This window comes from Erythranthe guttata, chromosome 8 (assembly GCF_056151865.1).
Source record: "Erythranthe guttata isolate IM_541 chromosome 8, IM_541, whole genome shotgun sequence".
NCBI classification, from domain to species: domain Eukaryota; kingdom Viridiplantae; phylum Streptophyta; class Magnoliopsida; order Lamiales; family Phrymaceae; genus Erythranthe; species Erythranthe guttata.
This window is the reverse complement of record NC_142540.1, coordinates 8,630,186-8,774,364: the sequence shown is the minus strand read 5'-3', so window position 1 is coordinate 8,774,364 and position 144,179 is coordinate 8,630,186. Positions and strand designations below refer to the sequence as shown.

At 35.1% G+C, this 144,179-nt stretch overlaps 7 protein-coding genes, 4 long non-coding RNA genes and 1 pseudogene across 12 annotated transcripts; 4 read left to right on the top strand and 8 right to left on the bottom strand.

Moving 5' to 3' along the window:
- Positions 1 to 6,426: 6,426 nt before the first annotated feature.
- On the bottom strand, positions 6,427 to 8,582 carry LOC148768463 (uncharacterized). Its single transcript, XM_088821124.1, has one exon. The coding sequence runs from the start codon at positions 7,842 to 7,844 to the stop codon at positions 6,888 to 6,890; it is 957 nt and encodes a 318-aa protein (XP_088677250.1). The 5' UTR covers positions 7,845 to 8,582; the 3' UTR covers positions 6,427 to 6,887.
- Positions 8,583 to 9,249: 667 nt separating this feature from the next.
- Positions 9,250 to 19,507, top strand: UBP26 (ubiquitin-specific protease 26). Its single transcript, XM_012974508.2, has 14 exons — positions 9,250 to 9,688; positions 10,227 to 10,823; positions 11,698 to 11,953; positions 12,231 to 12,985; positions 13,401 to 13,509; positions 13,969 to 14,150; positions 14,811 to 15,095; positions 15,166 to 15,370; positions 16,344 to 16,415; positions 16,597 to 16,824; positions 17,381 to 17,644; positions 17,875 to 18,016; positions 18,857 to 19,046; positions 19,134 to 19,507. The coding sequence occupies exons 1-13, from the start codon at positions 9,597 to 9,599 to the stop codon at positions 18,967 to 18,969; spliced, it is 3,300 nt and encodes a 1,099-aa protein (XP_012829962.2). The 5' UTR covers positions 9,250 to 9,596; the 3' UTR covers positions 18,970 to 19,046; positions 19,134 to 19,507.
- A 15,415-nt stretch (positions 19,508 to 34,922) lies between these two features.
- LOC148768462 (uncharacterized) lies at positions 34,923 to 37,341 on the bottom strand. Its single transcript, XR_016033109.1, has 3 exons — positions 36,883 to 37,341; positions 36,234 to 36,319; positions 34,923 to 35,157 (listed from the first exon to the last, which is right to left on the bottom strand). It is a non-coding gene; the product is annotated as an uncharacterized LOC148768462 (long non-coding RNA).
- Positions 37,342 to 41,351: 4,010 nt separating this feature from the next.
- On the bottom strand, positions 41,352 to 44,568 carry LOC105950724 (uncharacterized). The gene is made up of 4 exons (XR_016033108.1): positions 44,504 to 44,568; positions 43,490 to 44,033; positions 42,841 to 42,926; positions 41,352 to 41,764 (listed from the first exon to the last, which is right to left on the bottom strand). It is a non-coding gene; the product is annotated as an uncharacterized LOC105950724 (long non-coding RNA).
- A 26,325-nt stretch (positions 44,569 to 70,893) lies between these two features.
- On the bottom strand, positions 70,894 to 74,434 carry LOC148768461 (uncharacterized). Its single transcript, XR_016033107.1, has 2 exons — positions 73,624 to 74,434; positions 70,894 to 71,102 (listed from the first exon to the last, which is right to left on the bottom strand). It is a non-coding gene; the product is annotated as an uncharacterized LOC148768461 (long non-coding RNA).
- A 1,459-nt stretch (positions 74,435 to 75,893) lies between these two features.
- LOC105951135 (uncharacterized) lies at positions 75,894 to 81,727 on the top strand (annotated as a pseudogene).
- Positions 81,728 to 85,676: 3,949 nt separating this feature from the next.
- LOC148768460 (uncharacterized) lies at positions 85,677 to 86,108 on the top strand. Its single transcript, XM_088821221.1, has 2 exons — positions 85,677 to 85,826; positions 85,941 to 86,108. The coding sequence occupies exons 1-2, from the start codon at positions 85,677 to 85,679 to the stop codon at positions 86,106 to 86,108; spliced, it is 318 nt and encodes a 105-aa protein (XP_088677347.1).
- Positions 86,109 to 87,290: 1,182 nt separating this feature from the next.
- On the bottom strand, positions 87,291 to 100,568 carry LOC105951117 (uncharacterized). Of its 2 annotated transcripts, none has more exons than XM_012974509.2 (16): positions 100,234 to 100,568; positions 99,778 to 100,128; positions 98,919 to 99,149; positions 97,704 to 98,018; positions 96,895 to 97,002; positions 95,612 to 95,801; positions 94,537 to 94,799; positions 93,790 to 93,919; positions 92,489 to 92,568; positions 91,689 to 91,934; positions 91,523 to 91,599; positions 90,801 to 90,892; positions 89,742 to 89,824; positions 89,175 to 89,243; positions 87,701 to 87,826; positions 87,291 to 87,605 (listed from the first exon to the last, which is right to left on the bottom strand). In XM_012974509.2, the coding sequence occupies exons 2-16, from the start codon at positions 99,916 to 99,918 to the stop codon at positions 87,564 to 87,566; spliced, it is 2,193 nt and encodes a 730-aa protein (XP_012829963.1). In that variant the 5' UTR covers positions 99,919 to 100,128; positions 100,234 to 100,568; the 3' UTR covers positions 87,291 to 87,563. The 2 variants fall into 2 exon arrangements, with proteins under 2 accessions (XP_012829963.1, XP_088678016.1); XM_088821890.1 differs by having other exon boundaries at positions 100,289 to 100,420.
- A 9,067-nt stretch (positions 100,569 to 109,635) lies between these two features.
- Positions 109,636 to 112,436, top strand: LOC105951118 (actin-7). Its single transcript, XM_012974510.2, has 6 exons — positions 109,636 to 109,901; positions 110,599 to 110,668; positions 110,770 to 111,163; positions 111,256 to 111,869; positions 111,971 to 112,037; positions 112,154 to 112,436. The coding sequence occupies exons 2-5, from the start codon at positions 110,609 to 110,611 to the stop codon at positions 112,034 to 112,036; spliced, it is 1,134 nt and encodes a 377-aa protein (XP_012829964.1). The 5' UTR covers positions 109,636 to 109,901; positions 110,599 to 110,608; the 3' UTR covers position 112,037; positions 112,154 to 112,436.
- Positions 112,437 to 113,385: 949 nt separating this feature from the next.
- On the bottom strand, positions 113,386 to 118,770 carry CARA (carbamoyl phosphate synthetase A). The gene is made up of 10 exons (XM_012974511.2): positions 118,348 to 118,770; positions 118,126 to 118,252; positions 116,173 to 116,261; positions 116,032 to 116,092; positions 115,835 to 115,902; positions 115,605 to 115,733; positions 115,380 to 115,489; positions 114,940 to 115,287; positions 114,204 to 114,369; positions 113,386 to 113,846 (listed from the first exon to the last, which is right to left on the bottom strand). Exons 1-10 carry the CDS (start codon positions 118,472 to 118,474, stop codon positions 113,797 to 113,799), a joined length of 1,275 nt encoding a protein of 424 aa, XP_012829965.2. The 5' UTR covers positions 118,475 to 118,770; the 3' UTR covers positions 113,386 to 113,796.
- A 19,849-nt stretch (positions 118,771 to 138,619) lies between these two features.
- LOC148768459 (uncharacterized) lies at positions 138,620 to 140,034 on the bottom strand. The gene is made up of 2 exons (XR_016032842.1): positions 139,656 to 140,034; positions 138,620 to 138,883 (listed from the first exon to the last, which is right to left on the bottom strand). It is a non-coding gene; the product is annotated as an uncharacterized LOC148768459 (long non-coding RNA).
- Positions 140,035 to 140,834: 800 nt separating this feature from the next.
- On the bottom strand, positions 140,835 to 143,510 carry LOC105951121 (Ribosomal protein L18e/L15 superfamily protein). The gene is made up of 4 exons (XM_012974512.2): positions 142,897 to 143,510; positions 141,565 to 141,648; positions 141,367 to 141,456; positions 140,835 to 141,281 (listed from the first exon to the last, which is right to left on the bottom strand). Exons 1-4 carry the CDS (start codon positions 143,305 to 143,307, stop codon positions 140,991 to 140,993), a joined length of 876 nt encoding a protein of 291 aa, XP_012829966.2. The 5' UTR covers positions 143,308 to 143,510; the 3' UTR covers positions 140,835 to 140,990.
- Positions 143,511 to 144,179: the final 669 nt, after the last annotated feature.

The window sequence follows — 144,179 nt, the reverse complement described above, 5'->3', positions numbered from 1 at the left end:
ATTTATCTGTTTAATACTATTCTACTGCCAAAGGGTAACAAAACGTTAGAAAGGTGGGTTTATCCGCATGTAGAAGATTTGGAGGTTTTAGGGTCTTTTGCATGGGGAAAGTTGGTATATGATACTCTTGTTGAGAATATGGAGATGTATCTGAAGGGGGGGTTAAAGTATTTTGATGGATGCACTATCGGCTTATTGGTAAGTGATATCTAATAGTGAATATATATTATATTATATTGAATATACCAATTAATAATGATTCCAAAATACGCAGGCATGGGTGCATGAAAGGATCACGTCACTAGGGGTTTCCACCAGCGTTTACAAATTTCCCCGGTTCTTCCGGTGGCGAGACAGCAAAATCCCAATCGATGAAGAAGCAGCTAGGTTGCTTTTTGATCAGATAAAACAAGTACAGGTAACACTTTGAGTTACAAAATATATAATGTATTAGGTATTTGCTAACAAATTTTTTACGTTTATTAGGCTATACCATTTTCTGTGTACCCAAAAGAGAAAGCGTTGCTTTCTCCGGTTTTGGAAGTAATTTCTGGTCCAGTTGTTGGAATTAGTGTTGATAGGTTTGTTGAAATAAGTTCTGAAGGTAGTGAAGATGAGATAGAAGACGTGGAAGCAACACCTGTAAGTCATTAATACAATAAACCCTAAACTTCATACTTCCGTTCACATTGGAACATACTATATGTCAACTAATATAATACTATTGTATAACATGTTTCGTACTATTGTTTTTTTTAGTTACAGCATAAGAAGAATAACATAAAAAGGAAGAGGGGGAATGTAACAGAAGAAGAAAATAAAGAAAAAAAAATGCAGAGTAAGAGAAAAAAAGAAAAAAAGATAGAGAAAGAAAAGGAGATAGAGATAGAGAAATAGCAGGAGAAAGAGAAAGAGAAAGAGACAGAGAGAGTGAATGAGAGAGAGAATGAGAGAGAGACAGAAAAAGAGAGAGAGACAGAGGCAGATGAAGAGATAGAGATAGAGGCAGAGATAGAGATAGAGGAAAGGGAAAAAGAAGGAGAAAAAATGAAGTAGAGGGGATGGAAGGTGAAGGAGAACGAAATGAAGAAAGAGAGAGAAATCAAGGAGACGAAAGTCAAAGTCAAAGTCAAAGGCCAAAGTCAAAGGCCAAAGTTCCAAGCGTGCGAGGACGAGGACGAGGACGTGGTCGTAAACAAGTTCCTGTGTCCAAGGTTTCGGTTTCAGTCCCTGGGATCAAGGTATTTATGATTATATTAGTATTACATTATTATTATTTTTTGTCATAATTGGTGTGATTTATTCGTTATATAGACTGCCGATTATTACCGGGGAAGAAAGGACTACGTACGTCGTGACCAAATATCCGAAGAAGAGAGGATAGTGTTGGATCTGTTCTTGGAAAGTGTTGATTTAGGGTAAGAGCACAACCACCTTGATAGTACATGTTAATGTCTTTAATGGTATATGTCAAGTGAATACATAGTACATGTTGACTGCATGTTATAGTATGTAGTAACTTTGTACATAGTATAAGTTTACTTATCCAATGGTACATGTTGACTGCATGTTATAGTATGTAGTAACTTTGTACATAGTATAAGTCTACTTATCCAATAGTATATGTTGACCACATGTTATAGTATGTAGTAACTTTGTACATAGTACAAGTTTACTTATCCAATAGTACATGGTTATGTCTTACTGTAGTGAAATTATTGTGGAGAGAGGCCCACATCAATTGACGGGAAGGCATATGTGCGAACTTTTATTTGATGAAATGCTGAGTGCAGAACACATAGATTTGTACTTGAATCTATTATGTTCCGAATCTATCATGAACCAGCATGGACATGAGATTGATTACCTTGACTCCCCTGCCCAGGTATATAGTGGTTTAACAAATAATTTTGGACACATTACAATGTTTATCTAATATTCTCTATTATGTTTCGTAGCAAGAGTTAATGTCGCGACCTCGGGTGGACGTAGAACGAATGAGCGATGCCAAGTTTGATCGTCTTCTCAATGATTTTACTATTTTTGGAACGATGGCTTTTGACAAGCTAAACACAGCAAATATCTTCAGCAAAACATTTGTCATGATACCTATCAATTCCAGTGAACACTGGTTCCTGCTTGTTCTGAACCCAATAGATAAATGTATTTACCATTGGAACTCCATAGACTATTCTCCGAATTTCCCAGGAATTGGGGATTATGTCGTAAGCCCATATTCTTGTAATTAGTTATTCTTTATTCTTGCGAATTGTTGTAGACTAATATAATATTTTATTTTCGTAGGCCTCGTTTTACAGCAAGGTGGTTGAAAGAAGGTCTGGGTTGGAGATACAATCGGAAGCTAAATGGGTTCATGGATATAGGCAGCAGGATGGGAACCTTGATTGCGGCTTGTTTGTCTGCATGTGGGCATATTGTCATGCTGTAAACAGTGAAGATATTTGGTTTAAGGCAAAAACTTGCGATATCAAAACACTTCGCCCAAAACTAGCAGCTATCTTTCTGAGGCATCGGGGAGTAGAAGTGGAAGCTAAATATGAAATAGATCTGGCGTTATTGTGAAAAAACTGGGAGTGGAAGTGTTTTGGGGTTCTTGTGTTTTTTGTAATTAATTAAATGAACAGGTGAATGTGTTTTTATGTCATAAACAATCTGTCCTTTTGTTGTAGAGCTAATAATACTATTGATTAGCTCTACTCGTACTTTTTCATTGTATACATTGTACTATATGTTTCGATGAAATGTACTTGCCTTTTGAACACATGGTACTTTATTTTGCGATTAATTAGTTTGTATAAAGAATACGAGCGTACCATAAAAATGAGCAACAAATACTTTCTAGTCCATTCGAAGATACCTTGTCAACAATAGACTTGTACTTATTTGATGAACAAAGCGTACTTCACATGTGTATTCACAAAAAACTTACCATAATCGATGTTGATCGACTCCCACATTGTCTCCATTATTGTTTTAGATGATTATTTTAAGGTAGGTGAGCATTATTGTTGCGTTTGGAATACAAGATCCCATAAATATGTTGAATTTCATACATGATACACATATACTATACAATATAGTCATACATTGTCTCCATTCATTCTTAATAGTCTTAAACTGAAGAGTTGTGTCTTAAAATGCGATCATATGGATGCATTGGCCCGACAATAATACATAGAGTGTAAAAATACTATATGAATGGCAAACATATACTTTATCAGTGAACAAATCGTACTATAGTGACGATCACTTGTACTTTAACGGCTTAAACATTATACTTAATTGGTGAACAAAGCGTACTATATTTTTTGATGAATTGAATTGTACCAATTTCATCGACGTTTTAATGATCAATAAGTACGGGAGTTGCATAAATTATGTTTTAAATGATTATTTTAAGGTAGGTGAGCATTATTGTTGCGTTTGGAATACAAGATCCCATAAATATGTTGAATTTCATACATGATACTCATATACTATACAATATATTCAAACAAGTCTACAATGCTCAAGTGTAAAACTAATACTTTCCTTAATTCTTACCATAGTCGATGTTGATCGACTCCCACATTGTCTCCATTCATTCTTAATAGTCTTAAACTGAAGAGTTGTGTCTTAAAATGCGATCATATGGATGCATTGGCCCGACAATAATATATAGAGTGTAAAAATACTATATGAATGGCAAACATATACTTTATCAGTGAACAAATCGTACTATAGTGACGACTCACTTGTACTTTAACGGCTTAAACATTATACTTAATTGGTGAACAAAGCGTACTATATTTTTTGATGAATTGAATTGTACCAATTTCATCGACGTTTTAATGATCAATAAGTACGGGAGTTGCATAAATTATGTTTTAAATGATTATTTTAAGGTAGGTGAGCATTATTGTTGCGTTTGGAATACAAGATCCCATAAATATGTTGAATTTCATACATGATACTCATATACTATACAATATATTCATACAAGTCTACAATGCTCAAGTGTAAAACTAATACTTTCCTCAATTCTTACCATAGTCGATGTTGATCGACTCCCACATTGTCTCCATTCATTCTTAATAGTCTTAAACTGAAGAGTTGTGTCTTAAAATGCGATCATATGGATGCATTGGCCCGACAATAATATATAGAATGTAAAAATACTATATGAATGGCAAACATATACTTTATCAGTGAACAAATCGTACTATAGTGACGACTCACTTGTACTTTAACGGCTTAAACATTGTACTTAATTGGTGAACAAAGCGTACTATAGTCACGAATAACCCGAACTTTACCAGCTTATACATTGTACTCTTATGTTCACTAATTAAACAACAGTACATAGGTTTTACATAGCTTGTAGACTGCAAATATTACTAGATTCAACACTATCAAACTATGAACTACTCCACCTTCAGAATTGCAATTCTTCACTTCACTTTCTTGATGGACTTGGTTCATCGACGCACTTGTAGCTTCATTTTCTTCACGATTTGAGTTGGAAAAAGTTTGCCCAACTTCAAATGGTTCACACCAATGGGAGTAGCCATGGTGTGGGAAACAGTAAAATAACCTTCCGGGATTCGAAATAGTTTCTGAAACCATGATTATTGTTTTCTTCCCACAATCAAGACGCTTGCATTTCCCTTTTTTGTATTTTAACCCACTCATTTGAGTGGTGCTACTCGAAGAAGCCATGAATTAGAAACAAATGAGCCTATGTGTCATTTATGGTCATATTATGACTTGACTAGTTCTGACAATAAGCAACGGCTATATTGTAAGCAACGGCTATATTGTAACGGTCATAAATTGAGTAATTCATACCATCCTATCTCATAGATAATACCATGTGTAAATAAAAATAGTACCATTAGACTGAAAATGATAAACCATCAATGAACAGAGTACCTAATACATAGTACAAACTACAAATAGCAAAAACATAGTGCAAATTGAAACATAGTACAAAGTTCAAATCAACATAGTACAAATCACATAATAATAAAGTACAAACAGCCAGTTTTCATTCACTTCAATCACTTGAATAACATAATGGGCAATCATGTAAGCTCTCCTCCATCTTGTCCTCCCTGATGAAAAACATAAAATTTACATTAGAAACAAACCTAGTTAGTTTAAGTAACACAAATGCAGACAAAATTTACATTAAAAAAAAATTGCTAGTCAGATTGGTTGTGTGCAAGTACGACGATTGTGTCCAGGCTTCCCACAACGAGTACACTTCAGTTTACGAGTTTGCACTTCTGAAGGAATTCTTTTTGTCTTTCTACGTCCCGGTCGAGTTCTCGAATCAGGTGCATTAACAAAGACATCGGGCGGAGCATTACACGCATCGTACAAGTCAAAGTCCTCATCAAACGAGGGAATTGGGTTAATCGTGAATTGATATACCTGTTTGTACGTATCAATATGAAAGCATGGATCAACAAACTCATATACTGAGTATCCTTTTGACTCCAAACATGCACATGCATGTTGTTGGTAACCTGCTATGAACGAGAATTTTGCCGAGGCGAGTTGTCTCTGTCCTTAAGACGAAATTTCCCCGCAACGGTGCTAACGGATTAAATGGAAATCGTCTCCCAAGATACAACGGCAAAACTTGGAATAGGAGCACTCCAAATCCCAAGTACGACGAACTGTACTTTGTGTAGAACTTTTCGAGAGAATCTGTAAAGGGAAGGCTGAATATGCAGTAGGCTGTATTTGGATTGAAGTGAGGAATCCATACATACGTACGTACGTACGTACGAACGAACGAGCGAGCCGGCCGGCCGGCCGGACGGCGGCGGCGGCGCGCGCGCGCGGGCACGATTTGAAACATATAACATATAGGCCTTTCTCCCAAACAAAGTTGAATGCCCAAAGGGCGTGACCCTTTGTCCCCATATTTTGATATAAATACAGCTCAGTACTTCTCTACTTTTCCAATGTGGGATAACTTAAAATCCCACTTTCCTTATATTTTTGGACTAGTAATTTTTCATTCACCACAAAATTGGTTCTAATCCGAAATTCATTTATGTACTCAATTAGACCGTACACTAACATTGATAAAAATTGTTCATGACTCAATTTTTAACCAATTTTCCCAACACATGTTTGCATGGAAGTTTTTCTAATTGCCATGCTTTACAAGAACAAGTCTTGTACTGCAAGTCAACCTTATACGACTTGTCCTCATCATATACCTCAAAAGCGGTACTACTTGATCTACAATATTTTAAGGAACGAGAGGCCATATGATTGATTGTTAATCTCTTTAGAATTTTCTTGCACAATATGCCAGTCATTGCCAAACTTTTTCCTTGTCGTTTAACTAGCATCTCCATTATTTTGATCCGTATGTGATCAATCATGGATGGAACAGGCAAAGATCGGGCATCTTTAACCCAACCATTCCAATTTTCTGCCTGATTATTGTTCACGATTCCCCATCTTTCTCCAGAAAAATAGGCATTGGCCCAATGATTTGGATCAGAATTCGAAATAAATGATGCCGCGAGAGGCATAGATTGCACTATACGAGAAATAGTTGCATCGAACTCCTGCCGAGTAGGAGCATATGCAGCATTATGTAAAACACTCGCCCAATATGACTTGTTGTGCAATGGGTACTTCCTCAGGACCTATATTATTTTGAAACATGTTATACAAATGTATGAAACATGCTATACAAATGTATGAAACATGCTATACAAATGTATGAAACATGTTATACAAAAGTATGACACATGTTACACAAATGTATGAAACATGTTATACAAAAGTATGAAACATGTTATACAAAAGTATGACATGAGGTGACAAATGGTACGTTCCAATTTGCATATTAAAGAGAATCAAAATACCTGAGTTCTAAAGTTATCCACCAAGTGTCGCAAACAATATGCATGGTGGCTACTAGGAAATACCAACGGGACGGCTTTAAGAAGCCCCGAATGACGATCAGAGAAAATGGTAAAAGATCTATTGTCATTGTGAAGATCTAGAATTTGTTTCAGTTTAATGCAAAACCACTCCCAGTTTTTATCATTCTCAGCATCAACAACTGCGTATGCCAATGTATATAAGGAATCATTTGGATCCTTGCACACAGCAGAAAGCAAGCATCCTTTGTACTTATTTTTAATGTGAGTCCCATCCAAACATATCATCGGCCTACACCGATGAAAGCCGGAAATAGAACTCCCAAAACTAATAAATATTCGAATAAACTTTTGAGTAGCAGGTTCAATCTCATACTCTGCCATGCTACCAGGGTTATGCATTTTTAATGCACGACAATAGCGTCTCAGTTTATCATAACATGTCGTCTCATCACCATGGATATGACGCATTGCTTTTTCTTTACCCCTCCATGCTGTGTAGTACTGAAGCTCCAGACCATAATCGTCTCGGATATCTTCTAACATACCACATGGTGTGTAAGCTGGCTGCGTTCTCAATTTTCGTTTCATAATTTGAGCAATCCATGTAGCATCGGCTTTAGGATGACCCCTTGTACGAAGAGTAGCATCACCACAAGTGTGCTCAAGATTGCACTTGCGAATGCTAAATAACTTATCTGACTTGTACAATGATGCATAAACCCTCCATTTGCAGTTTTCGTCAATGCATACTGCTATGATCTTTTGTTGATCATTTTTCATGTACTTAAATGATCGATTATTAGCAATAGAATAGTTTTTCAGCATATGCCTAAAATCATCAGGATCTTTAAAAAACTGATTCTCCCCACGGATGCAATGTCTCCATGCATCAATTGAATTTCCAAGCGGATTACCCTCGATTTCCATCGATTGATCGCCGCTTTTGGTTTCAAAAAATTTTTAAAAATGGATTACAATAGAGTGGAATCCAAATAACAATGTACATGAAAATATCATAACAATGCACTGGTTCCATACTATCTTCTCCATTATATAATACTAAGTTTTCCCACAAATAGTACCAAGTTTACCTATCACCCATACTATTCAGATGAAGGTTACGTACTATCTTCCCCATTATATGATACTATGTTTTCCCACCAACAGTACCAAATTTACCTATCACCCATACTATTCAGATGAAGGTTACGTACTATCTTCCTCATTATATGATACTATGTTTTCCCACCAGCAGTACCAAATTTACCTATCACCCATACTACTCAGATCAAGGTTACGTACTGTAAGTACCATACGTCCATACCATATTTATATTAGCATGATACTATTATGTGCCATATTTTATACTATGTATCACACAATAATTAACAACCATAAAGAAATGCATTTCAGCAGTACAGAAAAAGATGGAGACCTACCAGCCATCGGTGCGAACCCTCTTTCCACGCGAATTAGCTTCATCTTTGCGGATCACGACAATGTCGACCACACTCATCTTCATTATCAGATGCAATGCAACCATATTCTCCACATCTTCATCACTGCCCAATGTCACATACAATCTTTCCCGAGGAGCCAAGTATTGGAGGATCAGTGCATTTGGATGGATATGATTCCATTTGTTGATAATAGCACCATATATCTCCATTAAGGTCGAATTACTTTTTATGGAAATAATGTGAAGTTCCATTTTGTATCGACAACTTCCAAGAATCACAGTGGGTAAATCATTTGATACATCATTTGTGGCCATTGTGGGGTGGGTGGGTTTTACAGTGATTTTTTCGCCGGAAAAAGAGCAAACCAGAGGAGAGAAAGGGAGAAGAAATAGAGAAGAAAGAGAGCAGATGAAGAAAGAAAGAGAAGATGAAGAGAGAGAAAAGCAGGAGAGAGAAAAGCAGGAGAGAGAAAAGGGTGAGAGTGAAAAGAGAATATAATAAATATTCAAAATTCACATTAGGGACTGATCTGCATGTCAGACGCGTGAATAGGGACTGAATTGCTTGGGAAAACTACCTAGGAACTGATCTGTGAGTTGAGTTTTGGATTAGAGATTTATCTGTAGTTTCCCCATAATATAATAAATTTGGTGCGTGTAAAATGAAACATTTAAACCAAGAGGATTTGTTCATATAAAAAAGAACAAGTGGGACTAAAAAAATATACTAGGTTAAATTAGCAATTTCCAAAATGTTTCACACGTGTAACAATATTAAGCCCCATGACATGTAGGCACAGACCACCTGATCCGATCTTGTCCTCCGCTTCATTTTTTCCCTCCTCTCAGGCTTTTTAGCACAAGAAAAAGGAGGGAAAATCGAAAGTTACCCCGCGCAACCTAAAAAATATCGTACGCACATATTTATTTATTTACATAAAAAAATAGTAAAACAAAATTAATTTTGACAATGAAAAATCAAAATAAAATATATAAACGAGAGCCCTAAAAATGAAATTATTACGGTACTCCAAAACCTCTGCTTTCTGACTCTTCATCTCTCGATCGCTCCAAATCCATCACCACAGAGGATCGACGAGGCCATCGTCTCCGAATCATAAATATATACTTCGAATTTTGCGGTGTATCTGTGTAATTGTTTTTTTTTTTTTTTTTTTTTTTTTTTTTTGAGTGATTATCATTCTAGGGTGATAAGAAATATGAAGATGGGGAATCATCGGCCGGCGACGAGGAGTAAAAATAAGAGGAGTCGGGCCGAGGATAATGCAGAGGCCATCACTGAAATTTACAGGTATTTCTGTTCGTTTTTTTCAATTTTATTCGTTTAATTTGTATGATGTGATTTTTGTGGTTTCTATGTGTAACTGCTATTTACGGCAATTTGCTTTTTTTTTTTTTTTCTTTTTTCTTTTTCTTGATTTTTATAGAGGTTTATTAGCATATTTTGTAGAAAATAATGATATAAATATCTGCTATGGTTTTACTTGCGAATTTGATATATGATTTGATATATGAGTTGTTTGAGGTTCCGCTTCGATTTATGTTCTTCTAGGTTTTAACTGTAGTTACTAGGTTACTTCCGGAGTTTTTGATTTCCATTTTATCATTTCGGCTGATTTGTTTATATTGCTAAAATTTCATTTACTTCATTTCTGTAGTTAAAGGGTATGATATCTGTAATTTGTTATATACGTCATTGACGGAGAAAGAACAATAAAAGAACATAAGAAGAAGAACTTATATGAAGTAAAACTGCAGTTGAACTGATTGTGATTCTTTAATTGAAGAAATATGTTTTGTTTTTTCAAGAATTTGGTTTTGGGATGTAGGAAGATTCTTTCAAATGGAGAGGTGAGTGAAGATGATGTAAATCAGCTTTTTATGATATGGAAACCTTTCTGTCAAGGATGTCGAGTAAATACCAAGGACAACCCTAATTGCTTCTGTGGGTTGGTCCCACCTCCTAATGGAAGTCGGAAATCTGGCTTGTGGCAGAAGACTTCGGAAATTGTAAATGCCCTTGGTCCTGACCCTTCGGTTGACCTTCGCGCATCCTCCACTACACCCGCAGGACTTACAAATCTTGGTGCAACTTGCTATGCCAATAGTATACTGCAGTGCCTGTACATGAATAAATCATTCAGAGAAGGCGTTTTCTCTGTTGAACCTGAAGTCTTGGGTGAGCAGCCTGTTTTGAATAACCTTGCAAGACTTTTTGCACAGCTGCACTCCAGTAAGATGGCCTTTGTGGATTCAGCACCATTTATCCAGACCTTGGAACTTGACAATGGTGTTCAGCAGGACAGCCACGAATTTCTCACCTTACTCTTTTCCTTGCTTGAGCGATGCTTGAGCCAGTCCAGAGTTGCAAAGGCCAGGACAATTGTACAAGACCTTTTCCGCGGAGGTGTGTCACACGTAACTAGGTATGATGTGTTCTTATCACGATCTTTCCTCTTGACCTCGCAAAATATGATTGTCCCGTGCTTATATGTGGCCCATAGACTCAGAATATCTACTGTAAGACTAAACTGCAAAGAAAAATAATAATCCATTACGTTTGTACTAAAGTTTTTGAATATCTTTAATTTAGATTACATGTATCATGGATCGATTTTAGGACATTTAGGAAGAAAGAGAGCATACTCAAACAACAGAGTGAGATTCGGAATCACAAGGTTTAGTTGATGATTATATTCAAGTCTATGGTGAAACTAAGTCTACAACTTTTATAATGTTTAACCACCCTGACATTTCATGTGGTAATGGTGTCAACCTTGTTGCCTAAATCTTCTTTAAGTTGAAGTGTAACTAATAATCATTTTAAAATCTACGACGAAAGAAATTCCCTGGGTAATTATTGAAATTAGTCTGTTCTTACAGCTTAAGACATCACGCCCTCTAATCATCTCCCCTTTGTCCGAGTAACTTGTACCAAGTTTATTTTTAGTATGAAACCGGGAGATGTTTATACACATACTGTGTGCAGAACTTTTACCAACGGGTGGACATTTTGCTAAAAGGCTCTTCTCTCAAAATTTTCTTGACTATAATGCAGCGGCATGGTGTCTAGTAACATTCCATGTTTGTTATTTTATATTGCGTTCTATTTGCGTTGATGTATCACCTTTTCAAGGAATTGAAATTGTGGGGAATAATTTTCCTATAATCTAATTATTAATTGTAAAGTTACTATGAAGTAATGACTTGTCTCACATTCTTGCCTCTCTTTCTTTCGTTCTTTCTTTCTTTTCTTGCATTTCTGAAATGAATGATCATGATTTTGCTTCTTTGAACTAGGTGCTCAAAATGTGGAAACGAGTCTGAAGCGTCGTCAAAAATTGAGGACTTCTATGAACTGGAGTTAAATGTTAAAGGTTTAAAGAGTCTGGATGAGAGTTTAGATGATTACCTTAGCATAGAGGAGCTTCAAGGAGACAATCAATATTATTGTGATGCGTGTGCTACAAGAGCTGATGCTACTCGTAGTATTAAGTTGCGGTCACTGCCTGCTGTCCTAAATTTTCAACTCAAACGTTGTGTTTTCCTTCCAAATGTAATTGTTTTCTCACACCTTCTGTCTCTACTTTTCTGCTTTACTAATAGTCTAATATAGTGGCCTTGAGCTCTCCAGTCATCCTTTGAAATAAGTTAACTCGACTAGCAGTTACTTTTGCTATCACTATGTTTAGGCCTCACTATTTAGGCGAAACATTGGACAGTAGGACTTATCAACTGATCAATGGTGAAAATGCAGTACCTACTGAAATTACATTCATTTGCATTTTTCTTCTGTCAACTTTATTTACGGATTCGTTTGGGTCCATTTGCAGACAACCACAAAGAAAAAGATCACTTCAGTATTTTGTTTCCCTGGAGAACTAAATATGGCACGAAGATTATCTGAGTGTTCTCAGTTGGATTTGATATATGATTTAGCTGCTGTTTTAATACACAAGGGCTCTGCGGTGGACAGTGGTCATTATACAGCCCATATAAAGGATGAGAACACTGGTGAGTGGTGGGAATTTGATGATGAACAAGTCTCGAATTTGGGTCAACAGCCATTTGGGTCCACTGCATCATTACCTGCAGCCAAAACTGGGAAAAGTGAGCCAGTAAGCTCAGCATATGTAAACGGTGTGGATGCTATTGAGAATGGGAATCATCTGAATTCTACCCAGCTACAATCTTTAGATTCAAATGGGGCTAATCGTGTACAAACATTTTCATCCGGTGACGCATATATGCTAATGTATGTTCGTAGGCAATCAATCATAAATGGTGAAAGAACTAGTGCACAGTCTGGTAAACACAAAATGGAAACTGAAGGGTCTGTATTTTTACAAGAAACCAACAGTCCTCTTCCATCCCATCTTTTGAAGGATGTGGATATGCTGAATTCAACATTTCTTGATTCTTGTGAACGTTACAAGTCAAAAAAAGAATTTGAGCTGAGTTGCATTACGAAGCGCCGACAAGAGGTGCGTTCAATCCTTTCAGAAGCTCCAGTTCTATCTCTCGAGAAGCCGTACTTCTGGATTAGTACTGAGTGGCTTCGTCAGTGGGCAGACAGTGTCACTCCATTGTAAGTAAAACAAAAACATTTCTGCTTAGACTTGTAAAGCGTACATTAACTCATGGGTTTGGAACACTTTTCTATGTTAATGTATCTAAATTTCACTTTTCTGGAGATGTCCCTCCCCATGTTGAAGCTCAATACACAGATGCCGTGTATTCTTAGATCTGCTCTTAACATCCCTGCTTGTCTAATTTTACTCATAAATGTATTAGTGGAGGATAGATAACTTCAATTTAAAATCAGAACCTTAATTTCACAGGAAGAGCAGGGTCATTAATGTTTTAAAAGGTTGAAACTTACTTAATCTCCTATTTATTTACGATTCCATAACCCTGAAGCTGTATTCAGGAAGTGTAATAGCGTTTGAAAATATATTAAGCCTTGTGAGGATAAATGTCGATAAAACAAGTAATTTATGCAGGACTATTGACAACTCATCTATACAGTGCTTGCATGCCAAGGTACCAGTTTCAAAAACTAACCACATGAAGCGTTTGTCAGCTGAAGCCTGGACTACATTATTTTCTAAGGTATCATTTGTTGCTGTTCCTTATGCATGATATGTTATTAATGTAAGATACCCTTTTCACATGTCAATTGATGTTTCCACATTAATTTGCAATTCTATTGGTTAGTGATAAATCTAAAAGAGTTACGGTGTAAATTACTGAAAAAGTATCCTCGTTCAAGATCTGGACAAGATGAAAGTGCAACCAGATGAATATATCTTTTCAGAACATCGAACTACTATTTTTTTATTTTGCAAAACCAATTCCCTGAATTCCACATTTTTGATTTTCTTGATGGGACTAATCCCAGTAGGTGACTTCAAATAAATGTGTAGATAATTATTCATTTTAGTGCTTCTATTGTGATGTAGTCGGAATCATTAGCATTTGCTTCAGACTTTTGAACAGTTTAGCATATGATTATTTCAGTTTTGCCCATAGATTTTTTCTGATAATATTTTCCGTGATTCTTATGACTAGTATGATGGGGGGCCAACATTGGCTAAGAGTGACTATTGCGCTGATTGCATATTCGAGATGGGCCGCAATTTGGTCCGTGCAAACGTGTATCGGGATCAGAAATCACTGATGAAAGAACTAGCAGAGGCAGCTCTTTCCGGGAAGCCTTTAGATGGAGAACTGTATTACATATCAAAATCGTGGTATGAAATGTGTAAAAGAGTTGATTTTCCTTCACCGTTGAGCTAAATTTCTTGTCTTTTGTCTGATTGTCTTCACTCACTGCATGCTACTATTTAAGAAAGACCTACTTAAACTATAATTGTGTGGAGTGCAACACAAAAATTCATGTTTGAAAAATATGCACGCATCCTGTGGATATTACTTGATGAATTGCTTTTACATGAATTTTTAAATAATAAAGGAAAGATTTAAGTTTCAAAGGCATCCGGCCACAAATTCAACCATTTACTGAACTGAGAAGTGGTAAAATAAAGTAATTGAGCCCCATTAAATAGCTGAAGCATGAAGTGAGACTAGGCCATTTTTTATGTGAAACCAAGAGTGACTTGCAGATTGTTGAGTAATAACAGAAAAAAAGAAGAAAAAAATACTGTGAAAATTGATTTGGGATCTCAGTAATTTCATAGGATGACTTTCTTCATTCTTTCACGTGTTTTTCACTTCAGCTGAACACTCTTTTCGGCATCTGGAAGTTGTATCAGTCTGTATGTTTCTTAGTGTTAGTGTGTTACCAAATGTGTATAGCAGCTGAATTTGAGCAAAAGTAGTATTGATTTATTAATGGTAATCTTGATCTCATATTTATAGTTAGAACTGTTTGTTGATCTTACGCTTTGTAGGTTGCAGCAGTGGCTACGCCGGAAAAACATAGACTTGCCATGTGATGCTGATTCTGGACCGACGGCATCAATTAGATGCCCCCATGGTGAACTTATGCCTGAACTAGCTTCTGGGGCTAAACGTATACTGGTGCCTGAGAGCCTTTGGAATTTTATACATCAAACTGCCATGACGGTGAAGCCTGATGACTCTGTGGGCTGTTCAACTTTTCGTTCCAACTCTGAACCGTGTTCTTCTTGCAGTGCTGAACTTACAGAAGCTGCATTCTCAGAAGACAGTTTAAGGTTGTAAAAATAATCACTTAGTTGAAAATTAATATATCTTTTGGGGCTTACTTGGAATTGTATGTTGCAGAGAGTTCAAGTTGAAGCAGAGGCAGCTTCACGAAAAGTTAGCCATGAATAAGAACTTGGCTCTTTTTCCGGACACCAGATACTATTTATTGCCCTCATCTTGGCTCTCAAAGTGGAGAAGCTACATTAATGCTAATGGGAAAAATGCTTCCTCTGCAGAACTTGATACTTTGAACGAGGTTGTTGATATGCTGCTATGTGAAAAGGTTATCCATCATCCTCTTTGGTGGTTTTCCCTTCATTTTTCACCAAGTTTTATTACTGACGGCAATGGGTACGGGTTTGACGGGTTTCAAACCCAGAACTGAGCCATTTTGGGGGAGTATGGGTAAGCTAAATGGTTTTGGGGCAGATAATGGTTTAGATTTTTAGAACTGGGCAGTTTTGGGTCGGGTATCCGATCTTTCAGGACCCGACCCAGAACCTAAGCATATGTATATTATCTACTTTTTTTTATAAACTAAATTAGGATTTTCACTTTCCAAAGTTCCATTCATCTTTTTAAATCTTCCCATTTATGCCTCTTTTCACCGGGTTCACTTTTCAGAAATTTCATTTCTCGTATGCCATCTCCACCAGTTCTCGATCACCGCTGCAGATTTGCCCTTTGAACTTTGTATAGTGGACTAGTTTAATATAATTAATGATATATTTGTATTATCACTTAATAGAATATGCACACATTTTTAGAAATATTGCATTAGAATATTGAGATTGTTTTTATTGTAAATATACGAGAAAAATATAACGATAAGTTAAGAGACATTAAATTTCTTGTTTGGCATTAACTGGGCGGGTTTGGGTTTTAATTTTTCACAGGTTAGATCTTGGGTTTAGAAAAACCTGTCGAACGATCCATTGCCATCTTAAGTTTTATGTATATTTTCGTCAATGCTTATTAAATATATATATATATATATATATATATATATATATATATATATATATATATATATATATATATATATGTTTTATTTTCTATTTGCTTCCTGCTGTCTTTAGACTGATATTTTATAGGCATTGGAGAACTGAGCTCATTCAAGTTCATAAAATATCCATCGTTTTCTCCAATGTTTTTTTTTTATAAGACAGCATCGTTCACACTGATTGTTCTGCAGTTGGTTTTGTTATTATATTGTAGTCTGATTGTTGTGTTAACTTCTCTTATTTGTGCATCAGCATTGTCAATTACTTGAAAGGCCTCCGGAACTCCTCTGGAAGCGTGAACTTATTTTCCAAAAGTCAGCTGCTGTAAGTCTCCCATCCTTTCTGATTTCTTATCATACTAATACGATGAATGGGCATGGCTCACTGATATACTAGAGTCTCCTCTAGGGTTCGTAGATTGTCAAACCTTTTAAATATGTATAACTGCACCCTCCTTTTTGAACACCCTAATATGAGATTCCCTTTGTTCAATTTTCTATTTTAGACAGATGAACTAACACTGATTGCCGAGGATGATTGGAGATCACTCTGTGGAGACTGGGGTGGTTCAGAGTCCAAATGTGTTTCTGCCAGAATCGAGGTTGATAATGTTGTGGAAGATGGCCCGACTGGGTCTTGCAAAGAGATGCCAATTGCTGAGGATGATGTAAATATGTCCGATGAAGTTAATATGACCCTGTTACAAAGGCCTATTGTTAAGACTTCTCCTGAGGTATTTTGTAATCTTGGTCTTCCATTTTATGCTTATAGTGATGAGGTTAATTTTTTTTTATTCGTATGCCCTGCTGAAATTGTTAGCTCAATTGATGTAGGACAGTATGACCTACCAGGGTGATGTGAGAAGTAATGGTAGATACAACGATGTAGTATTTATGGATGCACCCTGGATCCCCCTTAAATAAAATACTTGCCTTCAAAAAGTAATAAACTGTTATACTGGTTTTATTTTCTGCAGCCTCTAGTATGTAGGCGAGACAGGTCATTTGATATCGGGATTAGTTTCGAATATGCCCACCAAAAAAAAATATCTCTTCTTGATGCTCGACTATAAGCTTGTGACAAACTAAATAATTGTGTAAAGTTCAAAATGTTTGCAGTTTATGCTTACTGATAGTTATTCCTGGTTCTTTCAAATATTCAATGCATAATTTTTTTATGTTAGTGTATTGACTGCTCGAGGAATGCCTTTATCCTGCTAGCTGACCCGCGGATACTTTTTCAGCTCGACTATGGCACATGTACAATTGATCAAGTTCCTTTCTCCGTAGGTTTGTGAAGAGTGCATCGGTGAGAGGGAAAGTTCGGAATTGATGAAGAAACTTAATTATACGAATGAGGACATATGTGTTTGTTTAATTAGCGGAAAGGATCCTCCAAAATCAATCTTAGAAGCTTCAGGGAGCAGTTTAGATTCAAATCGTCGAACTTCCAAGCGGTCAAGGAAGGCAACATATGGAAATTCTGTAAATTTGAATGTTTCTGGCTCTACATCCATTTACCAGCTGAAGATGATGATATGGGAATCCTTTGGGGTAAGATATATACTATGTTTTTCTCTTACTCGCATTTGGTGTCAATTGTAAATTTCAGTCCTAACAATGGGTTGACTAGAGCCAAGCAATTGCATGACAACCAAAAAACAAATAGAGAATAAGTTTATCAAATATGTTTTAACTGCGATTTTCGGAACAGAAATATAAGAACACCTAACAAGCTGAACAGCTTCAGGTCATCTAATACATGGTGCTCTAAATTTATGTAGGTGGTTAAGGAGAACCAGATACTTCACAAAGGTTCCAACATAATTGATGGTGAAACAGCTTGTCTTGCTGATGTTAATATTTTTCCTGGAGATATTCTATGGGTGACCGACTCGAAGATCCATGAGAATCGTGATATTGCTGGTAAGTCATAGTGACTTTCAGTCTTAGATATTTATTACTTGAATAACACCTTTCCCAGGTAGCTTCTCTTCATACGTAAGAAATAGGTTGTTTAATTCTAGAGTTTCGTGTCAGGTAATTAAAATTGACAAATTTTCTTTCTTAAGTTTGATGAGATTGCGCGGTTAAATCATAATCAGTTCCTAGATTGATCACTGCTAATGTTTAGCCCTTTCAAGATGTCATCTGCATGGTGACTCGTCCTCTATTCTCTCATCTCATGTTAATCAAATCAAAGATAGTAATTATAATAGTTTTAATATGTTTGCATCGAAAGAGAAATAAGTTATTCTGAACTACCTGCAACATCTGTACTCTGTTAAGGTGAAGAAAGAAAATAGAAATAACTAAAAATGAGTCTAAATTTTTCTGGCTTTAGAATAACTAGTATTACCAAGTCTTGGTGCAATTTGAATCATATCTGCCACATGGAAGTAGGTAGTGAATCATTTCCTGTAATGGTACAGCGCAAGTTGTCCACAGTTAAGTCTTCGAGATTTTCATTGTGTAGTGTATATGCTTAATATGTAGCACCTGATAATTTGTATTTTGTTTTACATATTTAATCAAGTTTCATTCTCTCAGGTTTTGTGGTATACAATTGAATTTCCATTATTCTCTTTGTTTTCTCTTATGTCTTATTTTCTAATCCTTTTTTTCTCGCCTTCCTTCCTAAAACCGGTATTGGTAGTCGATGCTGCAGCTTTAAGCTATAAAATTTTCATCTGTCGGCAGTCGAATAATTTTAGATTTTACCTTTGAATGACACTTCTAGTACTTGTCTAATACACTAATCTGCAGACGAGCTTTCAGACCCAAATTCTGATGCACACAAAACGGAAGAAGGTTTCCGGGGTACGCTTCTGACATCAACAATGTCATCTCGTGGCATCTCTGAAGCATGTTTAAACTAGTGGAGATATGTCTCTGTTCTTCCATTTCGATTTCGATCACCAAAAATCATAAAGAAGCTGTTGCCATCATTTTGAAGGTGAGAGAGACACTGCAGTTTTTACATGAAAACTTTATCGAAATGCTGTTTGCCATCATCTCGCGCTGACGTAGTTTTAATTGCCAGGAGGTGTGCAAGCAAGCAGATGTTGTGGTCAGTGGTCATGTACAACTATAAGTGTAGAGTTTGTTTAATCATGTACAAAGGTATCTATCACAAGATTGGCTTTTTGTCTAGGACACGACCACGTATTATTATATTTTGCATGATTGTAGAGTGTGTATTCTTCGTTTGTTGATTGTCTTCACTAGTAGTATTTTTTTTTTTTTTTTTTTTTTAAATCAGGGTCCTCCCTCCCTCGGTTATTGGGACAATTTTGTATCTATATTATAATGAAGATAACAAATGAGATGACTTATGATTGTAGTATGTTCGAACTGGTGTGTTGTTGTTATTAAACGTCTTTAATATTAAAACTGATTTATGTTGGCCTAAAGAAACAACACATGTTCAATTTAATGGATAAAGTGAACATCAATTTGAGTACAAGTAAATGTTCATTCGATCTAATCTCAAGCCTGATTTATTGATAGAAAATGCCCCAACAATATTTCGATTCCCCCAAACGAACTCTTTTTTTAATTAGCTACTTTGAAGCCGCCAGCAAATTGCTGATTGGTTTGAAAATGGGTTTGTGTCTTGAACCAAGTATATGTCCAAACATATTTTTCTCTAACAGCGCTTAAAAAAATATTATGTGCTACATAAGGGACGAACCTTATTGTGCATTTATATCTGGACTTTTACTTTTTTTTTATGTTGTACGTATTATATAGATATTGTAAAAACAAAATTGAATTTTGGATACATCGGGTGCATCCTACTTGAAGTGATGATTTTTTGCCTTTTTTTAAGGCTCGCGTGCGTTGACCCGAAACTCAATGATGTTCTTCGGGTCAACATGAGGTGCAGTCGACATATTAGGAGATTGAGTTTTGGTCTTCGTTCGTCCGAATTTTCTGGCTTTATTTGTATATATTTATATTTTTTATTATCTTATTTTAGTTTTACGTAAATAGAAGCTATTTTTGCCGATTCGATTACGATTTTGGAAGTGAAGCCGAGAATCAAGGGAAATATATGCAGAAGTGTTTCTGTATTCATGTGAATTGTGGCGGTGTTTGATATGTCCAACACAACTCTCGCATACGACATTGATGGAGCTTATTCAAGTGGGGTTTGAAAGTCAACTGAAATGATTACATCTTTGATGGAAATGCATTTTTCTTAAATTTGGGCTACAAAATGGTGAAACAGTGTTTGAAGTTGAAGCAAAGGCTAAATTCAGACTCTTGATAGCGATATGTTGAGCTTTCCAGTGAGTTTTTGGACCTGGATCCAGATTGCGGTCCTGAAAGCGCGTCACGCTCTAGTATGGTGGTTATTAATTTTCAAGGTTATCAGATCGCAATCCAACCTTCACTTGTCACGATCCGGTTATTAATTTACCTTTTAAAGCTTCCTCAAGAAGCTTAGCATTTCACCATAAGTAGAAGGTTCTATTCATTTGAAATCTCTTCTTCAACTTTCTTCGGTTTTCGCCAGTTCTTCGAGGAACCTTTGATGAGCGTTTCGACTTGTTTTTCATAAGTTTTTTCTTTATGTTTAACTTATTAAATTTCTCATGTACATTATTTATTGCTCTATTTGTGATGAGCTGAGCATTTTCTTTTAGGAAAATAAACCTTGCATATATTGATTTTAATTTCTAGATATGTTAACTATTTGCCTTGTTTTGACATCGTTTCTGTTTTCTTGTTCTTAATACTTTCGATTGTTTGGCCAACGGTTGAATTTGTTATAAATGTGAATGAGCTCGAGAGAAGATTTCTCGTTTGATTTTAGGAAACCACCGGGTTGTGAAAACAGAGAAGTGATACACATCGGGTAGCCCTTAAGGGTTTGACCTGATTGCTCTCTTAATATCAGGTTCTGAACAGAGACGTCAAACTTATGAGTAGACTCTAGCAAGAAAATGGGGGTTAGGGCATTTTAGCATTTGAGTTAACGAAAAGGAACGTGACATTAAATATCAGGTTTGGAGATCATTATCGTAGTACTTTGGTGGATTTTACTCTAGAAGTCATCATATATCGGAATTCCGCGCTTGTCCTAGAGGATTGTTGTTATTATAATTGCATACTTTTAATTTCATCATTTTCGATCGTCTATTTAAATTTTAGGATAGTAAAATTACAGTACTTGGTAAATTTAGGAACTTAATTCCTTGTGAATTGACATCTAGAATTCACTGTTCTACAAAACACGTTGTATACATGCAGTTAGTTTTACGTAGATTTTGCGCATATCAAAGATACAACCTCTTTGCATGATGTGGGCCACCCATTCAAATACTACATATTGATGCTGAACAAATTGGCGGAATACCAGGTAAGTTTATTTGCAATTGATATAATATATACACATTTTTGTTATGACGCATAGTTGTTTATTGTGTAAATATAATCTTGTAGGTCGATTGAATGTCGTATAGGATGGACGTGCATAACCATGTGTCGATGATGTTGTCACATGGCACGATCCAGTACATGACCATAATAAAGTCGTATATGTCGGACTGTGTGTTGCAATAGTTTGAATTTGTAAAAAAGGATTCACGTTGGTCTTATTTGTCCGGGATGTCTTTGTGCACACGAGGTATAGCATAGTGCCACATATCGGTCTAATACCAAATGCTTAAAGTTTGTAATTTTCTATTTCTTTTATTTTAATAATACTAGGAAGATGGACGTGTGTTGCACGTCTTGTGTCACAGTATATTTATGAGATTTTTTTATTTAAAAAAAAATTGTGCTGTTTTTCGATATATATTCGATAAAATGAATTAAATAGATACTGGAAATATCAAAGTTATTTGAAGTATATTGATATTATTTTTCAATAAAATCTAACATTTTCTATTATCTCAATACATTTAGATTCATACGCTATACTTATATTTTCATTCATGATCTTTTTTATTTTATTTTATTCTTGTTAATTTGATTTTTCCCCAAAACTCTTAATGTGCTCATGGTCATCATTGAAAGAAGTTATTTTCTTAGTTTCAATCAATAGCATGTTATATTTTTATTCATAACTGAAAATAAGAAAATAGATTTTCAAAACTATTTTTGTTATAGATTATGGACATGTAAATGATGTTTTCGATGAGAGCCGGGGATTATTAGAAATTGTTTTTGAAGTTAAGGCAACTTTGAATCCTAAAGAGTTGCGTAGCAAAGAGGAGTGAATTAAATATGATGAATGCTACAAATTTTCTAAATGTAAGAAGGAAAAGAGATCTTAAGGGAAAGTAGGGCAACATATAGAGAGATCCATGGTCTAAGGAAATATAGAGAGAGATTCAGTCAATTTATCATAATCTATCGAATGAGTTAAATAGTACAAAAAAAATGAGATTGTGTTTGATACTTAATTAAACATGTCTTCCATCAGTTAGAACCAAATAGTGGAATTGATATATTTCTTCTTCGTAAAGTTACATATCCATTAATACATTCTACACCTTGATATTCATGTGTGTTCGATTGTAATAACTGAAAGGGCATGTACATCACAAAATAAAACTTCTTTTATATAGTTTATTTCAGTATATATCATCTGTGCATTCTTGAGAAGAATCATGTACGTAGTTACAAAGGCTCTTGAAAACAGACTTACTGAGGATATGTACCAATTAATGTTTCCCAACAATTGCTTAATTTGCTAAACAAGAAATCAGGTATCCCATCTACGATTCACTCAAGTCCTCCTTCAGTAGGTATTCCATTAATTGAGGAGAAAGTCCAGAAAAATTGAATAAATAATATAAATAAAAGAGAAGCCTAATGATTCATGAGCTTACATACATACGTCATGCACACGTGTCTGTAGATTGGCGTTTCAATAGTTGCTCATGGTGTTTCTATTTGAATCTGAATTGTGATTTATTGTTTATTATCTGGTGCATCTGATGAGAATGGCATATTATAGTTGTGTATATAATAAAACTGCCTACATATTTTTGGTTACATTCATCAATGTAAATATTTTATGAATAAATTAGTATTAAATTGATGATATGTTGTAACTTGTAACGGCTTTAGAATTAGGGTTAAATACAGTTTACGTCCCTAATGTATAATCTCTGTAACACTTACGCTCTTAAAGTTTCATTTGTAACATTTACCCCCTCAAGCACAATTTAATATGTTTTTTAAATTCCAATACCTTAAAATATTCTCTCTCTCTCTCTCTCTCTCTCTCTCTCTCTCTCTCTCTCTCTCTCTCTCTCTCTCTCTCTCTCTCTCTCTCTCTCTCTCTCTCTCTCTCTATATATATATATATATATATATATATATATATATATTACTTTTTAATTAATTTCCAATAATTTAATTTTAGTTACTTAAGGTTTATATGATCCAATAATTATCAGATTGTTATGTTTATTATAATTTGAATTTTAAAATATAAATACTTGATGTTGAGGCAAGTAAGTGTTACAAATGTCACTTTAAGGGGTAAGAGGTACATAAGCTATACTTGAGGGGTGTAAAGTGTATTCAACCCGTAAAATTAAAACCCATAACAAATTAGAAAGACCGTTGAGTTTCTTGTATTGATTGTCATTTAGACTTTACATTAATACATATTTTTTGTAAATTCATGAATCCGTTTCATCTACTTCTTTCTTGGTAGGGTAAACATTATTCTATTGTCTATTGCTTTTATGTGTTTTTGTCAAGTGAAATCCTAAAACTCTGTTACTTTTATTAGTATACAATAAACTACTAATTAATTGTAATTTTAATTTTTTTAGGAAATTAATTGTAACATAATATTATGTAATTACCCTTTAAATTTTATCTTTGTTTTTCTAAAATATATTCATAGAGATTTTCAGTACCCACATAAAATGGTACTAAAATTAAATTACACTTTTGTGTATTGTTTTTAAAATACAATAAACTACTGATTAGCATACAATATATTACCGACTAATTATAACTTTATTTTTTGAGGAAATTGATCATAAAATAATATTATCCAATTACACTTTAGATTTTATCTAGCTATAGTACATCATTATGTATTTCATTTGCCAATTTTAAATGTCATCTTCAATTAATTACGTGTTTTTTTAATATAAATTCAATTGAACTCAATTATCAAAGGAAGAGTTATTATTAGTTATTACTATTATCAAAGTATATATTTAAATGACCTTGTTGTCCAATAAATCCTATATCTAAAGGTTATTTTATAGGGTAATTTTGTCCATACAAAAAAGGGAAGAAACCTCCAAACTATTCATACTTTTATAAGTAGTATAGACTTATGTTACATAAGGCGATAAATAAGATTGTTATTTTAAAAGAAGTTATGGGTGAGAGAATATCTTGTTTGTTTAAAAGTTTTTGAATATTATGTTGAAAAAACATATGCAAAAGTGAATGCTCGTCTATAAATTTGGCCCCGTTTGGAGTATTAATTGGGTTTGAAGTTATTGTTACCTTAATGAGAAGTTTTGTAAACAATTCATCTTTTTACTTCTATTCGTGTGTAAAGTAAATGTCTATACACAAATTGGTTGTTGACAACATTCATCTATCTAACTATACAAAGGAAGAACAAATCTCATAACAGTCGGAATTTATACAATCATGGAAAATATACAAGGCACAATCAACTCCTAATATAACTAATTAAGAGTAGAACTCATGCCATCACTCACCCTCAAGTAGAACTAATAAAGATGTCTTATGTGCCCATCTTGTTAAGAGAGCTATAGAAGTTTTTGTTGGGGACAACTCTTGTAAGCATATCACCAAGTTGATCCTCTTACCTCACAAAAGGAAACTTAATTACTCATTCGAGATTTTGTTTGATAGAATGTCGTTGTATCTCAATGTGTTTTATTCGTTAATGTTGAAATCGGGTTTTGGGATATTTCAATTACTACCTTATTATCACAATACATATTCGTTATTGAGTTATAAATAAATCCAATCTTTGAGAGTAGTCTTCTCAGTCACAAAGTTAGCAATTCCTCGAAACTCGGCTTCAGCACTTGACAAAGCCATCACATTTTGTTTTTATTCCTCCATACTTAACCATGTTACCACCAACGAAGGTGAAGTATCCTTATGTATATTTTCTATATGACAAGTTTCCTGCCCAATCAATATGTGAATAACCCTCAATTTAGACATAACCATTCTCCTATAACATAATCTCCCTTCTCGGAGCTGATTTTAAATAATGAAGTATTCTAACAACTGCATCTATATGGTCTTTATCAAGGGAATGCATAAATTGACTGACTAAACTAATTACATAAGAAATATATAGACGAGTGTGGGGTAAGTAATTCAGCTTACCCACTAATCGTTGATACCTCCCTTTATTGGTTGATTCTTGATTCGGATACTCTAAAAGTTTATGGTTATGAACAATTGAAGTGTTAGCCGGCTTGCACTCAAGCATTTCTACGTCAATCAACAAGTCAAGTTCATACTTATTTTTTGAAAGAAATATTCCTTTTTTGGACCTAGCCACTTCGATACCCAAAAACTATTTAAGTTCACATAAGTTCTTGATTTCGATTGTTTATGCAACTTATCAATTTCTTCTATAATCTCTTCTAATAATCATGTCGTCTATACAAATTATCAAGGCAGTTAACTTACGCTCTTCTTGTTTCAAGAAAAAGAGTGTGATCTGAGTTGCTTTGATAAAAAACATACTTTCTCCAAGCCATGCTAAAAATGACCAAACCATGCACGTGGTGATTGTTTTAGACCATATAGAGCCCGTTGTAACTTACAGACAATTCCAGGGGTCATTGCCCAGTAGAATATCAATATATACCTCTTCCTTAAAGTCTCCATGAAGAAAGGCGTTTTTCACGTCAAATTGATGCAACGACCACTCTAAATTTACAGCCAAGGATAGCAAGACTGTAACAATGTTTAATTTTGCCACTAGAGAAAATGTTTATTGGTAATCTATTATGTACGTCTGTGTAATACCCTTGGCTACCAATCTCGCTTTGTATCGTCCAACACATCCGTCTGCTTTATGTTTAATAAAAAAGATCTACTTACGTCCAACCGCGATACCATTTTTTTTTTTTTTTATCTAGGGCTTCCATCTCTTATTAAATTGCTCGAGATCACAACAGATCAGCCAAGGCTTCATGAACTCCATTAGGAATTTGAAATAAGGACAACTTGTATGCAGAGGCGTTAAGAGGATCCTACAACCCTTGGGATATTACATGATTGGAGATTGGATACTTCGAGCGTATTGTTTCATCATCTAGTGAATAGCAAGAGGCTTTCCTCGATTGTACCTGAAAGGTAAGTGATAACCCCATAGTAATATTTTGTGTTGGTGCAATAATCTCTTCATCACAAATCCATCATTTTTGCTCTTTATCACAAGTCTTCCCTTGAAGATGAGAGCTTGGTACTTGTGGTGAGTAATAATTCTCGAATTCTAAAAAGGTCACATCCATGGTAATATAAGTGCATTTTTTAATAGATCATAGCATTGATATCCCTTCTTATTTGCACCATATATAAACAAATACAACGAACAACACAAGGTTCAAGTTTTGTCCGTCAATTGATTTTTATGCATATGAACAAATGCAAATGGAGTAAGGAGTATAGATGGTAGAGTAACATGTTGCGACATCATTTGCAACGGAGGATTAACGTTCAAGCATTTAAAAGACATTCTATTCATTAAATAAACAGTCATACCAACAACATCATCCGAGTTGCAACTAAGTACTTTAGCTCCAATAAGCAATGCACGTGGGGTTTCTAGAATATGCCGATTTTTTCGTTCAGCCACCCCATTTTGTTGTGGAGTCCGACTACATGAAAAATTCATGGATAAGACCATTATTTTGAAAGTATTTTTGAAAATCTTGACTCCCAAATTCTCCTCCATTATCGGATTTTAGAATTCGAACTTTAGCTGAAAATTAGTTCTTAATGAGAGCATGAAATGTCCAAAATACACCAAATACCTCATCTTTGCGTTTCAACAAATATAACCATGTCCTTTCTAGTGGAGTCATCAACAAAATTCACAAACCTCTATCATAGTAATGGGAGAAGGTCCCCAAACATCGGAATGAATCAAAGCAAAATAAATATCACTTTTACAATGATTTATTGGAAAGGGTACATGGTGGACCTTCGCTAAATTGCAAGTTCACATCTAAAGTTTGAATTATTCAAATTAAAAAAAAAATTGTGGAAATAAATAATTCATCAAGCCAAATGGTGGATGTCACGACTGACAATGCCGAAGAAAAATTTGTTTTCTCTTTTATGTAGTGTGAATGACTCACATTATTGACTTAGCCACAGCTTAAATCATCCATGTAATATACCCCTCTCTTTTAGTACGACGCCCAATGATCTCATTTCGTGAGATTATCATAAAGAAGGCAAAATTGTGGATACATTAGAGCTATACTGTTTTATTCTTCAGTAGCTTAGCCCCCACATATATTAGTTTATTTGACAGAGATGGTACTAATAAAGTATTAGACTGTTGTAAAATAGCATTTTTAATCTAGCTCTTTGGTTCGTGATTGTGGAAATACATAAGAACATAAATAAAAATAATAGATATATGAGAAGGAGAGAACACAAATGAACAAAAAGAGAGAGAAACGTAGAGAGATAATTGTGGGGGTTAAAGGGGAGGGAGTTTTTCTCATTAATATATGCGTAAACCACCGGAAGTTACAAGGAGAAGTTACAAATGGCAGTTCCATGGAAGTTATTTTCTACACAAATCATGGGACAAAGATGTGGGAAGTTTACACTAGTGGGAGGTTGAGAAAACCCTCTAAGTGGTTAAGTCAGAAAACCCCATATTCCAGATTATTTACAACACTCCCCCTTGGGGATTCCTATCAAACCACTATTGTGCTTTTCTTGTTGCCTCGTTAAAACCTTCTGAGTAATAAAACCCAATCGGAAAAAACAACCTCGGTTAGGGAAAATAGTACAACGCCCAATATTTTCAATCAACATATGTGCATTCACGCACTATCTCGTGAAGCAAAAAATTATGCATGATTCGACTAAGTGACCACTAATTTACACTTTACAGATCTCCAAGACATAACAATAGTATGAATACAAAATAATATATTTTGGAAACAAGCTTTGTGTGGGTATGACTTCTGGTCAATGCCAATATAAATCACAAGTTTTGCATCATCGAGTGATGCATATACCGTATGTGAGGTGAGCTAAGACTCCAGTGATGCATATACCGTATGTGAGGTGAGCTAAGACTGCCTAACACATTTATCAAAAAACGCAATCATATTGAGTACATGGAGTTAAATACAATAATGCACATTTTGCATTCAGATATGGCACTTCTGGCGCTAACACTTTCTCGGCGTCCTCCATGGGACATGATGGATCATTGAACCTATTCTACTGTCGAATATCCATAGATGTTACTCGATAATTTCTCTTTATCCATAACATCTTTTGGATGTAATTCGATTGATGGACAAAAATCTAATTGATATGATAAATTTTAAGTCGGTAGAGACAACAAATTAATCCCTTTTAGATCTTTGATTTTGAACTCAAATTTTCTCAAATGAGTTTTTCTTACTTGACTTCTTCAGGAGTCCAAATCAAGTTCCCGTCCTTTAACGTTTAGGAACAATTAAAACCAATTATTGTTCACATATTCTCTTCCGGAGATATTATTCACTTACGCGATTATGATACATTCTTCCATAATATTTCAAGCCATAATTTAAGTGAACGTCTCAGCTCAACTGAGTTTATGTTCCATGGTTTGGAACTAATTGTCTCAGGAAAACATAGTCCTTCAGGGACTTTCATATAAATATTTGTATCTAGATCCCTGTAACATACTTTGTGACCACGTATTTAATAACATTCATCATAAGAGAGTATAACTCTTTAAAATCAATCTCAGGTTGCTGGGGAAATCCTTGAACTATGAGATGAGTTTTCGAGCTCCCAATCTCATTGGCTCATAAATCGTTGTATTATGAGATGAATCTTCTGACTCCCAATCTTTTTCGAGCTATAAAATGAGGCTTTTGGATCTCAATCTCATTTAAGCTATGAGATGAATCTTATGGTTCCCAATCTGATTTTGTTAATTGAGTAATGAGATGAGTCTCCAGGCTCCCAATCTCATTTGAGCTATGATATGAATCGTCTGGTTTCCAATCTTATTTCATTCCTTGAGCTATGAGATGAGTCTTCTGGCTCCCAATTTCATTTGAGCTATGAGATGAATCTTCTGGTTCCCAATCTCTTCATTCCTCGAGTTATGAGATGAGTCTCCTGGCTCCCAATCTCGTTTGAGCTATGAGATGAATCTTCTTGTTCCCAATCTCATTTCATTCATTGAGTTAGGAGATGAGTCTCCTGGCTCCCACTCTCGTGTGAGCTATGAGATGAATCTTCTGGTTCCCAATCTCATTTCAATCCTTGTGAGTACTCACTTATATCCCATGGGTGAAATTCAAGGAGGTGTAGCAACTACCGGTCTCTACGCCTTTCATTTTATCAAGGAATCAAATTCAACTTGGATTGTTTCTTCTCATTTCGGCCCGTCATCTCTTTGTTTACACTTATGAATTGATCGAGGTTTTATATCATCACTCGATAAAAAGTTTAGTAGCTACTGCATAAGGAAATTTTTTTATCTATGATCATGTCAACCCGATACCACATCTCATTCATGCATGAATAACTAACCGAAATTTTCCCATTCTCGGGAATGGATATTTATGTCGAGGCGTCCCCCGACTCGTCTCCCAGACGAATCCATATTCTAGAATTATTTTATGAGATGTGGCATGTGGGATCCCATTCATCTAGTGCTAACATGATTCGATTGTTGGGCATTCATTCTCTTCCGGAGATGAGAATACTTTGATCCCATTGCTCCCCTTCTCTTCTGGGCAAGGATGCAAGATTGGTTAGCTGGGATTGATGGCCTACCCATATTTTATCCTTCTAGGACATCTATCCTTGCAGGCTTATTTGAGATCTCGTCACTTTTTCAAACCAGAGAATGAGTATGGCATTTTTCAGTAACATTAGTGTTGACATTCTTTGCAGATTTATTAGTCGTCTCACACAACTCCAGCCGTTCTTCAGGAACGTTAATGTGGATGATCTATTAATCTATATATATCAGTTCTTTGACGTAGGGGATCTTGATTAGACAGGGTGGGGTCGTCCCAACATGACCTCATGCCGTTCTTCAAGAACGTTACTGTGGACGTTATTTCCCCCCGTAACGATGGGAAGACAGTCTCATCAAAGTGACAGTCTGCAATTTGAACGGGTAAGAGATTGTCTGTTTAAAGTTATAAATTTAAGTTATAGATGGTGATACATACTTGTTGAGTGTATATTTTTACACTTTATTGTACCTTTTTATTTGAGCTTTTGGTGTGTTTTAACGATAATTGGTGCTTAAAAAGTTGATTTATTGTATTTCAGGTATAAATTGAAGAATTGGAAAGTATGGGGTAAAAACTGCAATTTTGGAGGAAATATGGGCCAAAACTGAAAAAGTCAAAAATATGAAGATTTAAAGCTCGGACGGCCGTCCGAGTTTTAGTTCAGAATGTGGGACGACCGTCAGAAATGACGAGGAGGCGCATTAAATGGATTTTAATTGCACAAGTTTTCCACCCTATATATGACCAAGCAAAGCACACAATTGGGGATCCATCTTTTACGCAATTTCAAGAGCAACAAAGCAACAACGAAGATGAAGAATTCGAAGACTCCAAGCATAGATTTATCGTTTATGATTAATTTTATTTGCGTTTTTACTTTAATCATGAGTTGCTAATTTTCTTGTTTCTAGGATTTTATTTGGAACCCTATGTGGGATTTATGAACCATTTTCTATGATTTTATGCAAGTTTTAATTCAAGATTATTTCTTCTACTTGTTTTATTAAGTGCATGAACTTGATCACCTTATGTGCTTTTGTGTTATTGTTAGTCGCATGAATCGGAAGATCGGGTTAATAATTAGAACTGTGGTAGAAGAGCTTTTGTGGTATTAACATAGGAATATAGTTAATCTCTTAGGTAGCCATTATTGAGATTTGTGCTTAATGTTGTGTTCTAGAATTAATTGCGTGGGAATACAATAATTGAATCTAGAGTATTAGAATCGTAATACACGTGGAAGTGGGTTATGATTAAATTAGCATCTCATGTTAATAATCCGGGTTAATTGCTTGCATATTTGAAGGAATTGGGGGAATAATAATCACATAGGGGGGAGAATAAAATCCTAGACTTGTGTACTGTGATTAAATCTTCGTTTTTACTTGCTTTCGTGCTTTTGTCTTTTTAATTTGTTTGAATTGCTTTAGCTTAGTTTAGTTTATTAATCCTCTTTGGACTGTGTAGGGTGAGCTTGAAAACAATTGGTAGAATTTAGCGTCTAGGATTAGATAATTAAATATTCTATGTGGGATCGATACTTGGACTTAAGAAATCCACTTTATTACTTGTACAATACGTGCACTTGCGTGTAGGTTTTCGGCCAACAATACTCCACATATATGCTGAGATATAATCAAATTACTTGATTTCGAGCAATCGACAATTTATGATTCTGGCATTCAAATTGTGGTTCTACATAACCGTGTCGAAAATCCCCCTCTAATTTTCCCAATGTACGCTTAGAGGTGATGCACATATTTTCAATTTATTTCCTTCTATGGTTTCAACATAATAACCATTGCTCAAATATTTCTAAATTTCAACAACGTTCTACTGGAACATGGAGGAAAAATAGCTACTTTAGTGGCAAAAGTTGTGCCATGTGATAACATTACTATAACCATCTACCAAAATTACATTTGCCTCATTGAGTTATCAATGAGGTCTTTGCTACTACTAGACATTAAATTAATAAAATACGACATATCTCTAAGAATAGTATGTGTAATAGCACTATCTGTAAGACATTTATTCCCACATGTCATGTCTAGAGATTTATTTATTCTAATCACAAATTTTGTACTTCAGGTACTAAATAAAATTCAACAAGTAAAAAACGTTGAATCATAATCTAATTTACCTCGTCGACCTCGTTTCTAACAAACGACCGTTCACAAAATTATAACAAAATTATATTTGTGACGAGCTCAAAGTTCTCATCGATACGAGTGCCTCTTCGAAATTTCCAATTTCCAAAAATGGAAACTTCCACTTAAGTGTACCTGCTAAATCGGGAAACTTCCCAATTTAGAAAGTTCACTAAATTCCGCATGTCTCTCTTTCTCTACGTTTATTCCGACTCGTAATCCACAATCACGAATCTTGGACTCAATCATATTGACCTCCAACTTTGCAAAGATTAACATATTAACCTATGCTCATTGTTATCAAGGATCCGTATTACACGAGAAGTGTGACCCTCAATGGTTACTAGGGTTCTCAACCCTTGTGGGTTTAAGTCATTGGGCTTGACCCACTGATGCATTAAGCCCATTCCCTCGTCGGCCTCGTTTCTAACAAACGATCGTTCACAAAATTATAAAAAATTATATTTGTGACGAGCTCAAAGTTCTCGTCGATACGAGTGCCTCTTTGAAATTTCCAATTTCCAAAAAAGGAAAATTCCACTTAAGTGGACCTGCTAAATCGGGAAACTTCCCAATTTAGAAAGTTCACTAAATTCCGCATGTCTGTCTTTCTCTACGTTTATTCCGACTCGTAATCCACAATCACGAATCTTGGACTCAATCATAATAACTTATGCTCATTGTTGTCAAGGATACGTATTACACGAGAAGTGCGACCCTCAATGGTTCAGGTGTATGCTAGCCGTGGGCTCACAACTCTTTGTGATTCGAACAACACATTGTTCTTATACGAACTCCTCCTAAGAGTCCCGATTAGAGTAAAACTCATTTTACTTAATCGCCGATCAAATCGGTGCCCAACGAATCAAGATTGGCGTCTAGCAACTACGCATCATGATTCCCTAGATACAAGTGAAGTGCCTGCAAGAACCTTATGATATAGTTAGCGTACAGTACGATCCCTTCGCAGCATATGTCCAGATTGAACTAGAGGCATTGGTTCACCGAGACCTCTTATAAAGTTCAATGACCGTGCGAACGTTCTAGGTATTATAAATCCGTTCGTGTGTGACTTAGGGAAACACATTTCCCTAATCACCCCACTATCAACTCTGGCCAGAGATTCCTTGGATTATAAACCGTCAGAACACACAGGACATCCATGACTACTCAAGCGCTCGAATCCCCTACTACAATGCACAGACTTCACACTAGATTTCGGATTGCACGAACGTTGGCCCTTGGAGTGGTCCGATGTGGGACTCAGGGACAGGTCACGATACAATCGGTCCTCTAGTGAAGTCACGGTGATGTCTGGGTCTTAAGGACTAATGGTGTACAACTATATCTTAGAAACATATTACTCGATGAATGAGAACCACTTATAGATTTCTAGGGCGAGGGAGTTCAGCGAACTCATCTAGTATGAGCACCCACTCAAGTATGCCGATGTCACAACACCGAGGATTGATGAGACACAGTACACATACACTAAGTGCTAGTCTCAAAAGGGAAAGGCCGGTATCCTCATTATTGGCGTAACACATCGACTAGGAACAAGGTTTAACAGTTACATAACATTGCTGAGTTATCTCACGATTCTACTAGACCAACTCACAGTAATAGAGTAACTCGTTAGGACTATATCTATGCTGTTTGCATGGGATAAGAGATATAGAATGCCAAATGAAATGTTTTATTATTACGAACGAAAAACGATTGTTTTATTACAAGGAAAAAGAGAAAGACCACAGCCACAAGTTGGCTTGTTGGTCACCTACTCTAACAGAAAGTTACATTGTTTAGTACTAGTTTCGATTCTCGTATGAATATGAAGAAAATCATCGATCGAACAAGGTAGCATAAGAGGTCGAGGTGCATGATAGCCATAGACCTCACGGGCTTTATCAAGAAGTCTTTGAAATAAGGGATTGTACAAGTATAAAATTGGGATCACAAATCTCGTAAATTCGGTACAGTAACAATCTTGATTTTTTTTTCTTTTATTGTTCCGCCTAATCCAACTTGCACCGCCACCCACCCTTTCTTGACCTTTATCTTCTCCTCCTCTTGCCTCACTTGCATCCTCATCATTATCGTGATCACTATATATATGAAAATAATATATATTGATTTGGAAGGAAAATGAAGTGTTTGTGGTATGATGTGATAGAAGTAGATATGAGGTTCTTAGATGATCGATAGTGAACATATAGATAAATGGGTGATTTATATACATAGTACTACAAAAGTAGATATAATACTTTCTTGGAAATGTACGAACAATATACCTAATAGATTTTGGATTCTTGGAACTATGTATTTCAATGTTGCTTGGATGAATTCTAAGAATAAACATTTTTGAGGTTGTATTTTTTGTTTTATATGTTCATGTGACAGCTCACAATATGGCATGTTACAGAGTACTAATTAGATTACAAACTTGAAAAATTGTCCATTAATATATATACATATATATATATACACCATAAGACTAGCTCTTCATTGTATGGAATATTGACATAAAGACAAAGTTTTATAATATTCATTTCAATCATGTAGTTAGTACTTAGTAACAATAAATTTGTGCGCAATGACAAACAATGTTTTCATGTTGTAGCGCCTCGCCCCGAGTAGCAGGCACCTCGTGGCGGAACACCACTCAACATGCAGTACATTCAATGACCCCAAATATGCTCCTCAAAATTTCGATGGTCGAAATGTTAAACCGCAATATCTATACCATCGTGTTTACAAAAGGAGGTTCTATTACAAGTCGACTTCGACACCACTTATTCTATTACAAAATTCTCGATCAAAGGATTCCTATACGGAACATAAATAGAGATACCTCTCGACGAGACTAATCGGAGGCATACACGAGCTTTAACTCTTAGTATGAAAATTTAGGTCTAAGTCTTTCTTTTACCTGCGCATTAATATCAGAAAGGAGAAACGAATAAGTCCGAATGACTTAGTGAAAAACATATGATCCATGAGTATGATGAGAATCAACAGAACAGAACATATAACGAGAGAGACTTTACAAGAATTTCATTAACAGAAGTGTAACATGTACAAGAGTGTAACATGTACGGCTTGAGTTCAATATTTGGTGGGGTCTCCAACCTTGTAACTCCCAACAAATAAAATCATATCACATCCTTATCCCTCCACTCCGTCCCGAGTGGCCACTCGGTCGGAAACAAGCAAGAGGCACGACCGGAACGTGCCGATTCGGCTCAAGAACATTTAACTCCAAACGAACGTGAGTCCGAACCATCAGGAGGTACCATTCGGGAGACCAGTCATCGTCAGCCCAATACTGCCCGATCGTCTTGCCGAAATGGTCCTAGGGCCCAGCTCCCCCAAGAGCGTCCTCAAGGGTGGGGACAGTAGGTTCAAGAATCAATATTATTCCTTTTAGGAATATCAAGTCATTCATTTCAAGAATCAAGTCATTCATTCACAAGATAAGTCATGATCACGATAATCGAACATCAAGTCTCAGGATAATGAACATGTTCGAGAATTCAGTTCAAGCCAAGGAGAGAATATTCGTGAATATGAGAGTCAAGAAGAGCCATAAGTTCAATATCGGATTCCAAGAACGAGTATATCAATATCTCAATGAATTCAATAAACATGAGATTCAAGTTCGAGCCAACGAAATATTTATTCTCGGAAAGCATTCAAGACAAGATTTTGAGAATAAATATAATTCAATATCGATTCAAGGAAAATGTTCAGGCCAAGGAATCAAGTGTAGGAATTAAGCGTGAACATAGCAACCAAGAGAATTGACAAGTTCAAGATTTCAAGAACAAGATCAAGGTTCCAAGTTCGAGCCAAGGAAACGAGTATGCTCGCAAAACATTAAGGATCATATTCCAAGAAAAATATAATCAATGCATCAAAGGATTCAAGATGGAGAATATATTTGGTTCAAACAAAGGAGATATTAAGCGCAGGAAAGAAATCGGATAAGGGGTCATAGTTTCTCACCTGGAGTCCAATGCTAGTGCTATAGAAGTGCTATAGAAGCATCTTTAAGCTTAAACCTTGAGTGAGAGCTTTACTACGCTCAACACCTATGCAAATATTAGAACTAAATAAGATTCCGAACAGTAATATAGTCATACTACCATCCACTATATGACATAGTCAATTTCTTAAACATATACTAAGAATTGATTCTCGTGGCACTCTATTCAAATAATCACTGGGATCGTCGTACTTATCCGAATGACCTAAATGATATATATAGTTAAAGATAACATTTGTATCTACAAGTTTACTGAAGACACTAATCCCAAATTAACAACATAACCCGTCCATAACAACCCCGAAAGATGAACACATAAACCTGCCAGATTTTTCGGATAATTTCGTTTACTGTCGCAGCCCGTTTGAAAAATCATAATAAATTCTACAGTTATCCAAATTGTCCAAATAATACATCAAATGAAACCTGACAACTTAATCTACAAGTTTCATGAAGACGCACAGCCCACATTATGATCCCAACATATCCAAAACAGTCCCGCAAGAAGATACTCAAAACTGCACTGTTTCCGGCAGATTACTGTTATCGGATTCCGACTTCTAAAACACGTATAATAAATATTCTAATTCGATACAATTGAACACTTACTTATATTTTACGATGTCCTCTATGAGTTTCCTGAAGGAACCGATTCCAAATTCGCATTCGAAACCCTTCGATTTCGGCTCCGAAAACAGGTGCGGCAGCAGGTTTTGCTTCCCCAAAATCGCAGCGAGCAGGCTGACTTCTCACCAAACTCCGGCGACCAACGTCGGTGCAAGCCATCGAGCTTCACCACCAACAGAAAGGTAACATCGTAAGGTTTCTAATGATGGAACCTGATCGTCGAGATTCTACCCTTAAGACCTCCGTTCAATTAATTCTTTGAACGACCAACCGCTGAAATTCGGGTTCTGAACTGCTCGTCTTCTTCGCCCGATTCCAGCCACCACCGCGCGTCATCGTCGGTGAAATCCATCACCACAAGGAAGATGCGTCTTGAGATTTCCAACGGCACCTCCCAATCAACGGAATTAAATCTCTAATGGTGTCAGACCTAAACTTGGTGTATTAAGAATCCTCTCATATTACTCGAGTTCTGCTATAAACTTTCTGCAATTCCAGCCCAAGAGTCGATAAAGAGGAAGAGAGGAATAGAGAGTGAGAGAGAGAGAGACGGTGAGGGAGAGAGAAGAGTTGGGGATTTCAGCCAACAATCAATATAGAGAGAGAGAGAAACGTGAAGTGATAAGAGAAGGGTTAAGGCGGTGGAATGTCATCTGCTAGAGAAAATTCCATCTGATCTTATCACTCTTATCTTATAACAATATCATATTTAATTATTAATAAAATAATAGCTGTTATTATTATTAAAATAATCTAATGCAAATTACGGGATGTTACACTCTTCCCTCCTTCAAAGAATCTGGTCCCCAGATTCTCAACTATTTTTCGACCATGGAAATGCAATTTCCTAATATTATCTTCTTTCTCATCCGTCGTTTCTTCAACTTGGTGGTTTCTCCTTAATACCTTCAAATCTTGTGATTGAGGAATTCGTCATTAAGATGAATACACTTACGCGGGTAATCTATCTTCAAGCCGTGTCGCTTCAAGGAAGAATATCCAAGATTGATCGAAATAGTGTGAGCTTAGTCCTTCAAACCTCTACGAAGTGTTTCCATGACAATCTATATTTTCCCAAACTTGGTATTGACTTAAGTAACGAGTCAAACTACTATCGTAATGAATTCAGAAACACTACTTCAAATACAATATGAGGTAGTAATAGGAAGTACTGCTCATGGAACCCTAATATCCGCGGCACCATTAGCAATACCGTACAGTTCATCGGTCTCATACTCGATGTAGCCTTACTGTTGAGCAAGATGCTCAATATTTATAATGTTCTAGAAGTTGAAGGCCGAGATACGGTTCGTCAACCAATTAATGGGACTTGTGATGTACATCAACTATGAGGAAATAATCGAGTTAGGGTTGTAGCTAGGAGTCCTACAAATGGTCTGATGAGAGGAATGAAAGGAATTAATAAGGGTCCGATATCGTTCGAAACATTAAATCTCTGCCTACTTATCCGTGTCACATTCTTCAAGAGAACGTGTTTTCTCTCCTCCGTTTCGGTCGAACCTTTGTGGTAATTGGAATTATATATCTAGCTCCACATATGTGTATAACTCTTTTGACAATCTTGTGCAGATTTTGAGCTTTATTTGATAAGTCGAACTTTACCGTAGCATCTTGTATCAATCTCCAAGCCCTTACTTTTGCCGTCGTTAGTTATTCGTCGCACAACTAATCTTGAATTGCAAGCTCGATTGATAGTTTATTCCACGAACTACTGCGAAGCTGTCTGTATTCCAGCTTGATAGATTCCCAATTATCACGATGATCTACGTTATACGTTCACAAGGTTCCTTCAATGTTTTCAGTCATCCACTCACACGAGAGTTAGTTTTGAGAACGTTTCTCGTACCGAGCTAACATTTTGTCCCATATTGCGGATAACTGCTTCCATAAGAACGAGATGACTCATAATCTATATCGAGATAATGTGAGTTAGCTACAAGAGATAGATTTCGGATCTAAATTATCTTCAGGAGACTGAAGAGGCAACTACTTTCCGGTCCACAAAAAAAATTCTTCTCATTGGTCTACATAAAGTGGAATTGAATGCACCACGATTACAATCAAAGAGGACGACGAAGCCTGATTTACTTATTGTATCAACATTGGACACTAGAAGGGCTTGATTATAGATGGCGTCGCAAGGAAAAGGTTTTCGAACTGTAGATCGACCAAGCAACGGTTAATGGAAGAGAGTTTTACTTCTAAAATCAAGAGTAATCAAAAATGGCAACGGTTGACACAATCTTCCGGTGGTTTCGCAACCGCATGCCTAATAAATACTTACCGTACATAAATCATGACCCGTAATATTTGACAATTGAGTAGCCTTAATATTCATTCAGTTCACTATTGTTTCAACATAGGTCAACTAGTCTAATGTCATTCATCGACATTAAGCATGCTCTAATCACGTCCGAACCATTACACACATTATGTCTATTAATGTCGATGATGCATTACTTCAACCAGACGACATGACGGGCAAAACTTATTAATAGCAAGTTGATCATGAAGGCCGAATTCTTGTAGTTGTTCGTTCACATCTTACAAAGAGAAGTGCAATCCTCTATAGTGTTATTGACAAAGGTGTTGTACTTTAAACTTCTTCTCCACATAGCACTTAGCTCTTGATATTAACCAAACAGAATTGCAAAAACTGATAATCCAATGTCAAGATATAGCTGACTTATGGGACACTAGGGACTCTAGAGGTGGCTCATGCAAGATTAAGAGGTGTCTCCCGTTGTGTAGCACTTTGTCCCGCAGGTTCAAGAGGTGGCTCCCACATCGTAGCACTTTACCCTGCATAGCACTTAGCTCCCTGCACCCTAACGATTAGAATCAAGAATTCAAAATGCTCAAAATACCTTAAGAGTCAACAAACTCTATAGAATTTCTAAGTCGTCATAACTATATAACCTTTTTCCGTCGAGTAAGATAATCGTCGAAATTATTCCAGGTCGAATCCATAAGATGATATAACAATAGATGCATACAACTGTAGTCATATAACATGACATTGCCCAAACAAGGTCCATACTTTTACCCTGAATTAACAATAATCATGGCCTATGAGTGAGAGGGAACAACAAGAAGCGATATGAAGAAGTCGAATCACAAGGTTTCAAAGGAATAAGAAACCTCACAGAATAGGCTATCCAAATCAAGAAGTATTAAATGAGATGAGGAATCTCAAAAAGAACATAACAAGAATATGGAAGCATTCAAACAAGATCAAACGCCTCACTCATGATCAATAATGGGAAGGAAGTAAGATAGTCAAGCAATATTGTATACAAAGAATCAGATACCTGAAAAAAAAGTAGGTAACCGAGATGCCGAAGTATTGAAATGAGATATGGAGTTTTGAAATGAGATACGGGATTTCCATTGTGATCAATAATAACAATGGAACAATGCATATACAAGAATCGAATTTTGAGGCCAAAATAACAAGAACCTCAAAAATAGGTAGAAAGATTGACCCGACATTTGAATAATAACAATGGTATAGCCAAATGAAACGAGAATAGGGACCTCAAAGGTACGTGATCAAAATCACTAGATATTCAAGGAAATTGGAACACTGGAAATGGAGTAGTATAGATTGAGTAAGTAAAGCAATATTCGAGGAAATAAAAAGTCTCGACAAATAGATTACCCGAAACTATAGAGTGTTCAAAGAGATACAAAACCTCACAATCAGGTAGATGATCAAAGCAGATGGTAATAGGATAAAGTAAGAAGCCTCAGAAGAACATGACCAAAGTCATGACGTATTCAAAATAAATGGAACACTAAAGATGAAATGAACTGAATAAGAAGTCTCGGCAAATTGATAAGACGAAACCATAGAATATTTAAAAAAAAAGATAGAAGGTGGAGATGGTAGCACATAAGGTAAGGGGCTTCAGAACAAGAGATAATCCAAACCATGCGGAATTTGAAGGGGTACGAAACCTCATAAAATCGGTAACTAAGACTATGAGGTATTAAAATGAGATAAGAGAATCGATTACGATCAACAAATGGAATTAGACAATAAAGGCCAACGAATCAAAATTGAATTCATTGGAATGATAAGGAGTGAACAAAAGAAATCCCGAATATTTGGTTCACCGTAAATCAATACTCAAAACGAGATAATATGGTTTCGATAAGGAAGTCAAGTTATGAAGTAAAATGGAATGGGACGTCTACAAGAAAAGGTGTTACCAAATTCAAGTGAAACTAGGAAACTCACTCGAGATAAACAACATCGGAGAATTGGAAGCCAACTGAAGTAACCAAAAGAACCAAGAATCTCAAACTGCGTCTCAGGTCGTGTATGATAGATATTTCTACGGGTATTCCTCACTATCTACATCAGTAATAGTCGCTAAAGAATTATCTCAATGCCTTTAATACTCGATTACTACCAATCTTCTCAATTTCCCAAAATTCAATTCATAGCTCTACAATTCTCAAAGAATCCCTTTTCATCATCGCCCGGACATCCAACCCAAAGCTACCAAAGCTCTGATACCACCTGTAGCGCCCCGCCCCGAGTAGCAGGCACCTCGTGGCGGAACACCACTCAACATGCAGTACATTCAATGACCCCAAATATGCTCCTCAAAATTTCGATGGTCGAAATGTTAAACCGCAATATCTATACCATCGTGTTTACAAAAGGAGGTTCTATTACAAGTCGACTTCGACACCACTTATTCTATTACAAAATTCTCGATCAAAGGATTCCTATACGGAACATAAATAGAGATACCTCTCGACGAGACTAATCGGAGGCATACACGAGCTTTAACTCTTAGTATGAAAATTTAGGTCTAAGTCTTTCTTTTACCTGCGCATTAATATCAGAAAGGAGAAACGAATAAGTCCGAATGACTTAGTGAAAAACATATGATCCATGAGTATGATGAGAATCAACAGAACAGAACATATAACGAGAGAGACTTTACAAGAATTTCATTAACAGAAGTGTAACATGTACAAGAGTGTAACATGTACGGCTTGAGTTCAATATTTGGTGGGGTCTCCAACCTTGTAACTCCCAACAAATAAAATCATATCACATCCTTATCCCTCCACTCCGTCCCGAGTGGCCACTCGGTCGGAAACAAGCAAGAGGCACGACCGGAACGTGCCGATTCGGCTCAAGAACATTTAACTCCAAACGAACGTGAGTCCGAACCATCAGGAGGTACCATTCGGGAGACCAGTCATCGTCAGCCCAATACTGCCCGATCGTCTTGCCGAAATGGTCCTAGGGCCCAGCTCCCCCAAGAGCGTCCTCAAGGGTGGGGACAGTAGGTTCAAGAATCAATATTATTCCTTTTAGGAATATCAAGTCATTCATTTCAAGAATCAAGTCATTCATTCACAAGATAAGTCATGATCACGATAATCGAACATCAAGTCTCAGGATAATGAACATGTTCGAGAATTCAGTTCAAGCCAAGGAGAGAATATTCGTGAATATGAGAGTCAAGAAGAGCCATAAGTTCAATATCGGATTCCAAGAACGAGTATATCAATATCTCAATGAATTCAATAAACATGAGATTCAAGTTCGAGCCAACGAAATATTTATTCTCGGAAAGCATTCAAGACAAGATTTTGAGAATAAATATAATTCAATATCGATTCAAGGAAAATGTTCAGGCCAAGGAATCAAGTGTAGGAATTAAGCGTGAACATAGCAACCAAGAGAATTGACAAGTTCAAGATTTCAAGAACAAGATCAAGGTTCCAAGTTCGAGCCAAGGAAACGAGTATGCTCGCAAAACATTAAGGATCATATTCCAAGAAAAATATAATCAATGCATCAAAGGATTCAAGATGGAGAATATATTTGGTTCAAACAAAGGAGATATTAAGCGCAGGAAAGAAATCGGATAAGGGGTCATAGTTTCTCACCTGGAGTCCAATGCTAGTGCTATAGAAGTGCTATAGAAGCATCTTTAAGCTTAAACCTTGAGTGAGAGCTTTACTACGCTCAACACCTATGCAAATATTAGAACTAAATAAGATTCCGAACAGTAATATAGTCATACTACCATCCACTATATGACATAGTCAATTTCTTAAACATATACTAAGAATTGATTCTCGTGGCACTCTATTCAAATAATCACTGGGATCGTCGTACTTATCCGAATGACCTAAATGATATATATAGTTAAACATAACATTTGTATCTACAAGTTTACTGAAGACACTAATCCCAAATTAACAACATAACCCGTCCATAACAACCCCGAAAGATGAACACATAAACCTGCCAGATTTTTCGGATAATTTCGTTTACTGTCGCAGCCCGTTTGAAAAATCATAATAAATTCTACAGTTATCCAAATTGTCCAAATAATACATCAAATGAAACCTGACAACTTAATCTACAAGTTTCATGAAGACGCACAGCCCACATTATGATCCCAACATATCCAAAACAGTCCCGCAAGAAGATACTCAAAACTGCACTGTTTCCGGCAGATTACTGTTATCGGATTCCGACTTCTAAAACACGTATAATAAATATTCTAATTCGATACAATTGAACACTTACTTATATTTTACGATGTCCTCTATGAGTTTCCTGAAGGAACCGATTCCAAATTCGCATTCGAAACCCTTCGATTTCGGCTCCGAAAACAGGTGCGGCAGCAGGTTTTGCTTCCCCAAAATCGCAGCGAGCAGGCTGACTTCTCACCAAACTCCGGCGACCAACGTCGGTGCAAGCCATCGAGCTTCACCACCAACAGAAAGGTAACATCGTAAGGTTTCTAATGATGGAACCTGATCGTCGAGATTCTACCCTTAAGACCTCCGTTCAATTAATTCTTTGAACGACCAACCGCTGAAATTCGGGTTCTGAACTGCTCGTCTTCTTCGCCCGATTCCAGCCACCACCGCGCGTCATCGTCGGTGAAATCCATCACCACAAGGAAGATGCGTCTTGAGATTTCCAACGGCACCTCCCAATCAACGGAATTAAATCTCTAATGGTGTCAGACCTAAACTTGGTGTATTAAGAATCCTCTCATATTACTCGAGTTCTGCTATAAACTTTCTGCAATTCCAGCCCAAGAGTCGATAAAGAGTGATACGGGCTAGTTTGACAAGTAACAAATAAGCACAAGCCCATTAGGGTAAGCCCAGTATGATAGGCCCACAACGAAGAACCCATGACGACTTAGCTCGCTTCTATGAACGAAGTCGCCGTATGGTGCGAACCTCGGGAACCACGTGGGAGTACCTTAACTCGCCAACCCAATACCAAAACGGGGTAGGGCGAGCCCAGGACAATACAGGCCCAAGATACATGACTTGGGGGAAAGTAGAAACCCTAAAAAAGGAAAGCCTTGAAGGCCAAGCTTTCCTCATCTATAAATAAGAGAATCAACACACGCACACACACAAGAACATACACTAATCACTGTTACATTGCATACACGTTTTTTCCTCTATTCCGATCACTGACTTGATCGTCGGAGCTTTCCCGCCGGGAACCCCTCCCGGCGTTGCATGTATCCTCACCGGAGTACGGACCCAGCTGACTTGAAGAAGAAGGAAGCCCCACGGACTAAATCAAAGAGGAAGAGAGGAATAGAGAGTGAGAGAGAGAGAGACGGTGAGGGAGAGAGAAGAGTTGGGGATTTCAGCCAACAATCAATATAGAGAGAGAGAGAGAAACGTGAAGTGATAAGAGAAGGGTTAAGGCGGTGGAATGTCATCTGCTAGAGAAAATTCCATCTGATCTTATCACTCTTATCTTATAACAATATCATATTTAATTATTAATAAAATAATAGCTGTTATTATTATTAAAATAATCTAATGCAAATTACGGGATGTTACACATGTACTATAGTGTACTGCATCCTTTCACTAAATTACCGGTCGGGAAATGAGAGGATCAAACAAATACTTACTATTTGTAAACGTACAAGGAGGATTCATCCTTTTTTTGTACATACAAAATTTTTCACATAAAAAATATCATTTATAACTTAGATGTGTATTAAGATTTTGGATCTCTAAAGTTTGGATTTCTTAAGTTTATGAGCCGAAGATTTAACTTGAAATGATAAATGCACGACAACTTTTAGTTAAAATAGAATATTATATTAATCTTATTTTTTATCCTTTTTTTTCATTTATCATATATCCCTCTAATACTCATTCTAAATAAAAATTCGACAAACTCAACTCTTCCATTTAAACTTACTACATTTAATGTTGTTGAAAGTTGAATTAAAAAAAATAATTCTAATTTTTAGAATTAAATTAAGGAAAATTATGTATACTTTAAATGTGTTCAAATTTGTTTTGAAATCGAAAATATAGAGGCTTTTACTTATCCTACATGAGTTGTTGGCTAGATTTTGTTACAATTAAAATACAAATTTTGGTCGAAAATTTACCTAAAAATATTTACAAAAACAAAATGTGTGTCTGCAATAAGTGAAAGTTCGTTATTGTTGATCTTAGTGACGCACAATTTTGTTGTCTACGCTTCTACGATACACAATTTAGTTATGAATTATAAGCCTTTCTTTTTAAAGGATCAATCATGTATAGGCCCATCAGTACTAAAATTCTTGCAAATGAGTGAAAATAAAAATCTCTTCATCCTATAACTCATCCATGACAAAAATACCACTAACCTTTCGACACAAAAAATTCGTAATTAAAAACTCTAATTTTACTGTATATTTCATCAAATACCGTTGATCGGCCATATTTTATTTTTTCTTTTTTTTCTTTTTTGTAGTCGGCTAGGTTATCTAGTTGTCCGGACATTTTTTTTGTTATTCAATTGTCTGGTTCTTCAAAAGAATCTGAAAAAATTGGCTAGTCACTTTTTTATATTATGCTCAGCGGCGTACCTATGGGTATGCTTTGGGTGGCCCCCGCCCCCCATAATTTTATTTTAACATTTTTTTATATATATTTATGTATTAGTTAATGCACTTTCACCCCAAACTTCCAATTTTATACACTTTAATAATTGAAAAAAAAAACCTTCTCTTAACTTACATATTCTAGCCCCCCCAAGAAAAAACCCCTGGGTCGCCACTTATTATGCTGCCTGGTCGATTATTCAATTGTTTGGCCAATTGTTTTCACTCTTCTACTATTAGGTCAATTTGTTTCTACTGTATGATCATTTGTTTTCTCTTTTTTTTTTTTTTCCTATTTTGTTGTCGGCTCGGCTATTCAATTGTCCTGTTAAATTTGTATTGCTATTCTACTGCCCTATAAATTTAATTATTTTCCTTCTTAGTGTCTGCTATTATGATATGTCAACGCCAGTCAACGTCACATTAAGGACATCTCATAGTATCGGTGATACAACATAATAGTCGACAATTAAAAAATAAGTTTGTCATAGAAGATAACTAGCGTAATAAGGAAAAAATAGTAACGGTCTGATACAGATCGAAATGCCTCAAAAGCCCAAACCATGAAAGACCTCATATAACACGGCCCGGATATGGCACAGGCCCACTACAGGACTGCAAATTCCTATCTCGTAGGGATCCTCCCATGTGGAGTAGATAATTGACGATTTTGACTATGTTTCGGCTCATGACAAACGCAGAAAGCATGCACCTTGGCGTGGACCGAAGCAGGGCCCACTTAGCATCTAGAGTAGAAGGCGAGCACACACGCGAACCCTACGTCCATACTGACTCAGACCGCTCAAGATAAAGAACTCGCTTTTAATAGAAATGCAGCTTGGAAAAATCAAATCACACACACGTGTGGGTATGACTAAGGTCATAGGAGGCTCCATGCCACCCCACTCCTGAGACAGGTAGACATACAACCTCGGCACTCAAGGAAAAAGGCATCATGAATTAAGCATTTTTACTCTATTCTCTACACATAATATTATTTGTTATCCCTGCTCACTTAATCGTAGGAGGGCTAACATTGGGAGATTTCTCTCCGATACTCCTTTTTACAAGTCTTTTAGGGATTCCATGGACATTTCTCTTCGGCTTCCTTTTGTAAAAAGCTCATATCGTATCCTCTTCCATATTATCTACTAAAAGAGCAATATCACGGTCAACCACACTTTAGCCACAATTAAAATGAATAGTTTAAAAAAAACACAAAGTTGTTTGGTTAGTAGATGGTCAACGACAATCAGCAGCGGATTAAGGGTCAATTGGTCAATGTATGAAATTGGAGGTCAAACCAAGGTTTCAAATTAATGAATCGGATGTGTTGAAATGTTTGGGATAATTTTATCATTAATTTCTTATAACTATAGATGTATCAACTAATGGGTTTTATGTGAAAGTAAAGAATTAAAGGGATGTACATATTCTAACTAAAAATAGTTGTAAGAGATGTTTAATTTTTAAAACGTTCACGAGTATAATATTAAATAAGTTTATATTCAGTAAATATATAATCAATAAAATCATATAATATTAATATACACTTATATATGTTTAATTTACAGCTTGCAATTCATATTGGTATCTCCGATGACGAAAGCCACGTTGTTTAGTACTAGCTTCGATTCTCGTCTGAATATGAAGAAAATCATCGATCGAACAAGGTAGCGTAAGAGGTCCAGGTGCATAATAGCCATAGACCTCACGAGCTTTATCAAGAAATCCTTGAAACAAGGGATTGTACAAGTTTGAAATTGGGATCACAAATCTCGTAAATTCGGTACAATTACAATCATGATTTTTGTCATTAATTGTTCCGCCTAATCCAACTTGCACCGCCACCCACCCTTTCTTGACCTTCATCTTCTTCTCCTCTTGCCTCATTTGCATCCTCATTATTATCATGATCACTGTATATATTAATGTATAATATATACTTTGGAAAGAAAATGAAGTGTTTGTGGTATAGTGTTATAGAAGTAGATATGTGTTTCTTAAATGATCGATAGTGAACATATAGATAAAGAGGTAATTTATATATATAGTATTACAGAAGTAGATAGAATATTTTCTTGGAAATGTACAAACAATATACCTAGTAGACTTTAGATTCTTAGAACTAAGTATTTCAATGTTGTTGGGATGAGTTACTTTCTAAGAATAAATCTTGGAACTTTTTGAGGTTGTGTTATCTGTTTTATATGTTCATGTGACAAATTAATAATTTGTCATATTGCAAGGAGGTATTTAGATTACAAACTTGACAAAATTGTTAATTAATATATATATATATATATATATATATATATATATATATATATATATATATATATATATATATATATATATATATATATATATATATATACCATAAGACTAGCTTTTCATTGTATTGGAATATTGACATGAGACAAAGTTTATAGAATATTCATTCAATCATGTAGTTAATAACAATAAATTTGTCTTATCAAACAATGTATTCATGCGCTATAGTATACGACATACTTTCACTAAATTACCGGTCGGAAAGTGAGAGGATCGAACAAGTACTTATTATTTGTAAAAGTACGAAGAGGTTTCATTTTTTTTTTTGTATATATAAATTTTTCCCTTAAAAAATATCATTTATAACTTTGATGTATATTAGATTTTACATCTCTAGATTTTGGATTTCTTTAGTGTATGAGCCGAATATTTAAATTGATATGATAAATGCACGACAACTTTTAGTAAAAATAAAATATTTTATTAATCTTAATTTTATCCTTTTTATCAATTTATCTATATCCATTTAATACTGATTCTAAATAAAAATTCGACAAACTCCACTCTTCCATTAAAACTTATTACATTTAATGTTGTTGAAAGTCGAATTAAAAAAAATCTAAATTTCTAGAATTCAATTAAGGAAAATCATAGAAACTTGATACGTGTTCATATATTTGTTTTGAAATTGAAAAATAGAGGTTTTTTTACTTATCCTACATGATTTCGTTGCTAGATTTTGTTACATTAAAATACAAATTTTGGTCGAAAATTTTACGTAAGAATATTTATATAAAAAAAAGGGTGCGTCTGCGATAAGTGCAAGGTCTTTATCGTTGCATTTGAGTGAAGTGCAATTTTGTTGTCTATGCGTCTAAGACACACAATTTCAGTGATGGATTATAAGCCTTTTCTTTTACAGGGTCAATCTTGTATAGGCCGCTCGATCAATATTAAAATTCTTGCAAATGAGTGAAAACAAAAATCTATTCATCCTATAATTCTATCCTGACAAAAATAGCATTAACCATTCAACATAGAAAATTCAAATTTTAAAACTTTAGTTTTACTATATATTTGATCAAATAACCGTTTGGTCGTTGATCGGCCATATTTTATTTTTCTTTGTTTTATTTGTTTATTATTTATTGTCGGTTTGGTTATCTAGTTGTCCAGATATTTTTTATGTTATTCAATTGTCCGATTCTTCATATTAAAAGAATCTAAAAAAAATTGTTCGGTCACTTTTTTTATATTATGTTGCCTGGTCGATTATTTAGTTGTTCGGCCAATTTTATTACTTTTCTACAATCCGGTAAATTTGTTCCTACTCTCCGAATGTCTGATTATTTTTTCTCTCTTTTTTTTTTTTGCTATTTTGTCGCCGGCTCGGCGATTCTACTGCCATGTTAAATTTGTGTTGCTATTCTACTGCCCTGTAAATTTAATTATTTACTTTCTTATTATATGATCGGTCAACGCCGGTCAACATACGAATAAGGACATGTTATAGTATCGGTGCAACACATAGTAGTCGACAATTAGAAAAAATTGTCATAGCAGATCAATAGCGTAATAAAGACACCATAGTATTGGTCTGATACGTGCTGAAATCCTCAAAATCCCAACCCATAAAAATATCGTGTAACACGGCCTATGGCACAAGCCCACTAAAGGACAATTTATCCCGATCTCATAGGCCTCTTCCCATGTGGAGCAGATATTTGACGGATCTGACTACGTTTCAAGAGTAGAAGGCGAGCACACACGCAAACCCTCCACATCTATACTGACTCAGACCACTCAAGATAAAGAGCTCGCTTTTAATAGCAATGCAGCTCGGGGAAATCACATCACACCCACATGTGGGTATGACCAAGGTTAGACGACGGCCCTACCACCCCAGTCTTGAGTTAGGTATAAATACAACCATAGCACCCAAAGAAAGATATCATGATTAAGTATTTTTACTCTATTCTCTACACATACTATTATTCATTATCCCTGCTGACTTAACTGTCAGAGGGCTAACGTCAGGAGATTTCTCCCCGGTATTCCTTTTTTCAGGTCTTTCAAGGATTCCATGGGCTTGTCCTTGGGCTCCCTTTGTATAAAGCTCATATTGTATCCTCTTCCATATTATCAGCCAAAAGGACAACATCACGGTCAACAACATTTTAGCCACAATTAAAGAAAAACTTCAAAAACAAAATTCACAAAGTTGATTGGTTAATGGACGATCAACGACAATCAAAAGCTGATTAAGGGTCAATTGGTCAATGTATGAATTTGGAGGTCAAATTTATGATCTAGATGTGTTAAAATGATTGGAGTAATTTTATCATAAAGTTTTTATATCAATAGATGTATCAACTAATGGGTATTTATGTGAAACTATAAAATTAAAAGGATTTACATATTCTAACTAAAAATAGTTGTAAGAGACATTTAATTTTTAACACATCCACGATTATAATAATAAGTAAGTTTTAATTAAGTAAAGATATAACCACTAAGATCATATAATATTAATATACACTCATCTATGTTTAATTTACAACTTGCAATTCGTTTTGGTATCTCCGACGACGAAAGCCACGTTGTTTAGTACTACTTTCTATTCTCGTCTTAATATGAAGAAAATCATCAATTGAACAAGGTAGGGCAAGAGGTCCAGGTGCATGATAGCCATAGACTTCACGAGCTTTATCAAGAAGTCTTTGAAATAAGGGATTGTACAAGTATGAAATCGGGATCACAAATCTCGTAAATTCGGTACAGGTAGAATCTTGATTTTTTTCTTTAATTTTTTCGCCTAATCCAACTTGCACCGCCACCCACCCTTTATTGACCTTCATCTTCTTCTCCTCTTGCCTCACTTGCATCCTCATTATTATCATGATCACTATATATATGAATGTATAATATATACTTTGGAAAGAAAATGAAGTGTTTGTGGTGTAGAGTTATAGAAGTAGATATGTGTTTCTTAGATGATCGATAGTGAGCATATACATTAGGGGTGATTTATATATATAGTACTACAGAAGTAGACAGAATATTTTCTTGAAAATGTACGAAAAATAGACCTAATAGATTTTGGATTCTTAACTAAGTATTTTATTATTGTTTCGCTGAATTCTAAGGAGAAATCTTGGAATTTTTTGAGGTTTTATTTTTTTGTTTTACATGGTCATGTGACAGACAACAATATGGCATATTGCAGAGTACTAATTAGATTACAAACTTGAACAAATTGTCCATTAATTAATTTATAGAATATACATTTTCTTAAGTACAGGAAGTACTTGGATTTGTAGCCAATTAACTTAAATTACAACCACTAAGTGTGATAAAATACTAATTATTTTTGTTTGTTCGAGATTAACAAGAAAAAGAATCTTGATAGTTGAAAGATTCATGTTGTAATATAAAATATGTGTTTTGGGGCTTTTGTGAAAAAATAATATCTTGTGTAACGTTTGGATGGATTCAACTAAAAAATTATTTGGATGAATTTATTATTATATAATATCAATTTTTTGGGATGATATTAACTGGTCTAGAGAAGAACTCGGGAAAATTTAATGTTACCCCAGGTTATTTATATTGGATAGATTTGAACTCATAGATGATAGATCTACACATAATCACACACACCCATGTGTATATATACTTAGAGGGTGTTTGGCTAAACTAATTTTAAACAGCTGATAAGCTCTTATATCTGATAAGATGTTTTTAGAGCTGATAAGCTGTTATATCTTATTTTTAGGATTAATTTATAGAGTGTTTGGATAATGAACTTATTTTCTATTTTTACTCATTACAAGATCTTAAATAAAAAGGTGGGGTAGAGGTACTTATTTAAAAAGATCTTATTTGGTCTCCAACAACTTATTTAAAAAAAATTAAGATTTTTTTTTTTTAAATTTACCAAACACTTTGGAAGAGCTTATAAGCTCTAAAACATCTTATAAGCTATTTTTAACATCTTATAAGCTTAGCCAAACACCCTCTTAGTAGAAAGTTATCTAACCAAATCTATGATTCAAATCCATCATGTGTACAGCATTTAATCCCGACGAACTCGTGATGCGCAATATGCTATCAACATGCTATTTTATCTTGTATGTCTCAATATAAAATATATTTTAATTCATTTTTTTTAATTATGATGGATAATATTGACTCGTTTCAAGATCTTGCTAAAACTTACTCTCATTCAAATGAGAACATTCAATGAAAGATGCATCTTTAGAAAAATCTAGATATGCTTAGCACATTTTTTATGTTTGATAAAAAAAATTATGAGAAAAAATACATTTAATAGGTATTTAATGTTTATGTATAAAAATATGAAACAATTGGCAATTAAGAAACCCTAATGGTATACTTGTAATTTTTTTAAATTATTGTTTTTTTCATCTCATATTTTCCAACCTTTTTATTATTGTGTAATTTATTTTTTAAATAAAATGTAATTATTATATAGGGCAAATTACGATCACCCTCTGATGTATGGCTAACTTGCGAAAAAGACCATCTTTTACATAAAATTTATGTAATTCGGTTTACCGAACCAAATTGTATATTCAGTTCGGTAAACGGTATGAAATATTGGCGTACCGAAATTTCGTTTCGGTTTTACCGATTTAGCATTCCTAATTTTATCTCTGGAGGGGTTTTTTCGTATAAAAAAACCTAATTGTGTAGTTGTAATTATTCAAACATAAAGTGGTCTTTCGTAATTTGACCATAACTCAGTAGGGTGGCCGTAATTTGCCCTATTATATATTTACAGTTTTCTTCCTTTTTGCAATGCTACCCCGTGAATGTGCATCGCACGGAGAGAATTGTTAGTTATTACTAAAAGTTGCAACTTACGACACTTTGTAGTTTGTACTTTGCATTGATTTTCAAGAAATGGAGGGTTGTTTGTTTATTTATAGGTTTAGATTTTTTTTAGGTTCTCTTTATTTTTTTTCCAATTGTATACCTTTAAATCTCTATTAACCATTGAAGTTTGGACTTCAGAATTAATTATATTAGTTTGGCAGAATATAATTATTTAGTAACTATCAACTAATTTATTAGGATTCAGATTAATTGTTAGATTTTAGATTAATTGTTAGATGATAAAAATACTAAATAAAGAAGAAGAAGTATTTAAATATAATTTTCTACATCATCAAATGGAAGATTTACATCCATGGCCTCTAGATTAGAGGCATGTTTATCACCTATAATCAAGTGATGAAAAAGAAGAAGAAAAAAAGAGGTATAAAAATATATTCATAACCAAAATAAAGAACCGTGATTATTTGCTGGTGACAACTTTTTCAATAGCCATAAATTTCTGAAGCTTCTTCTAGAAGCTTCTGGAAGAGGGGATTATATAAATACGAGATTTCAACAATCTTGATTTTCATCATTACTAATTTCTGATAATCCCACTTGCACTACTAACCAACCTTTCTTCCACTTCATCTTCGTCCTCTCTTCCATTTTTTTTTTCTTTGTCTCTAATTAAGGTTGAAAGAAAATAAATGATTAAAAAAACACTTGAATTTATGTGAGAAGTGCTGAGCTAATGTTTAGAGTTATGGGGTGATACTATCTTTTCCTAAAGACATATATATATATATATATATATATATATATATATATATATATATATATATATATATATATATATATATATATATATATATATATATATATATATATAGGATTTGAAAATTGATCAATATTTTATTTGCAAAGGGAAATTGAATATATAAATTAAAATTTGCATTCTTTTACTTTATCTTAACTAATCGATAATTACTAGGAAATATAATGGGTGGAGTATATGGTTTTGCAGCCAACGAATTAAATATTACAACTACTAAGAGTGTAAAAAAAGTACTAATTTGTTGGTCAAATCTTGTGTGCTCGTTCAAAGCCAAAAGCGTTTGGCTTTTGTAAAATATTCTTTAGATATAAAAAATTAAGGAAGAAGAAAAAATAAGACAAAAAAGAATCGTTCCGTACCTTGTACTCAGAATCTTAATTTCTTGGTTTTAACAAAGAAGATCACTTGTTGATCACCATTGAGACATCACAAAGACTATCGAATCTTAGAAGTTATATCAATTAGATTTATGAAATTTATATAACTCAATAGTTTTAAATATTATATGTAGTTTTAAATACAATAAAGCTACATGGCCAGAAAGAAAATGGCAATTTTGTAATATTGGAAAAAGTTAGAAAGTGTAATTACTATTTTGCCCCTATACAATTAACATTTAAATTTGAATATTTTGGGTTCTCATCCTACACAACCCCAATTTCCTTGCACCAAAAGGCGAAATCTCTCGCCCCCAGGGCCCCATCCCTTGGCCCGACAAGGATTGATGGAGGAATGTAAATCATGGTAACTCAACGGCCCGCTAAGGTAGCGGACCCGGACCTGGTGCCCACAAGGAACCAACCCTCATTGGAGTTGAAATTCCCACACTGCGGCTGCCAGGATTCAATCTTAGGACCTTGCACCAACTTACCACCTCCGGAACCAGTTGAGCTACACCCATGCGGGCAACTTCCAATTTCCTTCCTCACCGGGACCCGGATAATAAATGAGATCCTAACCTGGGACCCGGATATTAACTCAGATTTTGTAACCAAAAATGCTATGTTCTGGAGTCGAACTCGGGTCTCCTGCGTGTACACAAAGATAATACAAATCACCGGGACAGATTATATGATTGGTACAATACTACGAATATATGTATCTTATAGTATAAAATGATTTATAATTGTTATTTAAATAATGTTAAATAAATTATTAATTTTTCTATTTATTATTATTCAGTAACATATTACATATATATATTTAAAAATATAAAGAGTCACTGTTCGATACTCGTTAATTATTATAATTCAATATTATTATTATTATTAATGTTGAAAAAATACAAACAATTGAGTTAACTAAATATATGCAAATGCATAACTTAATACAAGCTCACCTATGTTATTAAAAGCGACATTGTGATAATTTTTAATAAAAATAATATCATATGTTTATTTAGAAAGTACATATTAGGAGTAATTAAATAGTAAGATTTGGATTAATTATGCTCAAGTCCTTTTAATTCTTAAACTTTATTCAAAACTTTTAACCGATTGACATCAATTATTGACAATAACGTATTGAAAATTATTGATTATTATATATATATATATATATATATATATATATATATATATATATATATATATATATATATATATATATATATATATGACAATTATTGACAATAATATATTTGTAACAAAAATGTAGATGATGTTAATTTTAACAAAAATAAATCATAACTCCTTCCAATTCTTCCTAATTTAAAATAAAACTATAGATGATTAGTAGAATCAAAATATTATGTTGTTATTTTTATTTTAATACTTGCTATAATTGTATTTTAGAGGGAGAAAGTTTTGACAAGAAGATATTAATGGAACTAACTAATTATAATTAAATTATAATATATTTTTAATTGAATATATTAATGGAACTAACCATATCATAAAAAGTAATACAATATAATTCGTAAAAATCGTAAGAATCAAATTGTTAATCGTAAGATTTGAATCGATTAAGGCTTTCTTCATTGCAACCCATTTTCAAAATTGTAAAGTAGGCGAGAGTATTTCGTCCTTTTTTGTAATAATAATAATAATAATAATAATAATAATAATAATAATAATAATAATAATAATAATAATAATAATAATAATAATAATAATAATAATAATAATAATAATAATAATAATAATAATAATAATAATAATAATAATAATAATAATAATAATAATAATAATAATAATAATAATAATAATAATAATAATAATAATAATAATAATAATAATAATAATAATAATAATAAGAATAATAATAATAATAATAATAATAATAATAATAATAATAATAATAATAATAATAATATTTCGTCCTTTTCTGTTTTTATTATAATTATTATTATTATTATTATTATTATTATTATTATTATTATTATTATTATTATTATTATTATTATTATTATTATTATTATTATTATTACTATTATTATTATTATTATTATTATTATTATTATTATTATTATTATTATTATTATTATTATTATTATTATTATTATTATTATTATTATTATTATTATTATTATTATTATTATTATTATTATTATTATTATTATTATTGAAACTTGTAGAATTGATATAACGTATTTTTTTTTTACTGTACGTCTAAAAACTAAAAATGTAGAATTGAGTGGTTCTATTTTTTAGGAGGGAAAATAGGAAGGGAAATTAGGAGATAAATTATGAAGAGATCTTGGAGCCAAAATAATTAAGGGCATAAATGGTATTAAATATATGAAAAAAAACAAAAAAATGAAATAAATGCTATTTTGGCCGTGAGACGTGCTATTTTCACCCTCAAAATATCTTATTTTATCACTAAATTAAATATTTTTCCAATTTTACCCCTTTCTTCTTCTTTCACCTATATTTTTTGGGGATTATTTTGTAGAACCCCTCATTTCCAAATTATATAGAACTAACTACCAAGTGGATTACACTCTAGGTGAAACCCCCCTGATTTCGAAAATATTTTGACATACCCCCCTGGGCTACCCTTAATTTCCTATAATACCCTTCTAAAATCAGTTTTAACTAGGGGTGGGTTTTTTTTTACCAAATTGCCCTACCAACCCGATGCCCTACCGTACCGTACCGATTCTCTATCGAAAAATCTCTACCGAATTATTACCGTACCCTACCGTACCCTACCGAAATATTTTGGTAGGGCAACGGCACTTAACAATATTAAAATGGTAATGCCCTACCGTACCGAAATATTATTAATAAATAAAATTTTATTTTAATAATTCAATTTATTATATATAATTGATGTTAAAAGTTTTTATGTTATAATTTTATTTAAGAAATATTTTACATTAGGTAAATTTAGAACATATATTTAGGACACTTATATTTTAAAAATTAGTTTTGTACATTTTAAACATGTATACCTTGAATTGCTTTGAAAAAAATGATATTCAATTTGACTTAAATAATAGATAATATAAATTGGTAATTACCATTACCATACCCTACCGTACCGAACTTTTGGTATACCGAAATCGGTATACCGAAGTTTTTGGTAGGGTATTGGTAATGGATTTCATAATACCGAAATTTCGGTATTGGTAGTGATTCGAGGGGTTTGGTACGGTTGCCCTACCAAACCCACCCCTAGTTTTAACCCTAGCCACTCACGGTATCTCTCTTCTTCTCCCATATTCAAAATCCCGCCTCTACAAACCTCTCACCGGCGAAATTGCTTCCCGGAGCCATAATTCTCTCTCTCCGGTGGTCGGAATTCGATGGTTTAACTACCGTTGGATTCCTATCGTCAAGCTCTTTCTTTTGGTGGTGATTCCATTCAGTTTCGAGCGCGGATCTGTTTCTGCAATTTTTTTTCATTCGATGACGGTGGTCTTGCCGGAGCTTTATTTTGTGTTCCACCCGTCGAAATTTGACGGGTCATCCACCGTTGGATTCCTCTCGTCGGGATCTATATTTTGATGGTAATTTCGTTTATTTTTATCTTTTCAGATTTATTTCTATATTTGTTTGCATTTCCCAGCAATAACCTCTCTCTCTATCTCTCGATCTCTTAATGTTTGGTGATTTTTGAGTGTTTTGATGTTTTTATTCAAATTTGTTGATTTGCACTAAAGTAATTTCTTTTTGTTTTGATTTTGCAATTGCAGCTTAATGAAGGCCATTGATCCTTTCCTAGAAGGTGTCAATTTTTTGTTTTTTTAAGTTACATCAGATCTGTTCAACAGACTGTATACATTACTATAGTAACATGTAGTAACATATGCGTATATTTATGTATTTTCGATTTGTATTTTATTGGTTCTGATGTGATTTGTAATAAAAATATTTAAATTTGTAAATTTTTGTTGGGGTTTTATGAATTTATTTTGTATAAGTCAGTATTCGTGTGTGTATACAATTGATCGACTAAAAAAATGGGGAAAAAACGAACATAACTATGAATTACTATAGGTACTATAGTTACATGTAGTTATTTTCAGTACTGTAAACATATTGTTTTGAAAATAAAAAAAAATAAAAAATAAATAAATAAATAAATAAAAAATAAATAAAAAAATTAAAAAATATATATATATATCTATATATATATATATATATATATATATATATATATATATATATATATATATATATATATATATATATATATATTTAACAAACAGATTTATAAAAAAAAAAAAAAATAATAATAAATAAATCAGCGAAAATGATAAATGCAGGACCATAAATGTTGAATGCAGTTTGGCCGAAAATTGCACATAAGGGTAGTATAGTATTTTCGCTTCCCCAGGGGGTATGTCAAAGGATGATTTGAGCTTGGGTTTATCCCTAGTTTATTTGGTGGCTAGGGGGTATGTAAAATAACCCCATATTTTTTAATATTTATAAACCATCTACCACTAAATTAATTAAAATATTTATAAAACAAATCCCACCCTTTTCACGGGAAATCTCACCTTGTCCACCGTAAGTGAATAATACTTTTACGAGAGAAAAACATTTCTGAAGGTCAAAAATAGCAGGAATTCACTTTTTTTGAGAAATAAATTAAGATTGATTGCATAGAATCCTGAACTTCTTCAAGAATTAGCCAATTTGGCTTAATATAATTTTATTTCCTAAAAAAAGAATTACATAATCTGTTTGTCATCTTTATGAAAGTTTAAATATCTTGTAATAAATATTTCATTGTAAAAAATCGAAAACATAATAATTTTTTTTAAATTAAAAAAATTAAAAAATTAATAAAATAAAAATAAGTTAGAACACATGAGAATTAAGTTAATATAAGGAAGGATGGTGGATTATAAATTTTAAGGATATTTATGACATTTTACAATCTTTGGTGGTGAACTGAGATAATTTGGTAGTGAAAATAGCACGACTCTTTGGCCGGCCAAATTCTGGCCATTTAGCAAAGTCATAAATAGTATGTTAATCCATTCGAGCTAGTCATTTTACGGGGACGTGTTCTATATAACTCAATTATATTTTCATGATTTTCAATATAATAGTCTTCAATTTCCAAATCCCAATTATTTATATCATTCAAGATATGCTCCATCCGTCCAATATTAAATGTGATTGCATGCATATTAAGAGAAACTCAATAAATATGCATATATTAAAACGAAAATAATATAGCAAATACTAAAATATTATTGTCATTAATTATTTTTCAGCTAACTAATTAAGACTGATAATGGGCAAAATTGATAAAAATACAATTATTGTTTTATTGAAACTCTAAAATTACAAATAATTTGGGACACAAAAAATCCTAAAAAGACAAATAACATGGGACATATAGAGTACAATATAGGATTAAATACAATTTGCACCCTTAAAGTATACCTCCAACAGCTCCTTCGGTAAGAAGAGGTCCTTAGAGAATGTTGTTTCGCGCCGCAAAGAGACTTCGATTTAGGGTTTAGGGTGTGAATTTTTCATTCCGTATTCCTCTTTTTATTTTCCTACAATTTTTCATTCTTGCTTCCTACAGTTAATTAAGTAAAACATTTATAGCAATTATTACCAATACATATATATCACCAAGATGAAGAGGAACAAGTATTTCAAATAAAATTTTCTACATTAACTGATGGAAGATAAATTTACATCTACGGCATCTCGATTGGAGCCATATATAATTAGCATCTAAAAAAAAAGAAAAAAAAAAGGAATACAACAATATATATATATATATATATATATATATATATATATATATATATATATATATATATATATATATATATATCTAGAACCAAAGGAAGAATTTGTAGCTGACATATAATTACTTGTTCAAGCCAACTTTTTCTATCCGCCACCGGAGAAGAAGAAATTCCTCGACGGAGCACGGCAATATTAAGGGGCCGTTTGTTTGATATCCATAGATTTCCGAAGCTTTTTCAAGAAGCTTCTGGAAGATGGGATTGTACAAGTATGAAATTGGAATGTAGAATCTCTGAAACAACTCACAACAATAATCTTGAATATGATCATTGCTAATTATATCTGACAATCCAACTTGGACTACAACCCATCCTTTCTTCAACTTCATCTTCTTCCTCTCTTTCATTTTTTCTTTTCTAATTAATTAGGGTTTACACCAAATAATTATTGGAGCAACTCCTGTAAATATATGTGAGAAGTTATTAAGTTTATGTGTAGAGTTGTGGTGTGATAGTATGTTGTCTTGAGGAGTGAGGACTTATATAGGATTTAAGATTTGATTAATATTATGTTTTGCAGATGGAAATATATATATAAAACATAATTTTATGTTTTTATAACATCGATTATTACTAGAGAATATATGGGTGGAGCATTATTTATTAATAATTAATTACAACCACTAAGAGTGATTAATTAATTATTTGGTCAAATATTGTGTTTGTTCAAAACTAAAAATGTTTAACATGAAGGCGAATCTTTACGGTTAATAGATTCATATCGATATAAACGATGCGTTTTTTGGCTTTTATAAAATATATTCTCTTAGATATAAAAAGTTTCGGAAGGAGAAAAAATAAGACAAAATAGGATCGTTCCGTACCTTGTAATCGTAATTTTAATTTCTTGTGTTTGGCGAAGATCACTTATTGATCATTATTCAGACATCACAAAGTGCTAATTAAGACTACCGAATCTTGGATGTTATGATCAATTAGAGGAACTAATAAAGATCAAGAAAAAAAATTAAAAAAAATTGCCCGTATGGGTGTAGCTCAACTGGTTCCGGGGTGGTAAGTTGGTACAAGGTCCTAGGATCGAATCTTGGCAGCCGCAGTGTGAAAATTTCAACTCCGATGAGGGTTGGTTGCTTGTGGTCACCAAGTGGCGAGGGATTGAATATATTAAGATGAATACTAATAGAAAGATGAATACTAATAGATTCGTTAAAACTTATTTGGACGAAGTGGTATAAAATTGATTTCTTTTTAGGAGGATGTTAATAGTTCCTCTAATTCCCCTATGCATGACTCTAATCTCAGTGGAAATTACACGGATCGAATCACAAAAAATCGGAAAATTTCAAGAATTGAAAGCTTGTTCATCTCGTTTTATAGGTAACTTTTCCCTTTCAAAGATTACGAGTATGTCCAGATTAACTACTGTAATTAGAGGGGGAAAACAAAAAGTTTGTCCCCTAAACTAAGACCCATTTTAAGTTTCGCCCCAAAACAATTTTTTTTTTTTTTGGCACGTTTTTACCTAAATTCGAGTTTTTGTTGCATGGTGACCAAAAGTGGTATATTCCAATGAAATTCAGTGGAAGTTTGTGCACGCGCGCCACATGTGAAACTGATAGGGGTAAAATTGTCTATCACTCACATCTTGACTAAGGTTTAATTTTCCCTTTTTTTATCCAAATATATCTCTCTCTCTCTCTCTCTCTCTCTCTCTCTCATTCTCCACTACAGAGAATTAAGTTCTGTATTTCCCCTGATTTTTCCTATTCTTGTTTCCGATCCTTACTTAGGTCAAATTCCCACCATTTCCGCCGTCGGTATTCCCCTAATCAACTCTACCACAGCAACCCCGGACCCAACTCCGACAACGAGACCCATCGCCCAAACCCCAGCCCACAGCCTCCCACCATCCCGTCATGAACCGACTCCATTTTGGCGGCGGCAGACGAGTCTAATGGGGATGCGAAGCCGTGGAACTTGTGGCCTGGGAAGGAGCCCGTCAAAACGGCGGCGGCGGCGAAATCGAAGAAGGAAGGTTATTTTGATTGACGAGATGTTTGAAGACACCCTCGGCGGCTGGGCTTGTATAGATACTGTCGAAACAAACGAATAGCACCGAGAATGGTTTTGCAGCCATTGATGAAGCCTTTGCAGCGAGATTTCGTAGAGTGCAGCGATCGAAATTTCTTTATTTTCATTTACGTTTTTGGGGGAGTGATCATACTTAGAAGAGAATATCATTTATTCTTCATTTGGAGTTAATATTTTTTGTTTGGGTAAGAATTTGAGAAAGAGAGCACGTGGATTGAACGGAGGTGGGTTCTCACGAGAGAATTCGAGGGATAGAAGAAAAGAAGACAGGTGGAGGCCACAGGTTTTATTGCCAATGAAAAGACAAATTCACCCCTGCCAAACTCACTTCAATAGCGCGTGCCCGGTGCATTTTGCCGGAAAATACCACTTTTGAGGCAATATGCAACAAAAACACGAGTGTAGGTAAAAAAGTGCAAAAAACATTGTTGGTGGGGTCAAGCACAAAACGGGTCTTAGTTTATTCTAATTAATATTAGTGACAGAAGAATACATCGACATGTAAAGAAACTATTAGTCTACTACTCCATGATTCGTTGTGTACAAATAATCGAATGGTAAAAGTCCAAAATTTTACTTTCTACATCAATAATGTATTAATTTATTTTCACTAAGTGGTTTAAAACTAACTCCACTCCGATGCCCTGTAAAATTGGGAAGATATGAAAACCATAATAGCTAAACCTTAAAAGGCTGTGATTGGTTCATGGAAAATGCTAGGTAAAAAGTTGAAAAATCTAAGTAATTTGTTTTTCCTGTTTGGTTAAAAGGTAAAATAGCGAGTAATGTAATTTAGAGAAAATGGTGAAAAGATTTTTAACTAAAAATGAGGAAAACTCATTTTCTTCAAAATATATGAGGAGAGTGAGGAAAACTAATTGGGATCTCTTCGCCCATTCAATATCCTAAGGCTCTGATTGCTTCATGGATTTCAAAATAAGGAAAATGTAAATACAAAGGAAAAGGAAATTAAGAAATTTTGAAATCCCAATTACGTTTGGTTCCTAAGAAAAATGGTGGTGGAAATGATATTTAAATGATGGTTTTGTTTGGTTCCTATGAAAAATGAGGAGGAAAATAGCAAGTAAAATGAAAATAACAATAAATTATTACGAAAAAATTAAATTAAATTTCAAAACAAAAGTTGCTCAGTTACTCCTACGCCCAAAATCCACCGTCTCTCCAGACCACCCCCAAAACTAAATTCATGACCCCTCCTCCCTTTGTCCGACTGAAATTTTCGCCGCCGTTGGATGGGTTCTTCACAATTTTTCCTTCTTTTGCTATGTTCAGTCACAATAAATCTTTTACCTCGGTTTTTTTCTTTCTTTACCTCCTTCGTTAACTCCAACATGGAGAAAAACTCCACTATTATCTCCTTGCAAATCCAATCATCGGACCAATAGGAGTATCACCGGAACGTTCGCAAGCTTCTTAAAGATGAAAGGGTTGCTAGCGGCAGCGGCAACGGTGGGGTTCCTGGCGGTGGTAGAGAGGTTTTCACGGCCGAAAAGTTCCCAAGCAGAAAAGATGGAGATGATGCTGACAGCGGCGGCATATAATTTGTTGGCGGCGGCGGTCGATGTTGGAGGGGCCGATGATGGTGGCGGCGGCTACGGCGGTCGTCGTGGGAGGGGCCGGTGGTGGTGGCGGAGATGTCGGCAGATAGTTAGTGAAAGCCAATCGAGAATTGAATGGGCGAAGAGATCTCGATTAGTTTTCCTCATTTTCCTCATATATTTTTAAGAAAATAAGTTTTCCTCGTTTTTAGTTAAAAATCTTTTCACCATTTTCTCTAAATTACATTACTCACTATTTTACCTTTTAACCAAACAGGAAAAACAAATTATTTATATTTTTCAACTTTTTACCTAGCATTTTCTATGAACCAATCAGAGCCTAAACATTTTAAGTAGATAAGAAAAAGAGAAATTACTTCGAGGCAGATTCTTTTACAGTCAATGTAAGTGGCTATTCTTTACTTCTTTGCGGTCGAATTAGGACGGAAAAAATTTGGTGGAGATAGAAGAAGAACAACAACGAGGGGTTCTGAAGAAGATGAACAAGGGTTCTGATGAAGAAAATATAATAATTTGCGGTCGAATTAGGACGGAAAAAATTTGGTGGAGATAGACGAAGAAGAAGAACAAGCGGGTTTCTGACGAAGAAAAATTAATAATTTACAATTTAGTCGATTAGAAGTAAGAATTATTGTTTATTTTTATATAATTTTTATTTGTTGATTTGTAATTAAATTTATAAAGTACTAATTTTAAAAATAAGCTTTATGAATTTTTTAATTACATTTAAGTTTAATTGAAAGGAGTTTTATGTAATTTTACTGGGTTCGTACTCTTTTTTACTAAGTACGTACTAATCTGATACGATCGCTTTGGCACCGAAGATTTTCTACGCAAGAATTGCAAGAAAAACTAAGAAAACTTTATTATTAAAAACTGAAAAATAAACCTACGGTTCCATCTATTTAAATAACTCAAAGTAATACTAATCCTATTAGAAGACTAATAACTAATATTTATCCTATTAGGAATTTAACTTAATTGAAATACTAAATAAAATAAAGCAATTAAAATAAAGCATATTAAATAAACAAAAGAAGCCCAAAGCCTGCTAGTTTAGTCGGTGTAACGCGGGTTCGGTTTGGGCGTGCGCGAGCTACGCCGGATCGCATCATTCCCCACTCCTTCGGAAACCGCATTGTCCTCAAGCGGAAAGGCTGGGAACCTCTTCTTCAACTCGCCTTCAGCTTCCCAGGTCGCCTCTTCCTCCTCCAACGAGCTCCATTTGACCAACACCTCATGCACCTCGCCACCTCTTTTCATTACTTTCCGACGAGCTAGTACTTTCTCCGGTTCTACCATGGGTTCACTTGCAGTTGAGTACGGCGGCAATGTTGGGACAGCCGATGTATGTTCGCCTAACTTCCGCCTTAACAACGATACGTGGAAAACGGGGTGTATTCGAGCATCCGTCGGCAGCTCCAAGCGATAGGCAACTGAGCCAATGCGTTCTAGCACGCGAAAAGGTCCGTAAAAGCGACTTGCTAGCTTCTGATAAACGCGTCGAAACAACGAATGTTGACGGAACGGCTGTAGTTTAAGATAGACCCAATCCCCAATTTCGAACTCCTCGTCGCGTCGGTGGCGGTCGGCTACCTGTTTCATTCTATTACGAGCAGCCGCTAAGTTGCTACGGAGCTCCTTGAGTATTTCATCCCTAGACCGGAGCGTTTGATCCACTTCGTGCACGGCGGCTGAACCTGGTGTATAGTGTACCAATGGCGGCGGCGGGCGCCCATATACCGCTTCAAATGGGGTCATACCAATTGATTGATGGAACGAAGTGTTGTACCAGTATTCGGCCCATGCTAAAAATTTCTCCCATTGTTTGGGTTGTGCACTCACAAAGCAACGAAGATACTGCTCCAAACTTCTATTTACAACCTCCGTTTGGCCATCGGATTCGGGGTGGTAAGCAGTACTAGTCCTTAGATCAGTCCCTTGTAAACGAAACAATTCACGCCAAAATGAGCTCAAGAAAATCTTGTCGCGATCGGATACTATCGATGTTGGGAGGCCATGCAACTTGACAACTCCACGGATAAAAGCATGTGCCACGTCCTTGGCCGAATAGGGATGAGCTAAGGTGAGAAAGTGTGCGTATTTCGACAAACGATCAACTACCACAAAAATTGTGTCCCTTCCCCCTGAGCGTGGTAAACCCTCTATGAAATCCATGCTAATATCGGTCCAAACCTTCTCTGGCATAGGCAACGGTTGAAGCAATCCCGCTGGTTTGCGCGAGTCGGATTTGTTTTGTTGGCAAATGTCGCACTCTCGCACGAATCGACGTACGTCCCTCCGAATGCCAGCCCACCAGAATACTTGAGCAAGTCGTCGAAACGTTCGCAACTCTCCTGAATGTCCCGCAGAAAGTGTACAATGGAATTCCTTCAATATTCGCTCACGTAAGGGAATTACTTCTGGGACTACGACCTTTCCTCGCAACCATATACAACCTCTTTTCTCCGAAAACCCCTTCATTGCCACCGGGTCCTCATTCAAACATTTTTTGATTTCTGTCAATTTCGGATCAGCCCTTGTAGCTGCTTCAATCTCACTCCAAATTGCCCAAGTGGGGCTAGTAATTGCTGCTAGTTCGAGTCCCGATGGTTGTAACACCCCCGCAACGACGTCGTCATGCTCACGTCTTGATAATGCATCCGCTGCATTGTTCTCCCTTCCCGGTTTATATATTATCTCGTAGTCAAACCCAAGGAGCTTAGCAATCCATTTTTGTTGTTCCGGCGTTGTTATACGCTGCTCAAGTAGGCATCTCAAACTCTTGTGGTCCGTGCATATTTTAAACTTGCGTCCTAAAAGGTAAGGGCGCCAGCTCCGGACGGCTTCGAGAATGGCTAGCATTTCTTTCTCGTATGTAGACCAAGCTTTCTTTGTTGCCCCCAGCCCTTTGCTTAAGAACGCAATGGGACGCCCTTGCTGACTCAAAACAGCTCCGATCCCTTCACCGGAAGCATCGGTCTCAATGGTGAATTCCTCGCCAAAATTCGGAAGAGCTAGGACGGGCGTGCTCACCATTGCTTGTTTTAACCTTTGAAAGGCCTCGTCGGCTACCTCGTTCCACTCAAACCCTCCCTTCTTAAGCAAGTTCGTGAGTGGTCTAGCTATTGACCCGTAATCACGTACAAATTTACGGTAGTAGCCGGTTAACCCCAAAAATCCTCTCAATGCTCGTACTGAGCGTGGCTGCGGCCATTCTACCATGGCTCGAATCTTCTCATCGTCCACTCGCACCCCTTCACCTGAAATCCAATGGCCCAAGTACTCAACCTGGTGCCTCCCAAAACAACACTTACTAGCTTTTACATAAAACTTTTCTTGTCGTAGTATTTGCAGTGTCGTTCGCAAGTGGCCCACGTGCTCTTCACATGTCTTACTGTAAATCAGAATATCGTCGAAAAAAACCAAAATAAATTTCCTTAAGTGTGGCCGGAATGCCTCATTCATAGCGGCCTGAAACGTTGACGGTGCGTTGCAAAGCCCAAAAGGCATAACCAGGTATTCGTAGTGCCCATTATGTGCCCGGAATGCTGTCTTATGCACGTCATCGGGGTGTACTCTCACTTGGTGATAGCCTGCTCGGAGGTCGAGCTTGCTAAAGATTTGTGAGCCATGGAGTTCGTCCAACATATCGTCTACCGTTGGAATAGGGAATCGGTCTTTTATAGTAGCATCATTTAAGCGTCGATAGTCAGTGCAAAATCGCCAAGAACCATCCTTTTTTCGAACTAGTAACACTGGTGATGAAAAAGGGCTTGTGCTCGGCCTGATTAACCCAGATTGAAGCAATTCGCCCACTTGTTTTTCGATTTCATTTTTTTGATAGTGGGCATATCGATACGGCGCTACATTCACCACTTTGGATTCGTCAACCAAGCGGATTCGGTGATCAAAATCACGAGACGGAGGTAATGATTTCGGCTCTTCAAACACGTCGCTGAACTCATTAAGCAATCCTTGTATATTTTTTTCTCCGTCATATTCTGCTTCATCCCACTTTTTTTCTTCTAATCCCGATGAAAGAACGTATAGTGTACCTCCTGCTGTCCAATCGTTTACGACACAATTTGCATCAACCAAGTCGACTACATTATTTTTTTGTCCGTCCGTGCAGTGTGACGTCCTGATTGTTTGCCTTGAATCTCATAATCATTGGTCCGTAATCCGACCATATTGGTCCAAGTCGTTCCAGCCACTGAATTCCCAAGACTACGTCTGCTCCCATGATAGGTATGGCGAATAACGTTACGGTGAATTCAAAACCCTCTAACTTCACTTTTACGTCTTCATATTTTTCCCGAGACTCCAACCTTGCGCCATTAGCCACTCGGACCCCTAGTGTCTTGATCGGCGTTGCTTGAAGCTGTAGTTGTTGGGCAATTTCTGGATTAATAAAATTAAGACTGGCCCCGTTGTCGATTAAGACCTCCACCGCTGAACAATTAATTTCTCCCGATACTCGCATCGATTTTCCCGCAATTTCTCCACTCACTGCATTTAATGAAACATGTGGTTCCATTTCTTGTTTTTCTTCCTCTGGTTCTATTACTACGTCCCCTTCGATGAGTAGTGCTTGTGCTATCTTACAACGATGGCCTGGCACGTACTTCTCATCGCAATTGTAGCACAAGTTCTTTTCCCGACGGGATTGCATCTCGTCCCACGATATTTTTCGGGCTCCTCCTGGGATAGGGTTTCGTGTAGTGGTTCCTGCGTTTGTTATTGCAGGTTGGGGTTTTGGCACCGTGCGACTTGATCCTCCCCACCTCTTGGTTGTTTGAAGTTGTTCATCCTTCCTTTTAGCCAACTCCATAGCAGCTTGCAAATCCCTGGGTTTAAATATCCGTACCTCCCCTGCTATTTCTTCCTTGAGCCCTGCCATGAACGCCCCCATCAAGGCCTCTTCCGGCCACTCCGACAAGCAGTTCATTAGTCGCTCAAATTCCCCCAAAAATTCGCGGAACCCGCCTTTCTGTCTCAACTTGCAAATAGCCTCATTCGGGTTCTCGTAGTCCCCATGATCGAATCGTAACAATACCCCCTTTTCAAATTGCTTCCATGAAATTCGGTGGTCTCGTTTGGTGCGCTCAAACCATTGCCACCACTGATTCGCATCCCCTTCTAGGTTGTACGAGGCCAATACAATCTTCTTACGCCCGTGGACATTGTTTCCTATGAAGTATTGCTTTGCGCGATTCAACCAGGTTCGAGGCTCGTCTCCCGAAAACCTTGGAAAATCCATTCTAAAAGAGTTTCGTCGTCTTGCTTTGTCGCTACGGCCTGACGCGTGGCTCTTAACTGATGCGTTAGAGCCTTGGCTTTCTTCGCTACTCTCATCGGACGAATAATCCGATGGTAGTGGTGACCCCGCGCGCCCCCTTCCCTTGGGATTACGGCGATCGTGACCTCGCTCCAACATCTGTTGCATAGACGCCTGGAGTTCTTGAACGGAATTTTCAAGTCGATCGAAACGTTCCCGATTCGTCGCCATGTTATAAGCGGAGCGTTGATGTTATCGTAACCTCGCTCTAGATACCAATTGATACGATCGCTTTGGCACCGAAGATTTTCTACGCAAGAATTGCAAGAAAAACTAAGAAAACTTTATTATTAAAAACTGAAAAATAAACCTACGGTTCCATCTATTTAAATAACTCAAAGTAATACTAATCCTATTAGAAGACTAATAACTAATATTTATCCTATTAGGAATTTAACTTAATTGAAATACTAAATAAAATAAAGCAATTAAAATAAAGCATATTAAATAAACAAAAGAAGCCCAAAGCCTGCTAGTTTAGTCGGTGTAACGCGGGTTCGGTTTGGGCGTGCGCGAGCTACGCCGGATCGCATCATAATCCTACGTGGCGCATTTTTATTTGTTAGTTACGGTCCGAGAAGTCCGAGAAGTACAGCCTTCTCGGACCCTAGACAAAGCCAGCTAAATAACGGATGGAGACGTAACAAATCAAATAAAATACGCATATGGTCAAACGCTCAAAAGTATACAATCAACGTGTTAAATGATGAAAATTACACAAACTCTTACACAACAGTTGGTACAGAATAGTCATTTTGTTTCAAGAAAAACATTACAATTACACCCTGATGAGATAATGCTATTACAATTATGAGGGGGTAAATTTGATATTTTATAAGAAAAATTCCATGGAATCCAAAAAAAAAAAATCTTCAAACTTGACACTAAAGGCAACAATGTAAAAATGCAACAAACTTTAGAAGATAGTTGATAATCTTATATATATAAAAAAAAAAAGATATTTTGAACTAAAACCTAGACCTAAACATAGCGGTAATTTTGTAAATTAATAAATTTCTAATTTAAACCCTAATTCCCTATATTTGCATATACCGCGTTTCTAGTTTGTTTCCCTTCTCCACTCTAACCACCCACTAACTCGTCATGGTAGAAGTTATTACATCATGATCTCAACCCCATTACCAATTTCATTGTTCTATTTAAACTCACGAGAACTCCACCAAAAATCACAAAAAAAAATTCCAAATGTCTTCTTCTTGCTCATTTAAAAGTATGTTTGTCTTCTTCTTCCTCACCAACATTTTTCAACGTAAGTAGGTAAACAATACAATTATATATTTAGATTTGTTTTATATCATATGTTTAAATTTCTCATCACATAATAGTTGCTAACGATTTCGATTTTCTTGTACAACTCATGCATAATTTCCGTTCACAATGACTCCTTATATGTCAATCATATGCCTTCACATAATGTTCATCTCTTTCATTGTTTGGTTGACCATGGTATTTTTCGTTTTCATAAACATATTATGCCATTTTTTTTTGTAAACTCATTATGTTTTATCACTTCACAGGTTACTATCTGTTAATGTTGGAGGCACAACAATTGTTGCAACGTTAGTCGTATTGCTTGACAAATTGGTGTTCCAAAGTCTTCGCAGGAAACCTTGCGTTGAATATGATTTCACTACAGTACTGTAGCACCCTCAATGATTTAAAAGAAATTTTAGAAAACACAGACTTTATTAAAATCTTTTGGAACAAATTTGAACTTTGAGAAAAACCACTTTAAAATTTTAGAACCATTTCCCTTTACTTCAAATCTAACCCACAATCAGAAATAAGATTTTTCATAGAGAGTGTACCATAACATGAAAGGGATTTTGAAAGAAATCTCAAGGTGGCGGAATAATCCACATAAAACATTACCGGGGTTTAGAAAACACTCGTAAGACAGCGGAAGGAAATAAACTTTATTTAAGATACCCCCGTTTCATAGACTGGGTTCCCAATCAGAGTACAAAAATTAAAAATCGATATCTTGGCTAGATATTTTAGAAATCGTTGACGTGGTAAAAATTCGGGTAAAACAGTCAAGGCACCAAGGCTAGCGATTCCTCGAACTCCACTCCGCCGGCCTCCTAGTTGTTACGACAACCTGAAAAGGGAATATAAATAAAAGCATGAGCCCAACCACTGGCTCAGTAAGGACGTTGGCCTGACGAACTCACGCCTCTCTCAACGTGTCACTCACGACCTATGGGAGTCCTAAAGTCCCTGTCTATGTTCTTTTCTGTCTAAGGCTTTTACGTCATAATTGTATTATGTTATAGTATTTCATCGACGTTAATCACGACATATAATCACGCCACAATTAACTAAACATACAACTTCACACATGAGCACTTAATAAAAAGTCTGGTTTTTCTTTGAAAGCCATTTGAAATTCACTTTGAAAATCATGTGGGAATTCGTTTTCCTTTAGAAATCATTTCTTAGTTCATTTTGGAACTTGTCTTGTACAAAATATCCCTTCCCACGAAATTCCCCTTTTTAGAACGAAAGCCCCTTTCCAAAACTCTTTATAAAACCATTTTTCTTTCAAAATATTTCGTATGCAAGTATGCACTTGTTGGGATCCCTAACGTAAGTATCGGCAATAGACGTTATGCTGAGCCCGGTCATTCGGTGGGAGCTAACCACCCTGTTGTTCTATAGTAACTGTTGTTGGGATACCGGCCCCCCGTATCCCGTGTCTATTCAACCGTAGCAACGTTACAATTTTGACTCTTCTATAGTAGACCATGCAATACCAATTAATGACTCGATGAATGCACGCAAGTCAAAGATCTTAATAGCAACACGATAAATATTCCAATTATATCATTCACGTAATTCGAAGGAATCAAATCACATAATCCGGAAGTAATTTCCGAGGATATAGTACGCACATATAGATTAAACATTAGTAATAAAGACACATACTTTTACACGTATATACACGTAGGCACTTATCCGTATTTATATACTTATACATATACGTATATACTCTAATTTATAACTATGGGTTACAAGTTTCCTCAACCCGAGGGGAGTACGCCTATAACATCATAGGTCTAAACTATCGATATACATATAAATATACTTATACATATACATACTTATACCTCACAAGAGTAAATCACATAATTCAAATACACATAATGAAATTCAACGCTTCTTATTTAAAGAATCATCGGGAGATCTAATTCATCATAAGTACTAGCACATAGCAAGTTCAAAGAACAACTTATTATTCTAATCATAGATTAGTCTAAGAATATTTCTTAGATGTAGCTCAATACTCATGGAAAACTTCATCTATGTTCAACTATTATGTTAAGTTATGCCTCAAGAGTTTAAACCATGCTCACAAAGGACCTTTTGATTCAAGTAGTTTACTCATAGGAAAATCGGACAGTTTTGACACTTTAACTTCAAAAATACATTTCTCTTAGCCCATAACTACAAAAATTCTGAAACTTTAACACAATACTCGTATATCAGTGAAAAAGACTCCTTTAAAACAGTTTTCGAAGACAAGCAGTAGCCTAAGAGAAATAAGTAAAACAATACAGTAGTATGGTCACACTTTCAGAAACAAAACCAACCACTTTAAAAATACCCAATAAATCACCCTTTTGTTAAAGCACTGTAAACCTTTGCAGAAAATTGGTTTTATAAGTTATAAATATATTCCAAGTGGAATCAAGGAAATCAAACTAGGAAAACATCGATTTTAAAAGCAAATCCTCAGCTGACTCACAAACTGTGCAGGTTTAGTAAATAATTCATATCTTAATCATCTGAAATTCTTTTGATGATTAAAATATATCAAATTAAAGATAACCGAGAGATCTAGTTACCCATAAACTTTCATGATTTTAGGAAAACAGGGAATCTGTGAAACATGCAGTAAACTCCGAGACTGAAAACCTGAAATTTCATTAGTGATCTATATCTACATCTTTGATCAAAATAGATCTGGCAGTTTAGGCACTATAACTTCAGAAATTCATATCTCCTAAATCGTAGATCCAAAGCTGATGAAATTTGGAACACATGTTCATATCTAAGTCTAGTGTATAGGGTTAAAACAGTTTATGAAGAAACTCATAGATGTAAGAGATATAATCAATTTAGTGCAGTAACACAAGCAGAATCTCAGAACAGATCCACTAACTTTAAAAATACCAATTAATTCATATCTTTACTTAAACACTACAAACTTTTGTGGAAAGTCAGTTTCATAAGTTTATAATCATATTCAAGTGGAATAAACTCAATAAGATTAGTATAAAACAGTATTCAACACATAACTCGTGGATGACTCCAAAACTGTGCAGATTCAGAAAAAGGTTCATAACTCACTCAATACAAATCCGATTTATGCATAATTTATATCAAAATGAAGCTAACCGAATGTTCTAGACTACCATAAAATTTCATAATTTTATCTTAGGGATTTCCCGATGAGACATGCAATACAATCAGAAGCTACGAAACTGAAATTCAAGTAGTGTTCATCAAGAACTTTATCTTCTAAAGCTCAAAATTAAAACCTCAAACATGAAATTCATTAAAACCCATATAATTTATATTAATTAAGTTATTATTTCAGTAAAGAACAAGGTCCTTACCCAAGAGCAAGAAATCGAAGATGAAGGAGTAAGAAAACCAAAGGCTCGGTGGATTTTCGGCGGGTTTGGCTTGGATGTTCTTGGATGGCTTTGGGGCTGAGTTTGAAGGATGTGAAGGGGCTGTTTCTTGAAGACTTTTAGCAGAATTGAAGAGGAGGGAGTTTCTCTTGGAGAGGAATTGAAGAGAGGGGCTTTGATGGGGTGATAGAATTGAAGAAGAGAATTCTTCTTTGGGGCTGTTTTTGCTCGATGGAGAGGGAGAGGAGAGGGAGAGGAGAGGGCCTTTTGGCTGATGTTTTGGTGTGAAGAAAATGTGAAGAGGAGGGGTTTATTTATAGGGGAGATGAGGCCCTTATTTGCAATATAAAAGACATTGGGGTTTTATTAGCAATTTGGGAGAAAAATACATTGGGGGCTCCTTAGCAATATAGAAGAGAAGAGGGGAGTCTTTAGTAATTAATACACTTAGGGAATAATTCACACACACAAAACATACGGTCACATAACTATTAATTATTAGCATTAACCCATATAATTCACATAAATTCAATATGAGGCCAAATAGAAATTAGTTATCATGTCACAACTTATTAAATCTCATATTATCCTAATAGATTAATTATCAACTAAAGCACATCATTAAAATCCATGGACTAAAGCACATAATTCATTAAATCACATAATTAGAATCAACTACTCAATTAATAATAATGCCTACTTCTAAAAATACTATAATGTATCTAAATCACATAAACACATAGAGAGCGTATAAATTGCTACTCGATTCATGAAATGCACGTATATTCGTATTTACTATATGTTCATATTAGTATGCATATTAGTATGAATATTAGCATTATGATAATGATGCATATTAGTATTAGTATTATGATTAGAATTATTATTGAAAATTAGTATTAATTTTAGCATTAACATTAACATTAGCATTATCATATTAGGAATAATATTAAAATTAGTGTTAGCATTAGCATATTTGCATTTCTATAATGATTAGAATTATGATTCGTGTCATTATTAGAATTAGGATTATAAGTAGAATTAATATTAGAATTCATATTAGCATTACCATTAGGATTAGGAGAATGATTATAATTAGGATTAAAATTATGATTGAAATTAGTATTAGGATTACAATTAGGGTTAGCATTAACATTAGTGTTAGGATTATGATTAGTGTTAATACTATGATTAGGATTATCATTAGAATTACTAATAGTTATAGTATTATTATCAGATTAGTCTTAATATTAGTATATTACTATTAGTAATGGTAATGGTAATAATGGTAATGGTTGATATTGGTATCAATATTGGTATTGGTATTGGATTGATGTTAGTATTGGTAATGGTAATGATAATGGAAGTGGTAATGCTAATGATATTGGTATTGGTGATGGTAATGGTAATAGTAACGGTAATAACGAAAATTGTCATGGTAATTGTCATGGTAATGGTAATGGTAATGGTAATGGTAATGGTAACGATGATGGTATTGATAATGGTATTGATATTAGTATATGTATTGGTATTGATATTATATTGGTATTGGTATCGGTAATAGTATTGAAATTGGTGATTGTATTGATATTGGTATTGATATTGATATTAGTATTGGTATTGGTATTAATAATTGTACTAATATTGGTATTGGTATTGGTATTGGTATTGGTATTGGTATTGGTATTGGTATTGGTATTGGTATTGGTATTGATATTGATATTGGTATGCATTGGTATTAGTATATTAGTATATTAGTATTAGTATTAGTATTAGTATTTGCATTAGCATTTGTATACTAATATTAGCATTAGCTAATTAATATTAGTAATAATATTAGACTATTAGTAGTAGCATTAGTATATTAGTATTAGCATTAGCATATTAGAATTAATATTAGTATGAATATTAGTATTAGGATTAGCATTATGATTAGAATTAGTATTAAGATCAGTATTATGATTAGAATAATAATTAGAATTAGGATTTGCATTACCATTAACATTAGCATAAAAAGATTGGTATTAAGTTAGAATTAGCATATTTGCATTTCTATAAGGATTAGAATTAGTATTAAGATTAAGACTAATATTGTCATTAAGATTACAATTTGGATTAGAACTATGATTGAGATTAGTATTAGAATTAAGATTAGAGTTAATACCAGGATTATGATTATCAATAACATTAGGATTACTAACACTAATAGTAATAGTATTATTATCATATTAGTATTAGTATTAGGATTAGTAATGGTAATGGTAATGATAATGATTGGTATTGCTATAGGCATTGGTATTGGTATTGATAATGATAATGGCAATGGTAATAGTATTGGTATTGGTGATGGTAACTGCAATAGTAATGGTCATGGTTATGGTAATGTAAATAGTATTGGTAATAGTAATGGTAATGGTAATAGTAATCGTAATCGGAACGGTAATGATATTGATATTGATACTGGTACTGGTACTGGTATTCATTACTTACACAATACGGAATATATTTTTTATTTTCTTTTACTTTTCTACTTACTACTTTGTATTGCATATCATTGATCTTACTATATCAATAATTTTTTTAAAACCAAATATTTATTTTTACGATGAATACCCCGTGCAACGCACGGGTGAAGTACTAGTTATCAACTAAAGCACATCATTAAAATCCATGAACTAAAGCACATAATTCATTAAATCACATAATTAGAATCAACTACTCAATTAATAATAATGCCTACTTCTAAAAATACTATAATGTATCTAAATCACATAAACACATAGAGAGCGTATAAATTGCTACTCGATTCATGAAATGCACGTATATTCGTATTTACTATATGTTCAATATAATCATATATAAATGCTTATGAACATGCGGACTGTTACAAGTACAATCCATTAATATTTATGAAAGAAGAATTTGAATCAAATTTCTCACGGAGTTGGTCATTTAGTAGGAAATCTCAGCGAACGTGATACGATCCATCCAATTACGCGAGCTAGTGCTGAGCTGGATGAAGGAGTTGATGACTTGGATGAGCTGCATGTGCCAAGAGGACCGATTACCCGAGCTCGGGCCAAGCGCATTGAAGCAGCCATGCTTAACTTAGTAGCACACGAGCTCCAAAAGGAAGAATTGACGAAGTTTAGTTCGATCCCAGCTGAGCTTAATTGGAGCGAATTATCGGGCCAGATTGTGAAGTAAGCCGAGCTCAAGGACTTGAGCCCGTCTAGTCATCCAGCCGAAGAAGACGTGACTTGGAAAAGATGATTATTATTAATTTTCGTATTTTATTATTGGACAATTTATTTCTAGTTATTTAGAGTCCGATTTGGACTAGATTTAGTTTATTTCATTATTTCCTTATAATAGATAAGTTAGGATTTATTTTCCTTGTTAGTTTAGGTCTCTTTGACACTTATAAATAGGTTGTGTTAGGTCATTTTTATTTTGGACGTTTTTTAAGTATTATTTTGAGAGATTAAAATTCTCCTTCGTTGTTCTTCAACAACTCTTCGGGATATTTTGCGAGTGGATTCTTGTGAATTATTCTTAGCACTATAGTATTGGTTTCTGATTCATTATAATCACGGGGTCAATACTTCCACCTTGATAATATTGGTTTCTAGCTCTCTATAGCTACGGGGTCAATATTCCGAATTCCGCCAATCGAATCCTTTATTTTTTGGACATTCCGTTCTTGCTTCCGCATAAGATTATTGGGTCCCGTAACAAGTTCTACGGGGTTCGTATCAGTTGGTAACCAGAGCCAATTTCCAAGAAAAGGTTTCACCTATCCTTTTTTTTTTCGTGTCTTTGTTTTGTTTTCGTTCTTCGATTATTCGTGTTTTCTCTATCTCATCTTTTCTTGAATTGTGTTGTCTAGAGTCTTCGTAAAAAAAAAAAAAAAAGAATTCGAATTTTGCTTTTCTTTAAAGTTACTTGCAGCCCACGTTAGGGTTTGTTAGTAAAAAAAAAAAAAAAAAAAATATCCGAAAAATCTTAGAAAAACCGGATACAGCAAAAAAAAACAAAAAAAAAACAAAAAAAAAAGAAGAAAAAGAAGCAAAATTCGAAATCCAACCAAGGAAAATTCTTTGTAAGGAGTTTTAATAGATTTGGGCAACACTAATAGAGTTTTAATAGACTTGGACAACTTCTTGAATTTCTTGTTTCCTTGTCTACCTTTCTCCTAATTCAATCCCACGTTGTTTCTTTGTTTCCTATTCCTTTTGTTTCCTTTTACCACTAAATTCGAAATTCCTTTTATTTGCCTCCACATAATTTCTGAATTGATAAAATACTATTTTGCTATGAATAAAAAAACGAAAATTCACTTAAAATTTTCTTGATTAGTTTCTTTAGAACTTCGAAGGGAGTTTACGAGTGGAAAAAGGCAAGAGAGTGTGAGATCAAAAGAGGGTAAAAGCCTAATTGTGTGAAACACGAGTGAATTGAGTGAACATCATATTGAGTGATACACGTGAGGGAGTGGTGAGGGAAATCTTTTTTGTTTTTTCTTTAACAATATTTTGTAGTTCAAACATCATGTCAAGGAATGGGAGTGGTGATGAAAAGGGAGAAACCACGGAGCAGCACTTCCAACGTCTGCATATAACCCTTCAAAGGATGCAAAATCAAATCGATGAGTTTAGTAGGGTAAGACCTGCACCGGCGCCACAACTGCGGCCACCTATTCGTCAACCTGTTGTACGCCAACGTGACGAATTGGAGTTCGATGAACAATTCTTCGATGAGGAGTCTGAGGCAGAGTCTAATACTTCTAGACGATGGCATAGAGGACGAGGGAACAGAGGTGGCAGATTTGACATACCAAGGCGAGGTAATGTGGGACGAGAAAGAGATGAAGTTGATCGAAACCTCAGCTCTATCAAATTGAGTATACCGTCTTTCCAAGTGAAGAGTGATCCCGAGGCATACATAGAATGGGAAAGAAAGGTTGAGCTCGTTTTCGATTGCCACAATTATTCCGAGGAAAAGAAGGTGAAGCTTGCAGCTGTAGCGTTCACCGATTATGCTATCATTTGGTGGGATCAATTGGTAGTGACTAGACGTAGAACCGGCGAACCACCAATTGTCGATTGGGAGTCTATGAAGGCACTTATGAGACGGAGGTTCGTGCCCTCACATTATTATAGAGACTTACATCTGAAATTGCAAAGCTTGAAGCAAGGTACTAAATCAGTCGAGGAGTACCATAAGGAGATGGAGATTGCAATGATTTGAGCCAATGTTGAGGAGGATCGAGAGGCCACGATGGCAAGATTTATTTGCGGGCTGAACCGCGAGATCGCTAATGTAGTGGAGTTGCAGCACTACGTTGAGATTGAGGAGGTCGTTCATATGGCCATGAAAGTTGAGAGGCAGCTTAAGCGAGGAGGGAGAACTACAGCTCGAGCCGAGGTAGCAAGCTGGAAACCGCGATGGAATCCTACTTCGAAACCCGAGGAGAAATCGACAACAACACATTCCAATGAAAATCCAATCAGCCGAGCACCACTTGAGAGAGGTAGTAATTCGTCACAACCACAACGTACACGTGATATTAAATGCCATAGATGTCATGGAGCAGGTCATATTGCCATGGACTGCCCTAACCGGCGAGCTATGATTTTATTGGATAATGGCGAGCTGGAGTCCGAGGAAGAGGAAGAGTCAGCTTCAAAAACAGCACCTATTGAAGGTGACGTGATACAAGCTGTTGATGGACTCGCACTTGTTGTACTTCGAACTCTTCACGTGCAAGCTGAAGAAGATGGTGATGTAATACAGCGAGAGAACATCTTCTATACACACTGCCATGTTCAAAACCGAGTATGTGGATTGATAATTGATGGAGGAAGTTGCGTGAATGTAGCGAGCAAGCTAATGGTAGACAAGCTAGGGTTGCAAGTCACCAAACATCCGAGACCTTACAAACTTCAGTGGCTGAATGAAAGTGGCGAGTTGAGAGTGACGAAACAAGTACTGATTTCCTTTAGTATTGGACAATACAAAGATGAGGTGATGTGCGATGTTGTGCCCATGCAAGCAAGTCATATCTTACTTGGGCGACCTTGGCAATTTGATCGACAAACCGTCCATGATGGTTACAAAAATCGCTACACTTTTACTAAGGATGGCAGGCGAATCACACTTGCACCTTTACCACCTCGTCAGGTGTTTGAGTAGCAAAATCATATTAAGAAGTCCATTGCTGCAAGTTCAAAACAAAATGAGAATGAACGTGTTAGTAGTAGTGGAGAGGTAAAACAAGAGAGTTTAGCCGAAGTGAGAAAAGAAAAAGAAGAGAGTGCAGACTTAATAAAGAGAGATGAGAGAAAAGTGAGCTTTTATGCAAAAGAAAGAGAGATTAAGAGTGCATGTAAGGGTGAAAGAACAATGATGTTGTTAGTGTTTAGAGAGTCCTATTTTTCTAATGCTAACCTTAATTCTTCTTTGCCTAGTATTGTTATTTCTCTTTTGCAGGAGTTTGATGATGTCTTTCCGGACGAGATGCCAACGGGGTTGCCACCAATTCGAGAGATCGAGCACCAAATTGATTTTATTCAAGGGTCCCAAATTCCAAATAGACCAGCTTACCGAAGTAGTCCCGAGGAGACGAAGGAGTTACAACGGCAAGTGGACGACCTGTTAGCTAAAGGACATGTTCGAGAAAGCATGAGTCCTTGTGCAGTGCCGGTTTTACTAGTACCAAAGAAGGATGGGAGTTGGAGAATGTGTGTTGATTGTCGAGCCATCAACAAAATTACGGTAAAGTATGGACACCCCATTCCTCGATTAGATGACATGTTAGATGAACTACATGGTTCCATTATCTTCTCAAAAATTGATTTGAAAAGTGGTTATCACCAAATTCGCATGAAAGAGGGAGATGAGTGGAAAACTGCATTTAAAACTAAGCATGGATTGTATGAATGGTTAGTGATGCCTTTTGGTTTAACTAATGCACCAAGTACGTTTATGCGACTTATGAATCATGTTTTGCGATCTTACATAGGAAAGTTTGTTGTTGTTTACTTTGATGATATCTTAGTATATAGCAATAATTTGCATGGTCATGTTGAGCATTTGAGGTGTGTCTTGGAGTCCTTACGGCGAGAACAATTATACGCTAATTTAAAGAAATGTGATTTCTGCCTAGATAGGATAGTTTTCCTTGGTTTTGTTGTGAGTTCTAGGGGCGTTGAAGTGGACAAGGAAAAGGTTAAGGCAATTCGTGAATGGCCAACACCCAAGAACGCATCCGAGCTGCGAAGCTTCCATGGCCTAGCGGGATTCTATAGGAGATTTGTACCGAACTTCAGCACAATTGCAGCACCTTTGACCGAGGTGATCAAGAAGGAGGTTGGCTTCAAGTGGGGCGAGGCGCAAGAGAATGCATTTCACACTTTGAAAGATAAGCTAAGTTCCGCTCCTTTATTACTTTTACTAGACTTTTCTAAAACTTTTGAAATCGAATGTGATGCTTCTGGAATTGGTATTGGTGCAGTTCTTATGCAAGACAAGCGACCTATCGCTTATTTCAGCGAGAAGCTCAATGGCGCAGCCTAGAAATACTCGACCTATGACAAAGAGCTCTACGCGTTGGTGCGAGCTTTGGAGACTTGGCAACATTACTTGTGGTCTAAGGAATTCGTTATACACACAGATCACGAATCGCTAAAGCATCTTAAGGGCCAAGGCAAGCTGAACCGAAGACATGCTCGGTGGGTGGAGTTTATCAAGATGTTTCCTTTTGTGATACAGTACAAACAAGGTAAAGATAATGTCGTAGCTGATGCACTATCTCGCAGGTATGTTCTCGTGTCAACCCTTAGTTCTAAATTCTTAGGTTTTGAGCATGTTAAGGAGCTGTATGTGAACGATCATGATTTTGCTACTATATTTGCTGCATGTCAAAAAGGAACTTTTGAAAAATTCTACAAGCATGATGATTATTTGTTTAGGGAAAACAAACTTTGCATGCCTAATTGTTCGCTTCGTGAATTACTTGTGCGAGAATCACATGGAGGTGGTTTAATGGGACATTTTGGTGTTTCTAAAACATTAGATATTTTAAAAGAACATTTCTTTTGGTCGCGTATGAAGCGAGATGTTGAGAGGATTTGTTCGAAGTGTCAAATATGTAGGCGAGCTAAATATAGGGTTAAACCACATGGATTATATATGCCATTACCTGTTCCTACTCACCCTTGGACCGATGTATCAATGGATTTTGTTTTAGGGTTGCCGAGGTCTAGTAAAGGTCGAGATGTTGTTTTTGTTGTGGTAGATCATTTTTCTAAAATGGCACACTTCATTCCATGTCATAAAACTGATGATGCTACGCATGTAGCAAATTTATTCTTTAGCGAAGTAGTGCAATTGCATGGGGTACCTCGTACTATTGTTAGTGATAGGGATGTTAAATTCCTTAGTCATTTTTGGCGTGTTTTGTGGGGTAAGTTAGGTACGACTTTACTCTTTTCTACTTCTTGTCATCCACAAACCGATGGTCAAACCGAGGTAGTTAATCGAACTTTAGGTATGTTATTGCGAGCTGTTCTTAAAAGAAACCTAAAGTCATGGGAGGAATGCATTCCTTTTATTGAGTTCGCGTATAATAGATCTGTGCATTCTTCTACAAAGTTTTCACCTTTTGAGATTGTTTATGGTTTTAATCCCCTAACTCCTTTGGATTTGTTGCCTTTACCTGTTAATGAGATTTCTAGTCTAGATGGGAACCGTAAGGCTGAGTTAGAGAAGAAAATCCATGAAGAAGCACGCGAGCACATTGTGAGAAGGAATGACCAAGTTGCGAACCGAGCTAATAAGGGGCGAAAGCACCTTATCTTTCAGCAAAGAGATTGGGTTTGGGTTCATTTTCGAAAGGAAAGGTTTCCCAATCAGCGGAGTTCAAAACTTAAGCCACGAGGAGATGGACCTTTCCAAGTGCTGGAAAAGATTAACGATAATGCCTATAAGATCGACCTTCCAAGTGAGTATCAAGTTAGTTTGACATTTAATGTTTCTGACCTATCTCCGTTTGATGTAGGTTCAGATTCGAGGACGAATCATTTTCAAGAGGGGGAGGATGATACGATCCATCCAATTACGCAAGCTAGTGCTGAGCTGGATGAAGGAGTTGATGACTTGGACAAGCTGCATGTGCCAAGAGGACCGATTACCCGAGCTCGGGCCAAGCGCATTGAAGCAGCCATGCTTAACTTAGCAGCACACGAGCTCCAAAAGGAAGAATTGACGAAGTCTAGTTCGATCCCAGCTGAGCTTAATTGGAGCGAATTATCGGGCCAGATTGTGAAGCAAGCCGAGCTCAAGGACTTGAGCCCGTCTAGTCATCCAGCCGAAGAAGACGTGACTTGGAAAAGATGATTATTATTAATTTTCGTATTTTATTATTGGACAATTTATTTCTAGTTATTTAGAGTCCGATTTGGACTAGATTTAGTTTATTTCATTATTTCCTTATAATAGATAAGTTAGAATTTATTTTCCTTGTTAGTTTAGGTCTCTTTGACACTTATAAATAGGTTGTTTTAGGTCATTTTTATTTTGGACGTTTTTTAAGTATTATTTTCAGAGATTAAAATTCTCCTTCGTTGTTCTTCAACAACTCTTCGGGATATTTTGCGAGTGGATTCTTGTGAATTATTCTTAGCACTATAGTATTGGTTTCTGATTCATTATAATCACGGGGTCAATACTTCCACCTTGATAATATTGGTTTCTAGCTCTCTATAGCTACGGGGTCAATATTCCGAATTCCGCCAATCGAATCCTTTATTTTTTGGACGTTCCGTTCTTGCTTCCGCATAAGATTATTGGATCCCGTAACAAGTTCTACGGGGTTCGTATCAGAACGGGTTCTTTTTAACCTGCATATATTGTGACCACCGTCTGGAGCGAGTGATAACGTCCGACTTGGTGCGTTGCATGGATTATAATATCACCACAATGCACCGAGAATGTGTACAAGCAATGGTGGCGCATCAATACGCACTAGATTTTGATAATCTCAATTGGGGTTGGGTCTGTAGAATTTACGCAGTTAGATTTGTTTTTTTTTATAAATTGTTTTCTTAAACATACAATTGAAGTGTGTTTTCTTACTGTTATATTTTCATGACCGATTAGTGCAATTTTAATGTTTTCTTAGCCAACATACATCAAATATCCATTTTCCTTTCTCCATTTATTATTGTCCAACGACTTATAAAATTTATTAACAGACTTTGATTTCTTTTATATTTTTTTCGTTTAATTAGATTTTATTGCATAAAACATCAAAGAGCTTTCTAAAAAATATTATATGCATATTTATATAATATATGAATATTCATATATGGCCATATAAAATCATATTGTACGTAATATAATATAATTTGATTAATATAATATATTAACACCACAAATGCATCTTTAATTTTATAGTCACTAAGAATTTTGTATATAAAATTTGCAGGAGTTGTATGAATAATGTTGATGTGGTTTGTTGCACATTACGACAACAAAGATGAAATGGTTAGTCTTGACATGCTGCTCATGGATTCCAAGGGAATATGCAAAACGTTATTTGTTCATTATTTTTTTTAATTACGTCTGCAGATCATTTATTTAGTGTTGCTCATATATATATATATATATATATATACACACTTATGGCAAGGTGGCAAGGTACATGGCAGCATTAAAAGGAAACAAATGAATATATTCAAAGTTATACTGGAAGAAGGAAAAACATACATGTTATGTAACTTCATTGTTAAAATGCAAACAGTTGGAAGCTTGAATTACTTCCCATCGGAAAAAATTACTAGTATTGGATCAATCATCATCACATCATTCGGTGCTGAAGAAATTCCTACTGTTAGCTTTGACTTTATGGAGTTTAAAGAAATTCAGAACAATAACAAAGATGATTATACGTAAAATTTCAATTTCCCATCTCTTATTTTTTTCATTCGGTTATAGTAATATCAATCAATTGATTGTTTGTTAGATGTAATTGGGCATGTGGTCGAGACAAATCCAACAAAGGAGATAGCCATCAACGGAAGAACCAATAAACTATTTAATGTAGTTCTTCAAGATATGGGGTAAAAATGATTGTGTTTTGATAATCATTATAATTACTACACTTTTATCTAAAAGCAAATTTTATAATCAACTTTTATCATTCGTCTTTTAATTATACGTTGAATGGTTTTTTTTTCTTTTTATAAGTGGGCAATGGCAACATAATTAATCGTGTTTTGTGGAATTCATAATGCTGATAAATTGGATGGGTTCTTGGTCAATCACAACTTTACAAAATCCGATTATCATTATACCTCATTGTGGAATTTTCACATGTTTTTTAAGTATGATCATTGTAAAAATAATTATTATATCTCATGACTACGAATTTGTCGGAAAATTATGACTATTGTATTGTATTGATATTACAGGAGCAAGATTTCCTGCATTTACTTAATTATTAATATGAGTTTTATATTTTTGTATGGAGTTATGCACACAATAGAATTTCAGAATCTAGGACTGTCGCATGCTCATATACTTATCTTTTTACATCCTGACTCCAAATACCCAAATCCAAAAGATATCGACAAGATAATATCTGCTTAAATACCTAATGAAAATGAAGATATTGTGCTTCATAGTTCTGTTAGTTCTTTTATGATCCATAGTCAATGTCGTGTATTTAATCCAACTGCTTCATGCATGGAGGATGGGAAATGTACAAGGCACTTCCCCAAAAAATTCAATCATCGAACATCTAATGATAAAGACGGTTATCCACTGTGCAAAAGAAGGGATAATGGGCAGGGTAGTCTAAAGAGGAAAAAATGATGTTGATAATAAATTTGTGGTGCTTTATAATCCATATCTGATGAAAAGGTACAAAAAATAAATTCATATCTGATGAAAAGGTACAACAAGTTGTGTCAACGAGCATACGTTCCTCACCTTTGTGGCGGCATTGTGAAGTGTTAACATTAACAAAAAATATGAGGTTTCCTTCAACAAATTCTAATTGTGACGAATTGAAGAACTTCTCAGGTTGGGTGTTAAGTATAGGCGATGGTACTAATGGTGATGACAATGATGGAGTTATGGACATTGAGATACCTGATGATTTTCTCATAAAAAATCATCAGGTAACCATTTAGCGTCTATTACCGAAGAAACTTACCCAAATTTGCTCGTTAATATCATGGATTCTGAATACGTACAAAGCTATATTGGCACCTACAAATGAAATTGTTGAGCAGGTGAACGATTACATGATGTCTTTGGTTCCGGTGGAGGAAAGAGTCTATCTTAATTTCGATAGTCCATGTACGGCGAATGAGAGTGTCGACTCACATCATGACATTTATATTCCAGAGCTTTTGAATACCATTACATCTTCAAGTCTGCCAAACCATGAATTGAATTAAAGCTGGAGAGATGTGTCCATGTTATGTTATTGAGGTATATAGACATGTCCAATAGGTTGTGTAATGGTACAAGATTGACCATTACTCGGTTGGGAAATCGCGTTTTGGAAGAAAAAATAATATCAAGCTCTAATGTCGGACAGAAGGTCTTCATTCCAAGACTGTCGTTAACACTGTCAGACAGTAGAATTCCGTTTCACTTTTTGAGGGGGCAATTTCCCATTGTTCTTTCCTTCACTATGACAATAGCCAAGGTCAATCTCTCTAAAATGTTGGATTATTCTTGAAGCCTGTTTTCTCTCACGGACAACTGTATGCAGCTATTTCTAGGTTACCAGCCGAAAATGTTTGAAAATACTTATAGTTGACAAAGAAGGAAATACTTCAAAAAATACAACAAACGTTGTTTATAAAGATGCATTTCAAAATTTAAGGTAATTTTAATTTACAGTTTTTCACATTACTTCTTATGCAAGCCTTATATTCAACTATGCATAGTGTGTTCTTATTGTTTTGCAAAGTGTGAAGATGCAATATATTAAAATGAATGCAGTGCCTCTCAGATCGAATTGTCACACAATATCAAAGGTTATTGTTTTCCGTAAATTTGTTTCGTATTTTTCCTTTCAATAACTTTTTTTTTTGTTATTTGAACTCATATATGATACTATTGGGAATTGTTAATCTGCAGTGATCTCTTGGGTACCGGTGAATTGCAGACATTTTCTGAGCGGTTAAAGTGCGATTTTTAAGTGTTTTTTTATATGAATATTTTTTAAGTGTAAAGCAGCAAATGTGCATTCTATTTGTGACAATTTGTAGTTTATTACTTCGATTTAATAACTGTGTTTTTGTTGTGTGATTTCATTATAATATGTAACTCCGTGCAACGCACGGGTTCGGTTACTAGTTACTATAACGTGACTACATTTTAGTTGTAAAAATGAATATAATTTAGGAGGTTCTCGTAATTACACATCTTAAGCCAAAATTTAAATTTAGAAAAAATAATCGTTCCCCGTCAAAGGGCATTCAGCTTGAATCCCACTGCTGCCAGCAGGCATGTACGCTACGATTGCCGAATTCAGACCGACCAATTGCCAATACATCACTCCCCACAGTGTAAAAAAAAAACAACAATTAAGTTTTGGGTGTATCACGTCGAAATAAATAGACCCGGACTAGCACAAAACCTCTCTTTATTATTTTTGGGTACTAACATTTTTCATATAAACCAATCCAAAAGGACTTTAGCAAGCACTTTTTAAATCATCAAGTTCAAGATTCACTGTTCACAAAACTTTAAACATTAGCAAAATGGCAGAGAGATTAGTGATTAAACTAACTAATAAGCTATGTTGAAAATTAAAAAATAATGCGTTGTATACAAAATGACAAAGATTCCCGAGTGTCTGATACTGGAAAGCAGATGAAGATATATAATCCAGACTTGCGTCACTCCTCTTCCTCTTCTTCTTCTGATGCCTCATTCAGCCACTGCATCAAATGTCACATTATGAGAACTCGTTTACCAGCATTCCCATGTAAATATCTGTTCAACATTTCTTATAAACAAAGCAATTGTTACCAACCTGGATGAATTTCTCTGCTTGCTTCACAAAAAGTTTATCCGAGTCCTCTGCCTCTTCCTTTTCTGATGCCCAATTCAGTATAGCATCTTCTTGTAAAACATCTTTGTCGTATAGAAGATGCAAAATCTGATAAATGAACAATTACATTATTGGAGTTTTATTAGTGTAGGATTTATCTTCAGTTGTAAACATTGAGTAAGGGTAAAAATTAAGCAATCATGACATCTATGTTGGAAATAATTTCGATCAGTTTGTAGATACCAAAAGAAAATAAATAGGTTGTCATCAAGTATATGTACAGGCTTCATTTTCCAGCTCCTTAATTCTTATCAAACTTGATTCATTTCAATCTAAACAATGATTTACTTGATTCAATATTCTAACAAATAAGGAACAAAGCAAGGGAGTAGATTGTAACAGATCAATAGGAAACTAAATTGAAATACAGGGTACTAACAATTTATCTTTTGAAGTTTTTTTGTCATATAAAGATGTTTCCCATACATAGTTTGCATAATAAAAATGAAGAGAAAAAAAGGGCCTGGAAAATAAACCGTGTCACAAATTGCACAAACCTCGTTTGATTGCCAAACCAAGATATAGATAGAACTGGCAAAGATAAGATTATGCAATCTTATGAGAACCAATTGTTTAATTGGACTAGAGGAGGTTCAATACACAATTCCAATTAAGTTAACTCTATATTTTCCCATGATTACGGATCGACCTGAAAGTTCATTGGACTAACCAAATACAAATAATATCAAATTTATTTTATTAATCATGACTACTCTTACCAACCAAACAAGCCCTAAGGAGATACACAAATGCAATTCAGACTACTTACAGTGAACCCTAGGGCTAAGTTATCTTTTTAGTACACTTCTGTTTCACTGAATAAAACTAGAATTAAAAAAAAAAATCTGTATGGGAATGATACCCTATCCATCACTCAATTACCGGTCAACGTGCACTTGATTTATAGAATTCCACAACGCACTAATTAGACCAATTCTCAAGGTTATACTAATTGTTTACCAAATTCAAGAAAGTTTTACCGGGAGCACTTTTTAATATACATACCTGGAAAGAAGTTGGTCAAACTGAAAATGCATTTAACAAATTGCCTGTTTTGTTCCCACTAAAGCCCCTCTAATTTTTAGAGTACGAATTGTATGCCCCTTCTCAAAGACATGTTTGTGTTGAACAGATTGTCCATTTAAAGGGAAAATAAAATAGGTTAAACAAGAATGTATTATTACAAGAAAAATATTTTGGAGTAGTTTTTAAGTGCAAAGGTTGTCCTATAAATTAGACTTCGCGTTTTCCATTTTTTTTTTCTCAATTATATCTTGAGCGCACATCAATATAGAAAAGCAAGATGCTAAAACTAGCTAATCAAGTAAGAAGCAGGCTATACGTAAACATCCCAGAAAAATATTAAGTTAATGAAGACTGACACTAAACAAGTTACCTCAACAAAAAGCGTCGAGTATTCTGTAGAGTCCAAACACATTTCTTCAAATTTTTGGATCACCTCAATCTGTAATGAGTCAAGAAAACAAATAGTAATACTTAGATGAAACAAATTTAATAACAATTAAAATACCACTGAACTATTTATCAGATTGTCAGTCAAGAGAATTATATGCTTATGGATACCCTGACCACAGTAAAACCTATGTGGTATGCGTGAAGTTGAAATTCAAAGAGACACAGACTTTGTGGAGAACTGAAATAAACAATAGAATTATCCAACTGCCGAAAAATCAAAGACACTCTCTGATTGCAGGTTAATTCAATTTAACTTCAGCAAGACAAACATAAACATTTCCAGGAAGTTGTTACGAACGAATATTGTGTAATACGTATGCAAAAACTGCAGCAAATATCGACAGCAAAACAATTACAGTGTCGATTGCTTCAAATGGTTGATCCGGTCCACACAGAAAATTATGAGGCCCAACAAATAAAGAAAGCTGAATAACAAAGAAATATATATGAACTGTCAGTAACAAATTCAAGATGTTTATATACCAACCTCGTCATCTATGCTAGCCAGGTAATACTTCAAAACCTTATTCCATTTCAAAATCACACCAGCAACATTTTTAACAAGTTCGCCTGCGAGAATGAAATAAAAAATAGTCAGGTACATCATATGAAGGAAAAGATTACAAATTTTATATCTAAATTGTTCTAAAATGCACATCATTTCAAAGGAATTACAACATACAACTGGATGATTTCCAGGGAGTTCACTAATAATGATATAAATGATCCACATGGAAAGTGATTATGTAATTTAAGTGAACATTGTTCACTACTCGGCCCTATGTACGTGTGTGTTATCATGACCACAATACCCCAAACTTTAAATCTTACCCTTCAACTTTAAAAACAGACACTTCCGTGCTTGATACATGTTCAAGGCAATAAAGAAGTGAACTAAGAAGAAAATCAACTTAAGAACACAACCAAAAAAAGGTCAAAATTTGACAAACAACCAAAAACTCAACATCAATAGAACACTCTAATGGAACATGCCTTGAGCACCAAAGGTTAAGTTTATATGGCCAATATGCAAAGAACTTAACAAACGTAGACTGAAGTGATAATATGTGGAATATAGTGTCATTCATTACTGAAATCCAAGTGGGTATTTCTACAAAGTAGATGCGCCACAGTGACCTAAGAGAATATTATAAGTGAGCTTTTATATATGTACTTCCCCTTAACTTATTCTGAAGAGAAGGTGATCGGCAATAAGTCATTATGAACTATTTTATGAGAGATGCCAAAGCAGCAAGTTTCACAGAAGCAAAGAAGACAATCAACTTATGATCACACTATGCAATCTGCATTAGACCCCCACCACCCTTCTGCATTCCTCATTTTTGTGAACTTTTATTCTCTCTAGTATTGAATAAAAGCAAGGATAGAAAGAATATATGTATGCTTATGATCACACTTGTCCTGACCTTTTTGTTCATAAAGTACTTCGATCTCAACATATTTTTACAACAGAAGAAAAGGTACTGCTGCTAATAAGTACTGCGTGTCAAAGGAAAATATTCACTAGAATGAGGGAAAAACATACCAGGTGAACCATGTGGAGTATCCAACGCCAACTTCATAATCGCATAGAATAATGCACTAGCACAATCAGTAGCAGTAAGATTGTATGACAACCTGAGGCATAAAAGAAATTAAGGATTAAGTCAAGTTTAATAAAATATACCACCAAAGAACACTCTCGGAACACATTAGACATGTTCTATCAATATTTCTCTAGAGCTGGAAAATTATGCAGATACTTCAGTTATCGAGCTTAAAAAAAAGTAAACATAATTAGGTTGGTTTGAGAATATTTTCGTCCGAAACCACAAGAGACAACTAATGAGGAATGAGAATATTTATATACATGTTTAACAAAAGAAATCAAGATGTGCTAAAAAAGGTCAAACATGCAAAAGTTTGTTTAAAATTGGAAAAAGAAGTCAAGTACCATGAAGGCAAGGCAACACCCAAGGGAACTTGTGAAAAGAGAAGGACAATAAGTAAAAAAGATAATAACTCTCAATTAGTGGAACACGTAGGCATAACATTTAAAATTTTGAAATTACATCATGACTTAGTTATCTTCATTGGTCCTAAGTTAAGAATTTCAGAAGTACTATCCATGCGTCTAGCAAATACATATGATTCACACCATCACCAAGCCAAAATGAAGAATCATGGTACATGAAAATACTAAGAACGACAACAAGATTTAAGGAAATATAGGAAGAAAAGGGCACGGAAGTAACAGTTAAATCATACCGCAGCGAATTGACTTCTAATATCACATGTTCTTCTTTGACATTTTCGTCTACAGCCCTTAGAAAAGTTGCTTCCACCTAAAATAAAAAAAAAAAAAAAAAAAACACAAATGAGATTAGGGTTCAAACCACCGTCAAGTATACCAAGTATCTAACTAATCATGCACCTCCTTCTCAAAGTGGGCATCATCATCTCTGGCATCTTCATCAGAATCATTCATAGAATTGGGCTCCAGCTCTCCTGAAGGTGGAAGAATATTGCCGTCGTCATTTGATATCTCTAGTTCAGCAGCCTGTTTTTTAATGATTTCAACGAGTCGATCTACGGGTATTGGTGCTACTGAATGCCTCCATTCATCTTCATGTGCTCCCTCACTAACCGACCAAATAAAGCCAAGCCCACCATTACCAACCTGGTCAATAAGATATCAGTTAACAAACACGCACAACCAATTTTCTCTAATCAAATTAAAAATTAAACTATTCTGTCATTGCTAAAAGTTCATAACTGGACTTGAATTTGGGATTCAATACATACAGAAATATACACCGTAATTCAGAGTTAATGATACAGGATAAGTCAATGACTGCCGTGTCACATTGAATCTTGCATGTGGCATAACTGTCCTCTATTATCTTCCTGATTAATTTATGCATTGGTACAAGGTAGTTGATTCAAAAAGTACTAGTGAAGTTCCTATATATATTTTATCCTTGAACTACCAATGTTTTTGGATATCTAATACTGATACATGTTTTTCACTTTTATTTAATTATGTAAAGTGTAAACTAGCTTTTGCTGATTAGAAAAACAAAAATTATAATCGCTAGAGCATTCCAATATCATATTCCTAAGGAGAAGGACAAAAATGGCCTTGAAAAAATTAAACTAAAGACCAACTTCAGCTGCTGATATTGTTTTAGCAGGTAATGAAAGAAGAAAATAACTGAGGAAGCATAAATGGACCTCGGATACAGCTTGCATTTGCGAATCAGATAACTCGGTCTTCAACTCGTCCTCAAAATATTCAGGTGTATTAGAAATTGCTGCATATCAAATAACACAGTAAGAAATTATATGAATAAAACTTTTACAGTACTCTGAACGCACAAATAGGATTCTTTTTTATGCACCTTATCTTACCAAATATGCTTTAAAGCCGGAAAAAAAAATAGGTTAAAAAAATCATTTTGGTTAAACCATTTTTCTTTTTGAAAACCTTTTTCTTTCAAAAATACGATTCAACTTTGCCAGTATTTGTACTAATGGGGAATCTTACTGAAACATCTACAAATAGCAAAACGGAAACAGAAAATTTGAACTAAGAACACCCTAAAAACATAACCAGTAGATAGAAGGGAAAAAAATGAAAGAATACTAATTTAGCTCTTATTCAGCAATCTTCAGAGAATACTAGTGTGTAGTTCAAAATATTGCTGCTTGAATAATGCAATAGGATAGAGACATATCTCAAGGCCTAAAATTTAAACATATTCGCAAACAACATGATACATGTATGGAACACAAACACGTTTGTGCATGCTATCAGAGTCTCTAATATAATAAATAAATATGTTAATTCATGATAAATATATATATATATAGAGAGACACACACACACACACAAAAATAAAAAAATAATAAACAGTTTTTATAACGCACTAATAAATGGAGACAAGGCTTTGATGTGTATTGCAACTTGGTTTTTAACACAAATCATATCACAACTCCACTGATAAGCCAGTGACTTAATCAGTTTGATTTGCAATTTCATCCCCAAGGCGGCACAGTTTCTTCTCTAATCTCTCAAATCATTTTGAATGTATTATATATTCTTTCTGAAAACTAAAGCACAAATGCCTTTTCAATTATTGCCAAATTTAGATTGATAGGTAGAGAAAGTTCGATAATAATTCAGATAATAAGCTAGGTAATAATAACCAATTCTCCTTCTAGGAAATGTATTTATATTTGATGCTAAACTAAACTTGCACGTCCACCGGTTCAATTAATAAGTGCATCAAGTCGCCACAATTTTTCCTTCTCTATAACGGGAGGACGTAGATTTATTCAACATAAATAGATCCAAGAAGAAGAAAGATCTGAAATTACATTAATATGATTAGAAAATTAAGTTATTTAACCGAGTATTGCGACCTCGCAACTGAGTTAATATATCATAACTGAATTTCATAGTGATGGCTAACAAAGTTAAATTCAATATGAGTGGAAAGGCATAAGATATTTTAAGAAGTTTCAGAAGTTACATGTAGTTTCTATGGGTCCACTGTTGTTATCAGCATATTCCAGCTCTTCATCACTGTCTTGTTTGACAGGCTGTTGAAGTAGAGAAACCTTTGAGTAAGCAGGTACAACAAACCCTTGTCCAATTACGACCTGCACATTTTCAGGGAATGAGATAATACGAATTTGAGTCAAAAAAAGAAATCATATGCCATGATTACATACTAGACAACATCAGCCATATTGCTAAACATTATTATGCGTTTTGTAATCAAAATAGGCTTCAGCAGAATCAAATTGCCCCCAGTTTTATCAAACTCATCCAAGTAAGTGACAAAAACATACGACCAAACACCTCATGAGTCATGACAACAGCCTAAAATGTCCTCAAGCTTAGTTATTTTAATTGCTACATGGCATCTACATTTAATAACCTTAAAAGAACCCTCTTGTACTAGCATGTTAACAAGCAAAATTCTTGTAATTCTGACTCAAAGTGTTCAATATGAGTTCATGAGATAAAGGACTAGTAAATTCTGGTCATATTGAGTTCAATAGGGAAGTGAGACAGCATGATACAATTTTCTTCGATGTCAATTAAAAGGTCTTGTAAAACTAAAATTTTATAAATAGAATTATCTGCTAGTGTCTCATATACTGATTAGCGCAGATTGACTTTCCATGCAAGAGAGAACACAAAAAATGAAATAATAAACCTGGTTGCCACGGACTGCAACATATGAATGGTTAAGCGATTGGAAAAGAAATACCTTGAAAGACAAAACAACACCAGCTTCAAGAACTGCTTCGGACTTGATTATCACCCCGTCACATACTATTGCATGCTTTAATTTACAGCCATCCTCAATGGTAACGTTATCCCAAATATAGCACCCATCAATTGAAACATTTGATCCAATTATACAACCTTCTCCAATGACGGAATTTGATACTTCGGTGTAACTTCCGACTGTGGTACCACTTCCAATTACAGTAAAAGGGCCGATTTTTGCAAAACGTGATAGTCCTACGTCTGTAAATAAGTTAAAAACATTACCAATAAGGTAAAAAATTAAGTGAGAGAATCATGAGAGGTTTGTAGAAGTTACTCTCTACAAGATGTGGAAGTCACAATAAGCCTACACAATCCACATACAGCTACATAATACTATACAAAACATCTTGGTGTTTATCTAGCATGGAAGTCCAAATATCAAATCATGGAAGTGATGATTATTCGTAAAAGAAACAAAGGAACAAGGGGTATACTAATTAAGGCCAATCTTTAAAAGAAGAAAGTTTGATCAAAACTTTTAATTAGAAAAAGAGCATGTCTCTTGCCATCTACTGCAAAAGAAGAACATAATAATATGGAAGCTAGTAAAATGTTTTTGATAGATTTATTCTCATGATTGACAAGTTTCCAATGCTTTCATCATTTTCACAAGATTGTAAAAACAAAATTTTTATAGTCAGATGTTTCAGTGAGTTCTCATGTAAGAGGTATGGTCAGATTCTATCTAAATTTGCATCCACGTCTGGTTTTAGCTACAAGAAAAGAGTCAGCAAGTTTGAAATTCTTTTATCGCAAAGAGCCATCCAACACAAATTTTATTATTCCATCTAACATATAGAAGTAAAACTTACTGAAATTGCATGGTAAATAAATCCAGGGGAGTTCTTTAGTGTTTAAGTGGTGTTATTTTCCAGAAAATATATATCTATATATATCCTTCCAAAACTCCCATCTTAGTCGTATAAATCATGCAGAAATCCATGTAGAAACCGATCCATATAAATCTCAATTCAAGCATAAGGCGTACTCTACATAATTCAGTTTTTCACCTGATGCACGATATGTTCCCTGTCTTTCAGGCTTTGCCACAGAATTCCCAAAGAACTGAACATCAGGAACCAAAGGATAAGTCCACCTCTGTATTATGTCTTTACTGATGGTGTCGTAGCTCCGATAATTATCAATCCTAGCCGCATAACTTGAATGAATTTCATGGGTGAAAATCTTGTAACCCATAATCTGTGCAAAGAAAATGATGATTAGATGTAAGGCACAAAAGCCCACTAGAGGAAAAATCACATTATCTCTTGAAAGTGGTTACCAACTAATTTGGCAGAAGGGTTATTACTCGACACTCAACCTTATGGGAGATTTACACAGTAAACAGACAAGAAATTTGCCTAATACCCCCAACTCTCTCACTCCACCTCAAACTATACCATATATATATATATAGATATACGTACAAAGCCAATGAAGGGAAGACAATGACTCCTAAAACAATCATGAGGTATACGCCAACGCAACCAACTTAAAAATGAACGTCATCAACAGATATGAAATTAAGTTGCAGAAACATTGACAAACAGAAAACAATTACAGACAACCCAACAGCTAAACTACCGAACCAACGAGATCCACTGATACAACACCTGGTTAAACAACTGACCAACACTGTATACTGTAGCGGCTATAATCTGCCTTAATGTTTGAACAACACCTATGAAAACCATGGCGACAACTACAGCAATCCACGACAACCGCAATTGCAACCACAACCAGAATCATGCCGACAAACAGCAGATCAAACACTTGCTTGAACAACTTGAGAGCACCTATCGCTACTATGTGACCAAAAAAGTACAAGATAGCCAACAATGACAAAACCAAAATGACAAGCAAATCAATAACAAAACTAAACACGACAATTATGTAAACCTACTAACCACTGACCAACACATGAACAAATAGGCGTTTTTAACTAATTTATATTTTTCTTGTTTGTATTCTATATTTTCTTGTTTATATCACGTTTTTAACAAATAGCCGATAGCAATGATATTCAAGATAGTGAATATATGCTTTAACAAACACCTGCTGAACCAATCTAGAAGATCATAGTCTAAGATCTTCCACACACAAAATGTGAATATATGCTTCAAAAGGCATAGAAATCTAAATATAAGTATGTTAAAAGTACCATGAAAATTAAACATTGCATCATAATGAGGTGGAATTACTTCATCGTGACGTTTGAAGGGTATAATAAGTTGAGTGAGTGAAACAGAATCTCCTAATGACATAAAAGATATCCTAATATACTAATACTCACATCATCAACAAGTAACCCCTTGACAAAGTGACGACGTAAATGCTGGTAGTCAAAATTGTCTGTAAAAAGACTTAAAACCTCTGGGGAGCATATGTCAATGTAGCAATCCTGCAAAGAACATAGACAACAGCAAAAGGGTTCAGTTTAAGAATATTCTGGAAAGACTACTACACAAAATATAACAAGTGAATGTGATGATTAGAACTATACAGAATCACAAGCAACAAGGTTAAATGCATATATCAAAAGTTTAAACAAGTTAACCTAAACATCGGCTTTAACTACACTCTTTGAAGAACAATCTACCAGATCCAATACACTGAAAATTGCATGAACATCCAACTTATCCCAACAGCCACAAAGTACAGATCTTACGTTGATAAAACGAGAACCTCAGTACCACTAATAGCTCATAGAATAAGTCGTGGCAGCACATTTAATTTAAAAACGCTTAATATAAATACTCCCATCTAGTATTAAAGGGTATGATGGATTAATTTTTACTTGTGTTTTACTTCTTCTTTTATCCATATTCTATTAGATAATAAGATTCATAAATAAGGATTAAAATATTTCCCAAAATTGATTGAATTTTCTCGAGATGTAAATCAGAGTTCTAGAATACATCAGCTACAGCTCCAAGAATAGATATAGAAGCAGAAAGCTTTTCTTTCTAATATACCGGACAAGAGACATCTTTTTGTTTCTTTCTTTCTGCTTTTTGGTGGGGAGGATTAAGTGGTTAAGTGATGTATGGTTGTATGGTTAAGATCAGCAAAAAAAAGAAAGGCTTAAACAATGATTAGAACCTGCTTATCATTGTGGAGTGATACAAATGAATTTTCAATCAACAATCCCTTGTCCAGAGAGACTGTCCCTTTCAACGTATCAGCCTTATCCTCGTAATGAAGGAGCTGCTTTGTATCTGGATCAATTGCTATAAACAGCTCCTCTGTTCCAAGACGAGTTTGATGAGTTTTAGAAGATGGCTTTGACTGTTTAATGACCATGGTCATAACTGCATTGCTGTCTTTTCTTCTCCTCTCCTTGTGTTCTTTAAGTGCCTGTGTAAGTGACATGTTGCTCACTGTATCTCCAGTAACAAGGATGAAATCTCCATTTATCTTCAAAGAAAAACAAACACAGTAATCTTTAGCTAGTCCAACTTAAAAACATCAAATAAATTTAAGTTCTGTGGAGAACAATATTTGACATAATAGATAGGCTAATAAGAAAACGTCTAACCTAATCCCTTTAAAGACTAGAGGAAGAAAATGCAATCTTGTTATTCCTTCCAAATCTTATCTAATACGGGCATACAATGTTATCCTTCGTAGTTAGTTACTTCTACCAGAGTACCACATCTTTGTTCAAATTTGCTCCTACCCTAATAAGACTTAAGAAACCAATAGGAAAGGAAGATAAAGCAATCTCAATATTTCCTTTCAATTTCCAGATATTGGAAATACACTGTTACAGTAACAATAGCTTCTCTCTCACCGATAAAAAAATTGAAAAGGGGGGTGGAAAAAGGAAACTACCTCAATATTGTAATTTCAGTCTCCTCTACTGAGATGTTTGAAATATGGGCAGGTTACCTTTGTAGATCCCTACTCGTCTAGACTCATTTACAACTGGTAATAGGACAATATCAACCTAGGGAACATCTTCGGTAGAATTCTTTACTGCTATTACACGACTCTTATCTTCATCAAAATCAAGATTTGGCAGTCACCTTGCACATAAACTTACATTGTCTAGAAATCTACTTTTTTTTCAACACAATGATTCACATATTAGAGTCAATTACTGAAGTCAAACTAAAAGGTCGTCATGGTTTTATAGCCTCTTCTGAAAATCAATGTTGCCTATTACCTTTTTAAGAAAGTCAAAAAAAATTACCCATTCATAGGATTTGCTATCAACAAGAAAGTAAGAATGTATAGACAATGTTAATAACAATGATTTAGAAATTTTAAGGGTCAACAAGTTAGAAATATAAGTTGGAAAAGAGAACAACGTACCACATTCTTTTCATATATCAATCGCAGAGCATCTCCAGCACTTGTTGAATTGTATGATTCTATTGTAGTCACAGAAAAGTTCGGCTGATCAAACCAATCGGAGTTTTGCAAATAGTTAATCACTTGCTTGGAATGAGCACAGCAAAACACAAAAACTTCTTCAACTCCGGCAGATTCAAGCCATGCTAAGGTATAGTCAATCATAGGCGCATTAACTATCGGTAAGAGTACCTTACAGAAACAAAGCAAAACAAAAATCAATAGAGGAAACGAGCAAACGAATTGAAAGGAACATTAACCTCCCTGTTCAAATCACATCGCAAAAACAAATGTCAAGCATATAACCAAGCTTTTGCAACCAACAGGTGATAAGAATGTGTATTAAAAGATCATTAGCGAATAGATATGGGTACACGAAACTTCAAACTCTACAATGCAGCGACATGTAGATTTTGTGCATAATCCGCAATGTTCTAAGGTGTATTATGCTTCAATTGATTATGAAACTTAACAATAGATTTATAAGATGCTACACCGGATTAAGTACACTGTGCATACTATTTTTCACTCATCCACACATAAAAATACATGTAATAATGCCGGTGTGTGTCGAATAAGGGCATATATTTACGCGGTTATGCACGCCATCGGATGCAGCGTGTTAAGCTCGCCCAGTCGACAAATGAAGGAAATCACACCACATTCATTTATACTTAGTACCTTAGTGAATCTTAATAGCAATTTTATAAACTAATTATCAGATTAAACAAAAGGAAGACATGATTAACAAAAATAAAAATAAAAATAAAAATAAAAATGAAAATAATTACGGGTAACCACGGATATTAAGTATACATACTTTAGGGCGTTCCAAAGTAATTGGACGAAAGAGAGTGGCAAAGCTATCGGCCAACAGGATGGCCTGTAGGGGGTCACGCTTCAATTCCTCCTCTGCATCTTCCCCTCCCATTCCGCCTCTGTTCCCTTTCTTCACCACCATTTTCTTTCCCGCACGCGCCGCCGCCGCCGTGGGGAACCTGTGTTCACTCTTTCCTGTGGACCGATTATCAGAAAAGTCCGATTCCGGTGAACACGAGTGCGTCTAAAAGAATTCTCTCTTTTCCTAAAACCCTCTTATTTTCTACGGCCTCTTTTAATTTCTGATAATAAATTTTCATAAATAGGTTCAAGGTACATATACTGATAAATCCTAAAGCCAAAAAAAAAATACGAGTCAATCCCCAGCAAAATTTTATGAGTCTGTTAGTCCTAAAGTAAATATAAATATGCATAGCAAACATAAATATACACTTACAATGTCCGAAAAACCCTTCATTTTATTTTAAAATTACCAGCTAATTTTGACACACCTTTCTACAAACTTTTCACGTGCCGGTAAAGAGACACGCTCTACGCTCCACGCCTTTTTAATTATCCACTGCCATCCAATTTTCAAACCATTTTCTAAGCAGTTTTTCCTAAGCAATTCTTCAAGATTTATCAATTTATTTATTTTTTTTGCTTGTATAAATACCCACAACGAGGCGGAAAGTATTAAGACAACAAAGGAAAGTAAAGTAATAATTTTCAGAGTAGAAGAATAGTGTGGGCAAAGAAGGGGAAGGAGACACAAGGTTTTTTTTGTTGCTTAGTTTAGCAAAAAACAAACTGCATGTTCTCATATTGAATGATTTTGAACATTTCCAATACTGGGTAGTATCCAGCTGTGAGATTGGGCTTTTCTCAAATAAACAAATCGAACAACTCGTTCTAATAAATGTTGTTTTCTTCTTTATGTTTGCAAAAGTTGCTCATTTGCTGTTGAATTGCATGATTTTGAACATTTTCACTCTTGGGTATCATTCGTCTGACATTAGTATTTCTCAAATCATTTTTGGTCCTACCAAGGGTTTGATTTTGTACATTAGATGTGTTTAAATAATATAAGTCTTACTACACAATGGTAGTGCTATTGTTGTTAGAAGGTATTAAAACAAGGTAATGGAATTTCTTCTTATGTAAGTAAATGAGATATATAGTATTGCATAATGGTATTATAGGTAGCGCGGGTGTATGGTATTGATACAGAAAACTGAATGTATAATTACAATAACTATATAGTATCATTATTATTTTACAATTGTATTTTGCTGATTGTTATTTTTTCTTTATAATCGTAATACACTTGCAGAGGATGACGCGCAACAAGCTTGCAGGTGCTCTCCTAGCGCATTCAAAGAACAAATGGACATAATTAAACCAATGATGACGGCCAGACATTTTGCTGCCTTGGAGGAAAATCCTTTCGGGCATTTCTTTAACATGCCTAAGATATACCATAGTTTCTTAAAGGTGTATGTTCTATTGAAGAAGACATACAACGTGGATGAACGTACATTCTGGTTTGGAGGTAAAAATATCCCGTCGTATTTGACGCTAGGGAGTTCTGCATTATGATGAGATTACAGTTTAAAGGGGTACCCATCGATAAAAGCCTGGAAATAGAAACTCCTTTTCATTAGACGTGTTTTTGGCCGTAAAATGACCCAAGTGAAGTGTCATCAAATTGCTGAAAAAATGGAGTATGCTATTAAGACCGACCAACAATCCATTGAGGATTTTAGTAGGTTGTCCAGTATTTTTGCTTGCAATACTTTCTTATTGCCAAAGGGTAACTTTCAACTGCCAAGGTATGTTTATCCACACGTTGACAAATTGGAACGAGTAGGAGATTTTGCATGGGGAAAATTGGTATATGATGTGCTCATTGAAAATATTGAGGAACACTTGGCTAGAGCAAGAGGGTATTTTGATGGTTGCACCATTGAATTGTTGGCACGGGCGAGTGAAAGGATCACTTCCCTGGGGTATGCAATTAGCGTTTTCGAATACCCTAGATTTTTTCAATGGTCCGACTCCAAAATACCAGCTAATGAACGTCAAGCTGAACATGTTTTTAGTGAACTCACACCAGATAAGGTAACAATTTTATTTATTTATTTCATTGTGTTATTTGCTTACCTAATAAACATGTTTATATGTTTATTAGGTTATATCATTCTCCGTGCACAAAGAAGAGAATATGCTTTTGGTTTTACATGTGGAAGAACTATCTGGTCCTATTGCTGCTTTGGAGGTCGGTGGAAAAGTGGAAGTCAGGCGTGTAAGTAAAGAGTGCTATTAATGAGATGGACATGTCCTATTTGTAAACCAACCATTTACGATCGGCTAGATAATATAATTACATTACTTAGCATGTGAATCTATAGGTCCCTGTGGATCGATGTCTGGAACCACTATTCTACAAAATACGATATTGTACACTTCCGCTAATTTATACGTAAGGAAAACGCGTATCAAATACCTAATAAGACTTCAAACATGAAAATGTTTAAGTTATGGTAAAACAATACATGATACACGGACCATGTGGGTATACAGACATGAATTCTCCCCGCGTGAAGAACGATGTGCACCAAGTGCTTTCCAAAGAGATTTGTGCAAGGTACCAAGACCACGAGGGATTCCATTCGTATAGAAGAAGGGATGACGGCCAGACAGTAATGAAGAAAAAATAATATTGGACAATGGGTTCGTCGTTCCGTACAATCGTGCTCTACTGTTGAAATACATAGCTTACATCAATATCAAGCTTTAATACCAGAACAAATCAATAAAATATTTGTTTAAATATGTCAACAAGGGCAATGATCGAGTTACAACTGCGTTTTATGAGTCCCATAATACGAAAAACGGGTTAAGTATTACGCGATGAGTTAAAGGTGCACTATGGTTGTAGGTATATTTTCGACTTATGATGTTACTTATTTTATCGTTAAAATTAATTTTTTTGACTTAATCCGACGAGTTGTCCAGTGTTACTAGCAACGTCGGAAGTATTCCAAAGAATACGAAGGTACACCCCAGCTATAGGCATGGGTACGCCCCTGCGCGCAATGTATGAGATAATATTTCAAAAAAAAAAATTAATTTAATACATGACAATAATGATTATAATGAGAAATATATTACAATACAATTTATTAGTGATATTTAAATAGTAACAACATCAATATTCATATAAATCTGATAATACAAATGCATTCAACAAAAGATTATATACACTTAATTATCGTAATATGAGATTGATCTTTAATAAAGCAAAAAAAAAAAAAATTAGAAAATACAAAGATGTCAACTATAGTTATGTTTCATATATTCATATTTTAATTTCAAACAAATTTAACAAATAACCTTTTATCTTACAAATAAATATATAATACCCTTTTATCTTACAAATAAATATATTTCATGTAGTAATATTCCGACTTTATAAAATTATTCTTTTGTTATAGAATAAACCAACTATTATATATTAGTACAAGACAAACTAAAGAAATATATGAACTATGAAGATGAACGGTAAACGAGGGAGAGAAATTTTATTTGCTTAACAAATGAAAGATGTACAATTCCTATGGCCAATGCTTCTATTTATACATGAGATTCACATAAGCATTGTCATGCTAGAATAAAGATGTCTTGACACGTACTCTTTACTTAGTCCACAAGTTATTATGTGGATATGCATTACAATACTCCTCTCCCCCTTGGACTAAGTATCTTTCGTAGTGGCTTTAAATTGGATGAGTAAAATATAGATGTATGCCTCGTTAAAAACCTCAAGTCGGAAAACCCAGTGGGACAAAACCGAACATAAGGGAAAAAGAGTGCATAACTCAATCCAAGCCGTGTGCATAAGCTGCCTCGTTAAAAACATTTGCTGGAAAACCCAATGGGACCAAAACCAGTCATAAGGGAAAAAGAGTGCAGCGCACCATTGCTCCCCTTGAAATGAGCAGTATATATAGGCCCCTCGAAATGGGCCGTCAATCTTGCTTCATATTGGCTCTTCTCATTCCAATGGCGTATACCAACTTCTCAAAAGTAGAAGTCGGTAAGGACTTTGTAAATAAATCAGCAAGATTGTCGCATGAGCGAACTTGTCGAACATCGATCTCTCCATTCTTCTGAAGCTCATGTGTGTGGAAGAACTTTGGTGATATATGTTTGGTCCTATCACCTTTTATGTATCCGCCCCTTGTTTGCGCTATACAAGCAGCATTGTCTTCGTAAATGACTGTGGGCGTGTCTGTAACTGGATGTAATTGGCAGGAATTTCATATATGGGAAATAACGGTTCGTAGCCAAACACATTCTCTCTCTGTCTCATAAAGGGCTATTATTTCTGAATGATTTTAGGAGGTGGCCACCAATGTCTGTTTGGTAGATCGCCAAGATATACCTGCACCATTATAAAAAAACAAATATCCAGTTTGTGAGCGAGCTTTATGGGGATCAGATCTATATCCCGCATCGGCATAACCAACTAACCCTTGGTCAGTTGCATTCTTTGAATAAAATAATCCCAAATCTGCAGTACCACGGAGATATCTAAAAATATGTTTAACACCATTCTAGTGTCTCCGCGTAGGCTCAGAACTGTATCGCGCAAGCACATTTACCGCAAAAGCGATATCAGGTCGAGTGCATTGTGCTAGATACATTAACGCTCCGATAACATTGAGATATGGCACTTGAGGGCCAAGTATCTCTTCATTAAATCCTTTAGGTCAGAACGGATCCTTTTTCAGGATCTAAATTGCGCACAACCATAGGGGTGCTCAATGAATTAGAATTTTCCATATTAAACTTTCTGAACACCCATTTAGTATATGCAGATTGGTGTATAAGTATGCCGTTATTTTTATGCTCAAGCTCAATACCAAGACAGAGTTTGGTTTTTCCAAGGTCCTTGACCTCAAACTCTTTCTTTAGATATTCAGCAGCATTGGCCAACTCTTTAGGAGTGCCAATGAGGTTCATGTCATCTACATAAACCGCAATGATAGCAAATCCGGTTTCTGATCGTTTAATAAAAACGCATGGGAAAATAGGATCATTTTTATAACCTACCCTGATAAGGTATTCACTCAATCTATGATACCACATGCGACCGGACTGCTTTAGACCATAAAATGATCTCTGTAATTTGATTGAGTGCAGCTCACGATGAGCGCCAGAGTTTGGCATTTTAAATCCATCGGGAATTTCATATAAATATCAGAATCTAGTGAACCATATAGATAGGCCGTTACAACGTCCATTAGACGCAAGTCCTGTCCCTCTTGGACGACCATATTGATAAGAAAACGGAAAGTGATCGTATCCATAACTGGTAAATACGTCTCATCATAATAAATCCCAGGCCGCTGGGAGAAACCTTGAGCTACAAGGCGGGCTTTATATCTTACAATTTCATTGTTCTCGTTCCTCTTACGGACAAATACCCATTTATACCCAACGGGCTTTACATTATCCGGAGTTTGAACGATTTGCCCGAATACTTTCCGTTTTTCTAGGGAAGCCAATTCAGATTTTATTGCTTCCTCCCACTTAGGCCAATTCTTTGGTGGCATTCCATTATGGAAACGCGGTTCACTATCATAATCATCGTACATAATTTCTTGTGCAACCGAGAATGCAAAAATATTATCGATGATTATCTCATTTCTATCCCATATTTCATTGCAATAACTTATGGGATTCTCGGTATTCCCGGGATTTGATATCGCTTTTTCGATATCAGGCTCAACAGATTCATCTGGAGCATTCTCACTAGGAACCACTTGGTTCGAGGGTTCATCAATTTTCCCCTTTCTTTTTCTAGGAACAACGTCCTTTGATCCAATTGGTCTACCCCGTTTTTGTCGTGGGGGATCATCATTCATTTTCGCATGTTCTTCAAGAACAGCGATCCTAGCTGGAACATTCACAGCTGGAATATAAGACTTCGTAACATTACAGGCATCATTAAATGCATCAGGAAGTCTATTGGCAATATTTTGTAAATGAATGATTCTATGGATCTCATTTTCACATTCAGAGGTAGGTGGGTCGAGATGAGATAAATGTTGCTCACACCATGTGAGATTCTCGATTGGTTTTTGTTTATCATTATCACGGATATTCTGAATATCCTTACCAATCGGTATAAATAATGTCTCATCAAAATCACAATCCGCAAATCTAGCGGTAAATAAATCACCCGTCATTGGTTCCAAGAACCTAATAATCGACGGTGAATCAAACCCAACGTATATGCCAAGTCGGCGTTGGGGACCCATTTTAGTCCTCTGAGGAGGAGGAATTGGCACTTGCACAGCGCAACCAAATGTGCGAAGGTGCGAAATATCGGGCTAAAAGCCTAATGCCAATTGCATTAGGGAATGCATATGATAAACAGTGGAGCGTAATTTAATCAGTGCTGATGCATGCAATACTGCATGGCCCCATACTGCACTAGTGAGTTTAGATCTCATCAGCAAAGTGCGAGCAATTATTTGGACGCGTTTAATCAGAGATTCCGCCAGTCCATTTTGAGTGTGAACGTATGCTACTAGGTGCTCGACATTTATTCCCAGTGTTGCACAATACTAATCAAAAGTTTTTGATGTAAATTCTCCGGCATTATCCATCCTTATATTTTTATGGGATAATCAGAGAAATGTGCTCGGAGTTTAATAATTTGTGCTAGCAAACGCGCAAATGCAATATTTCGTGTAGATAATAAGCATACGTGGGACCATCTACAAGATGCGTCCACCAGAACCATAAAATATCTAAATGGCCCACTAGCTTGCAGGGTGTATTGGTCCACAAATATCACCATGAATACGTTGTAAAAACGATGGTGATTCATAACCGACCTTTTCAATGGAAGGTTTTATAATGAGCTTTCCTTGTGAACATGATTCACAGAGATATTCGTTGGACATCAAGATTTTTGTATCTTTTAATGGATGTCCTTTAGTATGCATGCAGTGCAATCCTACGCATCATAGTCGTTCATGGGTGACCCAGTCGATCATGCCATAACCCGTGTATATCGGGATTAACAAGTTTCCATGGCATAGTGGCGTAGGATTCGAAAGCTCGAATTTGGACACAATACAGTCCAGAAGCTGTCGCTTCGAACTTCTCATGAACAATTCTTTTGTCCATGACATATGATGTGACGCATAGACACTCCACGGTATTTTCAACCAGTGTCTCTAAATGATACCCATTGCGTCTCACATCTTTAAAACTCAGTAGATTCTTATTTGATCTACCGGATATCAATGCATTTTCAATATGCAAAGTGGTACCATTAGGCAACACAATTGTTGCGTTCCCGGAGCCATCTATTATTTCCGCGGAACCTGCTATGGTTTTAACTTGTGCCTTGCACAAAGTCACACTCGAGAAATATATTTTATTATTGAATATTGAGTGTGTAGTTGCACTGTCGAGTAGGCAATAGTCATATTTGTCCATGTTTTTCATGTACGTGTATCAAAATAAGCTCGACCTCGGGTATTTATCCTCCAAGGGAGATATGTACATGTGGGTTTATTCAAAACAACTCAATCTTGGGAATCACACCTTCCAATAGAGATTTATATACAGTGGGTACAAAATAACCCAAAACCCTTTAAATTTGGACTTGTGATCAATAGCCTCTAAGTTGGCTCTTGACGGGTTTTACCTCGTCTAATGATTCTATGAGCTTCAGGCTCGGAGTTGTTTTCAGATATTTGGCCTTTAAATCGGCGTTTGACGGATATTATCACGTCTTGACTCAACGAGCTTCAGGCTCGAAGATATTTTCAGATATTTGGCCTTTAAATCGACATTTGACGGATATTATCACGTCTTGATTCAACGAGCTTCAGGCTCCGAGATATTTTCAGATAGTTGGCTTTTAAATCGGCTTTTGACGGATATTATCACGCCTTGACTCAACGAGCTTCAGGCTCGGAGATATATTCAGATATTTGGCCTTTAAATCGAATTTTGACGGATATTATCACGTCTTGACTCAACGAGCTTCATGCTCGGAGATATTTTCAGATATTTGGCCTTTAAATCGGCTTTTGAAGGGAGATTATTACTTCCCCGACTCCACGAGCTTGTGCTCGGAGTTAATCTCATAGTCTAAATCGACTTTCAACTGAGATTATTATATCTTTTACTCGACGAGCATCATGCTCGGAGTTAATATCTTGGCCTCTAAGTCGGCCCACAGATCTGTTAAAACTAGCACGTGCTTATAACACTGCTTGGGATCCACAAGCTTGCAAATATAAATTTCAGCAGCAATTCAACAAATAAATAAGCAATAGATTAATATACGAGAATCCATCATATCCTTTGAGAAATGATAGCGTATAAAATACTGAAGTATTCGCTAATCATTCTCGTTTGTCTTTTCGACATTAGATCGAGCATCTGAATTTTTGTAAAATAAAATAGAAAGAAAGATACGAAAATAACAAATCCCTATCGAGCAAAATCTCGTGCTGATAACGTGTTATAGAATAAACCAACTATTATATATTAGTACAAGACAAACTAAAGAAATATATGAACTATGAAGATGAACGGTAAACGAGGGAGAGAAATTTTATTTGCTTAACTAATGAAAGCTGTACAATTCCTATGGCCAATGCTTCTATTTATACATGAGATTCACATAAGCATTGTCATGCTAGAATAAAGATGTCTTGACACGTACTCTTTACTTAGTCCACAAGTTATTATGTGGATATGTATTACAATATCTTTTTTATTATTACGTAGTAAGATCTATTTTCGAGATAAACAGGGTGATGTGTTACAAAAAGAAATTCCATGTAATACTTATTCATATTTCATATAACATTAGTTTTTAGTTTTTTTCTTTTTTTTGTTTTTTTGTTTTGTTTAATGAAGGAACATGCATCCAACTATAAATGTGCATTGTGTAAACCTACATTCACGTATAATAACTTGCAAATCATACAAAAGGAGTAAACCACACTAGGCAAAATGATTTGAATCTGAGTCAATGAACACCAGCTGACTTGCTCCAACCGCTAGACCATCCATTTTTTAAATCTTACATAATAAGATTGATTATCCAAATAAAATAGGTTAACATTTAACAAAACAAAACCTTCTATCTTGATGTCTTAAAATTTGAGATAAATGGCTGAAAAATTGAAGATTAATACTTAAAAATATAATTACAAATATACCATTAACATTTTTTAGGCTGCCATAACGTTTCTTTCTTTTATATATAAATTATTTATTTGATGTTCGGTTATTTCAATAATTTTCAAATCTATCACACAATTCCACAGTTTAAGAAAAGTAGTTTATATTGGTTATGTTACACAATCAAAATCTCATAGACAATGAAACGAGGACCAAATGTATTTAATTCAATTGGATCTTATTTCTTCATAAACTGTCACGTTTAATTACAAATAAAAAATTAAAAGAAATGTCAAACACGATGGCTAGGAAATTAAAACTTAAATAATAATAATAATAATAATAATAATAATAATAATTATTAGTCCGAGAGGGGGTGCTTAACCGGGGAATGGGAGACGGAATAGGAAGGCAAATAAAACCTTTTTATGTATGAGAGAGAATTTCTCGCCACTTGTTTGGTAAAAGGCCACTAATTTTTTTTATTTCTTTTTCGTCAAATATTTGATCTGGCATTAGGAGATATGCTCTGGCAACATCGCCACCCTAAATTAAATAATATTTATTCACTTTAAATTAAAATAATAAATATTAAAAATTTAAAATTTAAAATTTAAAATTTAAAAAAAAAAAGTAAAAAAGAAAATGCAAACATGTCCTTTCCAGAGTGTCTATAAAAATACACATTTCCATCTCACTTTCATTCCTACCTCATTTGATTCCTCTCATTCATTTGCGTTCACACCAATCCGGCAAATTATCATTACACTGAGGCGAAAAAAAAATAATTAAAAAAATAAGTAAATCAGCAAGCCAACCTGAGGTTGGTTTTCGCTGAATACAGATCTTCTCTCTCACTCTCTCTCTCTCTCTTCGCCACCAGCTTTCTCTTCGATTCAGGTAATTAATTACTCTTCTTTGCTTTTTGAATCGGTTTGTTTGGTTGAATATTTTTTTTTTGTTTAATTCAATTTGAGTTTAGGATCGAGTGATTTCACAGCTTGATTTTGATTTTTGTGATGCGTGACGATGAGATCTGGGCTTGATCTGTTGTGTGGATGTAGTTTGTCGAATGAATATGATGAGATCGATTTTTGTCTATTGGATTTGCGTTTTGTGTTCTTCGATTGCAGATTTGATTGTGTTTTCATTATGGGCTCAATGTATATTTTCCATATCTATAGGCAGATGTGGGAAAAGATGCTTGATTTATGTGGATATGGTGGGATCTAATGTTAGAAAAGTTTTTTTTTTTTTTTTTTTTTTTTGTTTTCTTGGGTATTTTGTTTGGATCAATTTAGTTTGTGTTTAGTTTGTTGATTTGTTTTCTATATTTATTTTGAATGAAATAAGTCAATTAGGATCCTAATCGAAATTAATACACATCTTTGAGAATAAACCGAGATTCGAATAGATTATCGTCTGAATATCGATTAAATTACCCACAGAATGTACTATGTGATTCCTTCTTCAATCAAATCCATTATTCATTTGAAGATTGAATGTTATTTTTTCCTATTTGTCATTGTTCATTTGATCTGATTGTACAACAGATTGACTACTGCCCTGTATTGATTTATAATATTTTCTTTTACAGTTGATAAAAAATGGCTGATGTTGAGGATATCCAGCCCCTCGTCTGTGATAATGGAACCGGAATGGTGAAGGTTGGTATCTATTCATATGCTTTTGAATTCCTAATGTTTTATTATTAATTCACAAAATGTTTTATTATTTATTCAACATACATTTCTTGATTTACGCGCAGGCTGGATTTGCGGGAGATGATGCTCCGAGGGCAGTTTTCCCCAGCATTGTCGGTAGGCCTCGCCACACCGGTGTGATGGTTGGTATGGGACAGAAAGATGCCTACGTGGGTGACGAAGCACAGTCCAAAAGAGGTATTTTGACATTGAAATACCCAATCGAACACGGAATCGTTAGCAACTGGGATGACATGGAGAAGATTTGGCATCACACTTTCTACAACGAGCTTCGTGTTGCCCCAGAGGAGCACCCCGTGCTTCTTACCGAAGCCCCTCTCAACCCAAAGGCTAACAGGGAGAAGATGACCCAAATAATGTTCGAGACATTCAATTGCCCCGCCATGTATGTTGCCATTCAGGCCGTTCTCTCTCTTTACGCCAGTGGTCGTACTACAGGTGAGAATTTTATATTGGGTTTAGTGGCAATCAACAAATAATATGCTCGAACAGTGTATGCTATATAGTTTGTAAATCTTGTTTGAATATAGGTATTGTGCTGGATTCTGGTGATGGTGTGAGTCACACTGTGCCAATTTACGAGGGGTACTCTCTGCCACATGCCATCCTCCGATTGGACCTTGCTGGGCGTGATCTGACAGACTATCTGATGAAGATTCTCACCGAGAGAGGGTACATGTTCACCACCTCAGCAGAGCGGGAAATTGTCCGTGACATGAAGGAGAAGCTTGCCTACATTGCACTCGACTACGAGCAGGAGCTCGAGACAGCCAAGAGCAGCTCTTCCGTTGAGAAGAACTACGAGCTGCCCGACGGGCAGGTTATTACCATTGGGGCAGAGAGATTCCGTTGCCCGGAGGTCCTTTTCCAGCCTTCATTCATTGGGATGGAATCTGCTGGTATTCACGAGACCACTTACAACTCAATCATGAAGTGCGACGTTGATATCAGGAAGGATCTGTACGGTAACATTGTCCTCAGTGGTGGCTCCACCATGTTTGGCGGCATTGCCGACCGTATGAGCAAGGAAATCACTGCTTTGGCTCCTAGCAGCATGAAGATCAAGGTGGTTGCACCGCCCGAGAGGAAATACAGTGTCTGGATTGGAGGATCCATTCTTGCTTCACTTAGCACCTTCCAACAGGTTCATTTTTCATATCTTGATTCTTTCATTCATCTAATTCTATCGAAATTTACATTGATTGTTAATTCGACTTTCTTGTTTTTATAATCCTCGAAAAACAGATGTGGATTTCTAAGGGTGAATACGATGAGTCTGGCCCATCAATTGTCCACAGGAAATGCTTCTAAGGTGCTGTGCTGTTTTGTTAAGCTTTCTCGTGGATGCTTCCTTTTTTCGTTAAAGCAGTGTCGTTTTTTTTTTTTTTTTTTTTTCTTTCAACAAAATTCAATGTGGTTGAAGTGCAGAAGTTTGAGCGAGGGTTGTCAAGGGATGGTACACTGTGACAATGATGTACCGTCGGGTCTATGTTAAAACCATAGTACGGTTCTCGTTTTTTCTTTTTTGTTCTTTTGTTTATTTTTTATGGATGATGAGAATGTAATGACTTTTGTTTTCTATATCGACATTATTGTTCCTCCTTTTCGATAGGTCATCCATCATGTAGTTTGAGAGTGATAATATTTCCTGTGTTTTTATTTTTGATGAGAACCATTATCTTATATTTGTTTAACGAGAAAGTTTTATATTCGTGGTAGTATGCATAACATATATTGTTGTCACCCTGCTTGGAAAATTTCAGTTGATTCTTTATGGTTTGTCATACATTTTTAATTAGGTGGAGAAGTATGGGTAAATTACTGCTGCCCGAGGTAAGGTCGAATTACGAAAACTCTCATATTTGGATAATTACAATCATCTCTTAATTATGAATCTTCTTATACGTTCACTTGTGAATCTTCTTATACGTTCACTTGTGAGGTGTCAAATTTTCTTAATTATGAATCTTCTTATACGTTCACTTGTGAGGTGTCAAATTTTCTTAATTATGAATCTTCTTATACGTTCACTTTTGAGGTGTCTAATTTACAGGGATCTTCTAGATTATGTGCAATATTATTCAATTTTTACCCGCTTTATCTCATTCGAGCTCTACATTTTGAAACAAGATGTTCATACGCGTCTTTTGGCTTGTAAATATCAAATAGCGGTGTATCAGAAATTGCATTTTCCCACCGAACAAGTACAAACTAGAGAACAATTCTGCGGAATCTAGAAGATTATGATGAATTTGACACCATAGCGTGTTCGAAGATTCAAAGTTGATGGGGATGGTTGCAACTGAAACAAGTGAGATTTTTTCGTAATTCGATCGTATCTGATGTGGTGATCATAATTTATCAGGAAAAGTATTAGTCTACTTTATTTTTAAGAGCGAAACTGGTTACTCGAGTGTTTGTTATTATTAGTGTTTTTTGAATGAATTAAATATTAATTATTAGTGGATTAAAGGTTGTTGGTATGCACGTTGTTCTCTCTACTTGATTAAGTCTTGCACACGTTGTTAAGATTCGGAATTTGGGGCAGGGTGGATTTGTTGGAAATACTCTTTTCAGAAGACGAAAAAAAAAAAAAAAAGATTTGTAATTGTCAATGTCAACCATATAAGTAATTAAAATTGTTATTTTGGTTCATCAACTAAAAGATGTTAAACAAGACATTGACTAATTTTGAACTGGTCCTTAATTTTGGATACATAAATGAAACCATCTGATAGAAACTCTCAATATTTTGGTGTTATATTCTCTAACCCGAAATTCCATTACGAACAATAATGCACTTTTTTATGAATTTAATCTTATAAAGATTTATCCAACTGCTTTTCGCACGGTCTTCTCAACTTAAATAAATAAAACGTAGGCCAAATACCGGTAAGCTAGACCGATCATGCATAACAACAAATAACAGACGCGGAAATTTGCAGAATATGTTTTTATCTAGACACACATAGATTACCAAATACGGGATCAACTGCACTTTACGTAAATACTTCTTTTTGTGGATCGTCCCTCCTAGCAAGAGCCATCACATAAAGACCCTGTTTATTTAGTTAAGCACGCTGCTTTTCTTGCTTCATTAGCTGTATGAATTCTCCGAACACTGTTCCAGAATGATTAGTTTCAATTAGCACCACCGACAAGCATAAATTAAAGTACGTTATTAACTACGAAAACAGCAAGATTTCCTATCACTTCACCATCAAACAATTTATACTTTAAAGTACGTTATTAAGTTCAAAAATAGCAGATTTTCCATACGTTTCGCTGAATAATTTCTCCTATAGAAAGTAACAAACGAGATGGAGGAGAGAGAAAAGGGCTTGGTGATTGTAATAAGCAATGATAGGGCTAAATCTCAACTCAAGGTCATAGAATAGTGTAGTTTTGAAGCAGAGAAATGCTCGAGACTGATTGTTAAGTGAATATTCAATTTAAAAAGAAAAATTAGAAAAGTTACCAGGATCAGAATCGTGGGGCCCAGGGGAAGCCTCGGGATGGTATTGAAGTGACATGAGCTTCTGCTGAGGAAAAGCAAGCCCCGCACAACTTCCATCATTCAGATTCACATGAGTTACCTCTACACCTTCCGGAAGCGATTCAGGGTCCACCGCGTAATTGTGATTCTGAACAAGAAGACAAATATAACTCAAAAGTTATTAAACTTCAAAAAAAAAAAAAATACTAATAATAGGGTAAATTACAATCATCCCTGAGGTATGGTCAATTTACGAAAAAACCCCTCTTGTTTGGATAATTACATCTACCCCTCAACTATGATTTTGTTCCTACAACTCCACCCTTATGGTGTCAAATTCAACATAATCAGCTAGATTTCGTGGAATGTGCTCTAGTTTGTACTCGTTTTGTGTAAAAATACAGTTTCTGATGCACCACAATCTAATATATACAAGCCAAAAAACACATTATGATCATCTTGCTTCAAAATGTAGAGTTCGAATGGGATAAAACGGGTAGAAAAGTAATAATATTCTATATAATCTTGAAGATTCCACTAAATTTGAAACCGCAAGGGTGGACGTCTAAGAAGATTTTTAGTTGAGGGGTGATTGTAATTACCCAAATAGGAGGGGGTTTTTTGTAATTTGACCATACCTCAGGGCTGGTTGTAATTTATCCATAATAATAATGCATGCAAAACCTGAAACAGAGCAAAAAGGAAAAATTGACGATACCTGAGCACTGATTTCAACGCGGCCATTTCGAATATTGCGGACTGGGTGATTTCCTCCGTGGTGACCGAACTTCATTTTGAAGGTTTTACCACCTAATGCTTGACCAAGCAATTGATGGCCCATGCATATTCCGAAAACAGCAACTTTTCCGATAATTTCCTTAACAGTTTCAACAGCATAAGGAACTGCCGAGGGGTCACCTGGACCATTACTGAAAAGCACACCATCTGGTTTCATCTTAAGTGTCTCGGATGCAGGCCATGTTGAAGGAACCACGGTGATTTTACAGCCGTACGATGCCAATCGACGGAGTATGTTGTACTTTATACCAAAATCATAAGCAACAACCTTCATCCCAAAAAAAATAAATAACTTTAAAAAAAAAAATAATTGATTCCAAATCTGCATACAATTCATTAAGAGTGACATGTGATACTAACATGAAAAGTGTCCTCGTTTCTTTTGTTGAAGTTAAAATCCCATTCTGAACCTGTTTTATCATCCCATTCGTACGGAGCCTTGCACGATACGCCACTGATCAAGTCAACCCCTGTTGAATTGCATCGCAAAAGAAGCCAATTTCAATCATATTGTATCATGCCATTGCGACAATTGAATTGTACGTCAACATATTTTTAGCTATCGGGAAATAAAAATAATATTACCAACTATGTCCCATGTTCGAGACATTTCGAGAAGTTCGTCATCTGTTTTAGAGTCTTCGGTGCTCAATACACCTATTAGGCTGCCGTCTTGTCTTAATCTACGTGTAATTGCACGAGTGTCCACGTCATCTGCAGCGTAACATAACAGAGCAAGAGATTCAGAAACAACCGACAAACCGCTCTATGACTATCATTTGCAAAGTGACATTGAGCTATGAATCACAACTTACATATTCCCATAATGTTTCTCGACGCCAAATAATCTCCAAGTGTTTGTTTGCATCTCCAATTTGAGGTGCTGCATTATAAGAAATAAACATACAAGATAAGGGAAAAAAAAAGTCAAAGTTATATAAAGAAAAAAACAAGTTAACACATTTATAAATGAAAAATAAAGGAGGAAACATAATTAAAAAAGTCTCAAAACCTAATACTCAAACTCCGTATAACCAGTCCTCCAAGAAAGCATTGCTTTGATTCTTCATCATCTGTCAAGAAAAGAATGCCAAATCAGATCCATTTCAAACTATAGTTTGAGAAAAAAATATAGAAAAAGCAATACACTTACCAAAATTAACACCAGTGTTGCCAATGTGGGGGTTGGTCATCAGGACAAACTGGCCAGCATAACTAGGATCCGTAAGAATCTCTTGGTATCTGGAATGCGAAGAAACGGAAATTCGATACAGAACCCCATCGAGTTAGATAGATACAAGTATAGTCTTTATGCCAAAAGAATATAATAGATACAAAAAAAAACTCCACATTCATGCCTTTTCACTTATCATAAAGACTAAAGAATATCGATCGATACACCAATAATTATACATAATAATATCTAAAAAAACGGTTTGAGAGTTTTCCTCACTTTTTAAGGGTAAGATATCCACATGATTGAGGTAAATAACCTCTTATCAATATGCACACCCAACAAGTGCAAAATTTGCAATGATAATACGACGAAAATGTTAGTAATACATTGAGATCCAACCATTGCAAAATCGGTTGCGTCTTAGAATTTTCTGTAAGTGAGCACAATGGCAGGAGTCGGACCTATTAGTGCACAAGTATTCATTCATCTTAGAACCGAAGGGCCTACTACTCAAGTTTGTAAATTTGGCTTCTATGTCACATTTTGAATCCAACAATATTATGTACAAAATTAAAAAGATAGAAACACAAACAACTTGATCTTACTTCTCAAGATCTGTTTACAAGAACTATTCACCACCTTCTGTATTGTGAGTTCTCCTTTTTCTGAATCTCGAAAGTCAATGTGAAGTAAAACAACGTAGGGCTGGGCATTTGGGATCGGGATTCGGGATCCCGTCCCGTCCTGATAGGAATTTTACTATTTGGGACTAAAACTTAGGGAATTTGGGATTACGGGATTCGGGATCGGGATTTGGTTCAATTCTGAATTAGGAAAAAAAGTAAAAAAAACTATAATTTATTTCTTTTGGTGTGTGGTGTGCCGTGAGTATTCTAACTTTTGTGTGGGAAAGGAAAAAAAATGGTGGTTTAACTTTTTTTCTATGGTATCAAGGGATCAAATGACTCCGAAACATAAAGGGACTGCATATATAATTTATATATAGTGTCAAAGAGATGAGAAATACAATATAATATATCATTTCAACTTATTTTAAATTTTTTAAATTTTATTTGTTCCGAAACGAGTTGTAAAAATAAATAGGGCAAGAACAATAGTATGTATATAATATATTCAAGTTGGTTTAGTGTATAAAATAATAATAATTGAAAAAAATGCAATATTTCTTACTTTTAAGGCAAAATATGGGATTTCCCGATTCCAATCCCGAATTCCCGAAATATTTAGGGATACCGATATACCGGGATTTAATAGTATGGGACGGGATTGGGATTTAAAATTTCTATCCCGAATCCCGAAATCCCAATCCCGAATTCCCGTCCCGAACTCACCCCTAAAACAACGAATTCGGCTCTTATGAGCTATGTGTTTTGTGGTGTTGGACATATTTTTGTTCTTTGGTTTTTATTGTGTTTCAAGAAAGGTGTTTATTGCTGTTCTTGTTTTTATTTGACTTACAGTAAATGTATCCGAAGGTAAAGGTGACGGAACATAGAGAAGAACCCGACAAAAATCCTAATGATAATCGTTCCTTTCTGTTTTAAGCACATTACCAGTTAACAAAAGTGCTCGTTTCTTGTAAGAATTATGACTGTCTCCAAAAACCCCACCCTTTACTTTCATGCATGCCAATTGACAACAATTGATATTTACCAATTTCATTTCCTACGTTGTGTAAAATCAAACTGACGGAGACCTTATCGGTAAAATGGACAGGAGAAACAAATGAAAGGAACACGTTTATTATCGACGAAACCAAAATCAAGTTAAATTAATTCATACATCTAACTCTTTTGCGTAAAAATAATAAAGGATTATAGCAATAGTATAAACACAGTGCAAGAAGAACAAATATACCACAGTTGACAAAAGGAAATTTAAATAATAATAATAATAAAAAAGGTTTACCCGGTTAAAGAAGTGTTGAAAACAACTTCACCAACTTGAGTTCCAGAAGCACCAAAAGACTTTGCCCTCCAAACTGAACCATCCTCCAGCACTAACCTTGCATCCGCCACTTTCCATGGCCTCTCCACTTATCATCAAAATAAACCATTTTCAATTATCCTAAAAACCAATTTCATTAGAATAAAAAAAAAAATAGAGGCACAAATGTGAATGCATACATACCATTCTCGGAGGCGGAGAGAGAAACAGATTGGCAAGTGACGGAGAAGAGCCGTACTTTTGGTGATGAATTTAGTCTCGAGAACGACGGAAAATGAGTGGCGGTGGCCATACCCAAAGCACACTCCATTTGAGGAATTAGGTGTGAACGAGCTGAGATTGGCGGCTCGGCTCAAGCCGATAAAATGTCTTTGTAGTGAGTGCTTTCTGCCGCCGAAGAAGGGAGGGAGTGGTGCGAGTGTGGAGAGACACGGCGTCGGACGGCGGATTGAGGTGAGAGTTTTAGGTTTGATAAAATGGTTTATTTATAAGAAAGTCCCTCACCACCAACTTTTGTTATTTCTAAGTTCTGCTGTTTTCTTCTTTTTCGTCAATGAGCCCACTCTTTTAATATGTTTTACAACTTGTAAAGGCGCTTATCAAAACAAAAATTATTACAAGTACAAGCAAATTTATATAAGGGGCTTATTATTCATTGTGCATTTTTTTTGCGTTTACAGTACGAAATAATTCATTTGTCAAGATACCCTTTACCTATTTCGAAATCCTCTCAACCTCCAAATATACCAACTTTTGTGGATCGTGACTTGTTTTCGTTACAATCAGTTAAAACCCAGCAATTATCAAGATGGCCAACACCGATCCCCTAAATGAGGTAAAAAAATACGTTTTTGTCTGATTTTTTTTTTCGATTTTCAGTCGTTTTGTGTACAATATCACGAAATTATTCAAATCGTTTCGTGGTGTTATGTATGAAATTAACATCATATTTATGTTTACCAATAATTTCGTACAAACACTACGGAATTATAACTAGTATTTCGTGTAAAATAATACGAAACAGACAGTAACCTGTTTTTGTTGTGAGTTTCGTACATTTGAACACGAAATGTACATACTTATTTCGTGTACTTTTACACGAAATCCCTATTTTTTTGTTTTGTTTTTTGCAAGTATCTAACTTATTTTTTTACGCAACCATATGAAGACAATTTGTATTTTGATCCCTCAGTTTTGGAGTGAAACGAATATGAAGATTTCTCCCACTTCTTCCAAGTTGATATTGTGTTCGATAGTAGGGAATAATTAATCAAGTGGGCCAAAGCAACTGCAGTTAGTCATTTTCACCGTTTGATTTGTCAGTCTAGAAGGGAGAATGCACAGTATTTGACGTGTGACAAATACGGACATGGCTGACAAATTAATATCGATGTGGAAGATCCTAGAAACACTGGAACAAAAAAATGTGGTTGTCCGTTCAAATTGATTGACAAAAAGTCAAGATTTGATGAATTATGGCGGTTAACTGTCAGCTATGGCATCCTCCGACTTTGTTTCCTCACGGACATGGTACGACTAGTCCTATAACTCCACAACAGAAAGCAAGAATTAAAGAATTGAGAAATTCTCACGTGAAGCCAATGCTAATCATGGATAGATTGAGGAAAGATGACCCGACGATACAAACCTCTATGAAGCATGTTTATAATGAGTTGGCCAAGATTAAATATGAGGAAATGGAGGGCATGACTGTTATTCATTTTATGATGCATAACTTTCAACAAGGCGAGTATCGATATTGGCATCGCGTCGATAGTGAAACGAGCAACACAATAACAAATGTTATGTTTGCATGTCCCGAATCTATTAAGTTACTACGGCTATTCCCATATGTTATATTGATGGACTGCACATACAAAACCAATAAGTAAAAATTACGATTGTTTAAATTATGATTGTTGTGTTTTAATGTATTGTATTGTTTAAATATGTAAAAAAACATTGTTGTAGGTATGGAATGCATCTTTTGGAAATAATTGGGATAACTCCAGTTGGGAGGAATTTTACGATTGCTGTTGCATTTATGTCGCATGAAGATGCAGACACCTACAAGTGGACTTTGAATTGTTTGAGAGAGTTGTTAGATGGTGTCGAACCTAATGCGATTTTGACAGACATGGAGTTGGGTCTTTTGAAAGCACTGCCAAATGTCTTCCCAGTTTCGTATCATATGTTGTGTATATTCCATATAAACAGAAATGTTGAGGCAAATGCGGCGAAATTTATGGGAGGCAACAAAGACCAATGTCTAATATTCCGACGTGTGTTGTGGGATAAGCTGGTGAAATCAGAAACCGAAGAAGAGTTTCATTGGAATTACAATAAAATTGTTGGATGGTATGCAGGATATCCTAAACTGATACAATATTTGAATAATACGTGGTTGATATACAAGGAGAAGTTTGTCCGAGCCAATACCCGCAATGTGTATCATTTTGACAACACGAGCACCAACAAGTATTACATGTTTTAGTTATTTAAATGATAAAATATATTATTTCATAATGTATTATATAAAAATAATATTTATTTTGTAATTTGACTGTCGTTGTATACTTTGATTGTCGTTGTAATCGGATAGGGTGGAGAGTGCTCATTTTTCTGCGAAGGGTTGGTTAAATGCTTCGACCGGAGGTCTAGATAACGTGCAAGACAAACTTCGGGAACAAGTTTATATCCAAATTAGTCAGCTGAAGTGCGATTTTTCATTATCATCCAAGATAAGGAAGTATACTGCAATGTGGCCGTGTTTTCAGAGTTTGATTTGTTATGTTACGCATCTGATATTGGAGAAATTGGATCAAGAGATGGAGTCCACGGCGATGCAAGATCCGAGACATAGTTTAATTCCATCTTAAGACTTAATCAAAAAAATTATTCCAACATAAATATGTTCGCCAATTTTTCCAAAAACTAAAAACAGATTTAAACGTCTAGAACCTAGAATTAATAAAAAGTCTTAGCATAATAACAGAAAACTAAAACCATACAACCTCGACAAAAATTACTTTGAGTTCCCTCCCTTTATTTTTTTTCTTACGGGTAGTGATAATTATTTCGTGGTCCCATAGTTTTTTGGACAACTCATAAACATCGGCTTCGTGGTTGTTTGATGCAAAATCACGGAAACCTCCTTTCTCCCTAATTCTTCCGAATTTCAGTTTCATCCGACGTAACTTTTCAGTTATTTGATTCTTACTAAAGTGGGGAAGATGACCATTCATGAAGATGTGAACGCCAACCCAATCATGGATTCTTTTGTGGATCCAAAAATGCTCAAGACCAGTAAGGAGAATGAGTTCTTTTTGTTTTGAAAAGAGGTCACCAATTTTCTTCTTGTTAGTTTTGGAAGACTCCCTTCTCCATTGGATTCGAGCATTTCTATCTCTTTTGCTACCTCTTCTGGTTCAACATTCATGGCAACCCTTTTTTCATCAGATATCACCATCTGATTTTCTTGACTCAGAGACTGTTTTTGGGGCGTCATTTTCTTGACTTGGATATTGCTTTGTGTTTGTGTTTATCACTGTAACAACAACTCAACTATCAATAAATCTGATTCTGGAGAGAATTTGAAACACCAAGTCTTTTTTTCATTGTTGATTAGCCGCCAATTTTTTCACTTTCTAAGCCGCTTAGGGTTTTTTCCCCACAATCCTGTGTAAATCCTTTAGAAAAAAGGAAGGTGATTTAAATTATAAAAGGAACAAGTTATCAGCCCTAAAAAATAGATTATATATATATATATATATATATATATATATATATATATATATATATATACACACACACACACACACACACACACACACACACACACACTAGGGGTCAGTGCACCGCGCAATGCGCGATGTTGTTTGCCCATTATATACGCATCATAAAAGATCTTAACATGCATTAGAGTATGGTATCGATCATAGATTAAAAAAACTGTACACAATATAGAACTTAAAACAGAGCACACCACAACCTAGGATGGACTGTATACAAAGAAATGTAAATTTCAAATATTTTAGCCGGTACCAGCACAACAGTGTTATTGAATATGAAATAATACAGTTTCTACAAACAAAAAACAGATAATAGAAACATTTTGCTTCCAATAAAAAGACAAAGAAATTTTGTAAAAGCAAAAAATGTAATAGATTAGAAGAAGGCCTATGTATGTGAGGTTAATACTAAAAAGCTGTTATGTGACTTTCCAAATAATCTTGTCGGATCAACAAAGCACGCAATTGTTTACGAAGAAAATATTTTTTGGTTACAAATGGTTTAATCGACTCGAAGACGGTGTAATATTTGTAATTGCAGAAAATAGAAGATAATGACACGTTCGTCATTTCAGACTTTCATCCATTCTGGAGTAACATGGCAGTTGAACTTTCGGAGTTACCTGAGTATCAAGTAAACCGCGAGGCGATTGTGGATAGACATATTGATGACCTGAATTGAAATTTTAAGAAGATGAATTACACGAGTAAGATAAATGTCGTGGCCTCATTGCGTGGCATCGTTTATCCGTCTACGTCGCATCTGTCCGAGCCATCATTTGTTAAGACCAAAGGACGACCAAAGAATAACTCGACAAAGAGAGACCCTTCCGGATGGCAGTATCATATTGATGAGGAGACAATTAAGTTGTCTTGTGGTTCCAAGGGTCGTCACGCCTCATCTGGTGCAAAGATTCCTAAAACAAAGGTTGAGAGAAGCATTGATGGAACGCCTCAATCGAAGATGATAGGTAGTGGTTCTCGTATTCCCACACAAGAATCTGGTGTCCCTACATTAATACCTGCACATGAAGGAATCGACTTTTATTCTTTCGTGCCCAGATATATGGTCCGTCTTATTCAAGATTATGTTAACGTGATGGCAGATGGCAACTGTAAGTACCGGTGGGTTGCTCAAGCCGTGTACGAGGATCAAGAAAGATGGCCGCAAGTGAGAGGGGAGTTTCTTATTGAGTTATACGAGCATGCTAATGTGTACACGTCGATGTTTGGCAGTACTGGATACGTTGAGGTCATACGCAAGTGTGACTGGACCTCAGGGCCTTGTCCACAAGCTTATTGGATGGACATGATTGAAATGGGATTGGGCATTGCTACCAAATACTAGTGGTACTTTTAACCAAAGTAAGGAGTATGACTTACCTTCCTATGTTTGGCATTGGTCACTTATCATGTATGATTGTTGTGACATTGCACAACAATGATTTCATGTTTGTTAATTTGGTCGCGAATAGTCCTCTACCACCTATCCATCCGGCATGGGTACATCATAGAGCTAAAAACCTGAGGCATTTACTCAAAATGTTCAAACCCCGACTACTCTTGTACGAACAATTAAAGTCTGGTCGGTAGTTCAATTTGTATTTGCATTTGAAGTTTAGTTCAATTTGTATTTGTATTTGAATTTTAGGTCAATTTGTAGCTGTATTTGAATTTTAGTTCAATGTGTATTTAAATTTTAGGTCAATTTGTATTTGTATTTGAATACTCCACGAAATATGCGGTGTAATTTCGTGTTTTATGTCACGAAGGCAAAGAATGTTTTCAATCCAACAGTTTCGTCCTTCTTGTTCTTTAATAATAAACAAGTAAATTTCGTGTAAAAATACACGAAATTGTTGAGTGAATTTCGTAATATAACACACGAAATAGCGGGCGAATTTGGGTTTCTTTTGAGAAAAGTTACAAATAAAATAAATCGCACTGCAAGCAAGTAAAAAACGTTCTATGAATAGCATTTCAGTTTATATAATATATAAACTGAAACCCTCATACTCTAGAATTCCGACATTTGTCATCCATGTAAGCATCCGCATGGAATCCTATTGATTGCTCATGTGTCAATATAAATTAAAAAAATTCAATGAATTATTAAATATCTTATATCCTAATATAACTTATTACTTACTCTCTTATCTCCTGATGTAACTTATATCCTATTTTTTTACTCTTTATCTATGGGCCATTTTGTTTTCTACTTTAATTCTCCCAACTGTTTTAAAAATTGGGGTGCTTTTAGGATTTATTTCAGAACTACAATAAAACGTCATTTGAAATTACGCCTTATAACAGTCGTTGGATTGGGGTTTGATCAACGGTCCACTGTCCTGTTTTGTCTTCTAAATCGAACGACCCACGATAGATCAAAGGATCGAGCGGTTAAACACGTTAATCCAAATCACTCCTTTTAAGGACCGTCGATTTAATCTCAATCCAACGGCTGTGATGCAAGACGAAAATAAATAAATAACTATATATATATATATATATATACTTAACACATTTCACTCATTTGCTCCCTTCTTCCCAACCGTAAATTTACTTGTCTCCTTTTTTTTGTTAATTATTATTGTTTTTATTGTATTTTGCTAATTTATATTTTAATTGTTGTAGGTAATTTTAATTAATTGCAACAAAATATTTCTTGAGGTAATTTTAATTAATTAATAATATTATTTTTTAATTTTTTTTATTAATGGTGGATTAATGGAATTTTTGATCTAGTAAATTATAAATTATTTGGAGAAAAAATAGTTCTTGTATTGTTAAAATATATTTATAATTTGTTCTGAAATTCGAATTTGTATTGTTGTTTTTTACTTGTTGTAATTAGGTAAACCTTTAACTTGTGGTGGGCACTTTTGTTGCTAGAAAATCACAATTATTAGAGGTAATTATTTGTTACATTGGCCGGTACGATCGGTTCGATCTGGACAAAATTAAAATCAACAGTTTTAATTAAATTTCAGATCCGATTTTCCAATTTAAAACAATTTTAAACCTGGAAAAAATTCTAAACAATATTTTCAAAATTTAAACTTTCGAAAAACATCCAATTAAATAATACAACAATCACAATTTTAATAAAGCGAACATGCATTAAAATAAGCAAAATATATTAACGCAATTAATTGCGCAACGAGCTCTGATACCACTGTTGGGAATCAAACACGTGTACGCCGCGGAAAACAAAAAGTTTACATGAAAAACAAGTTTAATTATATAAACACGTACTCGATAATAACAATTAATTACGTACCTTAATGCTGCAGCGAAATTTAAATTACAACATGCATATTATTAATTCGATAATTAAATCACATAGCATGCTCGCAGTAAATCACGAATTCATACATAAACAATCACGTATAGTAATTCACAAAAATCATACTGCGAATATCAACATTTAATCTAATCTAATTAAATTAAAACCTAATATAATACGGATCTGAAAATTACCTCTCGAAGCGTGAGGCGAGTTCTCGGATTGAAGCTAAATGCCACGGAAACCAATCCGTGCCGACGGCGGCAGACGCGCGGATCAGCGGCGGCGTGCAGCGGTGGATCGACGCGGCTTTTTCGGCAGATCGACTCCTTTGTCTTCATCCTCTCGGATTTCACCTCGTATACCGAATTCAACTGATACATGGCACTAGACACGCAAAAGTTAGAATAAAACAGAAGAATAAGACAAAATGATAGAACTACCGAATAATATCGGCGCGTGGGCGCTGATTCTGGCGACGGGGCGACAGCGACGACGGCGGCGGCTGTGGTGGATGGCAGCGGACGTGAGGAGTGAGCGGCTAGGGTTTGATGTGCCTTGTGTGTGTGTGCAAGACCTATAAATCTTATATTTATAGTGTCTTGTATAAAAGCCCTGACGGGCTTAAGTTGGACCGGGCCCAACAGCTTAAGTTCGTTAGTCTTTCTTCGCTCGTTTCTCACAACTCAATGATTGGAAAATTATAACAATTATATTTTCGGAATCATTGAAATGTCCTCGTCATTACGAATGCCAATTCTCGATTTCCAATTTCTAAAACTGGAAACCCTAATTCAGTGGACCGTCTAAATTTTGAAAATTCCTAATTTAGAAAGTCCAATAAGATGTTTGCCTAGTTCTTTCCTTTTCTTATTCTCATTCATAATTCCAAATTATGTATGTTGGGCTCAATCATATTGACTTCCAATATATGCAAAGATTAATTTTTTTTATCTTTGACCGTTTAGTCAAAGAACTCGAGTGCACGAATAGTGTGACCCTCGATGGTTCAGGTGTAAGCTAGCCATGGGTCCACAACTCTTTGTGGTTTAAACTGGTCCCTAGAGTTACAATTAAGATGAAGCTCGTTTCAACTTAATCACCCAACGAATCAAGATTGGCGTCTAGCAACTACGCGTCATGATTCCCTAGATACAAATGAAGTGCCTGCAAGAACCGTGTGATATAGTTAATGTACAGTACGATCCCTTCAATTCATTTGTCCCGATTGAACTGGAGGCATTGGTTCATCGAGACTTCCTTTGTAGTTCAATTACTGTGCGATCGTTCTAACTATTGTAACCGGTACGTTTATGACTTAGAGAATCGAATTCCCTAATCATCACTTGGTCAGCTCTGGCCAGAGACTTAAAGATTACAAACTATGAGAACACACAGGACATCCAAGACTATTCTAGCGATCGAATCCCCGACTACAATGCATAGACCTCCCACTAGATTTCGGACTGCACGGACACTGGCCCTTGGGGCGGTCCTCAGTGGAACTCAGGGAAAGGTCACAATACATCAGGTCCTCTAGTGAAGTCACGGTGATTTTTAAGTCTTAAGGACTAATGGTGTACAACTATATCATCGAGATCTCTACTAGATTATTGAGAACAACTTAGAGATTTCTAGGATGTGGGAGTTCAATGAACTCGTCAACTTACGAGCACCCACTTATGCATGCCGTTATCACAATACCGTTTACTGATGAGACGCAGTACACATACACTAAGTACTAGTCTCTTAATGGGAAATGCCAATATCCTCATTGGTGGCGTAACCCTTCGACTAGGAACACGGTTTAACAATTATAATACTTAAGTAAATATATCACGATCCTAAAATATCAATTATAAGTAATTGTAATAACTGTAAGGACTATATCTATGTTTGAATAAGGGACAAAAATATAGAATGCCAAGGTGTTTTATCACTAATACGAAAATGGATTATTTATTACAAAAATAAATTGAAAGACCACAGCCACAAGTTGTCTTGTTGGTCACTGATACGCGTAAAACCTACGTATAGATTACCACAGTGTACAATATCGCGTTTTGCAGAATAGTGAATTCCAGATATTGATCCACAGGGAATTAAGTTCTTAAATTTACCAAGTACCAAGTTCTTAAATGAAGCTAAAAGGAAACAATAATAAAAACACCAGTCCGCCAGGACAAGCAAGGAATTCCGACGTGTGATGGCTTCTAGGGTAAAATCCACCAGTGTACTATCGATAAAGATCTAGAAATCCGAATCTATTGTCAATTCTATGTTCGTGATACGCGTAAAACCTACGTATAAAAAACCGCAAGTGTACGGTATCGCTTTTTGTAGAATAGTGAATTCCAGATATCGATCCACATGGAATTAAGTTCCTAAATCTACCAAGTACCGTAATTATACTATCATAAACTTTATCTAGACGAATGAAAGAATGGGGGATGAAATGAAGCTAAAAGGAAAAAAATACTAAAAATAACGGTCCGCCAGTAAAAACGAGGAATTTCGACGTGTGATGGCTTCTAGGGTAAAATCCACGAGTGTACTATCCATAAAGATCTACAAATCCGAATCTATTGTCAATTCTATGTTCGCTAACCCAGAAAATAAATACCCTAACCCCCGTCTCCAGTGTAGTTAGAGTCTACCCACGGGTCCGACATCTCCGTTCAGAACCTGATATTAAGAGAGCATTTAGGTCAAGTCCTTAAGGGCTACCCGAGGTGCATCACGTCTCCGTTTCCACAACCCGAGCTATGTTTTCCTAAAATCAAATGAGAAATCCTCTCTCGAGTTCATTCTCCTTTAGAATCAATTCAACTGTTGGCCAAACAATCGAAAGCATTTATAACAGAAAAACATAAACATAATCAAAGAACGACAAATAGATCACAGATCTGGAAATCAAAATCAATATATACAAGGTTTCATTTTCCTAAAAGAAAATGCTTAGTTCATTACAAACATAGCATCAAAATGAAGAACACGAGAAATCATAAACAAAACGTAAAGAAAAGATTATGAAAAACCCGAGTCGAAACCCTCGTCGAAGCTTCCCGCGAAGAACTGACGAAAACCGAAGCAAAAGGTCGAGAGATATGTCTTCATGTGTCTAGATCTTTCGAAAATGAAAAAGAGACCTTCTATTAATAGTAGGAAATCAAAGAAAAATATCTTGTCTTCATGTGCCCAGATCGCGATCTGGGCTTCTTGGATCGCGATCTGGCAACCTTGGAAACTGCGCACCGCCTTTCCAGGTCGCGATACGGGAATGGTGGATCGCGATCTGGTTCCTGATCAAAAAATGTAATGTGAGACCCTCCTGATCGCGATCCAGGAAGTCTGGATCGCGATCCGGGTCCTGATCAAGAAAACCTTCTGTAAGACCCCCAGATCGCCATCCAGGAAGGATGAATTGCGATCGAGTCTTCTGCGCCAACTTAAAACACTGTTATGACCCTTTTTTAGCCAGAATTTGACAATTGCGCATTTCACAATAGTTGTAGATCTTGAAGTTATCTTTCTAAGGGAACTTGAATCACATCAATCAGAGGTTGTATGAAAAAGTTATGCTTGAAATACGAAACAATGCCACAACCCGCGAATATACACTTTTGCACATGTTTGGTTTGATTTTCGGCTCCGCTTCCAAAATCGTTTTGAATTGGCAAAAATAGCTTATATTTACCTTAAATATAAATAAAACAAGAAACACATAATATGTACAAATAAAGCCGAAAACTTGGACGAACGAAGACTAAAACTCGAAGATTCGATAAGTAAAAGTTGTGCAAAATGAACACTTATCAGTTCGCTAACCCAGACACTAAAATACCCTAACCCCCGTCTATAATGTAGTTAGAGTCTACCCACAGGTCCGACGTCTCCGTTCATAACCTGATATTAAGAGAGCATTTAGGTCAAGTCCTTAAGGGCTACCCGAGGTGCATCACATCTCTGTTTCCACAACCTGAGCTATGTTTTCCTAAAATCAAACGAGAAATCCTCTCTCGAGTTCATTCACATTTAGAATCATATCAAATGTTGGCCAAATAATAAAAAAACATTTAATACAGGAAAACATAAACAGAATCAAAGAACGACAAATAGATCACAGATCTGGAAATCAAAACCAATATATACAAGGTTTCATTTCCCTAAAATAAAATGTTTAGTTCATTACAAACATAACATAAAAAATGGAGAACACGAGAAATCATAACGTAAACTTAAAGAAAAAGCTTATGTAAAATCCGAGTCGAAACCCTCGTCGAAGCTTCCCGCGAAGAACTGGCGAAAACCAAAAAAATGTCTTTGAAGAGGTCTTGAGATCAAAAAATGAAAAAGAGACTTTCTATTTATATTAATAAAAAAAAGAAAAATATATGGTCTCGATTTATGTGCCCAGATCGCGATCTTGGCTTCTTGGATCGCGATCTGGAAGCCTAGAAAACTGTGCACCGCCTTGCCAGATCGCAATACGGGAATGTGGATCGCGATTTGGTTCTTAATCAAAAAAAATTATGTGAGAATCCCTAGATCGCGATACAGGAAGGCTGGATTGCGATCTGGGTCCTGATCCAAAAAACCTTCTGTAAGGCCCCTCAGATCGCGATACATGAAGGCTGGATCGCGATCTGGGCTTCTACGTCAACTTCAAACACTGTTTTGACCTTTTTGTAGCCCGAATTTGACAATTTTGCATTTCACAAAAGTTGTAGATTTTGAATTGGGCTTTGGAAGGCCGCTTGAATCAGCTCAATCGGAGGTCGTATTCGAAAGTTATCACGTGGTTGGCTTGATTCTCGGCTTGGCTTCCAAAATCGTTTCGAATCGAAAAAAATAGCTTCTCTTTACCTAAAATATAAATAAAAAAAAAACAACATAATATATACAAAGAGCCGAAAACTCGGACGAACGAAAACCAAAACTCGAAGATTCGATAAGTAAAAATGGTGCAAAACGAACACTTAATAGTCACCTACTCTAACATATAGTTGGGGTAGTTGTAATTTATCAATCATCTACCACGAGTTATGCAAAGCATCTAAGCCATATGCAAAAGAAATCATTGGTCCTCTTCAATTATTACAGGTAACATATGAATTATTTATATAATTTATTTCATTAACACATTTAATTTGCAATTCATATTATAAAAAATGTCTACTCTTGTATTATTTAACAGATATGGGCATGGATGCGGATACCTCCATCGAGGCCCATACCCACTCTGGGAAAATGGGGCATGATACTTGAGTATGCGGGTTATGAGTTTCCTGTACCACCTTATGGTGCACTGTTTTGGTTTCAAATGTTATTACAAAATTTATGTTAAAGTTTTTGTACATTATTTAGGGTTAAATACAAAATCACCTCTGTGATAAGGACTTTGTATCATATACCCCCTATACTACACATAAGTACAAAAACCCCCCCTGTTGTTATATTTTTTCCAAAATATGAAGAAAATACCCCTGCTAAGCCTATAAATATAAGGGTTTGTTTGAGCCATTTTCCACTATTTTTTTTTATCATTTTCGGTCAATTTTACTTGGAAAATTTTGATATTTTTATTTTTTTATTCAAAACATTTAATTACTTAGATTTTTAATTTTATGTGTGTGTAGGGGTATTTTCGTCATATTTCAGAAAAAAATGTAATGTAAGAGGGGGTTTTGTATTTATGTGCAGTATATGGGGTATATGATACAAAGTTCATAGTACATGGGTGTTTTTGTATTTAACCCTTATCTTTATTGTTGTATTTAGTTTAATATATAATAATACATCACAGATGGACCAACCATATCAACTTCATTGAGACTGGTGCACATGTTCTTTGTATTTTTAGGATGATGTTGGATCAAATGCTCCCACATCAGTTTATATGGATGCCATATGATCTGGATGATCCAGAATATCAGACTGTAACTGGTGATCCGACGATCTTCTGCTATGGTATATGGACATCGAGAGTCCCCCTGATATGCTACGCAATTGTGGAGATGCATTGACCAGACAGAGTAGTACGCCATTTCGGGATGATACAAACCATACCTGAACCTCCTGAAAATACCTAGGCAGATTTTCGAACCCACGTCAATGCTAACCGTACATGTGCTACCAACCGAGATTGGAGTCTTACAAATGCTTCTTATGTTAATTCTTGGGAAACTAGAGTCGATTATATTATTGATTATCCATATTCCAGTGACGGTCCCACTACCGAAGAGGGTTATTTTGAGTGGTATGAAATGCACACGCGTCGTTTCATATTACCAATTACCCCATCTGACCGTACAAGATTTCAGGTTGGATGTCAGATTTCAATGGATACAATGGTACGTATTCAAATTTATTTATTATAAAATTATGTTTATTATATAATATTTATTAATGTATGTCTTGTAAAAATAAAATATTCCTTATAACTTATTTCAGATTCAGCAGCTTCGATAGTTGATTGTTTATGTTGATGGCGGAGACATGCCACGGGATGGCTATCGTTCGTATCTACTGACGCTCATAACATGTCTTAACGTCTTGGAGTGTCAACACGGACCTTCGGATATGCCTCAATCAGAGATGTCTCTTACTCAGACTAAGATACCACTGTCTCAGATGCCTCAATCACGGTGCCTCCTAGGTTTACGGAGATGCACGATGGTGAGACAAGAACTTCTTATCATGCATAGTATCCGACATTCGATAATTATACACATTCTAGATCATAGAGACTTCAATCAGGTATGTTTAGTACCTTTGATTTGATTTTTAATACTATCTACAGTCGTTAGTATAATTATAATCCCGTTGATGCAGATCTATGCACCCAATACCCCTACTATAATCCGAATATGAATTTGGAAGACGGGGTCTTCACATGTTTACATCTACATCGCAACTGGTAGATCGTCTGATGACACTTATTCCTTATTCTCGATCCGTAGATTCATCGAGTGATAACGAAAATGATGAGGATGAACAAGTTGGTAGAGTGCACAGGATTAAAAGGCCCCTGAGATGTGGCACCTGAGTTCACCGTTATTGGTAATATTATTATTGTATTTTATGTTGGTTAATTTTTTAAATTTTTTTAGTATTTTAGTTATTCAATAAACAAAAAATTAAATAAATTAAAGGATTTGGAGATAAAAAAATATTTCCTAATAATTAGGCATTTTATTATTTAATTTAATAAAATACAAAATTTAAAAAAATAGTATATTTGACAAAATAGTTCTTTATATGTAACTTATGCAAGAAATTATTAATTATTTTTTAGGTTAATTGATTAATTTTGTATTATTTTATACTTAATTACAAACAAATTACATAAATAAATAAAGGACAAAATTTAAATTATAACATATAATTAAATTAAAGTTGAAGTTCAACTATGTATTCCAATTTAACAACAATAAAAAGAATTAAGGAAAATAAAAAAAATTCAGCTCAATTCCTGCCGTTTGATATAAGCAAAATCAACGGTGTTGATTTTAAATGCCTATGGAAATCTAGTCAACTGTTGAGACAAACTACGTGTTACAACATTAGGTGTGGTAACAATATTCTTGTGTTATCACATTAATTAACCTACTAAAAGCAGAATAAAAAACACAAGAATTTAATGTGGTTCGGATACAAACGTACCCTACATCCACGAGGACTTGCAAAACTAGTTCAGATTTAAGTGTACATTAATAGGACTTAATAAAACACTAAAGACTCCCTCTTTATGTGATACGCCATTCTTGCACACGACTCGAACTTGTTGATAATCAACGCAATTCCTCCATCCGCACTCTTGGACTTCCTTCAATGTTGAACTCCCTTCAAACGGCGGATCGACCTCTCCCGAGATCTTTTAAGCACTTCTCCCGAAACGCCGATCTTCTTTATGGCCTGGTAGAAGAAACCTGGTCTGTTACCACACCTGGTATGCCGACGGGGCTGCACCCTTCAAAGCATTTATGATGGGATTTTTCTTATTAAAGCTCCATGGGACTCATATGAGGTTGAGGGCCTTATATACGCACGAAATCCACCACCCTAAACCTAACTTGGGCCCTAAGAAATCGATTAACTAGGTAATAGAATCCTAGTCGATTTCTACTTCTATTCTAGATAAGTACAAAAGATACCTAACTAGAATATAATACATGGAAATAAATCTAAGTCCTAATAACAATATTACAAAAATAGGACTCTAATTAATTCCAAAATAAACATGAAAAACAAATATTTGCCAATCTTTAATTTCGACGTATGGCGGATTTCTTCAATCTTTACTAACAGAAATCTGGCGCCAACAAACGGATCTTAAAAGGCGTCATTGTGAGTGACGTGTTGATCCTGTATGGCGGTCAAAGGTTGTCATTTCAAATGACGCCTTTTAAGAGATGTCGGATCGTCCAGTTTAAGTCTGGCCATTCGATTTAGAAGACAAAACAGGACAGTGGACCGTTGATGAGAGCCCAGTGGACCGTTGATGAAAGCCCAATCCAACAACTGTTATAAGGTGTAATTTCAAATGACGCTTTATTGTAGTTCTGAAATAATCCAAAAAACTACCCATTTTTTTAAAAAAAAATAGGTGAATTATAGCAGAAAAAAATGGCCCATTTATGTGTATCATTATCCAATATTTACGCGCACACATATCAATTATTTAAGACAAATATATTACTAATCTATGTAATATTTTGAAATATGTAATAAATATGGTGCGTTAATTTCACCGAATGATTATTTTTACTGAATAGTAATATGAAGCTAATTTTTGTAATTTTCTAAATTTACTTTAAATTAATTAAGGCTCCATTTGGATGGAGGGACTTGAAATGACCCCAATTTGGAGTCATTTTGAAATCCACCACAATTGCTCAAAAAACAATAGTGTAATGGATCTATTATTATGTATTTGAAATGCCCCTCCAAATCCTTCCATCCAAATGGGCCCTCATAAATTTTGAAATACTTTGATTAGGGAAAGAGTATTAATTTATTAACGATTAATTTACATTAAGAATATTTTACAATATCACCATATTTGTTCCATTTATAGATTGCCACCCATTTTAAAATTTGAATGCTGAAATTTTAAACCATTTCCAATATTATGCTTACAATCCATACTATATAATCTCCCCATATCAATGTTATTTTTAATACTCGAGCCATATACTTCTCATTGATGTATGTAATTTTTCTTCCATCGGAATTTTTGTTTTTTTTTTCATTTTTTATTCATTTTTTAGTCCCCGTTTCTTTACGCATAATAATTACAATTCTAGCAACTCCCATTTTAATTTGATTTTTGTTGATTAGAATCACGAATTACAATTGGTTCTAGGATAAAAATATGTGTTCAATCCACATTATATGTACTTTTCAACAACCATTTTGATCGTATTTTGGATCCATGTATGTGTATTTCATGCTGGGAATCCATCAAAGTCGAAATGCACATGAAGCCATGTATTGTATGTGGTTTGGAAAAGAAAGATTTCAAATTTTTTTTAAATTGTGGGTTGTGTGAGTGTGTCTTTATACATGATATGTGTATACCGTCGAATGAATGTGAGAATTTCACATGTGCCGCCATCTTCACATGTGCTTTGTCATCTCACATTTTGAAGTGAAGAATCTGATTTTAAATAGATGCAAACCCGAAATGAATCCAAGCCTCTCGCTCTTCCACCAAAATCTCACACAGTATACACATCGGTACAAGACAAAGACGACCCTCCATCAGCCTCGTCCTCTTCCACTTCGTCGGCATATATGTTCTTACGAATTCAAATGTGAAACTGGATTTTAGGGATTCTCCTCAATCTCATTGGCTCGCGGGGAAAGAAAAGATGAATATAATTGGGGTGATGGTTTTGGTTGATTTTTGCGAAGAGCGGATTTTAAAAATGTTAAGGACTCAATTGAAAATGTTATAAACTTCAATGTGGGGCTTATGACTCGAGGTGAATCTGTAATTTTCGAATTTTCTAATTCAAAAGGTGTAAAAATATTAATTTATGGTAAAAAAAACCAACGAAGTCATTTTTGAACGAGTGAGACGCACAATCCATTAACCTTTAACGGCTAGATTGAGCGCACAGGGAGATAAATCGCTATTTACCCTTTTTTTTCTTTTTTTTTTACAAACTTATTCATTGGCATGTCTATTTTTTCTATATGTTTTTCCCCGTGCAATGTTGTCTTCAGTCATGCTGTTAGGGTACGCAATGCAAATCTTATTATCTTTAAGGGAAGTCGATATACTAAAATTTAATATTGTTTTTATATTGTAACTATGAAGAACATATTAATCTTAATTTTTTTAATATTGTTGGTCGATGAACTGTTGACTTTATTCCATTTTAGTGATTGCAATTATTGAAAACCGTTAATTCCATTTTTCCGTGAATATACAATGAGTGTAAAAATATATAAATTATTAAGTTTGTTTTAGTGATATGTATTTTTATTTAAAAAAAGTGCCCCGTGCATCGCACGAGTGAATACTAGTTGGTTAAAATTAGGGATCACTATCATGATTTTTTAGGCTGAATCAAATTGAATGTTTCTTTCAAAACAACAAATGCAATCAAATTGAATGTTTCTTTCAAAACTACAAATGCAAAACTGCTGGCTATTTTGCTACCACACGATCTTTAAAATCAACTTCATAAACTTTAAAATCATATTTTACCTTCTTCAAACAAATTTATTTTCTCGTACATATTTTCAAATTAACTAATTTTGATTGTTCGATTTATCTACATTTTAAATATTAAAAAGAAAGTGTAAGAATGAATAGTATTAGCGTATATATTGTTGACAATTATTATTATTATTTATTATAGATATATCTTGTAATAGGTTAGGATTTCTTACATGTAACTATATATATGAGTAATATACGTCAGAGACACAATTCTCTCTTTCTCCAATTGTATTCTTCCTATATGGTATCAGACACTAGGTCAACCTAGCCGTCACCACCACCATCCCCTCAGCCGCCACCGCCTCTCTTCTTTACCATGGCCGGTGATGAAGCTACTCCCCCCGCCGCCCCTCTCAATCCCTTCCACCTTACTCATGCCATCTCCAATATCAAATCTCTCATCCCGTCATCATAAATCTCAAAACTCCCAACTATCAAAAGTGGAGCCACTATTTCAAAATCACCACCAATGCTTCTGTCTTTCTAATATTCTCCATGGAAAACCCCGACCCGACTCAATTTCCGCCGATAAATGACAACGCGCCAACTATCTCCTTCAAACTTGGATCTACGACACTATCTCTGATGATCTGTTCAGCATGATATTCTCCAAAACATCCACTGCCATCTCTGGACGACCATCTCCTCTCTCTTCATCGACAATAAAGACTATCGGGCCATTCAACTTGAAGAGAAATTCAAGTCCCTCAAGAAAGGCTCTCCCTCTATTCACGATTATTGCCAAACAATCAAAATCACGGCGGACAGCTTGGTCGATGTTGGAAATCCAATTTCCGACAAACAACTCGTTTTACAAACCTTACATGGCCTTCTGAAAAATTATGGGATCGTCGCCAACCTCATCTCCTTTCAGAATCTCCTTCCCACTTTTCTACAGATTCGATCGCTTCTCCAGATGGAAGAAAATAGACTTGCTGAACCTGAGCAGACCGCTGTTGTTTTCTACGCAATGGTTTCGGTAACGGGTTATAAGTTGGGTGGATACCCATGGGTAGCTAGCATGTTAGTTTTTTTTGTCATCCTTACTCCACCCCTCACAATATTTGTCTATTTGGAGAGTTTCTTTTCCCAATTGTTTGTTACTTTAATTTCAATGAATCATTAATTACATTTTTTGTTGGAGGTTTTTAGCAATAAACCCCTCACCCCGCTAAGACGTAGAACTAAACTCAACCATAAAATCGTCCTTTGCAATACCCCATAGCTCTCTTTATTCCAAAAATACCCTTCACATACATAAATCAACCTTAACATTAGTTGACCTACATTTATTTTTGTCGATTTTTTTATTTTTCATTTTTTTTTAAATTCTTTTTATAAAAATATTTTTTCTGATTTTTTTATAAGTTTACTACGTCGAATATGACTACCGTTGAATATGACTATATCAATTATAGTCACATTCTTTCTTTATATTGCCGTTTTTTACATTTTCAACTAAAAAATCCCTATTATATAGTGTAGTACAACCATATTTACGAAAGAAATACAATCAACATCCACACAAAAAACTCAATAAAATTTATCTTGCTATACCTTATAGGGAAAATTACAAAACATATATATGACTATATGCGACATATGACTATCTATGTCTATGACTACAAAACTTATTCTAACCATTTGGCCTGCAAGCTGCTCCATTTTCACTAGTGCATTTCATAGTCGCCGCCACCATTCATTCCGAAGTTTCCTCATCGAATATGCAATAATGCTCAAACTGCATCTTCTCAACAAAAAAAAAAAAAGGTAATAATAATTGGAAAATCAAATTCAAACACAAACTACTCGAGCAAATTTTACGTGGAAAATCTCTCAAAATGAAGTGTAAAAAATGAAAAAAAAAAATCTCAACAAATTGTGGCTACTTCCACAATTGATATCCAAAGTTAGGAGACACCAAATTTTAAGAGAGCAAATTCAATCTCGTCCGTACATAATATAGAAGTATGAGCTCCGAATATTTGTCCAAATTTCGGTCACATCCAACGGTTCAATTCCACAAAAAACGAAGAAAACAAGTTTGATGCTCACAAATAGAAAGAAGAATTAGGTTTTCCCTCTATGCTTATTAGATTGTTCTGGTAAAAAAATATTAGTTGTAGTTACTTGTTATTAAAATTTTGAAGAGGAAGAAGGGAGTATTAAACTAGGGGATATAATTTTTTAAATAAGGTTGGGTCCAACCCCTTTTCTATTATTAGTGATAGATCCATATTTTTTGTTATTCCAAATTTACCCTTCGTTCTATTCACGCTCCACTACTTTAATGTTCATTTCATTTCCTTTTTTTTCTTTTAATTATAATATTGACTTATTTATTTAAAAAAAATTATTAATTTTTTTAATTAAATATTTTTTTTTCAGTTTTTTTTTTTCTCTTCAGTTTCTGGTTTTCAAAATCAACTACAATAATTCTGAAAACAACTATAAACTTTTCGAAATCAACTACAATTTCTGTTTTTGTTTTGCTTATTTTTTCGAGATTCAACTACAACATTACTAAAACAACTATTTTTTTTTGTTCGATTTTTACCGAATCAACTATAAGAAAACTGTAAAACAACTATATGTTTATGTTTATTTTTCCCTGAATCAGTTATACGAAAATCGTAAAAGAACTAAGGAAATAGTAAGTTTTCAATAATAAAATCAACTATAAATTAACGTACATCAACTATAAAAAAATCGAAATCACCTAAAAATTGTCGAAATCAACTATAAAATTATTGAAATCAACTAAAAAAATCAAAGAACAACTTCAAATTATCGAAATTGGCTATGAAATTTAAAAACCCCCAATGGCACTGGAAGTGAGAAGTGGAGATTTCTTCGATGGGGAAGTTGGTTTCGCTGCTCGGCTGACGCAACGCCTGATTTCTTCAACTAAACATTGTAAAAATCAACTACAAAGAACTGTAAACAACATTATAAAGATCAACTACCACATTATAAAAATCAACTAAAAAAAATGAAAATAACTACAAAAAATCAAAAATAACTTTAACATTAACAAAAACAACTATAACGGTATTGAAATCAACTATAAAAATATATCCCCAAATTTCAGCAAAACTACTATTACTTCGAGCGAATACAACTACAAAACACCATCTTCTCAGATCCAATTCACCTTCTTCCTCGACTCTTCAACATTCAACATGGCACAATTCTTTGAGATCAAATGCTACTTAATGATTCAATCAAGACACAACATCATAACTTTTAATCTAAGAAAATAATTAATCGAAAAATAAAAAGAATAAACATTCAAATAACAATGGAATACATAAAAATTTCAAAGAATTTCTAGCAAGGATATGAATAGAATTGAAATCCATTACAATATGAAATTACGAACAGTACGAACAAATTATAGTAACTGCCCTTGTAGAAAAATCTCTTGTGTTCATATGCCTCTTCCCTCTCGAAAATCTTCTCAAACCAAAACAATTTTCTATGAAAATTCCCTGAGAACTCGTGATGGATATAATATTTTGGGTGAGAAATGAGAGAAAAGAGGGAGGAAAACAGTTAAAACATTATGAAAACTCAATAAATAATCTTCTATCTTTAACATTTATCACTCAAATTAAAAATTAATTAAATATTGTCTAGTTTCCCAAAATCTTCACTAACCAAACGATTCGAAACTCACTTGATGGATGATTACACAAATCAACGAGCACGCAATTGGCCAAGGATTTCGTTTGCAGCAATTCAACGAGCACGGTAATCCGGGTCTGACTCGGACCGTTGGGTCGGATCGACGTGAAATTCGAAAAGTAGAGCATCACAGTGGGAAATTAACCCGACCCGTTTCGGCCCGGAAGCTCGCCGCCACTCTCTCGGAGATGAACGAGATGCCTTCGCCGGAAATGAGCAAGGTTGATTCGGAGGTGATGAATCGCGGCAGCAGCAGAAGCAGAAGGAGGAGGGAGTAGATGGTGTGGTCGTTCGGTGGGGCGGCGAGGGTGTGGGCGTGAGTGTAGAGATATGGAGAGAAGGGAGAGAGAAGATAAATGAATGAGACGGCTACGAGACAGAGAGTTGTTGCTAGGTTAAAGAAATTGAGAAATAGTAAAATAGGTTACTAATAATATAATTTACTTAATAAAATACAATTAAATTTATCTTAAAAATAGGTGAAAAAAAAGCATCTAGTGTAATGATACAATGCATATGAGGGGGTTTTCCCTAATAAGTAATAACCCCTATATTTTAATAAGGATTTTCTTTCTTAATTAAAATTATTTAATAATTGGTACATTTGATTTTATTAAATATTTCTTGATTGGGGGTAAATCAGACTATTCCATATTAGCATATTCTATTTTAATGTGATAAATAATCTTAGGTGAAAATGATAGATAAATAATTGCTCAAATTATTATTTTTATTTATTTTTTCCAAAAAACCCAAATTCACTTTTTGATTGAACGATTCAGATCTAATCTATATAAAATGAATGGTAATTTAAGGGGTATCTAACCCTCAGCCGGTTTTTGAGGTGTGGGATGCTAAAAAGATCCTAATAAATTTTCAAGTGTTTGGCATTATCAACTTTTATTTCTACCTCTCATTAAATAAGTTCTCTTAAGATAAATTACTGGAAAACAAATTTTCGTGCTTCTAGAAATAAACACTTGCCATTAACTTATTTCATAATCACCAACTTCTGCTTTTCTAAAAGCTTTTGCAAACACCACAAATGAAGAGCCTTTAGTATTTATTTTTAATCAATAATGTTCTGCTGTTAAAACTACGAATCTAGATTTTTGCAGCAAATCTAACACTCAGATACAGGTATAGATCATAAGAAATACATGAACGCTACTTTTCAAGATCACTCCTCCACCCACAATTCTTGTTATTCTTTGATATCCAAAGAGAGTCTTGCACAAATTTGAACAGTTCAAAAGAAACTTGTTATATTATTCTTACTCGTCGAATACACGGCAGCTAAAAACCGATCAATACAGAAAAGCAATTCTCATGCAGTTGAAGCAGCAGCAGCAGCAGCATCAGACGTAGGCTCGTCGTCGTTTTCATCTTCAGTAGTAAAAGGTATAGGCTTAGTAGGAGCAGGCAAACGGCCAATACTATCGACTTTATCCTTCTGCTTTGGCGGAGGCCTTGCTGCTTTTGGAATTAATCTTCCCTTCTTCTCAAACCACTCCGGTTTTAAAAGTGCACGGAACCCTAATTTGTTGTAATAAACTCTCCTCACACTTCCACCAGCAGCTTCAACTGCTGCTTTTGCCCTTACAGTAACCCTCGAAACCTGTGCAAACAATATACAACAAAAGCTCAAAGTCCTTGCAATTTTTATTGAAATTAAGATACGAGTGTATAGCAATTATGAGTACCTCGAGATGGATGGGCCATTTAATGTGTTCGGACCCGCGCCCCATCAATCTAACTCCATCTTCGATTTGCTTCCCTATGGCCCCTGATTCCTTTTTGCCAAGAAAACAGAGTGCGCGATATCAGACAAAGCTGGTAGCGAACAATGTCGGCGAGAAGATGAATAAGACACTAATATGTATAAATACATATATACATACCTTGAGAGTTTTCATTGTGATCAATTCTGAAGAATCTATCTTCCCAGCATTTATCAGCTTTGCAATTTTTCCCAAGCCAACTGGCTGCAAATGAGACACTTGGGACAATCAATAAAACGCTACAGTCACAAACTTCCTAAAAATCGATTCATTATGCCAAATGAGAGATCGAATACTGTTCTCTGCCTGACCTCAGTGACCACACATTTAACAAACTAAAACCATCAAAAATAAAAGAATAGAAAATATGAATGTTTCAATTTACAATGCAGTCACACAAACATACGAGTGTCTCGATATGTTTGATATCTCCTTTGATCCTCTCAACGTAACTGTCATATTCTTCATGAATCCTTCTCATTTTCACCACGCATTAAGAAGTAGAAATTGATCTTTTTGGCAAAACATGTTACGAGGTTTCTTTTTATTATAAGACTGGACAATCCATATATACAATTCATATAGAGAAAGCGCACAAACTTTACACTCGTCATTCATTTACTGAAATTATCATAGCCAAGGGTTAAGAGGAACTCATGTAACATCAGATGTACACACAAATACACAAAAAGAGTTTAGAGAAAGGGAAGAACGACATCATAAAGAATAATATTAGTTAACATTCACAGATATGTATATTCAATATAAATTCTAGGTATCACCGTTTCATCAAACATTGGATAAAACACTAGATAAAACATGGGAATATGCGTCAACGTTGCAAATGTTAAATACAAAAACAAAGAAGCATAAACACATACATGTGTGAATGGACAGACATTTGCTACAGAAAGTAGTTTATGAGTGCGAGATATTACAAAGTTGAATAACAGGAAATGTCACACCAATAACAAACTTTATAGATGTTTTTACAGATTAATCGTCACAGAGTAAAGATCATAAACAAAATTGTATGCTTGTCAATTTATTCCGTGACTGCCTATTTATTACGTAGAAGGATCCAACTCCACAACGACACTAGTTTGATTCTTGATTAATGAAGTGCAGTGATATGTAGGTGCAGCACTTCAATTTATAGCCAAGGTCATTTTTTTGAAAACATTAGGGCAGAGGAGACGCAAACATCAAGACGGAGGACCCAATTTCCACCGTTATTTTGCTGAATAAAATGCTGATAATATTACTTCAAACAACATTTGTAAAGATACACAATCACAATTCATCAGATTCAGATCACTTCAGACTAAATATATACATACTTCAGACTAAATATATACACAATTCTTTGATTGTTTATTCCAAAATTTCAATCACTTCTGAATGAACAAAATAATTAAAATCCCAAAAAAAAAAAAAAAAAAAAAAAGGTACCTGAAATGTGAGACTGAATGGATTATTGAAACCCCGTTTGGGAAGGCGGCGGCGGAGAGGGGTCTGACCACCTTCAAACCCGAATTTCATAGTACCACGGGCTTTTTGACCCTTATGCCCACGGCCCGCAGTCTTACCCTTACCCGACCCGATACCACGACCCTTACGGGTCTTCTGCTGACGGGCCCCTGGATTGTCTCTCAGATCGTTCAACGCCAATAGGCTGCTGCTGCTGTAAGCCCTCCTCACACTTCCCATATCAAAGTAGTCGGGCTTCCAGATTTCACCCCGGCATTGTGAGAATTGCAGCGAACCGCACTGCAGGGGAATTATCGACGATGGGTTCTGGAACTGATTTTGAGCAGCGCGGATGGAGGTGGGTATAAGTGAAACTAATCTTCTCCTCAACATTTTTTTTCTCTCTCTCTGTATGTATGTATGTATATGTATCTATTATGTGTTATTTAGAGCTCCATGGAAATGGAAATGGAAATGGTTTAGGGTTCAGTACTTGGGTTTTTGGAGATGACCGCACGCCGTCTATTTTTTCAATTACAAATTATCATTATTTTTCTAAATCCTACGAAAATTTGGATAAATTACAAATTTTAAGTGAATAACATATACACTAGAACCTCAATATGTTAATTCGATAAATTAATAGGACTATTAGTGAGAACCCCCTCCACCTTTATTTTAATAAGGATGGATCCAGCTTCTTTTTCTTTATTAGTGGGAGACCCATCCTTTTTTTATTCTCAAATTTACCCTTCCTCTATTCACTACCTATTATAAACTACTTTGATACACTTTTATTTTTTTATTATTTTGTATTTAATTTTAATTTTCATTTTTTTATTTATTTCTTATTTAAAAAAAATATTTAAAAAAAATATTTTTTTAACTTTTTTATTATATTTTTAAAAAATATTTTTTTACTATATTCTTTTGTCTTCACTTAAAACAATTATATTTCAATAAAACAACTATTATTAAAACAACTGTTATTAAAACAATATGACTAAAACAACTATATATCTCCAACAACTCTCATTTATCAAAATCAACTATTACATTCAACTAAAAAGTAATAAAAACAACTATATTGCTTACGAAAACAACTATATTGCTGTACGAAAACAACTATATTGCTATACGAAAACAACTATATTGTTGTACGAAAACAACTATATTGCTGTACGAAAACAACTATATTGCTGTACGAAAATATCTATAAATCTGTAAATAACACCACACAATTTCAACAAAAACAAAACCTACAT

Bases quoted from the DNA above. Each gene is read 5' to 3' on its own strand.
- LOC148768463 (XM_088821124.1), bottom strand. From the start codon at position 7,844: ATGGAAATCGAGGGTAATCCGCTTGGAAATTCAATTGATGCATGGAGA.
- UBP26 (XM_012974508.2), top strand. From the start codon at position 9,597: ATGAAGATGGGGAATCATCGGCCGGCGACGAGGAGTAAAAATAAGAGG. The intron at 14,151-14,810 runs GTATGAAATGTG...TACGCTTTGTAG, and splicing joins TATTACATATCAAAATCGTG to GTTGCAGCAGTGGCTACGCC. The intron at 17,645-17,874 runs GTAAGATATATA...AAATTTATGTAG, and splicing joins TGATATGGGAATCCTTTGGG to GTGGTTAAGGAGAACCAGAT.
- LOC148768460 (XM_088821221.1), top strand. From the start codon at position 85,677: ATGAGGTTTCCTTCAACAAATTCTAATTGTGACGAATTGAAGAACTTC. The intron at 85,827-85,940 runs GTAACCATTTAG...ATTGTTGAGCAG, and splicing joins TTCTCATAAAAAATCATCAG to GTGAACGATTACATGATGTC.
- LOC105951117 (XM_012974509.2), bottom strand. From the start codon at position 99,918: ATGGTGGTGAAGAAAGGGAACAGAGGCGGAATGGGAGGGGAAGATGCA. The intron at 91,935-92,488 runs GTCCATTTATGC...CTTATTGACCAG, and splicing joins AAATGCAAGCTGTATCCGAG to GTTGGTAATGGTGGGCTTGG. The intron at 87,606-87,700 runs GTTGGTAACAAT...CATTTGATGCAG, and splicing joins AAGCAGAGAAATTCATCCAG to TGGCTGAATGAGGCATCAGA.
- LOC105951118 (XM_012974510.2), top strand. From the start codon at position 110,609: ATGGCTGATGTTGAGGATATCCAGCCCCTCGTCTGTGATAATGGAACC. The intron at 110,669-110,769 runs GTTGGTATCTAT...ATTTACGCGCAG, and splicing joins ATGGAACCGGAATGGTGAAG to GCTGGATTTGCGGGAGATGA. The intron at 111,164-111,255 runs GTGAGAATTTTA...GTTTGAATATAG, and splicing joins CGCCAGTGGTCGTACTACAG to GTATTGTGCTGGATTCTGGT.
- CARA (XM_012974511.2), bottom strand. From the start codon at position 118,474: ATGGAGTGTGCTTTGGGTATGGCCACCGCCACTCATTTTCCGTCGTTC. The intron at 116,262-118,125 runs GTAAACCTTTTT...TTCGCATTCCAG, and splicing joins TTCAACACTTCTTTAACCGG to ATACCAAGAGATTCTTACGG. The intron at 115,490-115,604 runs GTAATATTATTT...GCAATTCAACAG, and splicing joins TCGAACATGGGACATAGTTG to GGGTTGACTTGATCAGTGGC.
- LOC105951121 (XM_012974512.2), bottom strand. From the start codon at position 143,307: ATGTTGAGGAGAAGATTAGTTTCACTTATACCCACCTCCATCCGCGCT. The intron at 141,649-142,896 runs GTACCTTTTTTT...TCTCATTTGCAG, and splicing joins CATTCAGTCTCACATTTCAG to CCAGTTGGCTTGGGAAAAAT. The intron at 141,457-141,564 runs GTATGTATATAT...CTTGGCAAAAAG, and splicing joins TCACAATGAAAACTCTCAAG to GAATCAGGGGCCATAGGGAA.